The sequence below is a fragment of the Myxocyprinus asiaticus genome, chromosome 11, assembly GCF_019703515.2.
Source record: "Myxocyprinus asiaticus isolate MX2 ecotype Aquarium Trade chromosome 11, UBuf_Myxa_2, whole genome shotgun sequence".
In the NCBI taxonomy this organism is placed as follows: domain Eukaryota; kingdom Metazoa; phylum Chordata; class Actinopteri; order Cypriniformes; family Catostomidae; genus Myxocyprinus; species Myxocyprinus asiaticus.
This window is the reverse complement of record NC_059354.1, coordinates 36,085,556-36,229,734: the sequence shown is the minus strand read 5'-3', so window position 1 is coordinate 36,229,734 and position 144,179 is coordinate 36,085,556. Positions and strand designations below refer to the sequence as shown.

Genomic DNA, 144,179 nt, shown 5'->3' with positions numbered 1-144,179 from the left:
AAGGTGGAAGGGGACAGCCTCCCTTCCAACCTCTCTTGCAGGAAGGAAAGCACTGATCTGACTGCGCACCTCTGGGGGTCTTCCTGATGGGAAGAACACCACTTAGCGAACAGACACCACTTAAAGGCATACAGGCGCCTCGTAGAGGGAGCCCTAGCCTGAGTGAATGTGTCTACCACCGCAGGTGGGAGACAGCTTAGGTCTTCCGCGTCCTGTCCAGGGGCCAGACATGGAGATTCCAGAGGTCTGGGCGCGGGTGCCGGATGGTGCCCCTTCCCTGAGAAAGAAGGGCCTTTCTCAGGGGAATTTGCCCGGGGGGAGCTGTCACGAGGAGCGTGAGGTCCGAGCACCACGTCTGGGCGGGCCAGTAGGGTGCTTACCAGGACGACCTTCTCCTCGTCCTCCCTGACCTTACACTGGGGAAAACGCATATTTGCGAATGCCAGGGGACCAGCTGTGTGCCAGCGCGTCTATGCCGAGGAAGGCCTCGGTGAGGGCATACCAGAGCGGGCAGTGGGAGGATTCTTGGGAGGCGAACAGGTGCACCTGTGCCTGACTGAATCGACTCCAAATCAGCTGGACCACCTGAAGGTGGAGTCTCCACTCTCCCTTGAGGGTAACCTGTTGTTACGGCGCGTCCGCCGAAGTGTTGAGGTTGCCCGGGATGTGAGTGGCTTGCAGCGACTTGGTGCTGCTAACTCCGTTGGAGGAGACGGCGGGCGAGTTATGACATACAGCGGGAGCGCAGACCGCCTTGGCGGTTGACATATGCTACCGCTGCCGTGCTGTCTGTCCGAACTAGCACGTGCTTGCCCTGGATCAACGGCCGGAACCTCCGCAGGGTGAGCAGAATTGCCAGTAACTCGAGGCAGTTGATGTGCCAACGCAGCTGCGGACCCGTCTAGAGGCCGGCGGCTGCGTGCCCGTTGCCAACAGCGCCCCAGCCCATTTTGGAGGCGTCTGATGTGACCACGACGCGCCTGGAGACCAGTTCTAGCGGAACACCTGCTCGTGGAAACGAGAGGTCGGTCCAAGGGCTGAAAAGACGGTGACAGACCGACGTAATGGCCACGCGGTGTGTCCCGTGGCGCCATGCCCGTCTCGGGACTCGAGTCTGGAGCCAGTGCTGAAGCGGCCTCATATGCATCAACCCGAGCGGGGTGGCCACCGCCGAGGACGCCATATGCCCCAGGAGCCTCTGAAAATGTTTCAGTGGAACCGCTGTTTTCTGTTTGAACGCCTTCAAACAGGCCAGCACCGACTGGGCGCGCTCGTTCGTAAGGTGCGCCATCAAGGAGACTGAGTCCAACTCCAAACCGAGAAAAGAGATGCTCTGAACCAGGAGGAGCTTGCTCTTTTCCCAGCTGACCCGAAGCCCTAGTCGGCTGAGGTGTGAGAGCACCAGGTCCCTGTGTGCGCATAACCCGTCTCGAGAGTGAGCTAGGATTAGCCAGTCGTCGAGATAGTTGAGAATGCGAATGCCCACCTCCCTTAACGGGGCAAGGGCAGCCTCTGCGATTTTCGTAAAGACGCGAGGAGACAGGGACAGGCCGAAAGGGAGGACTTGTACCGATACGCCTGACCCTCGAACGCAAACCGCAGGAAGGGTCTGTGTCGAGGAAGGATCGAGACGTGAAAGTACGCATCCTTCGGGTCTACCGCCGCGAACCAATCTTGATGCCGGACGCTCGCTAGAATGCGTCTTTGCATCAGCATCTTGAACGGGAGTCTGTGTAAGGCCCGGTTCAGTACTCGCAGGTCCAAGATTGGCCGCAACCCACCGCCTTTTTTCGGTACAATGAAGTAGGGGCTGTAAAACCCCCTCTTCATCTCGGCTGGAGGGACAGGTTCTATCGCGTCCTTCCGTAGGAGGGTAGCGATCTCCGCGCAAGGTAGCAGCGTTTCCATCTTTCACCAAGGTGAAGTGGACACCGCTGGACCTGGGCGGATGCCCAGCGAAGTGAATCGTGCAGCCGAGTCAGACGGTCCGGACCAGCCCTCGCGACGGACTGGAAAGCGCAAGCCATGCACCCGAGTTCCGCGCAAGGGGGACCAAAGGGACAACGTCATCGGATGTACCGGTGGGTGGGGCCTCGCGGCGGGGCGGAGCTTGAGGTGCCACACCACATCGTGGCCGTGCTGAGTCCGAGGACATCGAAGCACTTACCTGGCTCCTTGTGACCACCCCCGGAACAGCCTGGGACGGAGGAGGAAGAGGCCTGTCCTCATGACCCGTGGAGACTGTCACATCGGGGGCGGATTTGTGCCACAGCTGGGCGCTCAGGGCGGGAGACCGCCGCTGGAGCGCCAACCTGCCAAATGGAGTGGTGGACGGTGGTCGTGATGCCAGCCGTACACACCGAATATGTGACCCAGGGAACAAGGAAACCACTCTTGCAGAGCTCTTGAGTACTGCAGCCACTTGGGCATGCAGCGCAATTAAATGCAAAAGGTAACAAAAAGAAGATCTGCTTACCAGCTCCAGAGCAGCGGGTTTCGTTGTCCCTGGGTCGCCCGTCTCAGGGGCGCTTCGAAGACCTCCGTGGGTTCTTCGGTGCCGGCTGTGAGACGGGTGGCGTCGGCTTCCTGTGGTGGGCTCCACGCCGGGGCCGGGCCGGAGGGGCGGGCTGTGGCGGAGCCGGTGCAGTCACCGCAGGGGGACGCCCTCGGCGATGAGTAGATGGGGGGATCTTGAGCCACGCCGGGGCAGGACAAGCCGGCTAGCATCCATCTACTGCTCTACCATCGAGAACTGCTGGGCAAAGTCCTCGACAGTGTCGCCGAATAGGCCCGCCTGGAAAATGGGGGCAGCAAGGAATCGTGTCCTGTCGGCCTCACCCATCTCGACCAGGTTGAGCCAAAGGTGGCGCTCCTGGACCACTAGTGTGGCCATCGTCCGCCCGGGAGACCGCGCCGTGACCTCCGTCGCTCGGAGAGCGAGGTCGATCGCCGAGCGCAATTCCTGCATCAATCCCGGGGCGGAACTACCCTCGTGCATTTCCTTTAGCGCCTTGGCGGACTTGCAGGAGAGCCATGGCGTGCAGGGCGGAGGCAGCTTGTCCAGCAGCGCCGTAGGCTTTGACCGTCAGAGACGACGTAAACCTACAGACCTTGGATGGGGGCTTTGGGCACCCACACCAGGTGGCGGCGCTCTGCGGGCATAGGTGCACCGCGAGCGCCTTTATCCACCGGGGGATTGCCGAATAACCCTTGGCCGCCCCACCATCGAGGGTAGTGAGAGCGGGGAAGCTGAAAGATCGGGACCGGGCAGTAAAAGGTGCCTCCCGCGATCTTGTCAGCTCTTCATGCACTTCCGGGAAGAAAGGAACGGGGCGGGGCGTGGCTTTGAGCGGCGCCGCGAGCCCAGGAACCAATCACAGAGCCGCGAGGGTTCAGGGAAGAGCGGTGAAATCCACTCTAACCGACGCTCGCGGCTGTCCGGGAAAGCATGTCGTCATCTCCGCGTCAGCCTGTGACTGGGCGATCGACCCCGAAGGGAGGAGCCCAGCCGAGGCTTCCGACTGGACGAGCCCACTCTCCGATGCTGCGCTCGAGAGCTCATCACTTTCGCGGGCTCCGAATAAGAGGTCGAACTCGCCGTGAGACGAGCCGGCGGACTCACCCGGAAGCCCGATCGGGGCAGACGAGCGTGCTGGGGAATGGGAGGTCCGCGGGGGATACCCGGCGGAGGCGGTCCCATTGGGGTCCCCAAATCGCCCCCAGTGCTAGCCGAGCTGGCCTCAAACCCGTGGGTAAAAGGACCGAGGCGGGAGCCTCTGGGGTGGCTCGCTTCCTTACGAAGGCGAGCCGCGACCGCAACGTTGCCATGGACACATTCTCGCAATGAGAATGTGACCATCCACGAACGCTGTCTCCGCGTGAGCAGTGCCCAGACACGAAAGACAGTGATCGTAACCGTTAGAAGGCGAGAGATAACGAGCACAACCAGGAATAACACACAATCGGAAAAGCATCTTTAAAAAGACGCGTCTTTAAAAAGACGTTCCGTGTGTGCACTCTTTTAGAGAAATATATACTCTTTTAGAGGGGAAAAATGCTCTTTCAGAAAATATACTCTCTAGTTTTTCTGCCGAAGCGCCCAGGGGCGTTCTCTGCAGTGCACCAGTGCAGAGGAGGGAGAAGCCGCTGAAATGCGCCGTCAGATCCAGCAGGTGAATGAACAGTAGTATTCAGCTCAATGAGCATGACCGTTCGGCTCCGAAGAGAAAATCTGAATGAGTGGTTGCATACCAGCTCCTTTTATACCCGTATGTTCGGGGTATAATTTTCATTGGCCTTTTATCAAAGACCAGAGGTGTCTCGGGCTCCCAAGAGTGACCCCTAGTGTCACTACATCGACACCAACGTCGAGTGAGTGACAGATAGGGAACACATTTCCTGTAACCACAAAACAGACTTCCTGTCACCACAACCAGACATCCTGTTAGCCAAAGGTCAAACTACAGCCAGAGACATCTCGTTATTGTTATCAGACATAAACACCTGTCAAAACATCTATTTATCGTTATCTCTCAAACAGACCTCCTCTCAAAACATCCAGTCATTCAACCATCGAACAGACATCCGATCAGACATTTCCAGTCATTCAAACATCAAACACATATCCGGCCAGATTTTTACGGTCATTGTTATCAAACATATACATCTGTCACTACTTCTGGACATGCCCCCTCATCAATCATTTTGACAGGTGCCACATTATATAAACTACTCACATGGTCAAATGCAATTCTGTCCTCGGGATGGATTCACAAAACATTCGGAAGAATACATTTCTTCTTTACTACTGTTCTTTGCTTATTTTCTAACTTTAGAAAAAGTTACAAATATTTTACTTTTAATATATTTATTCTTATAATATATCCTGAGATCTTCTTTATTTATTTTTCTCAAGAAGATTTTTGTGGGGGGCCTGGGTAGCTCAGTGGTAAAGATGCTGGCTACCACCCGGACTTAAAAGCACATTGGGAATTGGGCATTCCAAATTGGGAGAAAAAGGGGAAAAATCCCCCCAAAAAAAGAAGATTTTTGTGAATCTGGCCCCAGGTCCCTTTTAAAATACTGTGCATGCCGTAAAATAGCTGACTAATATCCTGCTCTATTGACCTGTTTCATGTGATGTCACTGTATGACTGCACCACCATGTTCTATATATATTCAGTGTGCTACATTGTGGGATCCGACAAAAACCCATCGCCATTATTACTGTTTATAAATCTTCAAAAAGTGATACTGCTGTATATTTACCAGAGCCAAAATGTTATTTTTCTTTCAATAAAGTTTTATCTTTCAAGTGACATGGCTTCACTTCATGAAATTCAAAGCGATGGAGTGGGAGAACAGTGAAAACAAAAACTTCTGAATGAGAGATGTTTAGGCTGATGTACCATTAGGTGTGTGTACTCGTCAGTCACACATCAGACCAGTGTACAGAAATGAATCATGGATAAAATATATAAATGTCCATGAAAGTCAAATTTGGCAATATTTGTGCTGACTTCAGATGTGTATACACCTTTTCTGGGACTTGGCATGGAACAAAAGCAATTTATATGTTTTCCTTGATGTCGTTTCACAGTTGTTTTTTTGCTTCCTTTTGTTCAATTGCTTCCTCCTGCTGATGGTCACAAATATGGCAGCAGCAAAAAAAAAAAAGGGATGTCAAACTGAAAAAGGTCAATATATTTACAAATTATATCTATACTTGAGAAAAAGGAAGTGACCTTTATTAAAGGAATACAAAAAAATTGTCAAACCCCTAACCACCATCTAGAAATTTCCCTAGTTTTCCCCTGCTATGACCATTTCAGTTGAGTTCATGGTGGGGGCAGGCCAATTCTATCAAGGGAAAAAATCCTTCCTTTTTTAAAATACTCACTCTAAAGCAAATCCTTTGGAGACTTGCCCTTAACAAGATTCAGTATGTTAGTTTAACCCTAACAAATATGTAAGTTAATCAACTTACAAAATGTTATTTTTAGATAGCACAAAAGCTACCCATGTGTCTGATAGAGGTGTCACCTATAATGAGAACAACAGCAATATATTTGAGAGGAATAACAAAAAATGTATTTTAAGCTTTTAATCCTGCAATCCAAAATTGGTTTTCTCAGACAACAATTATGAGAGCAATTATTCCAATTGGAAATAAGTTTGGCAAAATATTCTTCTCTTCAGTCAAATATGAATTTGTTTTGTTCTATGCTGGAGTGTGATGAATTCTGTAAAGGACAAACCCCTCTGATATCTCACTCTTCTTTGTCTTTAAGCCTCCAGAACTGCGCTTGAGCACAGACTGTCTCAAGTTTGTCTTAAGTTCAAGTTGGTTTTCATGGTGACCGAGTATAAGACTACACCTACAGGTAAAGAGAGTAAAGTCTGAGATGTCTGTATATGTGCAGTGAAAATTCTTAATCATTCCTATTAAAGCAGCATTATGTTATTGGCTATATTCATTCATTTTAAATATTAAAGGTTAAACTATTCATAAACCAGAAAAAATAGTAGGTCAAGAAATTGTAGTCCATTAAATTGTAGTTAAGTTAACCCTGAAAAGGCAAAAACAGTAATGTCTTGGTTACTCTTGTAACCTAGGTTCCCTGAAAGTAGGGAACAAGACACTGCATCAGAAGCTGACACAATGGGAGCACCCCTCAGTGGAAATTGGGAATAATAAACCAGTGGCTCGATATTATGACAGAGACACTAGCCATGCCATGTAGTGGACTAATGTCTGAACACATATTTCTGGTTAGCGGAAAGGAGGGGAGCAGTGAGGTCATCTTGCTAATGGCTTTGTGCAATGACACTAGACAACAAGGTAGTGTTATATTGCACACCTGCTCTCATTCACACAAGTGGGAATGGAGAGACCATAGTTTTTAACACCAATACTAACCAATTGTTCAATGATCAACCTTCTTCCTCTGTAAAGATCTGGGAAGAGAGTGAAGATACATGCAGGTTGTAAAACCCGACACAGGTGTTAGGGGAAGCCCAACCTGCAACCAGACACAATAGTATCTATGACACAGTGGGAAATTCTTTGTTTGTCCTCTAAAGCAAACAAAGAGCTGTTCTGACTCCCTGAATTGAAATGTTATGTCAATGTACATGCATAAAGCCCTCACGGGGCAGAGCAGGTGTAGTCTCTTAGCCTCATCCAAATCAAAGGGAGGAGGAGAGAATGCTTGTAGGATTACAACCTGAGTCCTTAAGGGGGTTGCCAGCACTTTGGGCACATAACCTTCCCTGAGCTTGAGAATAGCCTTTGACAGTCCCGGTCTGAACTCCATCAAGAGTTGCTGACCGTAAGGGCCTGAAGGTCCCCAACACGTTTGATTGATGGCAATGCGAGTAGCAGCACCGTCTCCAAAGAGAGTATGCATATGCTTAACGCCTCTAATGACTCAAACGGGGAACCTGTAAGCGCATTAAATACCAGTGCTAAGTACCAGACTGGGATGATAACCGGGCAAAAAGGGGTCTTAACCATCTCTTACCACACAGAATTCTGCTGACCAGAAGGTGTTTACCTATAGACAAGCCCTCAGAGGACATGAGTGGTCACTATGGTAGTGATGTAAACCTTAAGCGTGGATGGAGTGAGTCCTGCATTCAAAACACTCTTGCAGGAAAGAGAGTATCATCTGCACAGGGCAATGCTCTGGGTCCTCACCTCGGTAGGAGCACCAATCAGCAAAAAGTCGTTACTTTAAGGCATACAGCCATCTAGTTGAGGTGGCCACTGCCTGAAGTATATTGCCTAGCACTGGTTGTGTCAACCCTTTTTGTCAGACAAGTCCGTACAGAGGCCAGACATGCAGTCTCCGAAGCTCTAGCTTAGGATGCCAGATCATGCCCTGAGCTTGCAAGAGCAGATCCATCCTCAAAGGAATTTCCCATACCTTTCCTGTATCTTGTACAATGCTTGATGTAGCAAGGTGACAGGGAAACTCATTGTGACGAGGAGGAAGGTGGGCCCAGGCCGTGAGTGCACACGTTTGGGCCCCAATCGGGCTAATCAGCCGAGGAGAGAGATAAAGATGAGCCGGATGCGGCTGTTTATTATTTTCCTTTAATAAAGGTCTCTTCCTTTTTCTCAAGTACTGCCTAAATAGCCACATGCAGCTGCCGTGTGTGTGTTTATGTTTGTGTCTTTTTGTTTACATTTTAATTAAAAATTACTTTGATGGTTCATCCGTTTCCCGCCTCCTCCTTGCCCGACCTTTAACTGTTACATTGGTGCCGAAACCCAGGATGGAGGAGGGATGCGCTGTCATGGAGTCCTCGCCATTGCCGTCTGCCCAAAGGAGCAGCCGCGGCCATCCGCAGGGGGACGGGGGAGTCGCTGCTGGCCACCTGGATGCAGAGAAACGAGAGAGGAGGAGGGGCCGCTGCTAGCCGCCTGGAACGGAGGAGCCGCTTCCAGGGGCAGAGGGGCTTGCTACCGGCCGCTAGAACGCGGAGGGGTGTTCCATCCACCAGGGGTTGAATGCTTGAACCTTCGATTGAGCTATAAAAAAACAAATATTGAGGTAACATGGATGCCACTCGGCATGTACGCATTTAGTAAATGTGAAAGTGGCCAGGGACAACCCGAAGGGTAGGACCTTGAACTGGAATACAATTGAAAGGCAGTTACTTGAAATGAAATGTCACCCTCATCTCATCACCCTCATCAACCCAAATGGATGTGGTTTAGAGGGCTTTGATGCAGCACTATCTGCATGTTTGTTTGTTTTTTGCAGTCTTTCACCTAATGAACCGAAGCACAGAGCCATGTTTGAATGTGCTTAGTTCCCAGCTGGAGATCCCGAGGACTGCGTGACAAAAATGCGCACGGGGTCAAAGGACCAAGGGACTCCATACCAAGATGTCACACTGTTGTTCCCTGCTCACAATGGTGGGGAAAGCAAGAAGTGAATTCCATAGACCTGCCAATTTCCTGGGAAAAGATATTGGTGGCCTGCCTGAGGGTCAAAGGCACTTAAACCTGAATTTTCGCTGAATATGGAGAACAAGTCATAATGTGCAACTCTGGAAAGGTCAGCACAAGTGGCGAAGCACGAAGGATTTCACCTTCCACCTTTATTTTATTAGCAGCATTCTCTCCTGCTTGAACCTTGTCAAGCGTAGAAGAATGCACTGAACGAGTTATTCAGTCATGTGTGCCGACATGGCAACTGAGTCAAATTTCATTAATAGGAAGGAAACTTACTGACTGGGCACCAACACACTTTTTTCCAGTTGACCCTGTTTTTAAGGCTCAAGTGATAACTTCAAGCAACTCAGTCTCAGAGACCGCTTTTCCCGTTTTCCACCATCGGAGGAAAAGTCAGCAGGCACCTCACCTGAGTGCATACATGTTTCACTTACGAGAGCCCAGCGAAATGCATCCCCTTCATCTCCGCTCTTTTGAACTCATAATGTGCACTGATTGCGCATCACAGAATGTCAGGTTCAGGTGAAGTAGCTAGGGTTTCAAGGTCACCGCAAAACTGTTCCCAAAGTGCCAGCATCTGATGCAGCATTGAAGTTACATTCTTGAATGGAAACTACACATTTTGTCAAAATGGAGTTACAACTGAAATTCAGTGTCTTAAACTATGATCTCTTTTGTGACAAATGGGCCGTCGTTACTGTGATTTGCCTTTTACTATGCAGGGCAGTATAAAGGAATCCACTGTTTGCATTAGTCTGTGCCTGAAGAATTCAACAGAAAGCTGGGCAGATTTCCACAGACTTGAATTTGATACTATTAGCTCGGGTCCTCACATACTTTAAACTCATGGGGTTCTGCACAAAATTGTTCTTGGTGGCACCACCCTCTCCTAAGCCCCATGAGCAGGCCATTCCTGGCGGCTGTAGGAATCAAAGTCCCACTTTACAGATAAAGCAGATAAAACATCGCCTGACAGTTTCCTCAAGAACATACACACATTGACCAGAACAGCCTGAAGAGTAGCTTTGTGTGTGTGTGTGTGTGTGTGTGTGTGTGTGTGTGTGTGTGTGTGTGTGTGTGTGTGTGTGTGTGTGATTTGAGACATTATTGCCAGATTGTAATGCTGAGTTGAAATATGTTATTTGTTCACCAACTGTTTTGGAGATTTTGGTCTTTCCCCATTCACAGGAACTTGAATCCTGCCTATATAGAGAGACAGAACATATCAGCTTGGAAGCATTACGAACATTGCTGATGAGTGACCTGGTTTGCCTTAAAGATACTTTGGTTTAATATATTGTACCATATTTAAATCCAATCTGTAGACATTTCCCCATAATCAGAAGCACAGAATTCCATGTGAGCTATAATTGTGGCTTTAAAGGTAAGCAAGAATGCTTTGGTGCTTGTGGGATTTAAATGAAGTTCAGACAGTCTGGGGGCGTACTGCCCAAGAAAGAAATTCCCTGCAACAGTGACATTGCCACTGACAGACTGTACTGTCTATAAAAGGCAGGATTGATCGGAGGATTGAAGCTGTTTACCATTATGCAATCGTACCATCTGCATGTGGCAGAACTCAAGATGTGTCCAACCAGGTGGTCACTTTCAATTGGATGATGCATCATATTCTAATGTTTGGCCAAACAAGCAAGCTCTTTTTATAAGTTGCAGCCATGTATGATTTGTTTTTGGCCTGGGGTGTTCATGGGCAGGTGTACCATCTAATGAGATTATATCCATGTAATTTCCTGTATGAGTGCACATGTACAGTGGCCCCAAAGTGTTTGAACACTTATGGCTCTCTTAAAATTTTTTGAACGTCATTGCACTACATAACAAAACAAAAAAAGGTGTCATCTGCATACAAATTATTCTAAAGCTCCCCTTTGAATGGTAGAAACAATGTGTCGGTGCAGCATAAGAAAGGGAGTGAAGGCATGTTTTGGATTTTGTCCTCCGCCACCCAGATTGAGGCGAGTCACTACGCCACCACGAGGACTTAAAGCGCATTGGGAATTGGGCATTCCAAATTGGGGAGAAAAAAAAAAAAGAAAAAAAAGATGGTTCTTGTCACAGAGCAGGTTTCTGCTACTTCTCTGATTAGAATGATTGGACTTCTTACGATTTTGTTCATTATACCCTTCATGCAGCCAAGAAACACAACTCTAGTTGGGAATAAATGAACATAATTAAAAAGAATCTCAGATTTTTGGGAATGGAGCTCATTCAGTTGCTCAGTGGATTAATAAGCTTTATATTGTTGAACTAAATACCATGTGATAGGAACACACAGCTTAAGTGTTCATAGGCTCCTTGCCATAAGTACTTTGACATACTCAACAGGGACAAGTTACGGCAGTGTCATCGCCAACTGCTTAACTTGTTCAACCTCCACTTGTGCATCTGTTGCTCTGTCAACTGCTCATGTGGTCTTACAGTCTGTCCATGCAGACTGTGGCTGCATTCGAAAGCTAAAACATTGCCTTGATGCCTCACTGCCTTGTCAGCCAATGACATCACAGGAAGCTTTTTTTATTCTTTTTTCTTTTTTGTTCTTATTTTTTCTTCAGTGAAATAACCGCATAAGGACACTAGTTCTTAGGCACCATAACATGATGTCTAATGATCTAAAACATATTTAAGTGAGCTTAAGACAAAGCCAAGCACATATTTATTAACTACAATGCTTATTTCTTAGTATAAATAGAGTCATGAGTCAAATAAAATAAAAAAACAGGATATTTATAAACTATTTGGTTTCAATCGCTTCTTCAGATGCCATGTTTTTTTTTTATTTTATTTTTTTATCAACCACCAAATCGCACGCCCAGTATGTTTAATGAGATCAACTTCAAATAAAGTACGCTGCCTTCAAAAACTGACAATATGAAGAAATCTTAGTAGACAGGATGTGATGCAAACATTGGATTTGGATGTGATACACATGTGCCCTTCAAGTAGAGTCGTATATCGTTATTATGAATTCTGACTCCGAGCATATGAATGATCAAGCGAGATCGTATTTACAAATGGGAAACTTGGAATTCTAGATGATACCTGAGTTGCTGAGTTGTGATGTTGGAAGGGGCATGCTGACATGAAAGATGATGGGAAGAAAAGATTTCGATTTTAATGCTTTATTTCAATAATATTAATATGCTAAATGTGACAGTCAACTAATGACTCACCCTTTGCGATTTGTTTTAAGGAAATTAATTAATTTGTTAGATAACATGCATTAATACATTATATAGGATGCATAAAAGTGATGCAGGTGTGTTTAGTTATTCGAATCCACTGGTACAACAGAAAAAAGAGATTTGGCCATCGTTCATTGTGTATTTGTTTAAGTCTGGCATCTTCCATATATTGTTTCCCACTTGAATGCATGAAATGTTTTAGTACAAATGCCTGATGCAGAGGAACAAGCTTCCCAGGTGCACTTGAAGGCAGTTTACAATTTTCAGGAGAATCAATCAACAAATGGCTTACTTATAGGTGTCTCTGAATATTACTGTAAGCTGGGATAGAAATACATATTTTGACATAAAAAATAAAAATAAAAACACACACTTTACCTTTAAACTAAGAGTTTGAAGTACCAGGACTTTGATATTGGAAGCACTTCATCTGTGTTCAGTTCAGTTTTTTTCTGTAAGCTTTTTTATGCCACTTGGCCTGCATGTTGATTTTTTATTTTATTTTTATTTTTTTCTTGCTAAGATGAATTAGCTTGCTGCAATGTTATAGGCTTTGATGTTTGTGGGTGAACAGAACTCAAAGCAAAGGAGCAAAAATCAATTCCAGATTTCATCCAGATTTGAGCACTTTCCACTTTGATCGTTACCTGCCAATAATGTGCTATTTTTCACTAACACGCATTTGTGCTGGTAATACAGGTTATATAAGATAACATTTGGTTTTCTCTGCCTGGTTATTTACATCTGTTAGTGTGATCTGGCCTGAACAGCTGATTCATTCTGAGACTTCTGAAGCCCAAACATAAACAAGCATTACAACAAACAAGTTAAACCATTCGCACTGACTCATAAATTAATGCATGTTTGGTATGGATTTCTCGCCAGCATTCTCTGTTTTGCCCCCTCTTAGGTCTGAATGCTTCTTTTGGAGCCTCTCTACTACATTCTTCTTGGCATAATGTTAGACCAGTGTCTAATGTCTTAAAAAGCCCTCTTTCTTTCTTGTAATATTATCATGTGGTATTGATTGTTCCATTTTTCTGGCATGTAATCACTAGGATTAGAATTACATGTCACATTCTTTGCCTGTGCCTCTGCTCTTAAACAGTCTTGGCATCTTTTAAGCATTTAACCATTATGACTGTCTTGTTATGTAAGATATATTATTCTGCTTGTTGCCTTTTAATTATTCGAAAAAGGTAATGCCCCTGTGAAAAAATCAAATCAGTATGATTGGTGAGAGCAATCCATTGTACTGTATATACACTCAAAGAAGCTACTTGCTCTCCTCGTCTTTTATACAGTAGTAAAACCAACAGAATTTTTTTTTTAATACTGTAAGTTTACCAAGATAATTCTAACATTTGATATTTTATTGCCATCAATGTCCTAACATTATATAAAAACAAATTCATAAAATAAATATTAAAACACTGCATTTAATTTGATTTACTTTTTATAAACCACATTATATAGTAAATGTCAGCTTGTGTGTACTATAAAGCAAAGAATTACACTGTGAAAGGTGTTATTTAAAAGTGCAGTGCAGTTGTTAACAGATATTACATCTAATATAACTGAACTATGCACACAATGGAAAGGGCATAGGCCTAATTCTCCTCCTTTCCCAGTAGGTGGTGATATGTACGGAGAGAGCATACAGAACAAAACAAGAATGTGAAAGTGAAGATTTATAGTAAAAAACTTAAATATTGATTTGTTTCTCACCCACACCTATTATATCGCTTTAACCACTGGAGTCATATGGATTACTATTATGCTGCCTTAGGGTGTGTTCACACTTGGCAGGTTTGGTTCGATTAAAATGAACTCTGGTGCAATTCCTCTGTTAATGGGGTTCATCTGAACAAGTGTGAACGCTGTCACCCGAACCTTGGTGCGCACCAAACAAGCGGACCGAGACCGCCTGAATAGTGGGTCTCGGTCCACTTCCAAATGAACTCTGGTGCGTTTTGACTGATATATGAACGCAACATGGACCAAAGACATCTAAATGGACTAAAAACAGGAAGTAATTTGCCTAATACTGACCTCAAGCATACCTGGTTCTTCTCATCATAGGAGCTATGTTGCCCATTACAGTTCAGCATATCTTCGTCTGTGTGTGCAATCGAGGAATTCCTGCCGCTGTTTTGACTCCTTAACACATTTTATTAGCTCTTCGTTTGTTCTCAGCTGGTAAAAATACCACCATATATACATATTTAAATATAACGAGTGCATTTCGCCCAGCAGCCAGCATTGTTTTGGATGATCAGCAAGTTCCGTCAAAAAATATACGTCATAAAAGCTGTCCAATCAGGTTGTGACTTTTTCTTGATGCCTTTGGTTTTATATCGTTAGGTTTGGTGTTAAAAATACCAGTGTGAACGCTAAGCGAACCATGACTAAATGTATCATTTTCTTTTTTGGTCTGGACCAAGAGGACCAAGAGGACCAAGAGAACCGAACTACAAGTGTGAACACACCCTTAATGTGCTTTTTGGAGCTTCAAAATGTTGGTACCCATTCACTTGCATTGTGAGGATCAACAAAGCTGAATACAATAATATAGAATATACATACACACAATATAGAATACACATTATACAATAAAAATAGTATATATAAAATATACAGTAGGTTGTATTGTACTGCATTGACATTCAGGCTGTCGGTTGATAGTCAGTTTCCAGTGTGTTGTTAAGAGAGAATATAATTTATGACAGTCCAGTGTGAGATAATAAGATTAATAAAGTGCAGTGCTGATGTATATTGATCGTGAGAGATCAAGAGTTCAAAAGTCTGATTGCTTGGGGGAAGAAGCTGTCATGAAGTCAGCTGGTGCGGGTCCTGATACTGTGATACCACCGGCCTGATGGTAGCAGTGAGAGCAGCCCATGGCTCGGGTGGCTGGAGTCTCTGATGATCCTCCGAGCTTTTTTCACACACCGCCTGGTATATATGTCCTGGAGGGAGGGAAGCTCACCTCCGATGATGTGTCTGGCAGTTCGCACCACCCTTTGCAGGGCTTTGTGGTTGCGGGCGGTGCTATTGCCATTCCAGGCAGTGATGCAGCCAGTCAGAATGCTCTCTACAGTGCTGGTGTAGAACCGTGTGAGGATGTGGTGGTTCATTCCAAACTTCCTCAGCCATCTCAGGAAGATGAGGCACTGGTGAGCCTTCTTCACAACAGCATCAGTGTGGACGGACCATGTGAGTTCCTCAGTGATGTGGACACTGAGGAACTTGAAGCTGCTGACTCTCTCCACCGGTGCTCCATTGATGGTAATTGGACTGTGTTCTCTGTCTTTTCTCCTGAAGTCCACCACAAGCTCCTTTGTCTTGCTGACATTGAGGGAGAGGTTGTGCTCCTGACACCAGCGTGACAGAGTGCGCACTTCCTCTCTGTAGGCTGTTTCATCATTGTCTGATCAGACCTACTACCGTTGTATCATCAGCAAACTTAATGATGGCATTGGAGCTGTGTGTTGCCACACAGTCATGTGTGTACAGGGAATACAGGAGTGGCCTGAGAACACAGCCCTGCAGGGCCCCAGTGTTGAGGGTCAGTGATGAGGAGTGTTGCTGCCCATTCTTACCACCTGGCATCTGCTTGACAGGAAGTCCAGGATCCAGCTGCACAGCGAGCTGTTTAAGCCCAGAGCCCGGAGTTTCACATCAAGCTTAGAGGGCACTATGGTGTTGAATGCTGAGCTGTAGTCTACATACAGCATTCTCACATAAGTGTTCCTTTTTTCCAGGTGGCAGAGAGCAATGTGTAGTGTAGATGTAATGGCATCATCAGTGGAGCGGTTGTTGCGGTAAGCAAACTGCAATGGGACCAGTGAGGGAGACAGCACAGAGCAGATGTAATCTCTGATTAGTCCTCAAAGCATTTGCTGATGATGGGGGTCAGAGCAACAGGACGCCAGTCATTTAAGCAAGTGATTTTGGATTGCTTTGGTACAGGCACAATGGTGGACGTTTTGAAGCATGTGGGGACTACAGACAAGGAGAGGGAAAGGTTGAAAATGTCCGTAAAAACACCAGCCAGTTGGTTTGCGCACGCTCTGATGACACGGCCCGGAATGCCGTCTGGACCCGCAGCTTTATGGATATTCACCCGTCTGAAGGATAGGGTTACATCCGCTACAGAGACGGAGAGTGAACTAACCTCTGTAGCTTCGGCCGCGAGAGCTCTCTCCATGAGGGTGGTGTTATTTCCCTCAAAATGAGCATAAAATGTATTTAGCTCATCCGGGAGAGAGGCAGCGGTGTTCACGGCGGAATTTTTATTCCCTTTTAAGTCTGTGATGATATTAATTCCCTGCCACATGCTTCTAGAGTTGGTGGTGTTGAACTTTCCTTCAATCTTGTCCCTGTACTGATGTTTGGCTGCTCTGATAGTTTTGCGGAGGTCATAACTGGCTTGTTTATGCTCCTCCGCATTCCCGGAATTAAAAGCGGAGGTCCGCGCATCAAGTGCCATGCGAACATCGCTATTAACCCATGGCTTCTGGTTGGGGTAGATCCATATTGTTTTGGTCAGAACATTATCCTCTACACACTTTCTGATGAAATATGTTACGCTATCAGCGTAAACCTCGATGTCGTCATCAGAGGCGGACGGAACATCTCCCAGTCCACGTGATCAAAACAGCCTTGTAGCGTAGAATCTGATTGGTTCGACCAGCACTGGATCGTTCTGAGGGTGGGTGCTTCCTGTTTCAGTTCCCTATCTGTCACTCACTCAACGTTGTGTCGATGTAGTGACACTAGGGGTCACTCTTGGGAGCCCGAGACATCTCTGATCTTTGATAAAAGGCCAATGAAAATTGGCGAGTGGTATTTGCATGCCACTCCCCCAGACATACGGATATAAAAGGAGCTGGTATGCAACCACTCATTCAGATTTTCTCTTCGGAGCCGAACGGTCATGCTCACTAAACTGAATTCTACTGTTCATTCACCTCTGCTGGATCTGGCAGCGCATTTCAGCGGATTCTCCCTCCTCTGCACTGGTGCACTGCAGAGAATGCCTGCGCAAATATGTGTTTCCCCCAGTGAGCCTGCTTGCACAGACCCTGTGCAAGGTCAGGGAGGATGAGGAGTAGGTCGTCCTGGTAGCACCCTACTGGCCCGCCCAGACGTGGTGCTCGGACCTCACGCTCCTCGTGACAGCTCCCTCCTGGCAAATTCCCCTGAGAAAGGACCATCTTTTGGTGGTAGACACGATCACTCAGGCTAGGGCCCCCTCTACGAGGTGCCTGTATGCCTTTAAGTGGCATCTGTTCGCTAAGTGATGTTCTTCCCGTCGGGAAGACCCCCAGAGATGCGCAGTCAGATCAGTGCTTTCCTTCCTGCAAGAGAGGTTGGAAGGGAGGTTTTCCCCTTCTACCTTGAAGGTGTACGTTGCCGCCATAGCAGCACACCACGACTCTCCTTGAAGACTGCCCTCCTGACTGCGCTCACTTCCATCAAGTGGGCAGGTGACCTGCAAGCGTTCTCTGTCAGCGAAACGTGCCTGGAGTTCGGTCCAGGTTACTCTCACATGATCCTGAGACCCTGACCGGGCTATGTGCCCAAGGTTCCCACCACCAGGTGGTGAACCTGCAAGCGCTGCCCCTGGAGGAGGCAGACCCAGCCCTGTCTTCGCTGTGTCCGGTGCACGCTTTATGCATCTATTTGGATCGCACACAGAGCTTTAGAATCTCTGAGCAGCTCTTTGTCTGCTTTGGTGCACAGCGGAAAGGAAGCGCTGTCTCCAAGCAGAGGATCGGCCACTGGCTCATTGACGCCATAACTATGGCATATGTCGCCTAGGACATGCTGCCCCCGGTAGGGCTACCAGCCCATTCTACCAGAGGTGTAGCGGCTCCCTGGACCCTGGCCAGGGGTGCCTTTCTAACAGACATTTGCAGAGCAGCGGGCTGGGCAACACCCAACACCTGTGCAAGGTTCTACAACCTCCGGGTGGAACCGGTTTCGTCCCAGGTAGTGGCACGTGACACAAGCGGATAAGCCCGGGATAGCTGGCCGGGTGTATCACTTGCACATAGCACCTTCCACCTCCCTTGGAGCTGAAGACGTGTGGCATTAATTCCCAGTAGTGTTCACAAACTTTGTTCCCTGGTTGACTTCCTCCGAGCCCTGTGGCAGCCGAGTTTTCGGAGAGACTCGCTGCCGTCCCAGTACACGCACTAACTAAGAGCACTGTTCTGGGGTAGGTGCTCTGCATGTGGCGGTTCCCTGTAAGGCTAACCCCATGCGATATATATCTTCTGCTAGTTCGTTTCCCTGCTGGCAAACTGCGTCTTCCTTAGGCAGAACCCCTCTGCCCCAGTTTCCATGTTTGTAGTAACTCCTCCTCCATTGGGCAGGATCTACCTTGAAGGCTCTCCACATGGTTGGAAAGACCTTGTGACGTATTCTTCCACTTAAATATCCCCCCCTCTCTTTGGGTGAGGTGTGGTCTCCGCGGTATCTTCCCCTTGGGAGGGACACCCCCCGACTAGACCTGGCGGCCCAGTCGGATAATCCCCCTTCTTTTTTAGGGAGTGGAAAAAGAGAAGGGGAAAAGAGGCCACGACTGGGTTAAGCCTGTCTCTATCTTTGGGTAGTCAACTTGTCCCCAAAAAGGGCTGTTCGACACTCATAACTATGTTGGGGGTGGTTACGTGTCGACCTGGTGTGCTGGCTATGAGGCACACAGTAGTCTGCCCACCACACACCACCAGTTCACGTAACACAGTTCAGCCAGTTGTGGCGTTTTGTATAGGGACCCCTAGTGTCACTACATCGACACAATGTCGAGTGAGTGACAGATAGGGAACGTCATGGTTACTGGTGTAACCTTTGTTCCCTGATGGAGGGAACGAGACGTTGTGTCCCTCCTGCCACAATGCTGAACTACCCGCTGAAATGGCCGGACCTTATATCAACTCCTCAGCATAAAACCTGAATGAGTGGTTGCATACCAGCTCCTTTTATACCCGTATGTCCAGGGGAGTGGCATGCAAATACCACTTGCCAATTTTCATTGGCCTTTTATCAAAGACCAGAGGTGTCTCGGGCTCCCAAGAGTGACCCCTAGTGTCACTACATTGACACAACATCTCGTTCCCTCCATCAGGGAACGGAGGTTACACCAGTAACCATGACGTTTCTGCCTGTAAGTGGGCAGAAGCAGAATGGAAGAGTGGTCCAATTTGGCAAATGGTGGGTGGGGGAGGGATTTGTAACCATCCCGGAAGGGAGAGTAGCAATGGTCCAAAACCCGGTCCCCTCGTGTGTTGAAACTGATGTGTTGGTGGTATTTTGGTGAGATTGATTTGAAATTGGCTTTGATAAAGTCCCTGGTCACAATGAACGTGGCCTCAGGGTGCGCGGTTTCCTGCTCACTTATACTCCCATACAGTTCCTTGAGTGCCCGGTCTGTGTCGGCTTGTGGCGGGATGTACACAGCAGTGATAATGACCGTTGTGAATTCCCTCAGTAGCCAGAAAGCATAAGAAAATCCAGATCAGGAGAGCAGAAAGACTTGATAGAATGTACGTTCCTCTGATCACACCAGGATTTGTTGATCATAAAACATACACCACCACCTCTGCTTTTACCTGAGAGGTCTTTCGTTCTGTCCGCTTGGTGCACGTAGAACCCCGCGGGTTCGATGGCTGAATCTGGAATCTCAGCAGACATCTAAGTTTCCGTAAGGCAGATAATGCAGCAGTCCCTCGTCTCTTGTTGGAAAGAGATCCGCGTTCTCAGCTCACAGAGCTTGTTGTCCAGAGACTGAACATTTGCCAGTAGAATACTGGGTAGCAGGGGTCGATTTGCGCGACGTCATACTCTGATGAGAATGCTGGCTCTCCTTTCCCTTTTCCTTCTGCGTTTCCGTGGCTGAGCTGCCCAGACAAAGGGCTCCGCTGCCGTGTTTGTAAACAGCGGGTTGGCATTGAGGAATTTGAAGTCCGGTTTACTGTGTGCAATTGCAGAACCAATGTCCAAAAGTGTTTGTCTGTCATAGACAATAAGGCAGACAACATCCAAGACAAAAAAACATAAGAATTGTAAACAAAACAAACAAAAAACTGCAATGTTGTGTCGGAGCTCACAACGCAGCAGCCATACTCGGCGCCATCTTGAGTCCAATTTACATTTTTGGATGAATTGTCCCTTTAAGTCTCCTGCTTTTTTGATTTTTCTCCTGGCTCAAAGACCCCAGTAATCTCACATGTGTCTCTTTTGGAGTTTCAGAAGAAATCTCAACAACTGTCACAAACTGTGTTCTTATTTGTCAAGATACTAAAATTTGTAATCAAAAGTTAAAGATGAAAATGTTTCATAAAATTCTTCCAAGGCCACATTATCTGAGTGTGGCAGAACCGGTTAAACCCTCCTTGTATTAGTGACATGTGTCACATCATTATGACATTGCTGACAGCCTATCAGCCATCATGGCCCACCTATTTAAGGCCGGTACATGACACCTGGGAATGTGTCATGGTCTGGGACCCAACATTTCTGGTTTCTGGCATGTCCAGCTATGTTGTTTACATCTCCTGAAAGTGGGATTCTGAGACGTCCTTGTGCTTCACCGCATGTTAACTACTGCATGCTTACTCTCAGGTATGTTTTTAATGGGTGTTTTTTTTTTTTTTTTTTTTTTAGTTAAGCATTAGTGTCCTGAGGCCTGAACAGGTCTTAGCTGTTTATGGTTTATGTTTTAGCTAGCTGTCCCGTGGGTTTCACGCTCTCTGTATTTAAGTCTATTTAATTGTTTAATGTATAGTTTTTCTGTAGGCGCGCTTGTATGGCTGGTGGCGTGTTCCTGTTGCTGGGGCAATGATGCTAAAACTCCGGCTGCCCTCTACAAGCACTGCTGTTTTGTTCCGACATCGTTTGTATTTGTTTCTATTTCGTTTCTTTTGCTCATGTGTTTTCTTTGATATTTGTGCCAGTTGGGCTTCTGCTTAAAGTGGTTTGTATTCTTCTGTGAAGCAAGTTTAGCTTCATTGAGTTTGCAGCTATTTGTTTCACTGCTGTGTTTTGCCCTCAGGGAAACACACTTCCATCTCCCTGCCCCAGGTTGATTTATATTGGGGAACTCCGAGTTGCTTTCTCTTATGAATTTATGCCCTCGATGGTGTCTTTTTCCAATGTGTTTTCTATTTTATTTTCTTAAATTTTGGAATTCTTTGTTTTCTAAGCATCTTGCATTTGCATGCTATTGAGAAACTTTCTCTGTAATTTGTGTTTACATATTTTGCCCAAACTGCTGCTTTTGCACTTGATCTGCTTAAGCCTTGCACAGTATTTATAACAAGGGCCTACTTGTATGGTGCCAACTGGTTTGGTCAATTTATTTATTTTCTGTTTGATTTGTCTATTGCAGGAGCTGTGTGCACAAGGCAGAGAGGCTAGCTTTCTTTCCCTTCATTGGTGATGGTGTCCCTCTCACCGAATGCTGTGTTTGTCAACTATATCAGACTTCATTGCATGTGTGCATGTGTTTTTTTTTTTTTTTTTTTTTTTTTTTTCTTGGGACCCATTGTTCCCTTGCTCTAGCCTGCCTTCTGCCGGTAAGCCTCAGCCCTGTAGTTATGATTTCTGTTTGAAAGTAAATTTGTGTCATGGACTTACAGCTCTTTTAACATGTAGATATGTGAATGGGAACTCTGTGACTGGATTCCAATACTGCATGTGCCATTTAGGTGTTCTTGCTGTATTGGTTTGAGCATGGGAGGCAGGTGCGCTAACAAGGAGGCTAAAGGCTACAGCCTCTACTGATTATTTTTTTCTTTGAAATGAAAAATCCTCCATGTCCCTCTAGTTATAGTCTCTGATATAAGTTTGTAGCTGTAAATGTTCATTTTCCAATGCCCACAGAGATAAGTCGATCATTGTAGATCACATTCGGACAGCTAAGCACTCTAATTTTGTATGTGGAATCACATTTTATTTTTTAGGTTCCAACATTTTGTAATGTGCAGCTGACATTAAATTTCAGGCAGCGGAAGCTTGCATTTTTACTATGACAGTAGAGAGAATACATGGAATTTATACTTTTAAAAAATAATAATTTGCCAAACCACATTATTAAAAAAAATCTGATTAAAACTGTTGAAAAAGTAATAGAAAATAAAAAAAACTAAAAAATATTACACTATTTCACATGCTATATATAGGCATACATACAGTATGTGAAAATTGTAGATATTTTTTGTTTTATACCCCTTAACCCTCATTTCTGTCATATATACGTTATTTTGACATTCAACACCTACCACAGACTTTGTCTACACCACCCTTAAAACACCAGTAAAGCAAAAAGAGCTAACTGATAAACCTTACTGTGCGTTCCCATGTTTCCTGATGCCTCACTGAAGCTGTGGTGTGTAACCTTTTATCCTGTCACTCTCTGCTCTGTCTGCTGCTTATTTTCAACAAGGGCGCCTTTCCCATTCATCATAGCCACTGCTTTTTTCCAGTACTGGCATGGGAGATGGATGAGACCACTTTAGCTATAGTGGTCCACCCTTTCGTTGGAAATATACAGGATGGATGAATCTACTTTAACAGTTTACCTCCACCCCAGATGACAAGACACATCCTCAAGTCCCTGCCCATTTTTCGTAAGGAATGACCCATGTTTTTAGCATCAGTCCAGCAGTATACATCACAAAGCTCACCATTATGTGTACTGTATACATAGTACCGGTCAGACAAGTGCTATGACAGAGCAGTGGAGGACCCTGCTGTACAACATGCCTGTTGTCACGGTTAGTACACGCAATTTCAGCAACAATGAATTTGCCTCAGGGTTAACTTGCGAGCAGGTGGCAAATTAAGAAGCATATAGCTCAAACCAACTGCATCTTTAAACCTTCTCTTCCTCTTTCACGCACTGTCTATCACTTTCAGATCATGGCACACTCTCTCTTCTGATGTATGCCTGCATCAGAAGCTTGTGTAAGTAGTCATTTAGTAGGCTTGTGGGTGTAAAACGTTGCATCTTGTTATTTACATGTGAACAACACAGAATAGTGCCATGCTGAACAAATACAGACCAACCTGTTAGCACACCTCTTTTAATATTTACATTTAGTAATTTAGCAGACACTTTTATCCAAAGTGACTTATAAAATAGGAAAATAACAAGCAATTTATCATACAAAAGTGAACAATATCTGCAGTATCATACTGTCAAGTTCTCAAAGTGACTGGAATAGTATAGATTCTAGCACAGAAAAAAGACAGACAAGACTTTGTTAAACAGTAAGTGCATTTAGTGTGGATTGGTTAAGTACTCACGCAACAAATATTTTCAGCTGGTTCTTGAATGCTGAGATTGTATTAGCAGATCGTGTGGAGGTTGGAAGCTCAGTCCACAACAGAGGAACAGAAAAAGTGAATGATCATGAAATAGACAAGGTGCCTCTTTGCGACGGGACCACCAGTTCATTGCTAGTTCATTGACCGCAGAGACCGGTTGGGACAGACCTAGAGGAGTGAATTTAAGAGGGTGCTGTTACCTTGACTGTCCTAAAGACCAGAGTCAAAGACTTGAATTTGATGCGGACAACTACTGGTAGCCAGTGGAGCGTTCTGGACCATCTTCAGTGACTTAATCATGCTAGCTGAGAGTCTGGCCAACAGGGTATTACAGTAGTCCAGTCTTGAAAAGATCAGAGATACCAGGAGCTGTGTAGCATATTCAGACAGAAAAAGTCTGATTTTCCTGATGTTGTAAAGAGTGAACCTGCAAGACAGGTGGTTGATGAGATGTTGGCAGTGAAAGTAAGCTGGTCATTCACCACCACTCCCAGGTTCAGAGGTTGTGGCCAAAAGATGGGTTGACTTGAATTACGAGGACTTCTGTCTTGACAAGGCTAAGCTGAAGGTGACATTCCTTCATCCAGGCTGAGATCTCAAAGAGGCAGTTTGAGATACGAGCTGAGATTTTGGGGTCGTCAAGCTGGAACAACAGGTAGAGCTGTGTATCATCTTCGTAGCAGTTGTAGGAAATAGGTTGGACACTTTGGATAAATGGTGTCCCACAGGAAAGAAAGAAATCCACACAGGTTTGGAGCAACATGAGGGGGAGTAAATAATGCAGGAAAAAAAATCTTTCATTCTGACCTTTTGGTTGCTTTTAAAAAAAACTTTGTTTACAAATATGCAAGAACCTTTCATTCTGCAAATCTCCGCGTTTAGCAATTCCTTTTTACAATGAGTTAAGACTAACAATAGCTGATGAAACAGACATTTTAGTGAATGTTCTTGCCTGCTATCAACATTCTAAAAGGCTTTCTAGGCTAGGAGAGGTTAGAGTTGTATAGACGGGGAGAGGCACATTTAAGGATTGAGGTATGGAGTAATAATCTGACAGCCCAGAGCCCTCTCTGCCCTGAAAGCTTGCAGTAGTGCATTGACAGGGATGGATGTGGCTGCACTGCAGTACTAACGTCCTCAGCCTCAGGGTCAGTGCAAAGCAGGGGAACAATCCCATCGACCTCTCCTGTAGGAATAACGCCCCCTAAACTGACTGGCATTTGTAAAGCCAGGAGCCACATATACTGAATTTTAGCCCAGAAATAAGCCCCCAAATAACACACATTTACCACAATCACAATCAATGTCTTTTGACCATCAAAATATTGAGATCAATTTAAGACATTTTTAAAAGATACTTCAGATTCATTGAAAGTATTTGTAAGTATACATTTGGAAAGCACTAAGAAAACTATGGCCATTTGTCTGTGCAGGACTTGAGTAAGTGGACTGTGTGTTTTGTTAGCTATATGCTATGCAAACTTTAATTTAACTGACTTATTTCAGTTCAGAACACTCCGGGCTGTCAGTAAAGGGTTAAAATATTGACGTAACAAGTCATGTGACAAAACAACATGGCGATCTCAACATGGCGATCTTAGCTGAGATTGTCATTGGGAGAAACGCCAACAAAACTACATCTAGTAAGAAACCTAATTACGTTTTTACATTGAAAACTGTTTCGAAAGATTAGTCTCTAGTTTCATCTGATTTGCCATTTTTTAAATTTGAGTGATTAAATGGCACGCTGTTAAACACAATGGCCACTGATGTCAACTAGTGTTATTTTTTTCCTTAATTTAAAAAAAAATATTTTCACATTAAGAAAATTGCTTTCAGAGGCTTTATATGACATTAGGATGAAAATAAGATGCATTTTGAACTGTTCTGAGACCAGTCCAAACAGACAGCACACTGGAAGTTAAGTCATTCGCAAGGGAGCATCTTATAGCTTTCTTTTGCTGCCAAATGCATTCACTCCTAACATCAGACAAGAAGTTCAGTTTCAGGCTGCAGATGATGTTTGGATCACTCAATTGGTTGGCAGACATGGGACAATGGTAGTCAGTATTTAGATTCAGAATTTTTAATGCTAAATTTTATTTTAACATGGTTGGCAGTGATTGGATGATGCTGGCCATTACTTGTATCAGAATTAATTATGCTCATTTCTGATTGAGAAAATGCTTCAGAACTGGCTATCATTTTCAGCTTTACAGAAAATCAGCTGCAATGTCTGTAACATCTCAAAAACATGAATAACTTTTTTTTTTTTTTTTTTGCATGTTTAGTTGGTGCTACTAGTTACAAATCAAAAAGGGAAATGGAAAACGCACACAGCAGTCACACTTGGGTCTCAGGAGGGTATAAATATTGTAAAAATAAAGAGACAGAGTAATAGCAGACATGTCCAGAAGTCTTGATTTAGAGACCAGGTGAAGTCCAAGTCTTTGAGGTGGAGTTCAAGTCAAGTCTCAGATGTCTGTTGGTAATAATTTGGTTAGTGGTATAAATCCAAGTTGTCAAAAAGCAATCCATATATTTTGCTGTTCACAAGTCTAAGTCAAGTCTCATAGAATATATATACACTACCGGTCAAAAGTTTTGAAACACTTGACTGAAATGTTTCTCATGATCGTAAAAATCTTTTGGTCTGAAGGCGTATGCTTTGAAATTAGTTTTGTAGACAAAAATCTAATTGTGCTACCATATTGATTTATTTCATTATAAAACTAAAATGTAATTTAAAAAAGTTTTTGAAATTGATGACTTGGACCAAATAATAAAGAAAAGCAGCCAATAAGTGCCCAACATAGATGGGAACTCCTTCAATACTGTTTAAAAAGCATCCCAGGGTGATACCTCAAGAAGTTGGTTAAGAAAATGTCAAGAGTACATGTCTGCAAATTCTAGGTAAAGGGTGACTACTTTGAAGATGCTAAAATATAACACAGTTTTGATTTATTTTGGATTTTGTTTAGTCACAACATAATTCCCATAGTTCCATTTATGTTATTCCATAGTTTTGATGACTTTACTATTATTCTAAAATGTGAAAAAAAAAATATTCTATATATATATATATATATAATAATAAAGAATAAGTGTTTCAAAACTTTTGACCGGTTGTGTGCATGTGCGTGTAATATAGTGACTGAAATCTTTCATTCTGTATTTATGTATAAGGAAAAACAGGAAAAAAATCAAAGTTCTGTATAATTTCTAGGAAAAAATGTTGAAGATAAAAGGTTCCAAACATTATAATTACCTCATAAGATATATCAAAGTAGTTGTCTTTCCTTCAATCCATTAAAAGTCAATAAAATACAGTTTGTAGCCCACATTAAATCCTAATTTTTTTCTATGCATCAGAATTTACCTGCCTGGGCTGCCCACTTTGAGCTTGCAACAGGCTAAATTGCTTTCTTATCTGAGAGTTGCATTATTGTGTATTGGGGGAAGCCGTCAAATCTAAAATGTACCTGGTTGTCAGGAGTGCTGTCAATGTTTCAGGTACACCCCTCAAGCATGTCCTACTCTTAAATGGGTGACTGTCTTTTCCTGTACCTTAGTAGTGTGTAGGAGAAGTGACCATCCTGCTAAGTTTGATCCTGTCAAGTCTCTTCACTTTACGGTCTCTGATCCATAGACTAGGGCAGAAACAAATAATAATAGAAAACATTCAAATGAATACAACAGGGTTTCAACAGATGAGCTGCTTGGACTTCTAATAAACACATCAAAGTGCAGAGGATATTTTAATAATCTTGGATTTATATGCAAATTGGTTCATATCCATGATAAATAGTCAACTACTGGAATGAATGCCATATTTAAGTTTGTATGTGTAATGACATGACAATGATACAAATGTAGAACATTTAGTTTTACGAAGACTGCAGATATTTCTGTGCAGATTTGTATGTGCTTACACATGAAAATACTGTAAGAAACACTGGCCATTGTGAGAAAGTCATATTCACCCTTACAGTGCTGTCTGTCTGTGTTGTTAAGCAAGTGGTCCATTAATCTGCCAGTGAAGCTTGAAGGAAAGATTGCAATGTTTTAAAAAAAAAAAAAAACTGCTTTGAGTATAGTTTCTAATAACACATTTCTTTTTCAGTACAAACCCATGAACATGTTTTCACACAACATATGGTGTATTTCCAGAATCATTAGATAAAAAAGAAGTATGAAATATAGGCTTAGACATATACTTGTGTTTGATCCTGTCAAGTCTCTTTTCTTTATGGTCTCTGACCTAAGCAGAAAAAAATAATAATAAAGAAAATTAAAATGAATGCGACAGGGTTCCAGTAGTTGATCTGCTTGGACTTTTAATAAAATTTTAAAGAATATTTTAATAATTTTGGATTTATATTTGCCTAATCAGTGAAAAATAGTATATACTGTATATATGCATATATAAATGCGTAAAGGCTTCAGATTAATTTCAAAATATTTTAAATTCATCACAGCTATTGAAGTGTATAGATAAAAGTGAACAATTCATTTTAATTATTTTATAATACTTAATATGTCAATATTTATCAATTTCTTTCTGATGTAATATGGAAAGATCCCTTGAAAACCCAGAGACAATTCCAGATGTGAAATATAACAAGACGTGCATTTTGAGGAGACCAGCCCGTGGAGGGACATTTTCGAGATAATTTTGTAAAACAAAATATATATATTAAGTCAACATAGGCACCTGTTATGACAGCATGTTTTCATAAATCATTTTGTTTCTATGTTTGCAAGTCCATATAAATAAGTAAATTAGTAGAGTCTATTTTTCTGATGCTCTTGATAAGTAACTACGTTTTTTAGGTTATTTGATCTTTAATGAAGTTTTATTTTGTTATTTTTTTTAATTTTTACATTCACAATCATATTTTACATTTTTTATTTGTTTACATTCTTAGAGGTGTTTGTAGAGATTAAAAAGTATATACACTTTTTAGACTGAGTGCCTCAGGAGACTATTTGTGTGACTCAATACATGTGCATGCAAATAATAGTGTGGGACTTATTACTGAAATAAAACTTGTCAGAATAAGAGAGAGCATATGCTGATAGGAACCAGACAGAGATTTGTGAAAACTTAAGCCTTATTCGGACAGGACTAGTCCTCCCTGAGGAGGTCAGGTAAATTTGTGTTTCACGGATTCCTGTCCAAATCGAAAACCTCTGGGTTTCTCTCACACATCCTCAGTAAAAATTACATGTAATATGTTGATCATTTCTTTTGATTTTAGTATAATGACAATATAAAAGCCATTTAATTTTGCATTCAACTACATACTTGGGGGTCCTAGCATCAAAAAGTTTGAAAACTCCTGGTTTAGAAAACAAATCCTTTCCAAATAGTGCTTATTCACACTCTTGAGGAATTATATCTCAAGATAATGTTCATCTGAAGTGGTTGATCACAATTAAGACATCAATTATACATAACAAGCATGGTAAGGTATGCAATGCTAGATATCTCTCTCCACCCTTCTTAACCTCTCAAAACTGAAACATGATTAGTATTTGTTTTCTAAACAAATGTTCAAATGCTTCACCCAAAGAATCTTCATACTTTTCATATGTTTCATCAGACAGTCTAAAACACAACTGTCAAGCCTGAGGCATTAGGAATCACTTTTATATAATATAGGGGTCAGTCAGCGCTTCTCATAATGTTGGCACCCTTTGGTACAATACTGGCAGAGATTTGTTGTGTTAAAACCATCCACAGTTGATTTCACACTGAATCATTAGAAAATACCCTGTGAATTGGCCCTGTCTAAAGTAAAAGGGGGCTGAATTGTGGTTAGAGAACAAGACTGCCTGAAAAGTGATTTAAACTGTGGTGCTGTGTCTGGGTCAAGAAGGATCTGTGCCAGAAGACACTTTTAATCGGTAGAAGTTAAATAGAATGTTGGGTTGGAAAAGGCTACAAATCTGAGCAGATGAGAAGAGTCTGATATAAGGAGTGATATAAATCTAGTCTCAAAGGTTTATCGAGGGTTTATCTCAGTAACTCCTGGGTAATTTTCAGAAGTTTCTACAAATAAAGCAAGGTTCATGTCTTAACATGCTGTTGCGAATAATCACACATGCAGTGGCCCAAAAAGTATTTGAACACTTAAGCCACACTTAGAAATATAGGAAGATCAATGCATGAGATTAGATAACAAAATGTCAAAGCAAAAAGAAAGCAATCACGAGCACACTTTCCAAGCAAACCATTTCACAAATATATATATATATATTTTAGATATTTTGTTTGTTAGATTTGAAATGACAAACAATAGTTATGGGTTACTGTTCAAAATGAAGGCGAAATGGCAACACTTTTCAAATATGTAGTACCAAGAAATGTTTTCCTTGTTGTTAAATTGTACTTTTTTCACGATTGTTGTTATTCAGGAAGCAGAACAATGCCCACATCCCCAGATGAGGTATGTCCAGGAATGAATGCTACACACCTGCATACCTAAAGAACATACTTTTCTAACAGCTTAGAAAATGTGTTCTTCATAAAATACAGTGCATTGTCTGGATGAAGCAAATGTATTTGGGCATGTTAAATTAGAGGCAGGTGTGAATGATTAGGGTTGGAGCTAAACTCTGCAGGATGGTGGCTCTCCAGGAGTGGTCTTGAATAGCCCTGCATTAGTGGAACATGTCCATTGTTAATGTGATGAACTACACCTGTGGTTAATCTACTTGGGCACCTGTGTGAACTGGAGGAGAACTCATACTTCCACTAAAATCACCTTGTGATATGTTGGTTAAAATAATTGAAAAATTGACTGCAAAATAAAATAGAAGAAAAAAGGCTCTTGTATCATTTGCATGCGGATGGCACTTGTAGTGATATTTTGTCATCAAATGCAATACATTTTTGTAGAAACACTTTTTGGCACCACTGTACAGTATATTATTTTGTCTGCAAATATTTGAATGGAAACATAAAATAACCCCTCAGGTGCTAATTTGCCAAATCTTGGAATTTTGTAAAATGTGGTTTGCTTTACAGTTTTACCAAAGATCTTTTAAATGCTTGTTGGAAAGTTTTTAACCGAAAGACTTACAGCCCATCTTTGTGGTATAATAATTCATATACAGATAACTGTAAAATGAATACACCAGGCAAGAGATTGAAATGGAAAATGATGTGATTTCTATTGGTTGTTGTCTGTCATATGACGAATGATGTTGCCATGGTTCCTTGAACCTGCATTTTTTGTGGATCCCCGAACACTAGTAATTGAATTTCCTTCTATCCTTCTTCACCATGCACCATTCATCACTGCAACAATTTAATTAGTCCCCACTGCATTAGGAGTATGCTTGTGTAATTGGACAGAAGTAGAGAGATGTGAGCAGCCCTGCTCTCTAACTGTGTTTGACAGGGTTAATCTCTCAAAACTTGCCATTTCTCTTTTTTTTTCTCTTTTCTGTTGTACTCCTTTCCCACCAAAATTGTATCCGTGCTTAGCCAGAGGATCTTCAGACTTTGTTTCCACTGACTTGACTATGTTACTTAACAATCTGTCCAGAAAAGTCACCTTGATGCTTTATGCAGTCACAACCTGCTTTTAAACCAAAGGTCAGAATAGTCAAATTCACAGTAATCAATTCACACATTATTGCAAATAAAATAATTTTATTCCATGCCACGTTACATTCATAGGAAGAGGATGGCAGTCAACTGAATACATGTTGCATCACTGCCTTGGGCATTTCTAGTGTTTTTCCAGTTCCAGTAATGTAGCTTTATGAAAACTAGTATTGTTTGCATTTTCTTTGTGTGTTTTGTTGTTGTTATGAAAACTGTTTTTGGTGCAGACATTATAATGACCCCTGGCCAATGACATTATTGGTCCTGGTTCACGACCAGTAGGTTATAGGGGCCCAATGCTTTAACAAACTAAACCCTGAGCTAGGGAAAGAAGAAAATGACCTGCAGCTCACAGTTTTGACAGGACGAAAGAACTTGGATTGATTGGCCTATGCTTTTTCATAGTTCACCAAAAAAATGAAAATTATGTCAACATTTATTTACCCTCGTGTTTTTCCAAACCCACATGGCCCGTAAATTATAGAACCTAAAAACTGTTTGCGGACCAAAAAAAACTTTAATTGTTACTTGTATTGGAGCTTTTATATATTGTTATATTGTCTGGAAAACCAAGGAGAAGTTATAAAATAAAATAAAATAAAAATAAATAAATAAAAAAACATGCTCCATATTTTAAAACTTGTAACATTTAATTGAAGCTACTGTTAAACTGAAGCAGTTCATTGTGAGTTAATTTGTCAGGTAAAGACAGTAGAACAACATGTACACCTCCAGATTCATTGCAGGAGTTCAAGTCATTCTTCCAAAACATAATGAAACATGAGAACACTAATGTGAAAGTTTCTCAAAAATATAAAAAGTTCACACCTAACTTGTAGTGGATTAACACAATAATAAGGCATTTAAGCTGTAAACGTCTGAACAACAGTTTTTATTTTTTATTTTTTAATAAAATGATTAATAAATGTTCTCTGCCCTGCCTTGAAAGTTTATCTGAGGACATGAAAAGAGGAAATTATGTTCAGTATTGTGCCAAATTTCCACATATAATTTTCAGTACTGTTACATCAGAGTGTTCAATTCATGCGAGCCATGAGTCACAAGGGATTTCTCAGGACACCTCTGGGAAAATCCCATGGAAACAAGGCCAGGTCATATTTTATCCCAAGATCAAAAGATAAAAAAAAGAAAGATATGTTGCATAAAGAAAATGAAGGCCTTTTTTGATCATTAAGGTAATATTATATACTGTGTGTGTGTGTGTATATAAATATATATATATATATACACTGGCGGCCAAAAGTTTGGAATAATGTACAGATTTTGCTGTTTTGGAAGGAAATTGGTAATTAAATTGATCAAAGTGGCATTCAACTGATCACAAAGTATAGTCAGGACATTACTGATGTAAAAAAAAAACAGCACCATCACCATTTGAAAAAAGTTATTTTTGATCAAATCTAGACAGGCCCCATTTCCAGCAGCCATCACTCCAACACCTTATCATTGAGTAGTCTACGGTAACTCAGATAACCGCTCTGTACAATTGTGGTGAGAAGAATATAATCTCAGAATGCTATTCAGAGATGTGTGTTGGCGCTGTTTTGGTGGCATGAGGGGGACCTGCACAATATTTTTTCTCCCCTTTTTTCTCCCAAATTTGGAATGCCCAAGTCCCAGTGCGCTCTAAGTCCTCGTGGTGGCGTAGTGACTCGCCTCAATCCGGGTGGCGGAGGATGAATCTCAATATAATTTATTGCTTTTGCTTTTGGGGTGAAACTGAAAAAAGTTCATTATTATTTCATCATTATAAAATTAAACAATACCTATGGAGTGTGGCTTTTATTTGTAATTTAAAACTGTAAATATAGTTCACTTATAAGCATGCTGTTCACTTTATTTCATTTACCACCAGGATTTTCCTCTGAAAGTGTGCAGTCTGTTCTCACTTCCGAAAACTCAGACCTCACTTCCTGTTGTGGACACTGTTCTACAACACTCTTGTGGGCATTGTACACAAAACACTTTCAGGCAATTCATTAGTGGACCAAAATCATTTCCTGCATTTCAGCTGACTTTCAAGCCTGATTTTAACAATACTCTGTATAGCGATCACACTACCTTGAGAACAAAGTGCCACTGGGCACGTTTGGAAGTGGTTTGTATTGCAGAATGCTGTCTGTAGGGAAGTGTCTCCATTGATTTATAGCACTAACCCTTAGGCATCAGACTAAAGTTTGAGCACGAGGAGGTTAACCCAACATGACTCTACCAACTCTAGCAACCGGGCCAATTGGTTGCTTAGGAAGCCTGACTGGAGTCACACAGCACACCCTGGAATTGAACTTGCAACTCCAGGTGTGGTAGTCAGTGTCTTTACTTGCTGAGCTGCCTAGGCCTCCAACCTACACAATATTAGGCGGGTGGTTTTAATGTTGTGGCTTTAGTGTCGGTGTATATATATATATATATATATATATTACACACACACACACTGATGGCCATAAGTTTGGAATAATGTACAGATTTTGCTCTTATGGAAAGAAATTGGTACTTTTATTCACCAAAGTGGCATTCAACTGATCACAATGTATAGTCAGGACATTAATAACGTGAAAAATTACTATTATAATTTGAAAAAATTTTTAGAACTTCTTAAACTTCTTCAAAGAATTCTATAAAAAATCCTCCACGTGCAGCAATGACAGCTTTGCAGATCTTTGGCATTCTAGCTGTCAGTTTGTCCAGATACTCAGGTGACATTTCTCCACACGCTTCCTGTAGCACTTGCCATAGGTGTGGCTGTCTTGTCGGGCACTTCTCACGCACCTTACAGTCTAGCTGATCCCACAAAAGCTCAATGGGGTTAAGATCCATAACACTCTTTTCCAATAATCTGTTGTTTAATGTTTGTGTTTCCTTGCCCTCTCTAATCTTTTGTTTTAGTTTTTCTGTTTCAAATGTGGCATTTTCTTTGCAATTCATCCCATAAGGCCTACACCCCTGAGTCTTCTCTTTACTGTTGTACATTAAACTGGTGTTGAGTGGATAGAATTCAATGAAGCTGTCAGCTGAGGACATGTGAGGCATCTATTTCTCAAACTAGAGACTCTGATGTGCTTATATATATATATATATATACACACACACACAGTGCATTCAGAAAGTATTCAGACCCCTTAATTTTTTTCACATTTTGTTATGTTGCAGCCTTATGCTAAAAAAATTCAATTTGACATCAAATTTAACATCAGTCTACACTCCATATCCCATAATGACAAAGAAAAAAACAGATTTTTTATAACTTTGCAAATTTATTAAAAACAAAAAACTGAAATATCACATTGATAAGTATTCAGACCCTTTGCTATGACACTTGGAATTTAGTTCAGTTGCATCCCATTTCTCTGGATCCTCTTTGAGATGTTTCTACACTTTGTTTGGTGTCCACCTGTGGCAAATTCAATTGATTTGACATGACCTGTCACCTGTCTACATAAGATCTCACAGCTGAAAATGCATATCAGAGCAAAACCAAGCCATGAGGTCAAAGGAACTGCCTGCAGAGACAGGATTTTGTCGAGGCACAGATCTGGGGAAGGCTACAAAAAAAATGAAAGGTTCCCAAGAGCACAGCGGCCTCCATAATTCTTAAATGGAAGAAGTTTGGAACAACCAGGACTCTTCCTAGAGCTGGCCGCCCTGCCAAACTGAGCAATCGAGGGAGAAGGGCCATGGTAAGACAGGTGACCAAGAACCTGATGCTCACTCTGGGTGAGCTCCAGAGATCAGGTGTGGAGACGGGAGAAATTTGCAGAAGGAATAAGACTTCACAGATCTGAGCTTTATGGCAGAGTGGCCAGATGGAAGCCTCTCCTCAGTGCAAGACACATGAAAGCCCATTTGGAATTTGCAAAAAATCATCTAAAGGACTCTCAGACTGTGAGAAACAAGATTCTCTGGTCTGATGAATTTAATATTGAACTGTTTGGCCTCAATCCCAATCATTATGTCTGGAGGAAACCAGGCACCTCTCATTACTTGCGCAATAACCATCCCAACGGTGAAGCATGGTGGTGGTGGTAGCATCATGTTGTGGGAGTGTTTTTCAGAGGTAGGGACTAGGGGACTGGTCAGGGTTGCAGGAAATCTGAATGCAGAAAAATACAGAGATATCATTAATGAAAACCTTGTCCAGAGCGCTCAAGACCTCAGAATAGGGCTTGAAACCAATAGAACATCTCTGGAGAGACCTGAAAATGGCTGTCTACTGACAGTCCCCATCCAACCTGACAAAGCTTGAGAGGATCTGCAGAGAAGAATGTCAGAAAATCCCCAAATCCAGGTGTGCAAAGCTTGTAGCATCATACCCAAAAAGACTTGAGGCTGTAATCGCTGCCAACGGTGCTTCATCTAAGTACTGACTTAAGGGTCTGAATTCTTATGTCAACTGGATATTTAAGTTTTTTGAAGTTATCAAAGTTATCAAAAATCTGTTTTTTGCTTTGTCATTATGGGGTATGTAGTGTAGATTGATGTGAAAAAAATAATAATTTAAAGCATTTTAGCATAAGGCTGCAACATTACACAATGTGAAAAAAATGAAGGGGTCTGAATACTTTATGACTGCATACTGTATGTGTGTGTGTATATATATATATATATATATATATATATATATATATATATATATATATATATATATATATATATATATATATATATATATATATACACACAGGGTTGGGAGGGTTACTTTTGAAATGTATTCCATTACAGATTACAGAATACATGCTGTAAAATGTCATTTGTAATGTATTCCGTTAGATTACTCAAGGTCAGTAACGTATTCTAAATACTTTGGATTACTTCTTCAGCACTGGTAGATTTTTTCCTTGTTTTGACTATAAAAACTCTGCCAGTACAGTAAGACAAAATACACATGTTAAAAAATACATTCTCTGAAAAACCTATATATCTAATGTAGTGTTGTTTCTAAAACAAGATAAATCAAAGTGATCTTTATTAAGGATTTTTAGATATTTTTACAGGAAAACAATACAAAAATTATTATCAAGAATTAGATTTTTGCCCTAATATCAAAGGTCTTACTAGAAAAAAAGAAATTATGATCCAACATGAACTTTCTTGATAAAAAAAAATATGATCGTGCTTGGTAACATGTGCATGTAAAATGGCTAGAAATAGCATTTTAGCTTAGCGTAAAGCTGACGATTTACACAAGGTATATTTCTATTTTTTCTGCTCCAAACTTACTTCAAACTTACTTCTCTGTCTGCTCGTATTAATGTAACACGTCATAAGAAAGTGTTTCACCGCTGTTCAAATGCACTTTGGATCTATGGATCTATATGTATAAATGTTTTCCATCTGAAAGGCCTAAATATTAAATGAGAAAAATGACAATAAAATACAAAGTAATCTCTTCAGTAATCAAACTATTTTTTGAATGTAACTGTATTCTAATTTTCAATTATTTAAATTGTAACTGTAGTGGAATACAGTAAATACGTAATCCCGTTACATGTATTCCGTTACTCCCCAACCCTGTGTGTATGTGTGTGTATGTATGTATGTATATATATATATATATATATATATATATAAGGGGAAAGGAGGAAGCAGGAACCGGATTAACAATCAACAAGACTTTAACTACAACATAAAATGCTGAACTGAAACATAATGACACATTGACACACACACACACACACACACACACACACACACACACACACACAGGGTCCGTCTCTCTCTCTCTCTCTCTCTCTCTCTCTCTCTCTCGCGTCCCCGGCTTCTCCTTTATCTCTATCCCACTGATTGGGCAACTCAGCTCTGGGCATGCATCCTCATGGTCCGGCCTAGCCCCTCCTCCTCGTCACTTGTCACATATATATATATATATATATATATATATATATATATATATATATATATATATATATATATATTAATAGGCTATTGCATTAAAATGATCAGAATAATATTATGGGCGAGGGGACTGTCAAGAAAATAATGTCACAATCTAAATGGTCTTAAAATAAGGCTAATTTTTATATACATAATATAATTTATTGCTTTTGCTTTTGGGGTGAAATAGAAAAAAGTTCATTATTATTTCATCATTATAAAATTAAACAATACCTATGCAGTGTGGCTTTTATTTGTAATTTAAAACTGTAAATATAGTTCACTTATAAGCATGCTTTTCACTTTATTTCATTTACCACCAGGATTTTCCTCTGAAAGTGTGCAGTCTGTTCTCACTTCCGAAATCTGATCTCACTTCCTGTTGTGGACACTATTCTACAACACTCTGAGCATTGTACACAAAACTTTTTCAGGCAATTCATTAGTGGACCAAAATCATTTCCTGCATTTCAGCTGACTTTCAAGCCTGATTTTAATACTCTGTATAGCGATCACACTACCTTGAGAACAAAGTGCCACTGGGCACATTTGGAAGTGGTTTGTATTGCAGAATGCTGTCTGTAGGGAAGTGTCTCCATTGATTTATAGCACTAACCCTTAGACATCAGACTAAAGTTTACTTAGAAGACAGTAAACTGATATTAAAGTTACATTAGGCTGTCCCATGGCCAAACAAGTGACAATAATAATAATAATAATAATAATAATAATAACAATAATAACAACAACAGTTTAATAATAATAGAATGAAGTATAAAAGAAATCACCTTTAGCTGCTATGAAAGAAATTATATGCTCTATTGAGTCATTGTCTCCGATACAGAAATGGCCACAGTTAAAAGAACACTTTTCTTCAGTTACTTGTTAATCTCACAGAGAGATACTGTATGTGTCAATGCAAAGTGTGTATTTATTCTCACAGATTGTCCTGAGGGTTAATTTTTTCATAAATGTCCTAACATATATGGTGGACCATGGAAAAAAAAAAAGGGGGCATTTCAAGTCATTTTAGATATAAAATGCGATGGTCACTCATGTTCATAACAAAACTTTATCAAACTAAGACTTAATGCAGTTGTCCTAACCAATGAAATATGAAGCCCAGCCAAGTTTGCATTTTTTATTTTTTATTCATATTGTATTCTACCAGCAAATCCAGTATTTGCATGTACTAACCGATACCAACAATACACCTACACACAAATATTGACAGAAAATTGCACAGCAATGTCTTTTAGTACAGAAGAGAGGATGAGATCATAACTTACAGTAATAAAACAAAAACGTCTTGCCGGTTTTGCAAAAATGCAATCTTTCATATTTCAGTATAATGTAAACTGTCTAAACAAAAGGCATCACCATATTTAGCATCTTTGATGTCACTCCTCTATAGTCTACTGATTGAAAAGATAAGGGTAAAATTCCTGAACTATATGTTTTGATCAAAATCTTACCTTATTTTGTTGCAGATCCACATACGAGGGCCCAGGGCACATTTTAATCAAGGCAACGTGGAAATCAAATATGTGTAGGTCACGTTTATATATCATTAACAAAATTATGCCTATATTGTGACCCTTAAGGATTTTGATTTAGTAAAACAATAATTCTAACACAACAACATATTTTATATTTATATTCCTTTTGGGGTGGACATGTTCTTGAAGGTTTTGTAAGATACACCCAGATATCTTTTAGTTCAGATCTACACTCCAACACTTCATGCAACCTGATGCTTTCAACAAGGTGTACCAAAGCAACCTAAAAATGTCCTAAGGCCTGAAATCACTCACAGGCTTTAAATCTGCCAAAAACCTATAATTAGAGCCTTTCACCCAAGTCACATCTACTTGCCAACACCAATAACATCATTGAAGGACACCCCAATTCAAATGTTCATTTGTCACAGTCCTGTCACCTTGGGTTTTTGTCTGATGGGACTGTGACATCATCGTTCCTTGTTTGTTTTGTTCCAAGCGTATTGATGTTTTCTTCCTCATGTGTTTCAGGTGCTGCTGGCACGCGGAATCAGCATTTCCATGGAAACCCAGATTGTTTCCATGGGAACACTGATCATGCCAACTTTCTGCTGGCGAGTGGCACCTGTTCCTTGTTTGTCTCATGCCTATTTGTATCCCCTTGTGTGTCATGTCCTTTGCTGGATTGTTAAATGTTAAATGTAGTTCAATGTTGACTGAATGTCTTGCAGTATTGTTGTTTGGTGTGAAGTAACTAACCTCACTCTCTCTGCCTAGTTGGTCCTGTCTCGTGTATCTGATGGTTGCCCGCGTGTCGGGTGTGTGGTTGCCTTCCACGGAGGATACCTCGTCTGTGCCTTTGTGTTGAGGGCAAGATTGCCCTACCCTGCTGGGCGTCGTTCTGCACCTCACTAAGCTTCAACAGAGGATTCCACGAATCTATTCCTGACTTCCACAATGCACACACTCATTCTACAAACATACTCTTCATGGATTGCCTTTTGCGCGGCCATGGCGCACACGCTTCTCAGTCATCTCTCCCCGCTGCTTCAGCCGGTGCCAGGATCCTCGACATCCAGAGTGACTGCTCATATTTATTGTAAATAAGTCCTTTGAACTGTTCCTCTGCATTTGGGTGTGTATCGCTCATTACATCAATATATTTTCCTGTGAAATATCAGTTTTGCCCTAAACCTTGATCTGGGGTCATATTACAAAAACATCCTAACTGTGGATTCCTATCTTTTCTGTATAGTAACCATGGAGGACCACAAATAATCTAACATGCTAAATCTTAAGATTTTAAGACCCTGAAATCAAAATAAGTTTAATTAGTCATAGTAGTTTAATAAACATTATTAGTTAATAAATGTCGACAAAATTCATTTTTAGCATATATACCCATTTAACATTTTACAGGCTTTCTCCTATGGGAAACAGACCAAATATATTGATGACTCATCTTGCACTACACAGATTATTGTCCAATTAGATGCTCTTTAGAATGACAATGTCCCTCCCCTACTACCACCTGCAACGGACTAGCAAGTAGCCAATCATGGTTCATGGTTGGGACATAACTTAAGCTTATTGGCTATTTAAACAAAAGGGGATGATATGTCCCACCCAAACTTCCTGTTTTGATAGGAAGAGTAAGAAAATTGCCCTTGTTAAGTAATATCACATGGTTAATTATTAGAATGGAAATTAATACTTTTATTATTATTATTATTATTATTATTATTATTATTGTGCATATTGAACATGTATGTATATTGGCACTTTTGTTTTAGTTATACTGTGGCTTATGTATGCAGCTGGTGTATGTGTGCATCCACACCTGTTAATATGTATATCTATATATGGATAAGTGAACATATAAAGTATATGGATATGTGTATATGCACTATAAAAACATTTTTTTTTTAAATTGCTTAGCAAACTTAAAAAAAAATCATGGCACAATGATGCAGTAAGATTTTTGAGTTCTCTTAACAACTGTCTTAATAACTGTCCTCAGTAACATGCTTTGTTTAGTCAATGTGAATTTGTTTGTTCACTAAATGCAAAACTTTCTGTAGTATCTGTGACTCACAAACCCCCATAAGCTGGATAAAATATGTAATTTCATTTTTTACAGTGTGGTAATGGTAATGTGGTAGCACTTAATAAAAATATTTTCCCAGCTCCATAGACTAGTTAATTACACCTACACCTGTAACTTATTAGTATCATGACACACTCTGAGGAAGGCTCCGTTGGCCGAAATGCATCAATGTGCAATTACAACTTTTTTCTTTTCTTTTTTTTTTTTTTGTCAGTGTGACGATCCAATTAAAATAAAGGCTTTTTAATTTGTATACCAGTAGAAGTTCCTTGGATTCTTTTTTTCTATGGGTATTTATGATGGGAAATTTCTGTAAAACAGCCCCTGGAGCCAAGCCAAGTACAGATCAATGTGCATTATGCAACACCTTTGCACTTACCACAAGTATTTGGCTATTTGCTAAAAGCAAACTCACTGTAGGAAAGTCAGTGGTGACAGAAGTGGCACTGAATGACTTTTTGTACTCCACACTGACTTAACTGGTTTACATCAGTGAAGTTCTTGACATACTGAGAAACCAATTGTCCCTGTTTTTGATCGAGAATAGATAATGCATACTTGTGTACAGAACTAGGACTACTCTTGATTCTCATGTTGTATGCTAAGCACTCATGGATGGCAAACAGGGAGGCATGATATGAGCTGCTGGCATAGATGCCCGTCAGCAGACACAATACAGCATCTGGTGTTTAGCGTATGTCACAAGGGCAAGCCAGTGCCTGCTGTGCCATAGGATTCAAACATCCATGTGACACTTCTGCTAATGGGTTCATTTCAGTGTGTGATGGAGTACACAGGGAGAAAGCAGAAGACTGAGAAATATAAATAAAACTGACTACACCACCCTTTTACACAGGGAAAATATCATCCCAATCATCCAGAAAAGGGACAGGGTCGTGGTTTCGACCAAACAGGGCACAGAGACATGGATACAAAAGTACAAATAGTTCTTTATTTAACACTGCAGTATCACAAACAATCACTTAGAATCACTTAAAATGGCTGTATGACCTCCCACATAACTCTCACACATTCCCATACACAAAAAGCCGAAATAGAAATTTCAAAAGGCGAGGCTTATCAGTGACAGGTGGGCTAGCTACAAATTCAGCAATCTCCTATATAAAAATGAAATTCCTCACCACGAAGTGTACAAATCCTGCTCATGCACACACAAGCACACAGGTGAAATCATTCCTGGATATACAGCATTCCGTGACAGAAGTACCTCCACCGGAAAGGACAAACGCCTAGACCGCCTGCCCTGGGCCTTCAACTCCTAAAACAAAAGACAAAAACAATTAAGCCAAACAAACAAAGAAATTAATCAAAACAAAAAACAAACAAGGTTCCAAATGAACAGTAACTCAATGTAAACAATCAAAAAAAGACACAATTACAAACACAAGATAGTAAGGGTGGTGAACAAATGGAAAGCAGGAGTAATAAAACCAGCAATGTTTCACCCTGCTAATACTCACACACAAGAAGAAACATTTAAAAAAAATTCTAATTATTCAAGAAACCCCCAAAATAAATAAATCAAACCCAATCAGTCTCAACAGCTCCCAATATAAGTGTACACAGAGAATGCTCACGTCTCAAGTTGGCAACGACATTCAAATTCCTGCATAGACGCGACTTCCAAGTGGAAGTACATGGCACCAAAACAGGGCAGTCCTCAGACTGTGACGCACCTCCAGTCAGTACGCTACTGCCTCAATATGTACCCTCTACGCTGACCCATTGATTGGCTAGCCAAAATTTTAATACTATATACAAAGTAATGTTTAATCACAATCATACATTAAGTCTTAAGTAAATATATTCATATACTGCATGTTTTATGTGTTTCTCTCTGTGTGCGTGCACACTCCCTGCACCTGTGGAGATAAGAGTGGCCTTGTACAACACCCACAAGCGTTGCTTAACTAAAATAAGACAGTGTTGAGGAGGTTAGATCTGTCACAAGGGTGTGGGCAGCTAACCCCAGAGAGAAACAGATTACATTGTGTGTGTATCAGTATGTCAGAGGTGCAGAATGATTGAGCCCAGCTGCATCTTGGGGCCTATATACGCTGGGGAGATTGGAGGCTCATTGCTCTCTACCAGTCAGAGTTAGATTCTCTGTATGGTTTTGAGACCCTCTCTGGCTCTATGCCTCGTATGCTTTCTCTTTCCAATGTATTTTCTCATTCAACAGTTTTTTTAGCATGCACAGCTTGATTTTCTATGTCCTGCAACCTTCCTGTTTCACAATTTACACAATGATTTTTCACATGTTCTTTTATGTCAGATCTCAGTCCTTCGAGGAAATGGTCACGCGAATGCGCTTCCCACGGCGACATGGTATTGGTGTCCGGTGGTTTATCAATATCACAGTTTGTAGTGTGCACCTCAGTTAGGCGCACTAAATACTCAGTCACTGATTTTGTAGGACCCTGCTTGCAGGAGGTGATCTTTCGTAAATCCACTCGTTTAGGAAATGTTGTCTGAATTCTGTTCAATAGTCCAGTCACCTCCTGCATATGCATGCTGGTTCCCTATCTGTCACTCACTCGATGTTGGTGTCGATGTAGTGACACTAGGGGTCACTCTTGGGAGCCCGAGACACCTCTGGTCTTTGACAAAAGGCCAATGAAAATTGGCGAGTGGTATTTGCATGCCACTCCCCCGAACATACGGGTATAAAAGGAGCTGGTATGCAACCACTCATTCAGATTTTCTCTTCGGAGCCGAACGGTCATGCTCACTGAGCTGAATACTACTGTTCATTCACCTCTGCTGGATCTGACGGCGCATTTCAGCGGCTTCTCCCTCCTCTGCACTGGTGCACTGCAGAGAACACCCCTGGGCGCTTCGGCAGAAAAACTAGAGAGTATATTTTCTGAAAGAGCATTTTTCCCCTCTAAAAGAGTATATATTTCTCTAAAAGAGCGCACACACGGAACGTCTTTTTAAAGACGCGTCTTTTTAAAGATGCTTTTCCGATTGTGTGTTATTCCTGGTTGTGCTCGTTATCTCTCGCCTTCTAACGGTCACGATCACTGTCTTTCGTGTCTGGGCACTGCTCACGCGGAGACAGCGTGGATGGTCATGTTCTCATTGCGAGAATATGTCCATGGTAACGTTGCGGTCGCGGCTTGCCTTCGTAAGAAAGCGAGCCACCCCAGAGGCTCCCGCCTCGATCCTTTTACCCACGGGTTTGAGGCCAGCGCGGCTAGCACTGGGGGCAATTTGGGGACCTCAATGGGACCGCCTCCGCCGGGTATCCCCCCACGGACCTCCCATTCCCCAGCACGCTCATCTGCCCCAATCGGGCTTCCGGGTGAGTCCGCCGGCTCGTCTCACGGCGAGTTCGACCTCTTATTCAGAGCCCGCGAAAGTGATGAGCTCTCGAGCGCAGCATCGGAGGTGTACCCGTGGTGTAGCGGCTTCTTGGGCCCTGGCCAGAGGTGCCTCTCTAACAGACATTTGTAGAGCAGCAGGCTGGGCAACACCCAACACATTTGCAAGGTACTACAACCTCCGGGTGGAACCGGTTTCGTCCCAGGTAGTGGCACGCAACACAAGCGGATAAGCCCGGGATAGCCGGCCGGGTGTATCGCTTGCACCTAGTACCTTCCACCTCCTTTTGAGCTGAAGACGTGCGCTGTTAATTCCCAGTAGTGTTCACAAAGGTTGTTCCCTGGTTGACTTCCTCCGAGCCCTGTGGCAGCCGAGTTTTCGGAGAGACTCGCTGCCGGCCCAGTACACGCGCTAACTAAGAGCCCAGTTCTGGGGTAGGTGCTCCGCATGTGGCGGTTCCCTGTAAGGCTAACCCCATGCAATCTATATCTTCCGCTAATTAATTTCCCTGCTGGCAATCTGCGTCTTCCTTGGGCAGAGCCCCTCTGCCCCAGTCTCCATGTTGTAGTAACTCCTCCCCCATTGGGCAGGATCTACCTTGAAAGCTCTCCACATGGTTGGAAAGACCATATGATGTATTCTTCCACTTAAATATCCCCCCTCTCTTGGGGCGAGGTGTGGTCTCCGCGGTGTCCTCCCCTTGGGAGGGACACCCCCCGACTAGACCTGGTGGCCCAGTCGGATAATCCCCCTTCTTTTTTAGGGAGTGGAAAAAGAGAAGGGGAAAGAGGCCACGACTGGGTTAAGCCTGTCTCTATCGCTGGGTAGTCGACTTGTCCCCAAAAAGGGCCGTTCGACACTCATAACTGTGTTGGGGGAGGTTACGTGTCGACATGGTGTGCTGGCTATGAGGCACACAGCAAGTCTGCCCACCACACACCGCCAGTTCACGTAACACAGTTCAGCCTTGTGGCGTTTTGTATAGGGACCCCTAGTGTCACTACATCGACACCAACATCGAGTGAGTGACAGATAGGGAACGTCACGGTGTAACCTCCGTTCCCTAATGGAGGGAACGAGACGTTGGTCCCTCCTGTCACAACGCTGAACTACCCGCTGAAATGGCCGGACCTTATATCGGCTCCTCAGCGTAAAACCTGAATGAGTGGTTGCATACCAGCTCCTTTTATACCCGTATGTTCGGGGGAGTGGCATGCAAATACCACTCGCTAATTTTCATTGGCCTTTTATCAAAGACCAGAGGTGTCTCGGGCTCCCAAGAGTGACCCCTAGTGTCACTACATTGACACCAACGTCTCGTTCCCTCCATCAAGGAACAGAGGTTCCACCAGTAACCATGATGTATCTTCTTCGCTATGTGGGTGCTCTTCCATGACAGGAAAATCAGCGGTCGTGGCACTGCAGGTCTGGCAGCTTGCGGCAGCTCCTCCTCCTGCATCATTTCTGCTTGGTTCGGTTTGGTCCAGGTCTGGGTCACCTATGTATTTCAGACACTGAGAGATTTTTTTAGAGGGCCCTGTCCCTCCCTTGTGCATTTTTCTGTCCTTCAGGTTTGTTTCAGTTAACCAGTCAGAAAATGCTTTTTAATCACCCTTAAACAAATGTTTTTTTCTGTTCTTTCTTAGCCATTTTCTCAATTTCTTTACTTGCTTTTTCCTTCTCTGTCAGCTTTTCCTTTAACTGTTTCATCTGTCTTGTGCTAAAACTTCCAGTCTTTGGAAAACCACATTCAGCTACCCAGATCTCTAATTGAGCGCAGTTGCTTGTTCCGTAATTAGTTAACATGTATTTGCAATTTGGAGCATCTATATCTGGACAGAGGTCTGGACTTCTATTGATGTCATTATTTTTACTCAAATTCAATCCCATGATCTCTTTTTACTACAGTTAGGCTATTCTCTAGCGGTTCTAAACCTGCCCTAGTAACCCGTCGGTTAAAATAATTTAATCAATTATTTAGAATCCCTGTTATTCCAGTGATAGTCTTTCCCCAATTGAAGATATACATTTCTCAAATTAAGAATCACAGTGGAATTTATTCCAGCGTTGGTCTTTTCTTAATTAAAGATTTCAATTTCTCCCATTGAGAATCACAGCGGAATTTTTATTGTGGTCGAACAGTTATTCCAGCGTTGTTCTTTCCTCAGTTAAATAACAATTATAAAAATTATCTCACAATATTGGTTTGTGTTTTCCTTTGAGGGGAAAACATACACCTGGACAAAATTGGCACAGGGTTATTGCTAAAGCCCTGCAATTTACAATGAGGCCTTGAGCTCTCACAAAATAGTGCACTGCTCCAGTACATCGATGATTTACTTATCTGCTCTCCCACAGAGGAGGTATGCAAAGCTGACACTCTGACCCTTTTGAAACACTCGGCTGAGAATGACCACAAAGCAAAACAAAATTGCAATGTGTAAGGCCTCAAGTTACATTCCTGGGCCATGTGATCACAGCTGAGGGTAAGTCCCTCTCACCCAAAAGAATTTTGGCCATACAAAACATTCCACAGCCTATCACCAAAAAACAAGTTATGAGTTTTTTAGGAATGCCGTCATTTTGCAGGCAGTGGATACCTAATTATGCAGAAATAGAGGCTCCACTGTCTGCAGTGATACATGGTAAAGGATTGAAAGCACATGACAAAGTAATTTGGACTGAATTCGGACATGAAGCTTTCTCTTCTCTTAAGGTGGCTTTACAATCTGCACCAACATTGGGACTACATGACATGACTAAGCCATTTGTGCAGATGGTGGATGAAAAAGAAGGTTACATGACTTCAGTTCTGTCACAAGACCATGGGGGAAAATTAAGGCCAGTAGCTTATTTCTCATCTAAATAAGACACAGTGGCAGCTGGGCTTCCCAAATGCATTAGAGCTGTTGCTGCTGCAGAAAAAGCAGTGCTCACTTCCAGAGATTTGGTGTGTTATCAACATTTGTATTTATTTGTCCCACATAAAGTATATATCATACTGTTAGAACAAAAAACAGCTCACCTGTCTGCAGCAAGATGGTTAAGATATAATGCTGTATTATTGGAAATGCCAAACATTACTGTTAAAAGATGTACAGTTCTTAACCCTGCTACTCTTTTACCCACTGCAGATGATGGAGAATCACATGACTGTGTTGCTTTAATGACAGCCATTTGCTCCCCCAGGCCTGACCTCAAGGATACACCACTCTCCAATGCTGAGTTGGAACTGTTTGTTGATGGTTCTGCCTAAAGGGACTCTATCAAGGGAAAAATTAGGGCTGGGTTCGCTGTAGTAACTGCATTTGATCCTATCATTGCACACTCCTTACCCGGACACAAATCCACACAAGCAGCGGAATTGATAGCTTTAACTGAAGCCGCAAACACATGGCTGGTAAGTTTGTTAATATTTTCACTGACAGTAGATATGCATTCAGGTGGTGCATGATTTTTTTGGGGCCATATGGAAGCATAGAGACTTACTTACACCTACAGGCAAATCCATCTCTAACCGATCCCTGGTGGGGGCCCTGTTAGTGTCCATTCTGTTACCGTCCTCTGTCGCTGTGTGTAAATGTGAGGCACACACTAACTTGCTTGACCCAATCTCTGTAGGAAATTCACGTGCAGATACTGTAGCAAAGAAAGCTACTTAACAGGAAGTTCAAAACAACAGTATTGTTTCTGTTCCATAAACTGACACACACACACACCAAATGCTGCTTTAATTGATTTACAGAGCAGAGCCACAGCAGAGGAGAAACCTGCCTGGAAGCACACTGATTGTTCTAAGCGAGAGGGTATTTAGGTTGGTCCAAATAGTAAACCATGCCTGCCACGTCATTTATTTCCACATTATGCAAAATTGACACATGGTGTAGACCATGTGTCAAAAGGAGGGATGTTGAGTGAAATAAACAGGTACTGGTTCACAAAGGGGTTTTCCATTTATGCCCAAAAATGTTGTCAAAAATGTGTAATATGTGCCAAATCTAATGTAGGAAGAGGGTAACAGATGCCTGCGAGTGCACATCCGCCACCTGAAAAGCCATTTGACAACCTTCAAATGGACTTTATTGAACTGATTATGCAAGAAGGCAAAAAATATTGCCTTGTGATTGTAAATATGTTCTCCAAGTGGGTGGAAGCATACCCCACTAGAAAACTGGATGTGAGTGCAGTGGCAAAAATTCTAACGCGATAAATAATACCCAGATGGGGAATTCCAGGGAAAATTAGCAGTGATAATGGAACCCCACTTTGTGAATCAAGCCCTAATGGCACTTTTCCACTGCACGTTATGGTTCAACTCAACTAGACTCTGCTCGCTTTACTTTTCTGAGCTTGCTTTTCCACTGCAGTTTAGTGCCGCCTCAACATGGGTGGGATTATAGGCTGATCGTCATAGTTGCGTGCCTCTACTGCCATGACATCATCTTAAACGCAACACAAGCATTACTGACCATAAACAATAACACGACCGCTAGCTGTTAGCTACTAGCTCATTCTGCTGCATAAAGCAGTTGTTGCAAGGTGATTTTACACATGTGTAACAGTTAAATTGGCCTGGTTGTTTTAGAAGCAAGCTTTCCAGTAGCTGGTCAACTAAATAAAGTGAAGCTTTCAAGCAGAATATAGAGTTAACGTAACAAAACGTACCATCCTCCATCATGGACTCCAACAATGGCGAGTCCAGGGCACTCTCCCTCCCATCGCTCGCCGGTCTATTCCCATAGATAGCATCCATTTGGTCGAACCACTTCCACTTTCTTCTGTTAGAACCACTCCGGCTGTTGTGGTCCTTGATGGTTCTGTAGTCACTTTTACGTTTTTTTTACTTTTCCCTACACTGTTGGTCGGTCCGGTGGTGGCCACGTGCGGCCAACAGCTGAGACACTTCCTGAAAGACTTTTTCGTTTCACGTCATTTCGTTTGTCGCTAACAAGAGGAATGTCTGCACCTCGTTTATTGACCACGGGGTGGTTTTGCTCACAGCCATTTCTTTTTACAATTCGAAAGTCACGTGAACAAATGATATTGCTGTCGCTGTTGCTAACTTTAAAACTAGCGAGTTGATGTCCCATGTCGCAAATCCAGTGACACTGGTAGTGATGATTCTCTCTGACCAATCAGTGATCTGCAGGGTTTTGACATCACATTTAGTATCGGCTCGGCTCGCTTGGAACCTCAACCGAGGTGGTACTAAAAAAAGTATCAGGTACCAGGTACTATCCACAGTGGAAAACCCCCCAAAAGCGAGCAGAGTCGAGTCGAGTTGAGCTGTACCGTGCAGTGGAAACCCCCACAAGTCACACCGGTCAGTATTTGGGAACTGATATTCCCTTAACATGGAAATTGGACCACAAAAAAAGCAGTTGCCTGATACTGGCCAGTGTGAGGATGAAATGTTGCACTGCTCCAGTATGTCAATGATTTACTTATCTGCTCTCCCACAGAGGAGGCATGCAAAGCTGACACTCTGAACCTTTTGAAACACTTGGCTGAGAATGGCCACAAAGTAAGCAAAACAAAATTGCAATGGGTAAGGCCTCAAGTTATGTTCCTGGGCCATGTAATCACAGCTGAAGGTAAGTCCCTCTCACCCAAAAGAATTTTGGCCATACAAAACATCCCACAGCCTATCACCAAAAAACAAGTTATGAGTTTTTTAGGAATGCCGTCATTTTGCAGGCAGTGGATACCTAATTATGCAGAAATAGAGGCTCCACTGTCTGCAATGATACATGGTAAAGGATTGAAAGCACATGACAAAGTAGTTTGGACTGAATTCGGACATGAAGCTTTCTCTTCTTTTAAGGTGGCTTTACAATCTGCACCAACATTGGGACTACATGACATGACTAAGCCATTTGTGCAGATGGTGGATGAAAAAGGAGGTTACATGACTTCAGTTCTGTCACAAGACCATGGGGGAAAATTAAGGCCAGTAGCTTATTTCTGATCTAAATAAGACACAGTGGCAGCTGGGCTTCCCAAATGAATTAGAGCTGTTGCTGCTGCAGAAAAAGCAGTGCTCACTTCCAGAGATTTGGTGAAAAGGATGAAATGTTGCGTTATTGTGTAAACCTCTCTGCTGTGCTTTGTGATATTAATAGAAAGTTGAAAGCAGCTCTCCCTAGAGAGGCAAAAAGGAAATTGCATGATCTGGAGCCCGGAGACTAGGTGGTGGTAAAAGATCACAAGTGAAAGAATTGGAAGTTGCCAAGGTGGTTGGAACCGTTCCAAGTTCTGCTGTCAACTGCAACCGTTGTGAAGGTCGCTGAGAGAGCCACGTGGATATATGCAAGCCATTGCAAAAGGATTCCAGAAATAGAGAACAGCCCGTCAAAAAGTGTGCATCAAACCTCGGCTGATGACCAAAGGGGGTCTCTTCACCACTCTGTGGCATAGTCTGGGAAGGATGGGGCATGAAGGGCCCTCAGTGGAAGCAGAGAGGCAAGATGACACCCCTCAAGCACCAGAAGGGTGGCCTGAGGACAATCATGGGTGCCCTGATGGTAACTGTATTGACCCTTATCATGGCAACATGGATTTATGAACTATACTATTGCAGCTCTAGATGCCATAAAACAGCAATTGCACACAACATCATTAATGACAATGCAAGACAGGTTGATCTTAGAGACCATGCGAGCACCTGATAAAGGGGTCTGTACAGTAATTGGTGACCAGTGCTGCACATACATACCCATGAACGCTGGGCCCGACAGAAATTTGACAAAAGCATTGGAGATGCTAAAACAACTATGGGATACTGAATCTGAAGATGATACAGTATATTTACATTTATGCATTTGGCTGGCACTTTTATCCAAAGTGACTTACAGTGCCCTTATTACAGGGACAATTCCCCTGGAGCAACCTGGAGTTAAGTGCCTTGCTCAAGGACACAATGGTGGTGGCTGTGGGGATTGAACCAACAACCTTCTAATTACCAGTTCAGTGCTTTAGTCCACTACACCACCACCACTCCATAAGTATATGAATAATGTGTGTTTCTTTTAAAAGCTTGTTATTTCTTACAAACAAAAAACAGCTATTTTTGCAATAGATGTGATATTATGATGATTATGCTATGAATCAAATGTATCAGAAGAAGGAACATTTCTAATAATTAGTATTAGCATATATTGCTCACAGGAGGGATTGTCATCAACATTTTTATACTATATACTAAGTAATTTGTAATCGCAATAATACTTTAAGTCTTAAGTGAATATATTAATATATTGTGTGTTTTCTGTGTTTCTATCTGTGTGCATGCACACTCCCTGCATCTGTGAAAATAAGAGAGGCCTTGTACAACACCCACAAGTCTTGCTTAACTCAAACAAGACAGTGTTGTGGAGGTTAGAGCTGTCACAAGGGTGGGGGTGGATAACCCCAGAGAGAAACAAATTACATTGTGTGTTAGTCAGCATGTCAGAGGTGCAGAATGATTGAGCCCAGCTGCATCTTGGGGCCTATATACACTGGGGAGATTGGAGGCTAATTGCTCTCTACCAGTTGGAGTTAGAGTCTCTGTATGGTTTTGAGTCCACCTTGCAAGTGTGTTCATTAAATTCTTATTAGAAAGTCACCTCAGTCATTAAGTCTTTATTACAGAATTTCCACCACACGTGGCATAAGGGTGGAATACTCTAACACATTTACAGTGAGAACCCAACAAAAGGTGCCGCTATGTAACCCACTAATGGCCACCCCTGTTTCTTAGATCATTGCCCTGCCGATCACCAGAGAAGTCATTGCTCTCAATCCCATGGTCTAAAAATGGCAGTTACAGCACTGCACACTGGTTGATAAAACACCCCACTTATCTCTCCAACTGACCGGGGAAGATGATACATGTTTTCATGATGGCCTGCAGTCACTCACCCCATCCACCGCAAAGCGATCTCACTTCCACTGGTCAGATCATCTGGCGGTGGCTCAAGCACCCTGGAGGAATTCTCTTCAGGCACACATGGTCCTCGCTAGGTCCTCTGCACCACTAGATCCGATGCCTCAAATTGGTTTTGAGAACCAACCACTGCCTCTGAGGCTAAACCTCCAGGTGCCGACTCAGAGGCTACTTGTTCACACTCCTGCACTACACCCAGCCAGTCCACTTCCTCCTCCTCATCCGATACGGATGCACTTACTATCCGGTCCTGGGAGATGCTGACCTGATCAGCAACCACAGGCTCCCTCTGAACACAACTCTTTAACAATGAATGGTGCACATTCTTTAGCCTTGACAAGTCATCTACAGGTGCAGTGGTGTACACAACACCACCTTCCTTGGGCACCCTCATCACCTGATACACCACTGGGCTCCACATGTCCTGCATTTGTGGCAGCCCCTTATCCCACACTCACGAAGGGACACCAGCTGACCCTCCACCAGTGGAGCATCTCAGACGTGCTGGTCATGCTGGGCCTTGCACCTGTCTGCCTCAGCCTGCAGCCTAGTTTGATGTTCCATAACCCAGTCGTGCACACTGCCTTCCCTTGCTTAACATCTGTCATTTTTCAGCGCACATCGGGTTTTCCCCCGCATTATTCCCTTATTGCAATTCAACTGCGTGCATTTTCCATGTGAATCCACTTTCTATTTTTAGCATGATTAAACTGCATGCATTTTACAGCATGCACCCATTTTTCTCCTCTGTGTTACATGGATTATTGCATCCATCTCAAAGCGCCACTTATCAAGAACAACCATAACAACAAACAATTGTGTGAGGGATTCACATAGATCTCAAACCCTCACTACTCGGGAACAACCAACAACAACAACAACAAACAACTGCTCTAAGTCATGGCATCCGCTCATGTTATTTCTTCCTGCATTGCATGTCACATGTTTACAATAGCCTCTTCTGTCAGCAGTGAGGGATTCACATGTGATAAATGTAAGGAATTAGTCAGGCTGATGGAGAAGGTTAATGAGCTAGAGGCACGCATCTGAACGCTAGTGGAGGTCAGTGAGAAAGAGAAGCCAGTAGATATTGTTTCGGATGCGGGCAGTACAGAGAGCAACACACACACTTTGGTTCTGGCTGTAGAGCCCCCTGCAGCAGGGCATTTGGGTGACGTCTCGGCGGCATACTCGCTCAGCAAAGCGACACCACTCTCCCGTTCCTGTTAGGGTTTCCAATCTATTCTCCCCACTCAGTGATGCACCCACTGAGAATCATGCTGAAAGAGCCCTTGTTATTGGTGATTCTATTGTAAGGAACATGGAAATAGAGACTCCAGCCACTATTGTTAAATGCACTTCGGGTTCCAGAGCAAATGACATCAAATCAGATTTACAAGTGCTGGCTACTGCTAAATGTAGATTTTCTCAAATTGTTATTCATGTCGGCACTAATGATGTCTGGCTTCGCCAGTCGGAAATCACTAGAGATAATGTTAAAGAGGTGTGTCAATTTGCAAAAACGATGTCAGACACTGTAATATGCTCTGGCCCCCTCCCTGCTCGTCGTGGTGAAGAGGTTTATAGTAGATTAGTGTCACTGAATGGATGGATGACTGAGTGGTGTCTGGAGATTAGAATAGGATTTATAGACAATTGGAAGAGTTTTTGGGGTAGACCTGACCTGCTAAAGAGAGATGGACTCCATCCCTCCAGGGAAGGTGCCGCTCTCCTCTCTAGTAATTTGGCTCATAGTCTTAATAATGATAGTATTTGACTAACTGGGGCCCAGGTTAGGAAGCAGACAAACTGGTTAATCCAAACGTCTGCTAGCTGCCTTGAGACATCACACAGGTCACATAAACTAAAACACATAGAGACTGTATCACCTAGATATCATATAGAGACTGTGTCTGTTCCCCTAACTACCAAACACAAAACCCTCACTAAATCATTTAGAAAAAATTTTTATTATGGTCAAACTTGAACAAAACAAACAAATTAAAGATAAACACCATATAAAGATAGGGCTTCTAAACATTAGATTTCTTTCTACCAAAGCACTAATTGTAAATGAAATTATTACAGATCATTGTTTGGATGTGCTCTGTTTGACTGAAACCTGGCTTAAACTGGATGAATATATTAGTTTAAATGAATCTTCTCCCCCAGGTTATTGTTATAAACATAAGCCTCGTCTGAAGGGTCGAAGAGGAGGTGTTGCTACAATTTACAGTGAAGTTTTTGGTGTTACTCAGAGGACACAATATAAATTTAAGTCTTTTGAACTAATAATGCTTAATGTGACACCGTCAGATGTAGATATAAATTTTAAAAACTCTGTCGTCTTTTACCCTTGCTACAGTATATAAATCACCCGGGCCTTATTCTGAATTTGCAAATTTTTTATCAGATCTTGTAGTTACTGTAGATAGAGCTTTAATTGTTGGTGACTTCAACATTCACATAGATAATGAAAATGACACATTGGGATTAGCATTGATCGATATTCTCAACTCTCTTGGAGTCAGACAAAATGTAACAGAACCAACTCATCACCATAATCATACACTAGATTTAATTCTGTCATATGGAGTTGATACAATAGAAATTCTGCCGCAGAGCGATGACATCTCGGATCATTACCTCATCTCTTGTATGCTGCGATCAGCTAATGTTACTCAATCTACACCACGCTATCATTCAGGTAGAACTATTCTTTCGACCACTAAAGATAGCTTCACTAATAATCTTCCAGATCTATCTCATACACTCAGTAAACCTCAAAGCCTAGAAGAACTTGATGAAATAACAGAAAATATAAATACAGCACTCTTGATAGTGTCACCCCCCTTCGATTAAAGAAAATTAAAGAAAAAAGCCCTGCACCATGATACAATGATCACACTCATGCTCTCAAGAGAGCAGCTCAGAAAATGGAGCACAAGTGGAAGAATTCAAAATTAGAGGTATTTCGCGGTGCATGGAAGAATAATGTCTGTAGCTACAGACAGGCACTAAAAGCTGCCAGGTCAGCATATTTTAGCAAACTCATAGAAAATAACCACAACAATCCTAGGTGTTTATTCAGTACTGTGGCTAAATTGGTTCGGAATAAAGCATTGACTGAACCAGATATTCCATCACAGCACAATAGTAATGAATTCATGAATTTCTTTACTGATAAAATTGAAATAATCAGAAATAAAATTGGAATTATGCAATCCTCTGTCACAGTACCTCAGAAAACAGTGTCTCATAATTTTCCTCACATGCAACTTCAATCCTTCACTGTCATAGGTCATGAAGAGCTAACAAAACTTATCGAAACATCAAAAGCCACAACATGTTTGTTAGATCCAATACCAACCAAGCTCTTAAAAGAAGCATTCCCAGTAATCTCAGAACCTCTTCTTAATATTATTAACTCCTCGCTATCCTTAAGACATTTCCCAAGAAACTTTAAAATGGCAGTTATCAAACCGCTTATTAAGAAGCCACAACTTGATCCTGGAGAACTGGCTAATTAACAAATCTCCCGTTTATGTCAAAAATACTAGAAAAGGTAGTATCCTCCCAAATATGTTCATTTCTACAGAGAATTAGAATATATGAACAATTTCAGTCAGGATTTAGGCCTCTTCACAGTACAGAGACTGCACTTATCAGAGTTACAAATGACTTGCTCTTATCATCTGATCACAGCTGCATTTCACTTCTAGTGCTTTTAGATCTTTGTGCTGCATTCAACATGATAGATCACAACATTCTCTTGAATAGGCTGGAGAATTTTGTTGGCATTTGTGAAGTTGTATTAGCATGGTTTATGTCCTATTTAGCAGACTGCTACCACTTTGTCTATGTAAAGTGCCACAGGGATCAGTTTTAGGGCCTTTGCTTTTCTCCTTGTATATGCTTCCCCTGGGAGATATTATCAGGAATCGTGGAATAAGTTTCCACTGTTATGCCGACGATACCCAACTTTATATTTCTTCAAAACCTGATGAGATTTCACAATTCTCCAAATTAGCAGAGTGCATCAATGAAATAAAAGATTGGATGGCCAGACATTTCCTTCAACTCAATTCCGACAAAACATAGGTACTATTTATTGGACCAAAAACCTCTAAAAATAAGCCGCTAATATATAATTTGACTCTTGATGGATGTATTGTTACATCATCTTCAACAGCGAAGAACTTATTATATTGTTATATTTTATACCAGTCTGTTCTTTGAAAATCAAATTACCAATGTTTGTAGAACAGCATTCTTCCACCTAAGAAATATTGCTAAATTACGACATATGCTCTCTGTTGCTGATGCCGAAAAATTAATTCATGCGTTCATGACCTCAAGATTAGATTATTGTAATGTATTATTGGGAGGATGTCCAGCAAGATCAATAAATAAACTTCGATTGGTTCAAAATGCAGCAGCCAGAGTGCTGACGAGAACCAAGAAATATGATCATATTAGCCCCATTTTATCATCGTTACTTTGGCTACCTGTTAAATTTCGTATTAATTTTAAAATTCTGTTAACTACGTACAAAGCTTTGAATGGTCTAGCTCCGCAGTACTTAAGTGACCTTCTACCATGCTATATTCCATCACGTTCATTACGATCACAAAATTCTTGCCTGTTAATAGTTCCTAGAATATCAAAATCCACAAAAAGAGGTAGATCCTTTTTATATTTGGCTCCTAAACTATGGAATAGTCTCCCTAACACTGTTTGAGATGCAGACACACTCACTCAGTTTAAGTCTAGACTAAAGACACATCTATTTAGCCAGGCATGCACCTAATTTATCCTTCAACTCACAATTAGGCTGCTTTAGTTAGGTCTGCCAGAACCAGAAACAGTGATCATGATCTATAACTCTGCAATAAATTGAATGTCATCTATGCTAATATTATTTTATTTGTTTCCCTGTCTCAACCTCGGGACTCCTATCCTGAGGTCACCAGAACCAGCCAGATCCAGCTCCGTTCCTGCTTGGTGTTGGACTCCACTGCTACGTGTCACTGTGTGATGATGACTAATAGTAGCCAGTGCCAGCCAAACATCACTTCAGTCTATTACGATGGACTTCAGAGGATGAACTGATGCCAACTCCAACCATGAGACATGGAATACTTCATATGCCATAGCCTGAACCTTGGATTTAGGATAGACCTCACCGAAATTACCAGCCAGGTTGAACTGCGATGCACCTAACTGATCTCTGCCTACACCACCTCGGTCAAATGATGGACTACACTCTTGAAATGGAATACATAGACTATCAATTAATTGCCAACAAATCCCTTCATCAGCCAACTAACAAGGACAACTGCATCTATGTGAACTTTTGCAGTTAATCCAGGATGAACTTCAAAGACATTAGTCATTAAGCTTACAGTTCATACAAAATCTTTGTTTTAAACACTGACCCTTAACACTTACTTAGTTTAATAATTCTAAACCATGACTTGCACTATACATAAGTAATATTGGCATTATATTCATGATGTTAACCAGAGGGGAACTGGCCCCCACAGTGAGCCTGGTTTCTCCCAAGGTTATTTTTCTCCATTAACCAACATCTTATGGAGTTTTGTGTTCCTTGCCACAGTCGCCTTCGGCTTGCTCACTGGGGTTATAAATACAATTATTATTTAATTACTTAATTTTAAACAATTCACAATCATATTTTATCAAACTACAATGATGACTCTAAGACATTATAGATATTAGAGTTTTATCTTCTGTTAATGCCTGATCTTCTTAAAGCTGCTTTGAAACTATGTGTGTTGTGAAAGGCGCTATACAAATAAAAATGTCTTGACTTGACTTGGTTCCTGATTCCTCCCCAATAGGAAGTCAACCGGCAACCGCGGTTCCTGGCCAAACATCAGAAAGTGTGGCGAATCCCCAGTTGCCTGGTGAGGGGTGCTGTTGTAACAAAACATTTCCTGAGGGAGGCAGGCCACCCAGTCTCGCTTCCTGGAGACCAACTGTGTGCGCAACAGATTGTGCAGGGTCCAGTTTAAGTGCTCGCACTGGCCTTTACTGGCTGGATGGTAAGGAGATGCGAGACTTCTCCACAACATAAAGGCTGCACAGCTGGCATATCAACAAAGACTCAAAGTTCTGGCCCTAGTCGGAATGGAGATGGACCGGGACGGCAAACTTATAAAACCATTCTGTCACCAGGACCTGAGCCACAGTCTCCACTCGCTAATCTCGTGTTTGGACAGCAAGAGTATATTTGCTGAACACGCCGGTCATCACTAACACATTTTCAATGCCAGAACTAGAAGGCTCCAGCACTGTAAAATCAATGGCCAGAATCTCGTTTGGCTTGGAAGACAACAAATTACACATGAACCCCTGAGCCAGGGGCTGTGTATCCTTGGCAGCGCTCACACTCTTGGCACCAGCGGGCAACATCTGACAACAGGCCAGGCCAATAACACCGCTGCTGCACAAGCTCATAGGTATGCTCTTTGCCCTGATGTCCATGTTGTTGATGCAATTGTCTCGACACTTCCGACTTCATGACACAGACAAAACCACCTGGAGCACCTCCTCCTTGCTATTTGGACACAGAACTTTACGATAGAGCATACCATCTCACCCTATTAAACGGTGCCACTGGCGGAGTAGTGTCAAGGCTAACCTAAATATTTGCCATCGTTTGTCAGGTCCCAGACAGGTATTTAATCTCCAAAACTCTAGAAACCTCATTGATGACAGTGTCGGCTACCAGCAACAAACTTAACTCACCAACTGAATAACTGGGCAGCATAGTGACTGCTCATTGTGTCGCTACTACAGCAGGGTCCATCCCCGCCAGCTGCCTCAAGGTCACAGGAACTGCAGTGCCCGGGGACAACACATTTAACACACTTGGGTCAGGTGTGTCCCATCAAGAAAGTGCATTCACATTCCTGTTTCTCTTACCTGAAATCTCAGAGTCAAAGGCAGCCAGCTGGGTGGCCCAATGCTGCTCTATGGCACCAAGCTTTGTGGATGTCAGGTGGCTGAGGGGGTTATTATCCATACATATCATGCACTTATTGCCCAACAGGTATTCCTTGAATTTCTCAGTCATGGCCCACTTGAGCGTCAAAAATTCCAATGGAATTGTAAAAAGTTCATGGAACTGTAGTTAGACATATTGCGCTCAGTGTGTCTAAGACTGTGACTTGCATATGCAATTGGTCGTACCTTGCTGTTCCTGGGAAAGGACTGCACCCAGTACTTGGTAACTAGCATCCACCTCCAAAATGAAAGGCTTGGAAAAATCAGCATACGCAAGTACCAAGGCTGTGGTAAATCTTTTCTTCAATGCCTCTTCTGACACCACTCATTACAGGCACTGACAAAACTCCTTCCTGTTCACTTCCTCTGCTTATTTATTTCACCAGCAAACTCCCCCACAGCCTGTGTAGAGAGGCGGTCAACTTGGCAAACCCCTCTACAAAGCACCAATTATGGCTGGCGAAGCCAAGAAAGGAACATAATTCAGTGACACTGGTGGGCTGGCACCACTGGACCACCGCCTCAATCTTACCAGGGTCTGTCGTGACACCTCTGGGCAAGATGATATGGCCCAGGTATCTCACCTCTTGCTGGAAAAAGATGCATTTCTCCAATTTAGCCTTCAGACCCTCCTGCTCCAGACGGCTCAAGATGACCTCCAACCTTTCCAGATGTTGAGCAATAGAGGCTGAAAACACCACAATATTGTCCAGATATAGCAGTAAAGACTGACATTTCTGGTCGCCAAACAGCTGTTCCATCAGTCGCTGGAATGTAGAGGGGGTATTGCAGAGCCTAAACGGCATCCAGTTCCATTCGAACAGGCCAAATGGGGTGCAAAAATCGGTCTTAGGCTTTTCTCCCTCTGTGACATGGACCTGATTATACCCGCTAGCTAAATCCATAGTAGAAAACCAGCGGGCCCTCATCAACACATCCAGTGACTCCTCAATATGAGGTAAAGGGAATGCACCCCGTCTGGTTTTAGCATTCAGCTGACGGTAGTCTACACACATGCGCAGACTACCATCCTTCTTTTTAACCAAAACAATTGGGACACATAAGGACTACAGCTCTCCCTTATTATCTGCGACTCCAGCAGTTGATTGATGTGGGCTCTCACTACCTCATACTCGGAAGGAGGTACAGTTGAAGTCAGAAGTTTACATACACCTTAGCCAAATACATTTTAACTCAGTATTTCACAATTTCTAACATTTAATCATAGAAAACATTCCCTGTCTTAGGTCAGTTAGGATCACTACTTAATTTTAAGAATGTGAAATATCAGAATAATAGTAGGGAAAATGATTTATTTCAGCTTTTATTTCTTTCATCGCATTCCCAGTGGGTCAGAGGTTTACATACAATTTGTTAGTATTTGGTAGTAATGCCTTTAAATTGTTTAACTTGGGTCAAACATTTTGGGTAGCCTTCCATAAGCTTCTCACAATGAGTTATTGGAATTTTGGCCCATTCCTCTGGACAGAACTGGTGTAACGGAGTTAGGTTTGTAGGCCTCCATGCTCGCACATGCTTCGGATTGAGGTCAGGGCATTGTGATGGCCACTCCAATACCTTGACTTTGTTGTCCTAAAGCCATTTTGCCACAACTTTGGAGGTCTGCTTGGGGTCATTGTCCATTTGGAAGACCCATTTGCGACAGAGCTTTAACTTCATGGCTGATGTCTTGAGATGTTGCTTCAATATTTCCATAGAGTGGCAAGACATCCTGTTTTTCCCGGGACAGTCCCGTATTTAAGTACTTTTTTGGTGTCCCGACTTATTCTGAAAAAAATTGTGTTTTGTCCTGTATTTTCCTCTCCTAAAATTTCTCTATCGCCTGTGCGGTTTTTTCAGTCACGTGAGTATTCTAATCAAAGGTAGCCAAGCATACAGCTTGTAAAACCAATAAAATCAAACTGTGTTATTTGAAGTACATGACTGGATTAAACTATCCAGTCACAATCCCCAGTCAAGAGACGTCCAGTTAGTGAACTGATTGAAGATTCAGTTTGAAAGAGAACACAGATGAAGTTGCGGCTGGAAAAATGTCAAGGAAGCGTGCATGTACATTTAATGAGGATCTTCAAAAAGAGTTTAAATTTCTAAAAAAGGAGTCACAGACCGAACCTAGTAAAGTGAGGTATGAGATTTGTGGAGCTCGCTTTTTCATTGCCCATGGAGGCTGCACCAACATTGCACAGCATGTTCATACAAAAAAGCATGTGGATGCCACTAAAAGTGTTAGTGATTTGTTTTGTGAAGCAAAGTTCCAAATCTGACAAGGTGCACGCAAGTGAAGGACTTTTTGCTTATCGTTCTGTTGTGCATGGCCATAGATTTCGGTCGGCTGACTGCACTGCGAAATTGATCAAGAAATTGCATGATCCGAAATTTTCTTTTGCCCACACCAAATCTGAAGCTGTCATATGCAATGTACTCGCTTTTGTGCAGCTGGACTATCAGAAATTTCTGCAGCATGGCAACACACGTTTCCTCTCTCTTGGTCCAGCTCTTGAACAAATACTATACATTTTCAATGGTCTGTGTGCGTACTTTCTTTCTCAAGAAAAATGCCCAAAGTTTCTAAGAGACATTTTCAGCGATCTTTGCACTAAACTTTTTTCAGCCATGTCTGAGAGATGGACAGACATTTTTTGTGAGCTGGAGGGCAAGACCATCAACTTCGGAGTCTTAGCCAAGGTCGTGTAATTTGTTTTTTGCCTGCCTGGGACATCTGCATCTGTGGAGCATGTGTTCTCATTAATGGATGCAGCATGGACACCGAATAAATCTCGGCTCAATGTAACAGTCATGAAGGCAATGCTTTTCGTACGTCTCAATTTTGGACTTGACTGCTCTGCATTTTACGATGAACTCTTGAAAGACACAGTTAACGTAGTGAATGTAAACTTCTGACTCACTGGAATGGTGATATAGTCAATTAAAAGTGAAACAATCTGTCTCTAAACAATTGTTGGAAAAATGACTCATGTCATGCACAAAGTAGATGTCCTAAATGACTTGCCAAAACTATAGTTTGCTAATATGATATCTGTGGAGTGGTTAAAAAAATGTGTTTTAATGACTTCAATTTAAGTGTATGTAAACTTCTGACTTCAACTGTCAAATGCCGTTGCCACACAGAATCATCATCTAGGAGCGGGATGTCATGTGAGATGAGGTCTGTACCTCCCAGATCACCCTCATAAGCAGAGAAGACAGTCTTGTACTTTACAAGCAAGGCCCTGACCTTACCCTGTTCCTCCTCAGGCAACATGGACAGATCCACAGCTGCAATCTGCTTGTGGACAGCAAAGCCTGTTGCACGGATGGCTTGTAAATAAGCAGTGGTTGTATGAGTCCTAACTTCTATAACTCCTGCTGGTAAACTGACTTCATGCACACTAGCAAGGGTGCCTAACACTCTGTGTGGAAAAAACAGGACATCAGACGTGCCTACATTGACCCCCGGCACATACACAGTGCCTATAGTCACCCGCATCAAAGCAGGAAAGACCAACAAACCCTCAGGTAACTCTGACTCTAGAGGTTCAAGAAGCACTGTACCACCCACCAACTGTTCTGCACAGGTCGCCGTAACCAAATTAACTGTACTGCCTGGAATACAACACCTCCGAGGACTGTGCACCTTAACTTTGCCCCTATACTCAACAGAAAACTGACTACTATGATGGCAGTATTGCAATGCTTGAAAAATGGCATTTGGTGCACACGACACCAGTGGAGATTCAAACAGAGTGGGGCCATTCTGTCCAAAGAGCTCTTGGTAGCACCGCCCGAATACATTCAACCCCAGGGACTTGGGCACACAGGCCACCAGGAGGATCCTTGACCACCAGCAACCCACACAGTGGTACTACATTGCCACAAAGTTCAATGTCCAACTCCATATAACCAATATATGGGATGGAGAGCCCGGTTGTGGCCTGAAGCTGCAACCATGAACATGACCTAAGATGATCCTGACCCCACGGCTCAAAATGTTTCCAAAACAACTTTCCATAATCGTCGATACCATTGAACTGGTATCTATTAAATAGGGACTAGGACACCGCCCAATGAAAACATCAAAATACAGGCAAGACGACATCAAATTTGAAATCGAATCAGAATGACTAATAGCTCCTGAGCCGGTCTTCTCCCTGGCCGAGCTGTGGCTTTTCAGCACAGCGGGAACTAGTTTTCCGACCATTGGTCAGATTGCAGCTGCCTGCCCCCAGTAGCTGCTTGGTGTGCACAGGAACGCAAGGGCGAATGAGACAGGGCACATTCCCCTTCACAATCTCCTGCAAAATGGCCTGGTTTTTGGCACCGCCTACAAATAGGCCTGCTATGGAAAGATTGAGTACGAGAGCGGGGATGAGAGCCCTGCAAACCTGCAACACTCTGAGTGAGCCAATTTAACTGCTCCTGTTGAAGTTTTCAAATTTCTCTCAACTCCCCCATTTCTGATTGCTGAGGCAAACTATAACCACCTAACTGTGTACCCCCCCGTACTCCATACTGAAACCCACGTGCCAAATGGACAGAAAGGCTCTGCCCCCTAGCTCCCCCGTCATTCCCTCCCACTCTCATCGAATAGCTTCGCTACGCACCTCTAAGAGCGTGGAACTGGTTCGACAGCAGACTAATTGTTTCAATTCACGGCAATGAGCGGTATCGGCAAAATTTTTGACAAATTGATCCCTCAACAGCACCTCAGCATTTGGCATGGCATTAGGTGACCTCTGTCTAACTTTCTCCAGGAGGCCCAGGAGAGCAAGGGAAAACTCTAGCAGAGTCTCTCCCTCCTGTTGCCTCCTAGAGAAAAAGGCGACATAAGACTGAGAGCACCCATACAACTCTTGCAAAGCAGAAATTATCTTCTCTGGGTCTCCGCATACCAACCGATATCGGATCTCCTTCCGCACCTCCCCCTCTAAATGGTAAAATAAGAAAAATGCGACTGACAGATGATGAGTTCGTATACAAGCTTGTGCTTCTTCTGTCCATTTGTTTATACTAATACTTGACCTGCCATAAAATTTTGGCCATTTTCAGTCTCTTGGTATAAACACGATTCATTCGATTGCTATTGTGCTGGGACCAACTGATTGATTAGAGGGCAAGGGAGGTTCTCTAGACAGCCATAGGACTGGATGGGGCGACATGGCCCTGCTCGTGTCGCAACTTTTCATTATCGGCCTTTAACTGAGCAACAAGGTCTCCTCCTACATTATTCAACACAATGAGACTTACGCTGATTAGGACAGCCTCTACCCAAGTGAAGAGAATAGGGAAGGAGAGCTAATACTGTGATGCTCCAAGTCCAACTCAACAAAGACACCACTGCCCTGCCTCCGGCCTCAAAGAAAAAAAGACAAAAACACAAAAGAAAACACAAAAACACAACCCCAACACCCTATATATGGATCACACAGTAATAAAAATCATATACATAATATGCATCCTCGTCCAAATTGAGGAAACAGCACTGCCGAATATGCCAGATTGTGGTGGAAGCAGTGTGGAGCAGTCGAAAGGGCAATTTAAATAGGTGTTAGAATGTAGCCAACTACACCACCTTGGGAATTCCACACAAGGAATTAAAATGAAAATTAATCTGGAAACATTTGAAGTCATAAGGACTCACAGATTCGTCATACCCAGTGAAGATAAGAGACAATGTCTTCCATAGTAACGTACATTTTCTTCCAAAATTACTATTAGTTCAAACAGGAGTCACATCAATGGGCATTTTAAAATGCAAACAATTTACATATCTTCTACATCCCAACAATTTATACCTTGAGGCAATAGCCCATTCAAACCCTGAGAAGGCAGGGGCTAAACACCATGGAGGCAATTCACACTAGAGGAGGCCCAAAAACGGCACTTGTTGAGCCTATAATAGCACGCACACTACAGAAACTTAACTAATAGTCTAGTGCACACAATTCACAGCAAACCATGATGGAGACCACCATACTCAGTAACCGGCCTCCCTGTGGCAGACCCGCAGCACTTCCGGAAAGGAATAAATATTAAAAGTCAAACAATGAACATGCAAAATGACAGTAATTTTTAAGCATCAATACCACAGTCGGTTACTCCAGCAAACAAGGGGTGCCCAGCCATCAGCAAAAACTGACAAGGTTACATGGTCTGTTTATAAAGTACCTGCAATCAAGTTAATTGCTAGCAGGCTAGGCGGCATCAATGTATGGGCACATCAGAATGATGGGATCAACCATTCAAGCTATCTACAAGGGGGGTGACTGCCTATCCTGCTACAATCGCATGATGCTTTAGGCCAAAGGTATAGCTTGAAAATGAAATGACAATGATGTTATCTTTAGAATCAGAATCAGAATGAGCTTTATTGCCAAGTATGCTTACACATACAAGGAATTTGTCTTGGTGACAGGAGCTTACAGTACACAACAATACAAAAACAGCAACAAGACTTTTAAAAAATCATTAAAATTGAATAAACTAATAGATAAATATTGAAAAGAAAAAAGTATATATAGAATACACAATAGACAATATATATATATATATATATATATATATATATATATATAGACACACACACACACACACATACACATACACATACATACACACATATACACATATACACATATATGAATATATATACATACATATACATACACACACATACATAGTGCAAATCTAAATACAAATTGGTTATGTACAGTGTAAGGGAATGTAATGGCAGAAGAGGTAGGATGTGTTGGATAATATAAAAAGACTAAGCTGTGTATTGCACATTAATTATTGCTCAAAGGGGCAGTTTTAACTGTTCATGAGATGGATAGCCTGAGGGGAAAAACTGTTCCTGTGCCTGACGGTTCTGGTGCTCAGAGCTCTGAAGCGTCGGCCAGAAGGCAATAGTTCAAAAAGGTAGTGGGCAGGGTGAGTGGGATCCAGAGTGATTTTTCCAGCCTTTTTCCTCACTCTGGAAGTGTATAGTTCTTGAAGGGGGGGCAGGGGGCAACCAATAATCCTCTCAGCAGTCCGAACTGTCCTTTCTAGTCTTCTAATGTCTGATTTTGTAGCTGAACCAAACCAGACAGTTGTTGAAGTGCAGAGGACAGACTCAATGACTGCTGAGTAGAACTGTATCAGCAGCGCCTGTGGTAGGTTGAACTTCCTCAACTGGTGAAGGAAGTACAACCTCTGCTGGGCCTTTTTCGCAATGGAGTCAATGTGGGTCTCCCACTTCAGATCCTGTGAGATGGTAGTGCCCAGGAACCTGAATGACTCCACTGCTGCCACAGTGCTGTTTAGAATGGTGAGGGGGAACAATGTTGGGGGGTTCCTCCTAAAGTCCATAATCATTTCCACTGTTTTGAGCGTGTTCAGCTCAAGGTTGTTTTGATTGCACCAGACAGCCTGCTGTTTAACCTCCCTTCTGTATGCAGACTCATCGTCATCTCGGATGAGGCCGATGACAGTGGTGTCGTCTGCAAACTTCAGGAGCTTAACAGAGGGGTCCTTGGTGATGCAGTCATTGGTGTAGAGGGAGAAGAGTAGTGGGGAGAGCACACAACCCTGGGGGGGCACCAGTGCTGATTGTACAGGTGCTGGAAACGAATTTCCCCTGTCTCACAAGCTGCTGCCTGTCTGTCAGAAAGCTGGTAATCCACTGACGGATAGATGTGGGAACAGAGAGTTGGTGTAATTTAGTCCAGAGAATAGCTGGGATGATGGTGTTGAAGTCCACAAAAAGGATCCTTGCATATGTCCCTGGTCTGTCCAGATGTTGCAGGATATGATGCAATCCCATTGTAACACTTCTCAGTGGAAGGAGGAGGTGAGAAACAGATTTCCTGGTTCAGGTAAGTGTTTTTATTTTCCTCTTTGCGGCAGATACACACTCTCAGGGCTTTTCCGTTGTTCAAGAAGTCAGTCTAAAAAAATACACAAACTACTTCACAAAACAAATTCTCAACTTTGCAATAAACTCTTCGCTCCACAATTGGGTCTCTGGTGCCCAGGCTCTCTCTCATCTACCTGCGGTGTGGCTCTATTTATGCCGCTCTCCCCGTGCTCACTGAAATTATAGACAGGTGTTAGACATAATTTAACTCAGGTGTAAGCGCCCTTACCGCTTTCTCTCTCTCCGGAGTGATGCTTGACCACACCCCCACTGCCACACCCATGTTGACTGCATCATCTACAGACCTGTTTGCTCGATAAGAAAATTGAAGGGGATCTAGAAAGGGTCCAGTGATGTCCTTCAGGTGGGCCAACACCAGTCTCTCAAATGACTTCATGACCACAGACGTCAGGGCGACAGGTCTGTAGTCATTAATCCTGTGATTTTTGGGTTCTTTGGGATGGGGATGATAGTGGAATGTTTGAAGCAGCTTGGGACTTCACACTGCTCCAGTGATCTATTGAAGGTCTGTGTGAAGATGGGGGCCAGCTGGTTAGCACAGGATCTAAGACATGCAGGTGAAATGCCATCTGGGCCCTGTGATTTCCTTATCCTTTGTTTTAGAAAGACGTGGCTCACATCATCTTCACAGATCTTAAGTGCAGGTTGAGTAGCAGGAGGGGGGAGGAGGGGGGTTGCAGGAGGTGTTGGTGTTTGTGTGAAGTGAAGGTCAGTGTGGGTGTGGGGTGTGAGACTGAGCCTTTCAAATCTACAGTAGAACACATTCAGGTCATCAGCCAGTTGTTGGTCGACCACAGGGTTGGGGGTAGGAGTCCTATAATTCGTAAATTGTTTCATGCCACTCCACACTGATGCAGGGTCGTTAGCTGAAAACTTGTTTTTCAGCCTCTCAGAGTATATTTTTTGGCCACTCTGATTTCCTTATTCAGTGTGTTCCTGGCCTGATTGTACAAGACTTCATCCCCAATTCTGTAAGCATCCTCTTTGACCTGACGAAGCTGCCTGAGTTCCGCTGTAAACCACGGTTTGTCGTTGTTAAATGTTAAATAAGTCCCAGTAGGAATGCACATATCCTCACAGAAACTGATATATGATGTAACAGTATCTGTGAGCTCATCCAGGTCTGTGGCTGCAGCCTCAAAAACACTCCAATCGGTGCAGGCTTGTAGTTCCAGCTCTGCTTCGTTGGTCCATCTCTTTACAGTCCTTACTACAGGCTTAGCAGATTTTAATTTCTATCTGTAGGTTGGAAGAAGATGAACCAGACAGTGATCAGATAGTCCCAAAGCTGCTCTAGGAACAGAGCGATATGCATCCTTTATTGTTGTGTAGCAGTGATCCAGTATATTTCTGTCTCTGGTTGGGCATGTAATGTGTGTAAACATTTAAGGAATCTTTACTGGAAGAATTCTTAGTTTGTGGTGTTTGCAAGAATTTTTTCAGAGATCAAGAATGAAGCCAAAAAATATATTAATTTTTTTTTACTGATTTTCAGTGTTTGGTGTAATCTGATTACAAAGTAATTAGTTACTGTGATCTAATTACTTTAAGTCAAAAATTAGGGTGTGTTCCATTCAGAAGTGATCATCCCTATTCCCTTCGAAGACTTTACCATCCACTGTAAGAGCTTTGGAGGGCTAAAAAGTGTGGGGCTCAATAATAGGGGTCATTCAGAACTCACTTTTTAAGTCATTTTTATTTGAAAATTTCTGTTTGAAGTGATCTTACAGCATGACTATCATGATTGTTCTCCCTTCAAAGTGCCCTTCAGAGGGTGTTTAATCCCGTTTGGGGCACAGGGGTAGTGTAATGCATTACATTTTAAATTCTTAGAACTCAATTACAGTTAATGATTTTTAATTAAGCTCATTTCTTTCAAGTATATTTGGTTTATATGTGGAATACATGTAGAACAATAAATTTGCATTTCTGTGATAGTAAATAACAATGACAGTGATGGGTCATTGTAAAGGAGAAACGCAAGTGTATGTATACATTTATTAGTTCACTGGAACTGAAGTGATTTGGTTGATGTTCCATGCAATGCATGAAAATGTCACTGTCCTGTATTTCAACTTGTTTGTGAAACAGGTGTCTGTTGGAAAACAGGGGTTACTTTTTGGAAAAAATGACTCATTTTCAGAAATCATGCAGCTACTTTTCAGCTGTCAAAAACCGATACATGAGGCAAAGTTAATTTGCAAAAGGGAGCTTGCACACTGAGAGGTAAAGATAGATATAATTGTAAACATCCAATAATAGAATGGAATACCTTTACTTTAATACACTTCTCTATAATTTGATCTTATTTTCTTGAAGGGAAGTGATTTGACATGTTCTCCTTGTCACAGTGAATTAAAAAGCTTGAATCATAATAAATGTTTTTTGTTCATCCACACAGACAGTGGCTTGATTTCCCCTCTATGGCTCCTTTGAGTCGTGGGCTCAGGCAGAGGATTTCAAGGTCTTAGAGAGACCCTTAGAGGCAGACTGAGGAAGAGGGGGATAAACCTTTCACATAACATTGAATGGTATACATAAGTCCTATTAGATACAATGTACAACAACACCCATAAGAAAAAAATGGAGGGATATTTCATACACCTGAGAAGAACTAAATTAAAGCCCAAATGGAATGCGCTAAATCAGGCTTCATCTGTTGCTTAGTTATATTCGTAAGTGCTGCAGTCATTGCGCTAGGGTTCTAGAATGTGACGTCTCAGGATTGGCAATGCATTTTCAGGTTGTTAAACCTAATTTCTGAAGATCTCATAATGTTGAGCTTTTTTATTACATCATGATGTTGAAAATGTTTCATCTCTACATAATTTTTATGGTGTTAGAACATTGTGATATACATATTTTCTGCCTTAAAACTGAGAGTAACATTCGGCTTAACATTTCCTTTTCTGTTGCAAAGAAGAAAGTCAGAAAGGTTTGGAATACTTGGGGGTGTGTAAATGATGATAATTATTTTAGGGTGATAAATAAAGTCAATAAATGCACACCAGTTGTGTCTTGAGAACTATATGCCTTGGCTTTCAGTTCTACAATCTTAAAATTTTTATCTTATGAAATGTTTCACGGCTTGTTCTACAGAAACTTCTTAAGATAGCACACACACACAAATGTTTCCCAGAAACAAAACAAGTTATGATCATTTTAAGTCTGTGCCAAATTACATTTGGCTTGTCCTGTCTCATTCCTTGCCTTACTCTAAGACAAACTTAACTTCCTGGAAACTTCAGCATTGTGTAACCAAAGCTTAAGTTACAATTTATATTCCTCACCTAACATCAAGACAAGCTCATATTTCCATTTTCAAACAACAGTTCAAACTTCATAGTAGGTTCTTATTGTGTGTGAGTGTGTGCGTGCGTGTGTGTGTGCAGGTTTGGGTGGTTTACGAGGACATTTTTTTAGGTTACAAACTGGTAATTACAAGGGTATTATGCTATAAATGTGGTTTATGAGGACATTTCTAGTGTCCCCATAATTCAAATAGCTTAAAAAACATAAAAAACAATGGTTTTTTTTTTGTTGTTGTTGTTGTTTTTTTTTTGTTTTTTGAAAATGTATATAACATATTTTATTATAAGCTCATTTGAGCATAAATAAAATACTTGCTTTTGTTTAATGTGTAAATAAATAGTTTGTTGCATTTCACTGTGGTGTTAAAGCAACTAACATGACATCACCACATGACAAAGTAGGCCTGCTGTTTCACTGGCATCTGTGCGGAACTTTCCAATATGACACAATAATAGAGGAGAGAGTGTTTTCTTCCATCAAGGACAGATTGCTCTCTAATTCAGAACGTTCAATCGAGAAGTTGTTTTTTCCTTTGTCTGGTGAAAAATTTTGCCACTCTGTTATTGTGTGCTCAAGAAAAATCAACACAAAATGTTTTTATAGGGAAGTGTTTTCAAAAAGCTTGTCCCAAAGTTTCATTCTATAAACATGTTTTCAAAAAATCTGTGAATGACCAGCAAATATTGAGCCCATTAGTCTTTTCCTGAAATGGATTTTAGATGTAATATGACTTAAGTGTTATCAAATAAATGGACTACTAGGTATATTTTTCCTACTAAAAATATCTATCCCAATATCTGTATAGGAGACCATAATCTCTTGTCCTTACCATCTTATTAAGAAAAAACAAACCTCCAGCAATGTTTATTATCATTATTTTCACTTCTCATTTTTCCCAGGCAAGGATTGTTCATTATTTATAATCCGCACACACAGAGAAGTTTTCAATTGTCAAATATTAACTATCACTTGATTATTAATATGTTTTAAAAGGTCAACAGCTATGACATTTTATGGACTAGCACAGAAAAAAATGTACCTGAATGCTGGCGTGTTTATTTAATGATGCCTCTGTATCTGAGATGTTTTGGTAGATTCCACATTCCATGCCCTCATGTTTTAAGAGACTAGACTGAGGTTTGAGTTAACCATTACTACAAAATAACACATGGATCACAGCCTGCTTGCATTAATCTTACTGTCAACATCATTCAAAGGGAAAACAAGGCTGTACAGTCTTTTCCTTATCTTTTAATGAAAGACATTCTGAGGTTGAAAAAGCATCCTGTACTTTAGACATCTGTAACACATCTTCAACAACCTGGTATCTACTTCCTCTTCTGCAAAAGATTTTAAATCTAAAAGCTGTCTGAGTCGTTTCAATCAAAACGCAAACAACAATAACATGACAAAAGCTATTAGTACTGTAATATATATGTCTATGCTCTCATTTGACTGTAACTTTATTGGACTAATGTGAATGATTTTAAAACCCATTGCATTGATTTAATAAGAAAATTCCGGAAGTTACACTTTATAGTACCGAGACTGAATTCCTGACCTCATTACAACCAGGAAGTGTCCACTGACATCTAATGATGAACTTCAGCATGAAAAAGTGGAAGTATTTGTTATCTTTAACATCTCACAAATACTGGTGCAACATAGTAACCAGGCAGTTGTAAAACTATAATCATCATGAGTTTTAAAAATTGTTGTGAACAGTCACATTTTATGGCATTGGAAGATCTCTATAGATTTCATCAAAGATCATATACAGTAGTACTGGAAGGTCCAGCAGTTAAAATCAGTCTTTAATGACTGACAGTCTGCTGTTCAAAGGCGCTTTCTGATTTCTTCATTAAACCCAGTGTGGTCAGTTCCTTGTAGTAGCAGTGTCATTTAGAAACTGAGAGCATGCCAGTGTATATAATGCAAAAAATGTGAGAGAAGGAACTAAAGTTCTGCTCTGGTACCCGGTTAAAACCTGCTGTGTTGTGTGCCTAATTGGCTGAAGATGGAAATGTGGATGGCACGACACCTTCAGCAAATCACAAGTCAGAGTTCAAACATCTACAGCTTAAAGGAAAATTGTCTTTTTTAATCTTATGTAGGCTGAATTATACTAAATTCCCTGGTGTATGTTGGATTTACCAACCTTCAGCACACAAATATTGCAAAATATAATATTTGTACTATCTCGACATCGGTTTAATTAACAATACATACACAATCATCATATTTTGTGCTGCCTTGGTCTACTCATTCCTTTATTTACTATTTGTTGTACTTTTGTATACTTTTTATCTCTTTATATATTTCTTATGTCTTTATAGGCTAAATATATCTTTCATTTATAACTTTAGTTATAAAGTTGTTTACTTCATTTAATGTGAACCTGGTTAAGTAATATAATCTAAAAAATAATAATAATAATAATTATAATTAATTTTCTTTATTTATCACACATTATACATTTGCACATATACAGTGAAATTCTTCTTTTTCACATATCCCAGCTAGGCTGGGGTCAGAGTGCAGGGTCAGCCATGATATGGTGCCCCTGGAGCAGATAGGGTCAAGGGCCTTGCTCAAGGGCCCAACAGTGGCATCTTGGCAGTGCTGGGGCTTGAACCCCCAACCTTCTGATCAGTAACCCAGAGCCTTAACCGCTGAGCTACCACTGCCCCCAACTTTAATAATAATCTTGTTGTACCTGTACAATTATAATAAAGTGCTTGACCTGAATTCATACAGAATGTGGGATTACCCAAAAACATTTAGTAATAAACAACCTCTGCATGAGCTTGGGCACGGCATTGTGTGAGAGTGGAATGAATGAAAGAAGCCACACAGTACATATAGAAAAATGTAAAAGATGTATTGCCTCTGCAGGCTGGAAGCACTTAGCAACTCATTTAAAAGTACGTGAAATTTTGTACAGTAAAACAGCAATGTCCCATAGGGAGTACCATACATTTCTTCCATATAAATGAAATTCAGATAACTGAGGAAAACAACCCATACAAGAGTACATGTAAAAAAATCAAATAAAAAAAAAGCCTAAAAGATGTGTGCAGAATGCATGATTGCAGTACAATATGAACAATAATAAAGACGTTTGCAAAGCCTGTTTGAAATTGAGACTTCCGAGTCTCAATTCAGCATTCCATGACATGTTCACTCTTAGAGAGGAATGTGGAAAATATAAACTGCACATCAACATCCCCTGCCTGTTATACCTGTTCTTAAAAGAATGAATAAAGATTTACAGAAGACAGTTCCTCAAAGGAAAATCCTGTCGATTTACAAAACTATAATGCTAACAAACTGCATCTTCACAGTGTGTTATTCCTCCCACTACACCTAATATCCTCGAGCGGTAATCCAACCATAGTTAATCAAGTAACGTCTTAAGAAACAAGAAGTATGATCAGCACACACCACTCTGTAATGCCCAGGCATTGTTAAAGGCTGACATGTCAGCCTAATATAGTCCATGTTGCTGTCACAGTGAAGAACCTTGCATTACACCATGGAAGTTTCTCCATGATACTTTCAAGCAAGTTGTCTGCACACAATCATAGGATCCGATGGTGAATCTGAGGTGGTGTTCTATGGCAAAAAGAAAAATATCACAGTCAGGCTTTTTGGAAATGTGTCAGGCAAGTAAAGCGAAACGTGTAATGTTTTGTCACAGGACCTTGTGCCCTGAAGCAGTGAATGTACGTGACTGCAGTGAGCTAATGGCACAGTGATACAAAGAATAGGGTTACTTTCCCCATGAGGACCAAGAAGGAAGGAGTTTGGTCACTTTTGGACAAGGCTTTCCTTTAAACTAACAGTGCATATTTAATATAAACATCATCACTGCCAATTTATTTAAAGAGGTCATAAAAGTGTTTCCATATGTGCCCATTTTTGTCAAATATACAGTACAGACCATGGCCAGATTCAAAAGCTGTAATTCAAGGTCACAGACTACAGGTGCTCTTTAACCTTTCTACGTTTTGTCGGTTTCATATATATATATATATATATATATACACACATACACACACACACACACACACACACACACACACATACACACACACATTAGTCACAAAACAAATTCAAACAATGAAACTTTATATGTACAGAAGATTGTTTACCGTGTTTTTCAGATGTCTCCTTCTGATCAGCAGGGTTAGAAGGAGGCCAACAGCTAGAATTAGCATTACTATCAGTATGAGAACACCAACAGAGACATTTGTGTCAGGTTTTGTCCCGTTCTGGTCACGTGCCTGTTCAGAGTGTTCTGTTTTGTTATGATCAGACACTGGCAGAAGAGAAGGAAAATGGATAAAAACATTGTCAGTGACTGACCAACCAACTATTACAATGTATATACAAATTTGTACCACACATGTGAAAAAAAAAAAAAAAAAACTCAAAATGTATGTATACAGTATATATACATATGACTTTCCACGGTATCATAATTTTCACACTGGTGCAGTGTTCACATTCAAACCGACTAACACCGGTATTACCGCTGGTCGGACGCTAGTTGATACTCTGGGGTAATTTACGTTAAGAAATAGCCTACACAATAAGGCAAGGCAGCTTGATTTCAAACTTTGAACTTTATTTTTTATTGATTTTAACTAAAAATTAAAATGAAACTGAAAAAATGAATTGCAGTTAACACTTTAATTGTGTTCAACTTTTAGAAAGATGGCTTTTCAACAGTTGTGAAGGGCAACATCTCTTTGGAAACTAACCTACTTCATCCGTGCATTCTCTACCGATCACAATATTTTTCACAATTTGTACAAAATTTGTTCAAAATATTTTTATTAAAAAAAATATATATATATATATATATATATATGAGGGATCTGTGAATATTCTTGCTTTACTGATTTGCGTAGAAAATTAAATTCATTTATTTAAAAAAAACAAAAAACTCAAACCAAAGACATTTCTAAATTCAAATAGCATTACAAATTAAACGAAAAGGCAATTAAAATAACGAAGTGGGAAAAAAACTCAAAGCACCTCCTGAGCTGAGATGGTCTGAGGTCATTTGCATCATTCTCATAGACGATACTATTGTTGCAAAAAAAATTCAGAAGACTGAAACAAAGAAAGAGTCAGAATCTTTTACATGCACGTGTTCCACGAGACTGCATGCCTCCGAACAAACAGCACGTCAGACATGCACATAGACGGCTTTTCTGTCATCTGTTCTTAATAATATAATAAAGTGTGTTTTTTCAAGTGCGTGTCCATGTGTCTAACAGCATTTCTTGTGTCATTCCGAATCCGAGACATCTTACAGTTACCCACCATTCACATTATAGGCTATTCGCTACCTGCAATTAAACGTCTTCTGTCAGTGCAAATACTTTGCTGTCTGTGCAATTTGATACGTTAAAGAACATCTGGCTTTCAATGCGTTATTTAGGTTCATTTATCATGGGTCGCAAACACTTCATTAGGCAAATATTCTTTATTTAAAGCTATTCAATTCGTTAGGCTATTGTATTGATATTGGAATTTCCATTCATAATGTTTCCACCGGTATAAAATTTCACACTGGTGTTGTCCCTTGTACCGAGTAAAACCGGTAACACCGTTGCAACCCTAATATATATATATATATATATATATATATATATATATATATATATATATATATATATATATATATATTTGTACATACACAAGGCGGAGTTTAAAGTTAAGAAACTCTCAAAAAATAAGAAGTCATCTCTTTCTATTTCTATAGGAGATAGAGAGAGAAAGATTTGTTCGTCCTCTAAAATAAGCACACAAAGAGTTTAAAGTTATAGAGAAATTTCAGCATTTGTGTCACTGCTCAGAGCCAGGCTATACCACCATTTCCATGCTAACATATTTTCTAACACATTTTTCTAACATTTCAGTTTTCGTTCCACATTCTTGTGCCGTTCAACAGAGAAGTCATCTATATCAGCATCCAATGGGAGCACCTCAAATGACAAAAGTATGACACTTCCAATACTGTGATCAGCTATTCTTTAAAAGTTGGTGGCTATAAATTTCAGTTCTGCTGCAGTGGCATCTAACTGAACTTCCTTTGGTTGTCATGACTGTTCTGCTTTTAGCTGCTATTTTCCAGTTCGGTGGCTCTCGTTAACGTCATCAACAAAACCAATCACTGTCGACAACCATAGGAAGTTACATTAATCACAAATTCACTACTGATCTGCTAGTTAAATCTTGGTAGTAGTGTGAAGAGGATGGATGGATGGATGGATGGATGGATGGATGGATGGAACTAAATTAAAAATTGTCAAATTAAAACAACTCACCTGTTAGATTAACACTAAACAACTTCTTTGTCCAGATTCCTTCACCAACACTGACTAAAGGATAACACGTGTACACCCCTGAATCTGTGACAGACAAGTCGAGGAGTAGCAGGGAGCAGTTCCTTTTCTCCTTATTCTGGAACAGCCAAGTCCTGTCCTTGTAGGACTGGTCTATGGAGTCCTTGTCGATTTCGTCTTGGGGATAAATGTTTACTACTATCTCATCCTTCTGCCACAACAGTTTGTTATGTTCATCAGAACAGGGGCAAGGTAAAAGTACATCATGTCCAGCAAAGCCTGTCTCTTTAGAGTCCACAGCTGTTTGTCCCACTGCAAGACCTCCTAAAATTGTAAATGAGGAGTAGTTACATGCATAAAACAGTCCTCATCATAACAAATACCTTTTCATTTGCATTGCCTGGAGCATCGTCAGTGTATCAAAGTTCAAAGACAGACAATACTTTATGTATTAATTTCAATAATAAAAGATTCTTTTATTGTAGGTTTAGACCGTTGCAGTATTTCTACATTCTAATTTTTTTTTTTTTTTTGATCATGCAAAATTGAAATTATTTAGTTTTACAAATGGCACAATAATTTCAAAACAAATTAGCAAAAAGGTGCATGTAACGTGAAATACATTATGTATTATTATGTTATGATAGGATATTTGTATAGAACATTTGGTTTAAAAAACAAAAGTGAACTGAGATTATTATTAGAAGAATAGCTCGGTCAGTCAAAACAAAGAATGCAAACATTACCCTAGTTAACCCAATTCAGTAAAAAAAAAAAAAAAAAATAAGTAATGTATTGACACTTCTTTACAGCAGACTTCCTGTTTGTTATCCAAAGCATCTTACAGTACAATTATTACAGGGGCAATCCCCTGTGGTCATATTTCATGGCTCGCTTTTTTTATAGGTCACAAAGAAGGAACATTCTGAATACTAGCCCTAATCTTTAGCCACCACCACACCAGATTAACTGAAAATTAACCCTTCGTCTAAATATAATGCATCTGCCTCTTAGTTATACAGATCTATAGGCCAGATCTCAAGTGGTATATCAGAAACTCATGTCAATGTTTAAGTACAATGAACTAATAAAAAGTTTGCCAAGAACATATCTGCATATGACCAGACCATATTTTTAAGGGTATTCTGCAGCAAATGCTTTCCTTTTTGAAACACTTGTTTGAAACTGTGTCAAAAAGTCAAAACGCATTCAAGAAAGACTCACCTATGATCAGCAGAAGCGTCACCAATGCCAAGGTCATGTTCATTCTGTAAAAAGAGAAAGCAAGTTTTGAAGTATGTACAGCTGGAAACTCCCGAGTTCACACGTTCTTAATCAAACTACAAACTAGGCTAAAGGTGCCTAGTTTTTATATGAGAAAAACAAACATCTGCACTTTGTACTTGGAAGGAAGGAAACGCGTTATCAGTCGTTATCGCATTAGAACAACTTCTCAGCAGTTCAACGCACTGCCACTGGTTACGAAAATTAGAACGATTTTCTACAGATCACATGAGAAAAAGAGCCAAACAGCTTTTCCAAAACAGTCGTGTGATCTTCCCTCTGGAATAGCAAAAATATGCTAAAGTTATATACACACACACACACACACACACACACACACACACACACACACACACACACATATATATATATATATATATATATATATATATATATATATATATATATATATATATATATATATATAAAGTGCTCTGCGAAACAACGCAATCTATTTAGGCACAAATTTTAATTATAACGCACTAATATGGATTGATTATTTTAGTCTCTAACGCGTAACTAAAACTTTGTACTGCATAAAATAAAATACAAATCTAAGCATATAAACGTAATAAACAGCAACGAATGGATTCAAATGAACTGGAATATAGTGCAGTATAAACTAAAAGCACGCGTGATTCTACAGACCTTTATGTTTCAGTTTTGCTGAAGAAACGCCCGCAACTGACTGCTGCAAGTGAATGCGCTGAAATGAACGAGTCGCGCATGACTGCTGTTTCAATATCTGCTTTGATTGCTCAATAGATGCGCCGCCTACACCGCATCCCCGCACAGCGAAACTAAGTCCGGGCGTGACTGAGTTTGTTTTAACATACAATGCAACACGTTGACCAACAGTTTTGTAGATAATGCATAAATGGATCTGCGCCTGATTTGATTTAGATTTATTGCGCAGTGTTGTTTTTGATGTGAAAACACACCCTTAATCAACAAAACGCAATTTAAAATGCATTGCTGCATAATTCCATACGATGGCGCTAGAAGGTTGTTAGGTCAATTTCCTTGCAGTAAGGATTTACGGGAGGAGTCTTTATTTTCACCCTCTCCTTAAAATCTGGGCTATATCTATATTTTGAACATTTGAATTGTTATTGCCTAAGATTAAAAAAAAAAAAAAATAGAGAACTTTAAACAAACTTTGAAATTTTATTCAGCATGTACATTTATTCAGTATGATTCAACATCATATTCCCAAAGTCTTATCATTACCACACTCTAAGGAGTATGTTGACACATTGGGAAGATGCTGTTTATTAGAGCCCACGCACTGAAGGGCGGTCTCTGAAGCGCATCCTTGAAAATGGGCATATGGATAGGTGGGGGGGGTTCACCTATAGTCACCAAAATTGGTATAATTGTTATATCACCAGAACTTGAATTTGAAAAAGCCTCCGAATTCATCTTGAAAAAAAGACTGGGTGTAATTTGATGTCATCAACTGTTAATTTTAAATATTTGAAAATATTTTGTGTGAATTCACCTAAAAAAATTCAGGTTGTTGAATACGGGTTGAAAAACTTTAATTTCACAACCTGAATTTTTTTTAGGTGAATTCACACAAAATATTTTCAAATATTTAAAATTAACAGCAAACATTTTTGATAACAACAAACTACACCCAGTCTTTTTTCAAGATCATGAATTCGGAGGCTGGTCAGTTCTGGTGATATAAAAATGATGTCATATATAAAGTTTTCATCAAACTGAACAACTTTCATACTCACAGTCATTAGCTCCACCCAACAGGAAGTCAATCATTTTGGATTTTTTGAAAATTGCAGGCTCTGAACTTTTAAATACTCCTCTTAGGGGATTCATGTGACTGGCACCAAATTTGTGCAACATCATGCCAAGACATTGTAGATGCTAAATTGCAAACAGATTTTTTGATATTTTGAATGGTGTCGCCATGGCAAAGCAATAAGTTTATGGTGAAAATTGGGAAACAGGAAGTGCACTATCTTCTGGGTGCATTGTGTGCTTTTGACGAAAATTCAGCTGTATGTTTGGTAATGGGGGCTGATCACATTGATGCGGTTATTATGGGTCACAGTCATAGCACCACCAACTGGCAGCAGGAAGTGTGGCACTTACAACAGACTTTGAATTAGTCCTCTTACAAGTACCCAAATCACTTCAAAATTGTTAACAATAATGTCAAGACACCGCTGATGTAAAATTGAGAAGGGATTCTTGATATCTTGAAAAGTGTTGTCAAGGCCACAGATCAAATTATGTTGTATTGTATTAGGGTGTATTTGACAAACTCATGAATGTGGCCATGATGGGTCATGGTTATAGGGCCTCCAGCTGGCAACAATAGATGCTCAAGGGTATTCAAAAACTTGCCATAATTACACATTTATTTCATTTGCTACACACATCAAAGTTGTTAACCATTATGTCTGAGCAGAAGGTAAGACATGGTGTCTTACTTGTTTACTTGACCAAATGCATGTGTCCCTCATGCACAGGGTTGAGGAGTAATGGAATACATGTAACAGGATTACGTATTTAAAATACAAAATATAAGTAACTGTATTCCACTACAATTACAGTTTAAATCATTCGTAATTAGAATACAGTTACATCCAAAAAGTATTTTGATTACTGAAGAGATTACTTTGCATTATATTGTCATTTGTTTCATTTAATATTTAGTCCTTTCAGATGGAAAACATTTATACATATAAATGATGCGATCCAAAGTGCATTTGAACAGCAGTGAAACACTTTCTTAAGATGTGTTACATTCATTCGAGCAGAGAGAGAAGTAAGTTTGAAGTAAGTTTGGAGCACAAGAAATAGAAATATACCTTGTGTAAATTGTCAGCTTTACGCTAAGCTAAAATGCTATTTCTAGCCATTTTACATGCACGTTATCAGGCATGATCATATTTTTTTATCAAGAAAATTCACGCTGGATCATAATTTCTTTTTTTCTAGAAAGAACTTTGAAATTAGGGCAAAAATCATATTCTTGATAATAATTTTTGTATTGTTTTCCTGTAAAAATATCTAAAAATCCTTAAAAATTTGATTTATCTTGTTTTAGAAACAAATCAAAAATCAAAATCAAATCACTTTTATTGTCACACAGCCATATACACAAGTGCAATGGTGTGTGAAATTCTTGGGTGCAGTTCCGATCAACATAGCAGTTGTGACAGTGATGAGACATATACCAATTTACAATAAACTTCAGATTTACACAACACAATTTAAAATCTAATATACACATAATTACATACAACACAATATACAAATAATAACATACACTGTACAGTATACAATACACACAATATAGATACACATTATTCAATAAAAAAGTATATATAGAATGTACAGTAGGTTGTATTGTACTGTATTGACATTCAGGCTGTCGGTTGATAGTAAGTTGTTAAGAGAGAATATAATATAATAATAATATAATTTATGACAGTCCGGTGTGAGATATAAGAGTAAGAGTAATAAAGTGCAGTGCTGATGTATTTTGATCGTGGGAGATCAAGAGTTCAAAAGTCTGATTGCTTGGGGGAAGAAGCCATCATGGCTGGTGCGGGTGGCTTGAGTCTCTGATGATCCTCCGAGCTTTTTTCACACACCGCCTGGTATATATGTCCTGGAGGGAGGGAAGCTCACCTCCGATGATGTGTCTGGCAGTTCGCACCACCCTTTGCAGTGCTTTGCGGTTGTGGGCTGTGCATAAGATATTTATGTTTTTCAGAGAATGTATTTTTAACATGTGTATTTTGTCTTACCATACTGGCAGAGTTTTTATAGTCAAAACAAGTGAAAAAATCTACAAAGTATTTACTGACCTTGAGTAATCTAATGGAATACATTACAAATTACATTTTACAGCATGTATTCTGTAATCTGTAGTGGAATACATTTCAAAAGTAACCCTCCCAGCCCTGCTCATGCATTGTTTTTCGAAAGTCACCAGGTGGAAATGGACCCATAATGCTTGGGCCCGTCATCGCTGCTTGCAGCTATATTTGACATTGTTTTAATAAGAACACTCTTTTTTAAATGGTAAATACTAAATATATCAAGTAATAGAAAATCATATTTTCGATATATACATATGTATAGGCTATTTAATGATTTTTAAGTAATATTTAAAAATGTAAAACTAATTAGAAATACAGAGCAATTGATGAAACAAAAAAATAGAATAAGTAAAATATCAAACATTTGTTTTGAAAAATATTAAACCATGGTATGAAATTACATACATTAATGTGACATTAATAAAACCTGACATTTATTAAATAAATAAATAAAAATCCTTCTCCTAAGAACACATTTCAACCAACCTTTGAAACTCTAAAATATGTCATGCAGAATCACTACAAATTTCTTGTGACTTTTATTTTATGAAAGATTACTCAATTCAATTTGATAAAATTTTGTTATTAAATTTAAATGCACAAATCTTAAAATTATTCTTTTAAGTGTACTCACTGATTGAATTGAATTGAATTTATTGTCATTATAACCTGTACAATTAAATTTTGTGTGTCACCATCATACAAGTGGCATACATAGTGTATACATAAACTGTATACGTGCACATGCACACACATGGATATCACATACCAACAAATACATGTCCATACATTTACACTTAAAGGGATCAAAAATTTTAATTCTCTCATGATTTAGGGTGCTTTCACACTTCACACCGAGTTCATTTCCTCCCCCCTCCTCCTGCCCCCGCTGGTCTCTATTCACATCATATTTTTGGATCCGAACCGCAGTCTAATTATGTCATCAACATGAGTACAGGCGACAGCTGCAATCTGCCAGGAGAGCAGCTGCGGCTGTCTGCCTGGGGATGGAGGGGTCGCTGCCGGCCGCCAGGGGAGGAGCGAGCTGTCGTCCGCCAGACGTCAGAGGAGTGGCTGAGGACCAGGCGACAGCGTGTCCAGGGACCAGCGAGCCAGTTTTCTCTCTCTCTCCTCTCTCTCTCTGTCGCTCTGCCTCGCTCTTTCCCTCTCCCCTTTCCCTCTCCTCGTCTCTCCCAGGGCTCCAGAAAGGCAGGGAAGACCTGCCGGCAGGCACGGCCGGAAGGGCAACACCCCCCCTCCAGGAAGGGAGGGGAGGGAATTACACCATGCTGGGGGGTTCCCGTGAGGACACACGCCCGGCCCTGAATCGGGCTAATCAGCCAGGAGGGGGATAAAGACAAGCCAGAGGCACCAGTTAGAGAGAGAGAGAGAGAGAGACACATGCGGCCGCTGTGTGTGTGTGTCTATGTGTTTGTGTTTAAGCTGATTTGAGATAATTTATGTTATTAAAACTTACGTTGACTGTTCAGCCGGTTCCCGCCTCCTCCTTGCCCATCCTTTACTGTTACACTGTGTTATTAATGTATTAATCTCTTTGGATTTACCACCAAAACTTTACATGCACAAAATGACAATTATGTTTGTCTGCTACGGATGTGTTGAATGTGCAATGTGTGAAGAATATTAGCGTTTGTCTGCCGCGAGCCCGCGGATGCGTTGTAAGAGTTGTGAAGAATGTGAGCTACTCTCTGAAAGTGATTTATTTGGACACAAGATGGTATGAGAAATTAATTAAACTATAATAATTGTGATCATGAGCCTGCAAAGATGAGAATTATATGTCATCAATAGCAGTACACTTCTGCGATTTGGTACGATTGAGTTCATATTTGCAGCAAAACGCACCGGAGTTGACATGAACTGTACCCCAGACCACCTTTTCAAGTGGACTCTGGTGTGGTTCACGGGTGTGCACCCGAGTTTGGAAAACAGCGTTCACACCACCCAAACAAACCAAACTTTGACATCATTCGAACTCGGGTGCGCACCAGAAGTGCTAGTGTGAAAGCACCCTTACTCACCCTCGTGCTGTGCGTGACTTTCTTTCTTCTGCAGAACACAAATTATGATTTTTAGAAGAATATTTCAGCTTTGTAGGTCCATTCAAAGTAAATTGGTGCCAAAATGTTCACGTTCCAAAAAGCACATAAAGGTATCATAAAAGTAATCCAGGTGACTTCAGTAGATAAATCCATATCTTCAGAAGTGATATGATAGGTGTGGGTGAGAAACAGTTCAATATTACGTCAATTTTTGCTAGAAATTCTCCTCCCTGCCCAGTAGGGGGCGATATGCATGAAGAATGTGAATCACCAAAAACACAAGTGAAAGTGATCTGTTTCTCACCCCCGCCCATCATATCACTTCTGAAGACATTGATTTAGCCACTTTGGATTACATTTATGCTGACGTATGTGATTTTGGCACGCATTCGCTTGAACTGTATGGACCCTCAGAGCTGAGATATTCTTCTAAAAATCTTAATTTATGTTCTGCAGATGAAAGAAAGTCATACACACCTAGGATGGCATAAGGGTGAGTAACTGATGAGAGAATTTTCATTTTTGGGTGAACTATTCCTTTAAGTGCAATGAAAAGTAGACAGCAAGTATGTATACTATATGACAGAACAAGTGATTGCTATAAACTATTAGCTGTTAAAGTGCAGTAGTGACAGTCTATGATAAGACAACAAAATCACTCTTAATAATACTTAATGATACAGCTAATGTAAATGTTTATGTTAGAGTTATCATGAACAAATCCTTAAAAGAATGGCAGGGAATAGGACCATAGCAACATAAGGAGGGAGGTAATTTAATGGCAGTATGCCTCAATGAGTAAATCTACATGAGTTGATGGAGTCTACAGCTTGTAGGAAGAAGCTTTTCTTCAGTCTGTTTGTCCGAGTTTTTATTGTTCTGTACCGCTTACCTGATGGTAGAGGCTCAAACAGATAGTGTCCTGGATGGGTTGGATCTTTACTAATACTGCTAGCCTTCTTATGAAGCCTGCTGGTGTAGAACTCATCCAGGTTTGGGAGCTGTGATCAAATGACCCGCTGGGCTTTCTTCACTATGCGTTGCAGGTCCCGCAACTGGAGCAGCAGCAGTGCAGCTGGCATGCCACACTGTTATGCAGTAGGAGAGAATACTCTCCATAGCACTGCAGTAGAAGTTAATGGTGATGGCACATGGGCCTTTCTTAACTTCTGTAGGAAGAACAGACTTTGTTGAGCCTTCTTAAAAGGTTGGATGATCAGTTGGAAGGATACATAGCCTCACTGATAGACTGTTATGCAACGATTGTACTGAAAACTTGTTTGTGGGGGAAAAAAGAAATTTGTTGAATGGTTATCAATGTCAATGTCACACAAGTTGTCTTTAACTAAAATAATTAAAGTGTATTGTTTCCAGAAAAGCTGTTGTATTTACTTGCCATTGAATTATCAAAGAGTACATTGCTTGTACTGCATCTGTTTCATAATAAATAAAAAATCTGTTTCAGTGTGAAATAGGGGATTGTTAGAATCTGTCTTTGCAATTAGTTGAATCAAAAATCACTTATATGCAAGAGAACAGATTTGTTTTTGTGTTGTTTTTTTTTCATGTACCAGCTTCTACACCTCTTATATTCTAAATGTTCTTTTTATATATGTTTCAATCCCTAGATCTTTCAAGTGTGACGTTTTCTGTATCGTATTCATCATATTCATATTGGAAAATAATGAAATGGCCAGGTCCCAGTGCTTTAGCTTATTAGGCCAGGATTAAAACAGCCAATTGAATAAAATATAACAGGGGGTCCCTGCTCCATTTCTACAACCAACAAGGGGTGCTTGCTTGGTATGAAGACATCTATTTTTCCTACTTATTCTTCACTAATTAAAGCATAAGTAGACATGTTACCGTCAAATAGCTATGATTTTTTTTTTTCTAAATACTGTACATATTCTGCATTTCTATATAGGTACGGGTGTTATATAAAAGTCACTCAAATGATAGTTGAATGGAGATTCAAGGTTTTGCATTTATCTTCGCTCTGGTATTCATTACTTCCAATGTTTTGATGTGTTGGTAGAATTCTGCGGTTTTCTCTTTGACCACTTCCAATCTAGAACTCCACTCTGTTCCACACTCTCTCCAGACGTCTGGTCAGCTGACTTTCACTGGAGCAGCTGTGTGCAGTCGCTCTCTGTCTATCGCACTTATCATAAAGCACAACCAGCAAAGGCGATAGGGAGCAGAAAATCCCGACAGAAAACCCCTGATCCGCTCAGGACATTATTTATCCATCTGGACGTGCTGCGTTAGGTAACACGGCATGGCCATGGACCGTACGCCATTCCTGCTGATAATGCTGACGACTTTGTCGTTCGCCATCGAGGTAAGAATAGCGATTATTTAACGGAGATGAGGCTTCATTCTCATCCATAGTGTAAAGGACGGCCTGGCTGGCAGCGAGGGTTAAAAACCGCAAACAAAGATGCAGACAGACATTTTGAGCGCTGCCTGATTTTAAGTGTTGTATTCCCACGATATCATAGTTCCCTCTAATGCAGTGTCTATAGCCCAAGGGTTTCTCTTGGTCATCGGTCTTATGAAATCAATTAAAAAGAGTTGGGTGGTGGCTTCTAGTGGAGGCAGGATCGCCTGGTTTACACTATGTGCTTAACGGGCGAACTGTAGCTTGTGGAAGTGATTAATACCATGTAGAAAAGAATTAAATCATTCTGGCATTCTTGGACTTGTTTAATATGTGGAGTGTCTGCACATGTTTGCCTCGAATAAGGAAACATAGTAGTCATCACATTCGAAGAAGAGTTTCGTTGATACATTGTATCCTAATAAAGAATTGCACCATGGAAATGCTGATCTGATGATTTTATGCTGCTTGATACGCGTTTTAGAGCACTTAAATTCGGGTGAGATGAATACGAGCTCATTATTTGCCTGACATGCAGATTCGGATGGTGGAAACCTCATCAAAAATGTAAACATCAGTGAGAGCTCTTTAACAGTGTCAAGGTGGCAGAGTTTAACAAACCAGTCCCTCGTCACATGCTGCAGGAACGACGTTCTCTTCGTTCGAAAGATGGAATTACTAACATTTGGCCAGTCTGCAAGATTGCAGAGCTCCATGTTGGTGAATAAATGCTGTGGCAGCAATCCGACGGCGGCCTGAAGCATTCGAGCATCAGAGGAAAAACTTAATTCCTCTGAGGTGACTTTTGCGCATCTAATATTCACACTAGTGTTCTGTAAAATAATTTGCTTTGTTATGTCGGCCTGTCTGCTAAAATGCATTCATAAAATGGGACTGGTCCATTCTAAGGATGTTTATTGAGGAATATTACAAAATATGTTAGTCGATAGAAGCAAGATGGCGTCAGTGAACTGCGGCGTTTAATTTTTTTTTTTTTTTTTTTTTAATCCAAATTGCAGCGAAGTAACCCAGGCAAAAAGCTGCGTTATTAATTCATTAATTATTGTTATTATTATTTTATTAACGTATTTTCAGTGTTATATATACGTATAGAAATATCATGTATTTCTGAGTGACACATATCAAGAAGATTTCTTAGGTTTACTCCATTTGACCTGAAGAAAATGTGCCTTTTTATAAAAATGCTAATATATATATTTTTAAACTTCACACAGTCATGAGGGTATAACGGGGTCCTCTCCTTTTTTTTATTGTTAGGTTTTACCTACATGTTGGTTACACCACCTGACCTTTATTCGGTGGGCAATAATAATAATTAATATATGAATATTATTTTTAAAGAACATTGTTTCAGTGCTTTTTTAAAGAAGTGACAGTAAAAGATTAATCTAAAACTAACTATGCCAACAATTATTTCATTAAAATTATTTCAGTTTCTTACTTATGGAGAAGACTAATGTATTTATTTATTTATTTATTTATTAGCTTGACAATTACACCACTAGACAATTTTGCCTTTTAACCTCCAGAATAAAGTATCAAAATGACTGAAATTTAGAATAAAAAAATATTATAGTAGAGGTGTATTGAAGTAGCCTAATTGTTGTGTTAATTGCATTTTTTTATGTATTTTTGAAAAACGTAATAGAACATGACAAATATGAGCGTAACGTTATTGACTCGGATGCAGACTTCTAAATATAGGATAAGGTATAATATGGTACTCATGCCATGTGGTACAAGACATAAGGCCCTTAGGCTTTTTTCATTAAAGGTGTCACTTGTAAGTTGAGAGCCAAAACAAGCTTTGAGAGTTTGTGTTGTCACCTCTTTACTACTCACCATAACCATGAACATGCTGTTTCCTCTGAAAGGCCTCTTGCTTAGATTCGTTTTAATAGGTAAATCTGTTTTCAGTCAGCCTCCATCTGAACAAGGCTTCTTTAGTTTGATTGTGAAATGTCAGTAGAACATGTAAACATGTTAAACAAGTTTTAAATTAAGTCTTTAAGAGGTACAAAAATACCTAACTCATTATGATAGTCTTACGTTATAAATTTTTAAGCAGAAAGTTTCTCGAAAGCTGCATATTTCATTTTGATAGATGCACTAATGTAGATACTAAGCTGCTATGACAACCTGGCTGAGACTATTTTAAGAGATTGATTTACAGATGACTGGCTTTCACATGGTGTAGAAGCAGTATTATTGTTAAGGCAAACATCCTAACAATATCTATCTATCTGTCTGTCCATCTGTCTCCATGCTGAGACTTAATAACAAACAGAGGCATATTTTTAGGACTGCCTCCGACCAAAGATTTTCCTAGTTGACTAGTAGTCATTAGTTTGAGCCATTAGTCGACTAGTTGTCGCACGTTTATGATATTAATTTAATTACTTAAATATAATATTTTGGGGGGGCATCAGATGGCAAATGGTTTGAGTTCCAGGGCTGAGAAAGAACATTGCTAACACTGTTCGACAGTACAGAGAAATACTAAACTGTAATAATGAGCCTTTATAATATAAATTTTACAAGCGCAAACACGAAGCGAGCCGCATCGGCAAAAGTGGTAATGATTCTGAATGTGTCGGAGAAACCAGCAAGGAGACTGTCGGGACATTTTGTTAATTTATAGAGAGAAATGGACATTAAGTTAAACATGCAGTAAGCGGGGTACTAATTTAGCTTCCCCACTCCCCACAAACACTTGGATAAGCCTAATAGTGCATATATGTCTAGGTTATCTAACGTTAGAGTGAGCGGCCATGCTAAGTGGCTAACATTAGGCTACTTGCATGTTTCAAATGATAAGCCATGTTTGAGTTCGATGATGAATGATAGGCGAACGTTTGCCTGCAGAGTTTGCATGTCACCTCCTTTGGGTCATCCTTTACCCTCTCAAAATGATCCCACACTTTGGATTTCCTGCCCGACATTATTAATTACCGCATGGACTAGCCGTGTAAACGATCATGTCTGTCTATCACTGACTGCGTGACTTCGCCACTTCCTGTGGAGTTTTTTTTTTTTTTTCTGCGACAAACCGACCAATCAAAACTTGGTCAACCAAGACTCTTCTCATCGACTAACGTTTGGTCGACTATTAGGGGGCAGCCCTTTATATTTTAGACATCAGGCTACAGCAGCACTTCCACTGTTTGTTACACAGGACAAAAAGGGGAAAAAACAACAATCCCATAATTCCTCACGTTCGGTTGAAAGGACTGGGTGGGACTGGTGGTTGTAGGGGGCCTTTTGTGATAGTCAGGGTCGAGTCCAGACCAAAGAAACACAAGAGAGAGCAGCCATTATTCTTACTCTATATGTGTGTTTCCCTGTAGTCTTCTAGGTTCCTCTCTCATTTTTCAGAAACTCATACTTCTGTCTCATTCATCTATCTCCACTTTTCTATCTCTTTAAAAAAACTGTAATTTCCACCCCACTTTAAGAGATTACCTTGTATTTAAGGCTTTTAACTCTGAACTGAATAGGGCTGTAATGTTTTATATTGTACCTTACATAACTGGCATTGTGGCTCAAAGCAGATTACCATTTGTTTACAGGCAGAAAAGGCCTAGCATCATTTGTTTGTAGATGCCAATTGCATTGATATTTTGTTTCTAATGCAATGATGACATTCAGACATTTTTAAATGAGACTTGAGTGTTCAAAAGTGCCCAAAGTCTTTTTGGGGCCACTGTCACTGATTTATCTTACTTCCAAAATGCTTTTATTTTTTCAACCTGCATTTGCACAGATGTTATCCTTCTCAGATACATGTACTATACATTCTTTTAGATGTTAGTGACCCAAAAATGATAATTCTCTCATCATTTACTCACCCTTATGTCATCTCAAACTTTCTTCCACAGAACACAATCGATTATATTTTAATGGAGATATGATGTCTGTTTGTCCATACATTGTAAGTGAATGGTGACCACATTTTCAAGCTCCAAAAAGGACAAAGGCAGCCATAAGACTCCAGTCCTATCGGTTTTGGGTGAGAACAGACCAAAATATAACTCCTTTTTCACTGTACATTTTGCCATTGCAGTCTCTAGGCACGATCATTATTTCAAGTAGATTGGATCGCTTTTGAAGACATGGACTAAACCACTGGAGTCTTATGGATCACCTTTATTCTGCATTTATGTCCTTATTTTGTAGCTTGAAAATTTTGGTCACCATTCACTTGCATTGTATGGACAAACAGACATCATATCTCCATTAAAATATCTTTGTTTATGTTCTGCTGAAGAAAAAAATCATACGAGTTTGTGATGAAATAAAGGTGAGTAAATGATGGGAAAATTATAATTTTTGGGTGAATTATTCCTATAGACCATTTCAAGGGCTATTCATCAGTTTAAGGAATTGACGTCTTTGTTCCTTTAACATTTCCTACTTGTCCAACTCATTGAAAACAACAGTGGGAGGCGCTTCTCATAGTGATTTTAACACAATTAACATTACAGTGCTAACGTTAACACGATTGTCATAAAATGTCATTATTCAAATGTGGACCATGTTGTTCGATGGCTGGATGCACCCTGCATACCTGGAACTAATGGAATTTAAAGTGCCGAAAGAGTAACCACAAATGGACGCATGACAGGTGGATAAATGAAGTACTAACAACTGTAGCACACATCTTTTCTCTGGTAGTTGTTCAAAATTTATGCCAACTAATAGTGAGTTTGATAGGTAGAGCCCTAAAGTGACTATAGATTGCTCCCATTACAATGAATGAAGCTGCGCAAGTAATTTACTTTTACATTTAGTATTTTAGCAGATGCTTTTATTCCAAAACGACTTACCAATTAGGAACACATCGTTCCTAAAAGAGATCCTTTCCTTGTCTGCAGGTCATGCAGACAGCTTCATTGAACAGCTTCATTGATTTTAATAGGAGCGATCCAATATTCCCGATCTTTCCACTGAGGAAATAATTGTGAACATCTTTTATTTTTGTAATTAAAATTTTTTTATTGATTCAAAGAAAATAACACAACAGAGAAAAACACAACACATACACACCGAATCAACATTTAACTTTTAATCCTCACTAATATCCCTCCCCAAAGAACACCCCTGTGGTCACATAAAATAATAAAAAAAATAATAATAATAATAATAATAATAATTATATATATATATATATATATATATATATATATATATATATATATATATATATAATAAACATGCATAATTAAACTAAACTTCTCTCTCCTCATTCCTTCCCTGTGAGTCCCCCAAAACCACCAAATACCTACCCCAGCCTTCTATCTGTCATCTCTTCAAAAGCCACCACCCTCTTCATCTCCGCGCACCACACCGGAAATGATGGCATTCCGTCTGACTTCCAAACTCTTCAAATAATTTGTCTGCCAATCATCATGCTAGTCAGAACCCAATTTGTTATATATTTGTCCCCCAAATTTATAACTGCCCCATCGCCCAAAATACAAAGTCTGGGGCAAAGTCAAATTTTAGTGCCCAAACGTCACACAAATAATTCTGAACATTTAACCAAAAATCTTGGATCTTAACACATCTCCAAAAGACATGGGTTATCTCCAACTTCTGATTGGCATCGCCAGCAGGTGGGTGTGTCTTTAAAACCAAGCCTGTATAATCTAGAGGGGGTCCAATAAAATCTATGTAAAATCTTAAATTGCATAAGGCAAACCCTTAAATCTCTAGATGCTGACTTCACATTTTTTAGAATCCTAGTCCACACTCCTTCCTCCAATACCAAGTTCAAATTTTTCTCCCATAATCTCTTGATAGAAGTTAAAGCTCCATCACCCAGACTCTGAATTAGCAGGGAGTAATACACTGATGCCTCATGGCCTTTTCCAAAAGCAGTAATCATCTCTTCCAAAGTATCTGCAGCTTTAGGGGAGTGTGTGCTAATCCCAAAAACAGTACAGAGCATGTGGCGCAGCTGTAAATTCCTATAAAACTGAGATCTGGGAATCCCAACAATTATGACCCAAATTCTCAGAAGATCTCAACACTCCACTCTCATACATGTCGCCGAGTGTAGTAACCCCCTCACAATACACTCTGACCAACAGAAAGGGGACTTGTTGATACATAATTTGGGGTTCAGCTATATGCTTGAGGCAACATTTAAATAAATGTCCGAATTAAATACTCTGGCCACTCTTGTCCAAATCACGTGCAAATGTGAGATAATGGGGTGTGACTTAACTTCTCCGGTTAGTTTGATAGAAAGGTTTTCCAATGGTGAAATAGGGGCAAGGACTTCCTGTTCAATAGAAAACCAGGGAGGTGCTCTTTCAGGTGGAAGTGACCAATGAGCCAAATGCCTGAGACTGAACGCATAATAATTGAACAAAATCTTGGGAAGGACTAGCCGACCTTTATCAATCAGCTTATGTAATTTGTTGAAATGTAGTCTGGGACGTTTACCATTCCAAATGAAGGACTTCGCTATGTGATGAAATTGCTTGAAATAAGAGAGGGGGACATCTATAGGGAGTGACTGTAGCAGGTAGTTGAATTTTGGAATACAGTTCATTTTAATAACATTAACCTTCCCAATCATCGATAAATGTAATGAAGCCCACCTGTCCACATTGCTCGAAAACCTTTTTATTAAAGGGTCAAAATGAACTCTAACTAAATCAGACAAATTTGCTGGGAATAAAATACCCAAATACTTAATGCCCTGTTTGGGCCACTGGAAGGCACCCGGCTGGAAGGCCGTTACTGGACAGCACGCTGTCAAAGCCAAAGCTTCGGATTTAGACAAATTGACTTTGTATCCTGAGAACTTGGAAAAGGAATTAATAATTCTGTGGAGGCAAAGCATAGGTCTAACAGGGTCAGAGACAAATAATAAAATATCATCTGCGTAAAGCAGAAGCTTATGCGCCACACCTCCCGGCATCACCCCCGGAAAATCATCCTCCTTTCTTATCACGGCTGCTAATGGTTCCAGGGCAAGACAGAACAATAATGGGGAAAGAGGGCAAGCCTGCCAAGTGCCCCTATTCAGAGTAAAATAATCTGAAATTAATCCATTTGTCTCTACCCCTGCTACAGGGTGACTATAAAGTAACTTAATCCAACCAATAAATGTACTCCCGAACCCATACATTTCCAAAATCTTAAAAAGATAATCCCATTCTGCCATATCAAACGCCTTTTCAGCGTCAAGTGAGATGTCAGCGACTGGAGACTGATCATTCGCTACTGACCACATGATATTGATGAAACGCCTAATGTTATCAGAAGAGTTGCATCCCCAAATAAACCCCACCTGATCTATATGTATAAGAGATGTCATAACTTTGCTTAACCGGTTAGCCAACATCTAGCTGGATAAGGGAAATTGGACAGTAACTTTTACACTCGCTTGGATCTTTGTCATTTTTAAGAAGGACAGACTGATTTGGGCTTGTGTCATGGTTGGGGGAAGCTTTCCATTCTTTAACGATTCCGTATAAACAAAAGTGGAGCCAAGTCTTTAGCATAAGATCTAAAAAATTCAGCGGCAAAACCATCTGGCCCCGGAGCCTTGCCTGTAGGTAAGGCCTTAATTACCTCGTCAAGCTCCTCCAAGATTATCTCAGAATCAAGAGAATTTTTTTTTTTTAATTTAGGGAGTTCTAATGGTTCCACAAATTTTTTAATATCTTCATCAGTAGATGAAGATGTGGAACTATAAAGATCAAGATAGAACTCTTTAAAGGCATTATTAATATCAATGGCAGAGTTAAAAATTTCACCACCAGCAGATTTCACTGAGGGAATGGTAGAAAAAGACTCTCCCTGCTTTATATATCTAGCCAAAAGCTTCCCTGCTTTGTCCCCCGACTCAAAGTATGACTGTCTTGCCCTGAATAACCAAAACTCCACTTTCCGTGACATAATAGTATTATATCTGTATTTTAATCAGGTCAATTCTCTGAGACCATCAGATGACATTCGGTGCTTCAGCTCTGCCTCTGCACTTTTAATATTTCCTTCCAACTCCACGAGTTCTCATGCTTTGGATTTTTTGGTAAATGAGGCATACTGTATGATCTGACCCCTAAGAACCGCCCTAAGTGCCTCAAAAGCCACACCCACAGAAGATACTGAGGACCAGTTGGTCTCCATATAAACATTGATTTCAATCTTTAACATTTGTTGGAAATCAGGATTTTGCAACAGGGATACATTAAAGCGGCAACTATATGATTTCTTTTTTCCATATGTGGCAACATCTCTAAACTCACCAGGGTGTGATCTGAGACTAAGATGTTTCCAATTGAGCAATCAAGATTGTTACACATCCTGTGAAGCGTCAGTGTTGCTCTTGGGGGCTTACACACTTTTGCTTCACAATGATCAAGGACTGAGTCCATCAAAAGATTAAAGTCTCCTCCCAATATTATATCATGAGGGGTACCAGCAGCTTGCAACATCCCTTCAAGATCAATAAAAAAGCCCCGATCATCAACATTAGGTGCATAAATATTAGCCAAAACCAACCTTTGCCACTGAATTTCTGCTAAAACAATAATAATTCTCCCTAATTTATCTTTAATCTGTTTGAGAGATTTGAATTGTAGATGTTTACTTATCAGTGTAATGACTCCCATACTCTTACTTGAGCCAGCACTAAAAAAATACATGCCCACCTCATATCTTCCCAATTTTTTCAGCTTCCTGCAGGGAAAGATACGTTTCTTGAAGAAACACTATATCACATTTCTTACGCTTAAGTAAAGAAATATCCTTCCTTCTTTTTATGGGGTGCCCCAACCCATTCACATTCCATGTGGAGAAAGATATCCCGCTCATATTAACATTTGACATTTTGATATAATAGACAAAATAAATTGTGTGTAAAAAACAAGATTATACAGACCACATTCCAACATTAGTGCAACAATCAAACCCCAAACATCCCCCACCACAAAAAAAAAAACAAAAAAAAAAACAGAAAAAAGCATTTTCACATTAACCCCGCGCACGACAGCGCCAACTGGCGTCAATCCCTCTAAACTCAAAAGGTCCATGTATGCCTACGAGAGCCCCCGCGACAACTTTGCCATTGGATTGCTCAAGTCCAGTACTTCTGCACAAATTTTGTAAGGCAGAATTACATAACAGAAAATACTTTGTAAAACAAACCCCAGCCAATAGGCAGAATAAACACAAAGAATGTGTAGATTCATTCACAGAACTGTCTCGAAGGTGTGTTCCTTCACAAAACAAATTCCAACCGATATAAATCCGTTCAGTTTCCTCGGACAGACAAACAAGTGTTCAGTGAGCCAGCTGTTTATGAGTGCAGCAGATTACATAATCATTCCAATGTCCAATGATTGGCATCGCCAGCAGGTGGGTGTGTCTTTAAAACCAAGCCTGTATAATCTAGAGGGGGTCCAATAAAATCTATGTAAAATCTTAAATTGCATAAGGCAAACCCTTAAATCTCTAGATGCTGACTTCACATTTTTTAGAATCCTAGTCCACACTCCTTCCTCCAATACCAAGTTCAAATTTTTCTCCCATAATCTCTTGATAGAAGTTAAAGCTCCATCACCCAGACTCTGAATTAGCAGGGAGTAATACACTGATGCCTCATGGCCTTTTCCAAAAGCAGTAATCATCTCTTCCAAAGTATCTGCAGCTTTAGGGGAGTGTGTGCTAATCCCAAAAACAGTACAGAGCATGTGGCGCAGCTGTAAATTCCTATAAAACTGAGATCTGGGAATCCCAACAATTATGACCCAAATTCTCAGAAGATCTCAACACTCCACTCTCATACATGTCGCCGAGTGTAGTAACCCCCCTCACAATACACTCTGACCAACAGAAAGGGGACTTGTTGATACATAATTTGGGGTTCAGCTATATGCTTGAGGCAACATTTAAATAAATGTCCGAATTAAATACTCTGGCCACTCTTGTCCAAATCACGTGCAAATGTGAGATAATGGGGTGTGACTTAACTTCTCCGATTAGTTTGATAGAAAGGTTTTCCAATGGTGAAATAGGGGCAAGGACTTCCTGTTCAATAGAAAACCAGGGAGGTGCTCTTTCAGGTGGAAGTGACCAATGAGCCAAATGCCTGAGACTGAACGCATAATAATTGAACAAAATCTTGGGAAGGACTAGCCGACCTTTATCAATCAGCTTATGTAATTTGTTGAAATGTAGTCTGGGACGTTTACCATTCCAAATGAAGGACTTCGCTATGTGATGAAATTGCTTGAAATAAGAGAGGGGGACATCTATAGGGAGTGACTGTAGCAGGTAGTTGAATTTTGGAATACAGTTCATTTTAATAACATTAACCTTCCCAATCATCGATAAATGTAATGAAGCCCACCTGTCCACATTGCTCGAAAACCTTTTTATTAAAGGGTCAAAATGAACTCTAACTAAATCAGACAAATTTGCTGGGAATAAAATACCCAAATACTTAATGCCCTGTTTGGGCCACTGGAAGGCACCCGGCTGGAAGGCCGTTACTGGACAGCACGCTGTCAAAGCCAAAGCTTCGGATTTAGACAAATTGACTTTGTATCCTGAGAACTTGGAAAAGGAATTAATAATTCTGTGGAGGCAAAGCATAGGTCTAACAGGGTCAGAGACAAATAATAAAATATCATCTGCGTAAAGCAGAAGCTTATGCGCCACACCTCCCGGCATCACCCCCGGAAAATCATCCTCCTTTCTTATCACGGCTGCTAATGGTTCCAGGGCAAGACAGAACAATAATGGGGAAAGAGGGCAAGCCTGCCAAGTGCCCCTATTCAGAGTAAAATAATCTGAAATTAATCCATTTGTCTCTACCCCTGCTACAGGGTGACTATAAAGTAACTTAATCCAACCAATAAATGTACTCCCGAACCCATACATTTCCAAAATCTTAAAAAGATAATCCCATTCTGCCATATCAAACGCCTTTTCAGCGTCAAGTGAGATGTCAGCGACTGGAGACTGATCATTCGCTACTGACCACATGATATTGATGAAACGCCTAATGTTATCAGAAGAGTTGCATCCCCAAATAAACCCCACCTGATCTATATGTATAAGAGATGTCATAACTTTGCTTAACCGGTTAGCCAACATCTAGCTGGATAAGGGAAATTGGACAGTAACTTTTACACTCGCTTGGATCTTTGTCATTTTTAAGAAGGACAGACTGATTTGGGCTTGTGTCATGGTTGGGGGAAGCTTTCCATTCTTTAACGATTCCGTATAAACAAAAGTGGAGCCAAGTCTTTAGCATAAGATCTAAAAAATTCAGCGGCAAAACCATCTGGCCCCGGAGCCTTGCCTGTAGGTAAGGCCTTAATTACCTCGTCAAGCTCCTCCAAGATTATCTCAGAATCAAGAGAATTTTTTTTTTTAATTTAGGGAGTTCTAATGGTTCCACAAATTTTTTAATATCTTCATCAGTAGATGAAGATGTGGAACTATAAAGATCAAGATAGAACTCTTTAAAGGCATTATTAATATCAATGGCAGAGTTAAAAATTTCACCACCAGCAGATTTCACTGAGGGAATGGTAGAAAAAGACTCTCCCTGCTTTATATATCTAGCCAAAAGCTTCCCTGCTTTGTCCCCCGACTCAAAGTATGACTGTCTTGCCCTGAATAACCAAAACTCCACTTTCCGTGACATAATAGTATTATATCTGTATTTTAATCAGGTCAATTCTCTGAGACCATCAGATGACATTCGGTGCTTCAGCTCTGCCTCTGCACTTTTAATATTTCCTTCCAACTCCACGAGTTCTCATGCTTTGGATTTTTTGGTAAATGAGGCATACTGTATGATCTGACCCCTAAGAACCGCCCTAAGTGCCTCAAAAGCCACACCCACAGAAGATACTGAGGACCAGTTGGTCTCCATATAAACATTGATTTCAATCTTTAACATTTGTTGGAAATCAGGATTTTGCAACAGGGATACATTAAAGCGGCAACTATATGATTTCTTTTTTCCATATGTGGCAACATCTCTAAACTCACCAGGGTGTGATCTGAGACTAAGATGTTTCCAATTGAGCAATCAAGATTGTTACACATCCTGTGAAGCGTCAGTGTTGCTCTTGGGGGCTTACACACTTTTGCTTCACAATGATCAAGGACTGAGTCCATCAAAAGATTAAAGTCTCCTCCCAATATTATATCATGAGGGGTACCAGCAGCTTGCAACAAGATCAATAAAAAAGCCCCGATCATCAACATTAGGTGCATAAATATTAGCCAAAACCAACCTTTGCCACTGAATTTCTGCTAAAACAATAATAATTCTCCCTAATTTATCTTTAATCTGTTTGAGAGATTTGAATTGTAGATGTTTACTTATCAGTGTAATGACTCCCATACTCTTACTTGAGCCAGCACTAAAAAAATACGTGCCCACCTCATATCTTCCCAATTTTTTCAGCTTCCTGCAGGGAAAGATACGTTTCTTGAAGAAACACTATATCACATTTCTTACGCTTAAGTAAAGAAATATCCTTCCTTCTTTTTATGGGGTGCCCCAACCCATTCACATTCCATGTGGAGAAAGATATCCCGCTCATATTAACATTTGACATTTTGATATAATAGACAAAATAAATTGTGTGTAAAAAACAAGATTATACAGACCACATTCCAACATTAGTGCAACAATCAAACCCCAAACATCCCCCACCACAAAAAAAAACAAAAAAAAAAAACAGAAAAAAGCATTTTCACATTAACCCCGCGCACGACAGCGCCAACTGGCGTCAATCCCTCTAAACTCAAAAGGTCCATGTATGCCTACGAGAGCCCCCGCGACAACTTTGCCATTGGATTGCTCAAGTCCAGTACTTCTGCACAAATTTTGTAAGGCAGAATTACATAACAGAAAATACTTTGTAAAACAAACCCCAGCCAATAGGCAGAATAAACACAAAGAATGTGTAGATTCATTCACAGAACTGTCTCGAAGGTGTGTTCCTTCACAAAACAAATTCCAACCGATATAAATCCGTTCAGTTTCCTCGGACAGACAAACAAGTGTTCAGTGAGCCAGCTGTTTATGAGTGCAGCAGATTACATAATCATTTCAATGTCCTGCAAATATACTCCACAAAACAAACTCCAGCCAACAGAGGCATAAGCACAATGAACGAGCAGATTCATCCACAACTGTCCTGAAGCAGTGTTATTCCACAAAACAAACTCCAGCTGCTAGGCGGAACCAGCACAAAAAGAAACAAAACAGGTGTCCCGGTTCCTTGGATGGTCAAGAGTCAAATTCACTCAGAGACTGCATAAAAAAATACACCATGATTTACTCAGTCGCCAACTTTATTAAAGACATCCTTTGTGTGGGCATGTAGATATTTTACGGCCATCCCCAGCATCCATTCTCAATCTGGCCGGGAACCCCAGTGCAAAAGTGACCCTCCGTCAATGCAAAAGTTTCTTGAAGGAGTGTTATTCCACAAAACAAACTCCAGCCGCTAGGCGGAACCAACACAAACAGAAACAAAAATGGCGCCCAGCTTCCTCAGACAGTCGAGTGTATGTTCAGCAAGTCATTCCACTCACATGAGAATTACCAAATGGCTTATTCACTCCAATGTATTTATGAAGGACAGTGCTTGTTTGGGACACGTAAATACTTTGTGGCCATCCTTCATATCTGTTCTCAGTTTGGCCGGAAACATCAATGCAAAAGCGATCTTCCATTGATGTAAGTGTTTCTTACACTCCTTGAACCGATCGCATTTCTCTCTTGTCGAATTCGCAAAATCCAGGAACAAGAAAATGTTGTGATTCTTCCAAGAAAGCTTTCCTTTGCTCCTTGCCTTGCGCAACACAAGATCTTTATCAGATGATCTCAAAAATGTTGCCAGAATTGATCAGGGCCTGTTTCCCTCAGCAGATGTGCGAGCTGGGACACTGTGAGCTCGCTCGATTTCCAGTTTGTGGCCTTTTATGTTGAGCAGACTCAGGAAGAGCTCATCTAGGAATTTTACCATATCTCTACCTTCTTCATGCTCAGGAACTCCCAACAATCCGTACGTAATTTTTTTGGCTTCTACTTTCGAGCTCTTCCAGTTTTTCCAAAATGTTTTCCACGTCTATTTTGGTCACAAGCGGATTAACGGATAATTCCCTTTCTGATGACTCCAGGTAATCGATCCGTCTCTCAACATCTACCACTCTTGTTACCAACTCAGAAAATTTTGTTTCCATCGCCATAATCGATCGACGTATAACAGTGAGATCCTCCAAGTCAGCAACAACCTTCATCAGCATCACAGACATATTGGACCGTTGGCGTTGAATCTCTCCCGCCGCGCCATCCAAATTGAGTCCCCGGTCTGCAGGCCCATCAGAGGTTTCAGCTTGCGTAAAGAGCCCAAGGATTTTGACCTCTTTGCCATGTTTACCTCAAAGAACAATATGAAACTAGGTGTATCGAATCTCACTGGATTATAACATGAAAATAATTAAAAAACTAGCAAATTGTGCAGAGCTCATTGCTCACACGTCTGCTCCTCGCATGGCGTCATGTGACCTCTCATAATTGTGAACATCTTAACTATGATAAAATTTAATTGCCTCTCTCACATAGACACCCAGTATCAACAACACATCTGGATAAGTCACTTCAGGTAAACGTTTGATGTTCTTTGAGAAAATGTTAACTCAGAGCTTTATTTAAAGGATCGGGTAATGATACCAGAAGGGCTTTCTAATTCCTTTGTAATTGTTTACATCCTTGAAATGGTCTAAAATTTGAAGTCTTCATTTGACATAATTGTCTTTCTGATTTCAACTGATACTTGCAAGCCTCCCTGTGCTGGCCCATTTAGTTACAATTCCCTCATTATATTGTTATCCCGTCTCTGTGTTTGAGCCATATTGCAATGTTTTCTTTGTGTGCTGCTGAATCTTATATTTTGAAGCATGTGTAAAGTGTGATATCTGACGTAAAGACATATAAAGATCATAGGTCTGCATGAAATTGGTTCCTAATGTTGCTCGCTGATTGTGCTGTTGGCAGGTGCCATCCGATGACTCACTGGGCTTGTTGGCGGAGCCCCAGGTGGCCATGTACTGTGGGAAGCTCAACATGCATATCAACGTCCAGAGTGGCAAGTGGGAACCAGATCCAACTGGCACCAAGAGCTGCATCGGCACCAAAGAGGGCATCCTTCAATACTGCCAAGAGGTAAGGATAGAGAAGAGAGATATAAAAGAACGAAGAATAGAATGGGTTCTGATGCTGTATCAGTGTTAGTTGTCAATAGGTCACATAGATTATAAAACATTATTGTAACATGATTACATTAGCAATTGCAAGTTAATCGCTTAATGATCAATGATCAATCAGTGTAATTAATAACCGAGGTGCTTCTGAGTAATACATAAACATGAAAATTGAGTTCTGTTTAGTCTATAGAGTTTTTCAATGGCTGAGGATGATGCATTTATTACAATGTCGGTATAAGATTGCAGATGAGATGTGCACAAAATATCTGAAATGATTGTTTATTGTACAGAATATTTACACAATATGCACTCAAAGATATTTGAAAACAGAAAATGCTCATTGTCTATTGACAATTTTTTTTCTGCTTTAAGGGAGAGTGAATCCCAATCTAGGGGTACGGCTAGCGGGCACGGTTATCAGACAGTGGTGAAAAAATCAGCCCATTTTTGGCTGATTAATCAGCTTGGCCAAAATATAGAAAAATGCTAATTATCCATTAGGGCTGAAACGATTAGTCGATGTTATCAACAACGTCGACAAAAATTTTCGTTGTTGAATAGTCGTTTGATCTCATTTAATCACATTAAACTTTAATGATGATGCGCGAGAGCAGCACTGCGGCTTGCGCCTGACTGAGAAGAGGAAGAATTACACATCTCACAGTCCAGATGCACTCTAAACTTTCCAAACAGCTTCAGGTGATATAGATCGCAAAGTATGAGGGAAATATAATGCACAAATACAAAATAAGTAAATGCAGAGGCACTCTCTTTAGCACTCTCATTGGCGTTACATCTTAAATGCAGTTATATTTAATGCGTTATAGCTTTATTAAAGTTCAAATAATATGGAAGCAGATCATGTAAAGAACTACAAACTCCGAAACTGGCATTTCACTGTGCAGTCAGTGCCTCTTCTATGAGTCTATTGAAACTGCACCCGGCTGATGTGCACTCTGTCGCGGGGACGCTCATCCTTCAAGCGTGCAAGCTTAATGCAGCTAGATTATAACGTGATGGCTCGTGACTTGTTGAGTCATAATATATGCCACTATGCATTTCTTATCGTGAAAATTGGCAATATGCAGATTTATTAATACGAGAGAGTTTGTTTTTTTGTGAGTTAAAGATGGATTCAAGTGAACAGAAAGGTGAGAGAGGATAGTCTTCGCCCCATTATACACCGCAACAAAATATGTTTTTGATTTTGTTTTGGCTTGTTTTCCAATATAAATATCTAAAACTCCTTTAAAACAACATACATTTTCTTTAGCAGCTATACTGCAGAAGAAAAAATTGTTATCTGAGAATGTTGAATATAATATTAAAAATACATATATTTTAAAATATCTAAAAATCCTTTAAAAAAAAAAAAAAGATGCATTCACCTGAGAAAAAGCATATTTAGACTTGGTTTTAGATAATAGATCTTGAATATAAGTCTATTTTGTCTTTACTGCGCTCACAGAAGTATAACCAAGTGAAAAAATACACTTACATACAAAATACTCTGATATTTAAGATACATTCTCTTAGGGGGCCTGGGTAGCTCAGCGAGTATTGACGCTGACTACCACCCCTGGAGTCACGAGTTCGAATCCAGGGTGTGCTGAGTGACTCCAGCCAGGTTTTCTAAGCAACCAAATTGGCCTGGTTGCTAGGGAGGGTAAATCAGCCCAGCTTTGGCTGATTTATCAGCCTGGCCGAAACGTAACCCATGAATGCTCCGACTGACTTCTGACACCATGAATAAATCTGGTGAATGCATGAAATGAGTAGAGCGTCTAAAGTCAAAATCGAAGTCATGAAGTCAAAACGGACCCAATTTCCTTTTTAATATATGCACAATTCACCTGTGCACATTATTCGAAAGAAAAATGTTTTTGTATTACTAGTCTTTTATCAAAATGTAATTAGCAAGTAACTTGCTCCACCTCTGAAATGACTTGGCTTTTCGGCTGGTGCCACCAAACTGTTTTTTTTTCTCCCCAATCTCTCCTTTCTGGCCACCTGGCTTCATTCTGGTAGTAACACTTAATAGCTTCCAGTCATTTTCCAATAGGTAAAATGAAGTCCTGTCCTCCCTTTTGTTTTATTCTGTTTCACCCAAAAATGCATGTAGAACGTCAGATTGCAGATAGTAAGTTGTATTGTTACTGACTGGTGACTTGATTTGACTTGATTCCATAGGTCTACCCAGACCTGCAGATTACTAACGTAGTGGAGGCCAACCAGCCTGTCAGCATCCAAAACTGGTGCAAAATGGGTCGCCCCCAATGCCGCAGTCACACACACATTGTGGTCCCCTACCGCTGCCTGGGTATGTATGTACTGTACAGTATACTGTATGTATATGCGAGTATACAGACAGACTATCCTTCAGTGTGACTCTTACATCAGAACACTCTGCCACTCTGCTTAACCTTTATATCTAGGACATTAAACTAATGCTTCTAGTGTAGCTATTGTGATTTTTGAGTCATCCTTTTCCATCAGATAATAGGAGATTCACCAGGAAACAATAAAGGCATCAAGATTTGCTCTTGGTATTTTGCCCTGCAAGTTACAGATGCATTTGAGCACCTGTTGAATGCATGAGCAAATGTTTCGTATGTTTGTGTGTCTGTGTTAGTTGGGGAATTTGTGAGCGACGCCCTGCTTGTCCCAGATAAGTGTAAGTTCCTGCACCAGGAGCGAATGGACATGTGCGAGAGTCATTTGCATTGGCACACAGTGGCCAAAGAGGTCAGAGGTCACACCAAATAACATTTACACACTCACAAACTTGTATACCTTTACACCTATACAGTACATAATATGTCACTCACAGCATCTCTTCATCTGTAAATTGTCCACTAAGGGAAGAGTTGTTAAAATATTTGGTTTGTTCATGATGAGAAAAAAAAATGAAAGGGATTGGAATGCTGGGTTGGATCAAATGCTGCATAGAAACAACACACCAATACATCTGATACACACTAATACAACACATGCAAACCCCACTTCCATGGTTAAAATGATGTGTAATGCAGCCAGATTATGCATAAATAGGATGCATAATTCAATGAGAGTGTTGTACTTATAGCTCTATGATGAATTAGCATCTTTTACCTTATTCTCTCATTCCCTGTGGATGCCCGTCTGCAGTCCTGCGGTGACCGCTCCATGAATCTCCACGACTACGGTATGCTGCTGCCTTGTGGCATCGACCGTTTCCGTGGTGTAGAGTTTGTCTGCTGCCCTGTGGAGGAGCAGAAAGTGTTGGACAGCGAGGAGCAGGAGGAGGCCAACTCAGATGTGTGGTGGGGTGGTGCAGAGACCGAGTATACTGACAGCAGGTAAACAAACAAACATGTACAATAGAGAGCAACAATGATGGCCCACTTTTTCAGCAGCCTCAAATCCGGAAGTATTTTTCCCATTCATTTTCTCCATAGGAATATAGGAATATTAGAATATGTTTCTTAGGAGATGTGAACCAAACAAACCAGCTCTGAGGTGATTCACAACTTAACTTTGATTTAAAGCAAAAAATATTTAAAAATCAGAAAAAAAGTTATGAATTCTGTTTCCATGGAAACAGCGACTCTGATTGGGGATCTCTAATCAGTATTAAAGGGTAGTGTAGCTATTCACTAAGAATGTTTTTTAAAAATATAGTTGAAATCACACTGACTTGTGGCTTCTTTCTCTCTATGGAGAAAATGGATGGGATACCTGAAATTTCTCCCTGACCTTCGTTACTGTAGATTTATGTAATGAAATCTTAATTAATTTTTGGATCACAGCGTGCTGAGAGAACAGGTTACAACCAAACCTGAGCCTGTCGTGACCGAGGACGATGAGGATATGAATAATGAGGAAGAGGAGGTATGGGACAATGATGAGGATGGTGACGGTGAAGATGATGAAGATGATGAGGATGGTGATGATGAAGACACCACAGAAGAACAGGACACCAGTGAGCAGACCTTCAATGTAGCCATGACAACCACCACCACCACTACCACCACAGAGTCTATAGAGGAGGTTGTGCGAGGTGAGATTTGCAAGAACATATATGCATACAAAGTGGTGTAGCATCATTTCACAAGGTGATCTCATTTGTATTCATAGGTATTTGTACATGTGTACACTTACATTTTTGTCAATTTGGATAGACACTCATAAGTACAATATCTTAAAGGGGCACATTTTTCCCTGTTAAAAAAGTTTTACTCCTAAAGAAATTAATTGTTATTCTAAAAAATATGTATATAATCATGAGCACTCACATGAGATGAGGACTCTAGTCATGTCAGTAATCTCATAAAAGCTGTTTTATTCTACATGGAAAGGGTCCCCCTCATGGGGGCTGCTATGTTAGAATCACATGACCAGCTGAATTCCACTCAGTTAATCCCAGTAACTGCCCTGTTATTGCATACTTTCACTCTTAGATTAAATGAATCGTGGTTGACATTGAATAGTGAATTTCTACAATGGTATTGGTAACTGAAAACTATTGATTTTGATTGACGCTGCATCCACACCACTAGATGTTCCTGTAAGTCCAAGACGACACTAACAAAAAAGTTACCGAGTGCACCTTTTAAATATGTAATAACAACATTTAAAACGTAAATGCACAGCTTTAGAGACAGTATCTTTACAAATCCTCTGAGCACTCTGTAAATGTAGAGAGAAGACCACTTTAATGGTAAATTTATTTAAAAATAACTAAATGCATCAACTGTGTCAAATAGGTGTGATGGTATTAAACATATTTAGTTTATCTAATTAATTATAATTTCAATAAAGTTAACCTATATATTCTATGAATTCGTTATTCTGTCAAGAGCCTCAAATGATTCGTAAAACATTTGTTGTCTCTAACGCTGGACGTGTAAAAAAGGGTTAATATTTTAAAAGTTGTCCATATGTTGATATCGTACGTACCTGTGTCTAGCCAAATGGACAAAATTGTATGTGTACAAGACAACACTTTACAAATGAATGCCTACAAATACTAAGGAGATCATGTTGCATTTCAAGATGTGTTTGAACAGTTTGTCGGTTCCTTAGAATTCATGGTTTGCTTGAGTGAAACAATTAACATGTTTTGTATGAAAATGTAAACAAATCCACTGAGTGTCTCTCCCTCGTCAGTGGTGTGCTGGGCCCCTGCTCGGACGGGGCCGTGCCGTGCCAAGCTGCCCCGCTGGTATTTTGTGGTGGAGATGGGCCGATGCGCCCCCTTCATCTTTGGGGGCTGCGGGGGCAACCGCAATAACTTTGAATCAGAGGAGTACTGCATGGCTGTCTGCAGCAGCAGTGTGTGTAAGTCCAGACGTCTCCTGAGAAGAAGTTCATCTGTCCACTAAGCAGCACATCCTCCCTTTCTCGCTGTCTTTGCTTCAGCTGTGCCAAACTCACAAGCTTGCCTCAGCAGATGGTTGGATACTTTATCCTGCATGGATTACAGGTCCCTTCGAGGTGACTGCATAGACAGAGCATCTAGTTCTTTTAGTTTAACATTCTAGAACTTTTCTGAAAATTCTGAAGCCTTTCCTTACCTTTCTATTCTATAGATGATTTCTGGGGGAGTTCACTAAGAATGAATTCATTTGCACGCACTGTCTACAGTCAGTATGTTATCAAGCTACAGTGTTTTTTGCGTAGTCTTGCAACAGTCTTCATCTGTTTGTCCATGTATACATGACATAATGCGTATTTGAATATTTTATTCAATGTTGAGGAAGTGTTAAAAACACATTGCGTATCACCTCTGTCTTTCGGAGCAAGCACGCAGTGCCGAGGCCGATTGTGGTCTGTTTATTGTGTATTCATGCTGGACGAAGTCATGCTGTGATCGCATTTTCTAGGTCTGTTAGTCCGACTTCAAGTATTCGACTGGTACTGTTTCAGTCTGACATTTTAAAAAGAGAAATTATTATTTTAGTCTGACTGATATTGAACTTTTAAAGGGGTCATGGCATGAGGAATCAAATTTTCCTTGATCTTTTGACAAATAAGAGGTCATTTTTCTATAAAAACACACTGTAAGTTTCAGAACTCAAAATGTCCTTCTCAATGCAAAAGGCAATTGATGAAACCAAGCTGCCAAAACGACTTGTTCTCTACTTCCTCCATATTGTGATGTCAGACTGTCGTAGACATTTGTATCTCTCTGACCTCCTCCACAACAACACCTCAACAGTTACTTTACCTTATCACTTCAGTAGCCCTGCCCAGTAGCAGTGAGCAGTGAGATGGTAAGGAGAGAGCAGGTCAGTCAAGACCAGAGAGCCAGTCAGAACAGTGGGCATGTACTGTCAAGACTTAAAGGAAAAGCAGCACTAAAACCGTTTCTGACGAAGGGTCAGAATGAGGATGGAAAATTATCATATTTTACAAATATATCACTGTTTCTTGTGCAAAAAATATTATTAATATTATAAGTGAACATCAAGGAACATATTGAAATGATAAAAAAGGCATGTCATGACCTCTTTAAATCACATACACTAATTTATTGCTTTCCAAGGGTGGTAGTAGCACATTATTAATTCTGCCAAGCAAATTTAATTGAGTTTTGTGAATAAGGCACTATCTATAACAAGCCTAATTTGCATAGAAAATACTTTCTAAATATTACTTAATTTAAAAGGCATAGTTCACCCAGAAATGAAAATTCTTTTCTATTTTGTTTCTTCAGCAGAACACAAACGAAGATTTTTAGAAAAACATCTCTGCTCTGTAGGTCAATATAATGTAACTGAATGGTGATCAGACCTTTTGTAGCTCCAAAAATTACATAAAGGAAACATAAAAGTAATCCATATGACTCTCGGTTTTAAATCAATATAATCAGAAGCAATAGAATAGGTGTATGTTACAACCCCAATTCTGATAAAGTTGGGACACTATGAAAAATAATAATAAAAAAAAAGAGGAGTGATTTGTAAATTATATTCACCCTTTACTATATTGAAAGCACTACAACTGCACATTACATGATGTTAAGAACCCTAACATTTAATTGTTTTTTGAAAATGTACAGTAATTTCAAATCAGATGAATGCAACCTGCTCCAAAAAAGTTGGGACGGACGAGTGTTTACCACTGTGAAACATCACCATTTCTTCTAATAACACTTTTGGGCACTGAAGACACAAGTTTAAGTTTAAGAAAGTGGAATTTTACCCCAATCGTCCATTATGTTGGTCTTTAACTGCACAATTGTACTTCATTGCCGGATGGTGTGCTTAATAATGCGCCACACATTCTCAGTTGGAGACATGTTAGGACTGCAGGCAGGCCAGTCTAGCACCCACACGCTCTGCTTACACAGCCATGCACTTGAAATCCAGTCAGTATGTGGTTTGACGTTGTCCTGCTGGAATATGCAGGGATGTCCCTGGAAAAGACGGTGTTGGATGGAAGTATATGTACAAATTTGTACATATCTGTCTGCATTCATGGTGTTCTCACAGATGTGCGAGTTACCTGTGCCATGGGCACTGACACACCCCTGGCCCATACAGACACTGGCTTTTGGACCTGGCGCTAATAACAGCTTGGATGGCCCTTTTCCTCTTTGGCCTGGATAACACGACGGCTTTGTTTTTCATAAACTTTTTGAAATGACTTTTCAGACCAAAAAATACAGTTCCACTGTTCTGCTTTCCATCTAAGATGAGACCGAGACCAGAGAAGTCGGCAGCATTTCTGGACAGTGTTGATTTAGGGCTTATGCTTTGCATAGTAAAGTCTTAACTTACATCTATGGATGCAGCGGCGAATGGTGTTGACTAACAATTTTCAAAAAACAAGGAAATTCACAAGGGAAAACATCATATAATGTGTAGTTATAGTGCTTTCAATATAGCAAAGGGTGAATATAATTTACAAATCACTCCTTTTTGTTTTTATTAGCATTTTTCATACTGTCCCAACTTTTTCTGAATTGGGGTTGTAGAAACAGAACAATGTTTAAGTCCTTTTTTTACTCTAAATCTCCACTTTCACTTTCACTTTCAGCTGTGAAAGTGAAACTAAACAGGCACCACATGTGACATTCAAATGTAAAATTGAAAGTGAAAGTGGAGATTTACAGTAAAACAAAAGGACTTGAATATTGATCTGTTTCTTACCCACACCTATTACATCGTTTCCGAAGATATGGATTTAAACACTGGAGTCTTATTGATTACTTCTATGTTTCCTTTGTGATTTGTGGAGCTACAAAGGTCTGATCACCATTCACTTGCATTGTATGGACCTACAGAGCTCAGATATTCTTCTAAAAATATTTATTTGTGTTCTGCTGAAGATAGAAAGTCATACACATCTGGAATGGCATGAGGGTGAGTAAATGAGAGAACTTTCATTTTGGGGGAAACAATCCATTTAAATACTCAAGGTACTGTGCTATTTTTGTGCATTTAATGCCTAGTTAAATTAGATTGCAGGTGGTTGTTAAATGTGCAAGTTTCGCAACTGTTTAGTGAATTCGCTCCTCAGATCAGGAAGATATTTTGAGTAGATAAAAGACATCAATGTGAATATGTGTGCTTAGTGTGTTTGATGTGCGTGTTTGTCTGTTTTGACCTTCCTGAGAGCATCTGCATGTGCTGGAGTGCATTTATTTACCTGCTGAACACTGCAGGATTGTATGTACCTCCCCCCACTCTCTCCCTCTCTCTTTGTTTCATCTCTGTTTGTGGGTTAGTGATCTGAGCTGTAGTTGGTCTCTGGTCAAACCGGTCTGTGGCTGTAGCTTAGTAGGCGGTTTCCGCTTGGTTAAGCACAATGCTGGACTCTATGGGAAAGTGACAGCAGAGCAGCCCTCATCCTGAGAGGGCATATTCCCCACAGCCCGCCTGGCTGTTCCCGCATGCTTGCTGTCAGAATCTGTCACACCAGTTGCTACTGAATACACACTTGGATATCCATATTTCACACACCCACACACTTACAGTGGCCCCAAAGGGTATTTGGACACTTAAGCCACACATCAATATGCTTGAATGTCATTGCATTAGGTAACAAAATGTCAAACCAAGTGCCATTTATTTTAAAGATAGCATACGCACACTTTTCAAGCAAAATATTTCTCAAAAATGTTTTAGGTTTAAAATTAAATTATACAACAATAGATGTACTGCTCAAAATTAAGACAAGAAGTATTTGGACTTTGTGGATTGTGTCCATTGTTAAAGTCAATGTGAAATCCAAATTTACCCTGTTTACTTTCTTACTGCTCATTCCAGGTCTTATTGTGCACTTGAGGAGAACTGACTTCACTGAAGTTGGTTCTAAAATAAGGTTGAGCATCATTTGAATGTAGATACCACTTATTAGATATTTTGTTATTGTATGCAATTAAATTCATACATCTTTAAGTGCCTTAAGTGGGGCCACTATAATACACAGAAGAACCATACTACCAATGTTCCTAGACCTTTTTTAGGAATGAAACTCTTTAAAATCTCTGTATGCATCTAAAACAGACAGTGGAGAAACCTTTGGCAAAAGCAATCTCACACAAATGTTTCTGTCTTTACTAACCAAGTTTAACCTGCACCTGAACTAACTGTTCTTTTCTAGAAGGAGCCTTATCTTTACCTCAAGGAAGATTCTCTGGCTCACATTTATCTGTTTTTGACTATCAGTTACTATGACTTTTCATTCTCCCCAGTGCCCACCATGGCCCCGAGCCCTGCTGATGCCGTGGATCGTTACCTGGAAGCTCCAGGAGATATGAACGAGCACACCCGCTTCCAGAAGGCCAAGGAGAGCCTGGAGGCCAAACACAGAGAGAAAATGTCAGAGGTGGGAACATTTATGGATTGGTACAGTACGACGCAAAGAGGTCCCTTAGAAAAACATACTGTGGCAGTACTATGGCTAGGCAGTATAGCTAAAAATATACATCTGTCTATATTTTTTTACTTTTTCACAATATTGGATAAAGTGCATCCGGAAAGTATTATTATGTACATGTGATTTTTTATTTTTTTTTTAATAAATTTGCAAAGATTTCAAACAAACTTCTTTCACGTTGTCATTATGGGGTATTGTTTGTAGAATTTTGAGGAAAATAATGAATTTAATCCATTTTGGAATAAGGCTGTACAATAACAGAATGTGGGGAAAAAGTGAAGCGCTGTGAATACTTTCTGGATACACTGTACATCTCAATATTCACATATTTGCTGTGAAATGGCTTAATTTTTATTTGTTTATTTTTTTCAATCAGAGGAACTGTTATTTTGACCAAATGGCCATTGTAGACAATTAGATTCAAAATGTTTAATGCAAGAAGTAAAATACAGTACAAACTTAAAAATCATTTAGGCATGTTTTTCACTAAATTAACAGGAGGAATATTTATCATTTTCAACACACAATACATAGTAAATCACAGCAATATTTACCTACAGATATATTTTTTAAAATCATTTAAAGGAATAGTTCACCCAAAAATGAAAATTATGTCATTATTTACTCACCTTGATGTTACTCCAAACCCGTACGATTTTCTGTCATTCTTCCATGGAAAACAAAATTGAATTTTTAAAAAGTCTTAACAGGGTTTATTCACTATAATGTATATAAATTGTGACTCTGGTCTGTAAACTCAAAAAAGTAAAAAAATTAAAATAAAAAAAACTCTATACTATATTCCAAGTCTTGTGAAGCAATGTGTTCACTGTGTGATGAACAGAACTAATCAATTGAATCACTTGAATCAAATCATATTAATTAAGAACTTAAAATCAAGGATTTCTGATACTTTGATGGCATCAAACCTCACTGGTTCTCTGCACATCTTGTGACCAAACGTGTGATGTGATCTTGGTATTACCATGGGACAAGTCCAAAAAAACATTGTAATACCATGGTACTTTTTTGATTTTGTTGGTAAGTGTAAGTGTTTGTAAGAGGTCGACCAATAGTGGATTTTGCCGATACCGATAACTAAGGTGGTGGAAAAGGCTGATAGCTGATTCTATCAAATTGATTTATAGAATGTTAAAACATTTTATTTGTCTTTCCTTACTATGACGGGCACAGACATAGACATTACAAGAGTCTAAAATGTATAAAATCCCAGATGCAGTTTATTATTCAACTAAAATCCCAATAATAAAAAAAAAACTGTTAATTTGGAGTATAACATTGGACTTTTAACTATAAATAAGCCCGAAACACACTGGGGACTGTTATTTTATAGCCTATACATTCACAGATTTTGTGTAAATATATTTCACCAGATGAGGTTTAATGAGGAATAAGGTTTATTATTCACAAGATATGAAGTTGGAGACATGATATATGTGTTGAAGAGGACGTTTCCATATAGTTGCATTTTTCTTTGCATACCCTCACTTTAATTTTAAACACTTGATTATCTATTCAAAATGGCAAAATATGCATTAAAGTAAGGAAGATGAACGATTTAGGTACAGCAAATCTCCAGGTGTCATTGATTGTTTTTATTTCATGTCTAGAGACTTTTGTTATTTTACAGATCCAAGCTGTTTTACTGTAGAATCCTCCAGCACGGGCCACAGAGGAACATGGAGGAATATATATTACTCTGTTTATATGATAACGATAGTTCCAAAAAGCAACTATTGGTTGTGATCTGTCTGTCTGTCTGTCTGTCTACCTCTAGTTGAGAATTCAGTTGGTGATTTTGTTGCTCTCTGGTTCCGTTTCTTTACTTGTTTCTCTGTAGGTGATGAGAGAATGGGAGGAGGCAGAGAGACAAGCTAAGAATCTTCCTCGTGCTGATAAGAAGACCATCATTCAGGTAACCTCTCAGCACTTGTTATAAATATCAATGTGATATGTAGGGTGCCCTGATTCATAAGCAATGAAGTTAACATTACAATGTACACAAAAGTAGTAAAGTAAAATGCATTTATTGTTAAAATAATCTAGCAGTTTCTGATATGGTTACATAAAAACACTTAGTGGGGTTGAAGTTCAAATGCATTCAGATTTATTGGTAAAACATACAGTTCCCATTAACGTGAAGGGGGATTTTCATGGGGATTGAAAGGGTCACTGTACTTTATTTTTTAGGATTAATAAAAGGCTTCTGGCTTTGTTTACACATGTACATGTGTTTCTATAGCGCTTCCAGGAGAGGGTGGAGGCATTGGAGAAGGAGGCGGCTGGTGAGAGACAGCAGCTGGTGGAGACTCACATGGCACGAGTGGAAGCTCTGCTTAATGACCGTCGCCGCCAGGCCCTGGAAATCTACCTGAGTGCCCTGCAGTCTGACCAGCCACGAGTATGCACACACTCATGCACACACACACACACACACACACACACACACACACACACACACACACAGGACCTCCCTGTTGAGAAGATCAGCATAGCTAACAACCAGTATATGTTGTGTTTTGGATGCTGGATGTCTTGCAACAATGGACTCTGTCTAGCTGCCTGTGAACACAAGAATGTATGCTCCAGTGTCATATACTGAGTCCTCTACTCTGTCTCGCACAGCCTCGGCAGGTCCTTAATCTGTTGAAGAAGTACATTCGTGCGGAGCAGAAAGACAGACAACACACTCTCAAACATTTTGAGCATGTGCGTGAGGTGGATCCCAAGAAGGCATCCCAGATTCGACCATTTGTAAGTTTATGGCATGTCTTTTATGTCTGTATTGTAAGCTCTTTAAAGAGCCAGGCCAAAATGTGTAGACGACTTCAGTCTGAATCTCTGTGCTCAAAGGTGATGACCCACCTGCGTGTGATTGAAGAACGTATGAACCAATCCTTGGGCTACCTCTACAAGGTTCCACAAGTGGCTACTGAAATCCAGGACCAAGTGGGTGAGTCCAAAATGGTTTATGTTAGCTTTAAAAAGTGAATGTACAAAACTGAACTCTGGTAAGGTTATTATTTTTTTAATTCTTAACTACTTTCTGATTGTAACAACTGCTAACAATAAGTTTTCAAGCTACATCCACCAAACTCGGCACAGTCCTTCAGGCTGTTCAGAGTTAATATGCTTTGTTCGGGATAATTGGAAGCTTATGCTTTTCCATAACAGATGATCAAATATACCTATATCTATCTTGGAACCACATAGCAACCACTCATAACACCCTTGAAACAACCAGGCAACCACCCAGAACACTTTAGCAATCGCTTAACAATGCCCTAAAAGCGATCCAGAGCATCCTAGCAACAACCTAACAACCACTTAGAAAACCTTATTAACTGTCTAGCAATGCCCTAGCAACCACTCAGAACACATAATTTATGATTTATGGGGTTCAAACTGGGGTGCAAAATTTCAGAGAACAAAAAAAGTGTAAAAAAAAAAAATACTTTAATAATATCTTGTGCCTTTGGTAAAATCGCAATATAAAAGTTAATGTATGTCTTTATAATATCATGCTTACTGTTTTGTTTGTTTTTTTTACCTTGCAGAAATGGTTATTTCTACATTTAAAATATACTGTATAAATGCCTTTATACTTTAAGAAGGGGGTTCTTAGAGTCCTTGGAATCAAAAAGTTTGAAATCCCCTGATTTAGGGGATACTGAAGTCTTTCATCCTCTCTTTCTCCAGCAATGCTGATACAGCGTGACCAGGCAGAGGTCACTCAACAGCTGTCCTCTCTCCAGAGTAAGATGAGGGTGAGCTACGGGAATGATGCCCTTATGCCGGACCTGCCTGACAGCACCACTCCCCTGGACACCCTGCCTCCAGATGAAGACGGCCTGGGCTTCATCCACCCTGAAAGTTTCAACCAGGCTAACACTGACAAACATGGTAAACATTAGCACGTCTTTGCCGTCACCCTTAACCCAACTGAAAATATTTCAAGACCTTTAAAAGGGCCCACCTTTTTGATCACCGCAAACATATACTGAATAGCCAATAATATGTAAGGGATCATTTACAGTTAAATAAACCCCGGCAGTGAGATCAGGACCCCGACGAGAAGCTGAGGGGTCTTGTATCACCCTGAAGGGGTTTATTTGGCGATAACAACAACCGGCTGAATGGAAATTATCCCACTTATTACATGGCTACTATCCAAATAAATAAATACATTGACATAAAATATTGATTTGCGTTGAAATTATGTAATTATATGAGAAGAAATAAATTGCTCAACAGCTGAAATCCACCTTTGAGTTCTGCTGGTGTTTATTTTGTAATTAATGACCGTCTGAATACTTATACAGCTAATTACAAAACTACTTTCCAAATAAATAAATAAATGCACATGAAACATTTAGTTGAGTTGAAATTATTTTATTAGCTTACTTGTAGAGATCGCACAGTGATACGAGAATCAGGAAAGATGGCTCACAATACCCTGATGAATGGTCTTATGAGACTTGTGTCTCTGTAGAACAAACATGGGCATTTTCCATTTAGTGGGCGTTTTCAAATTGGGATGGGCATTTTTCAACCACTTTACATGATTTGATTACTACTTTACACTGAGATTCCCTACTTTCATTGGATAGTTCAGAAACGTTCATCTGGGTTTGGAAACGCCCACTGACATTATGATTCCCAACTTTCATTGGATAGTTGAAAATTTTCCATCCTGGTTTGAAAACGCCCACAGATTGGGAAACACCCATTATGGTTCCGCAGAGACCTATACTTCTGGCTGATACGTGGATGTGCGGTTGTTACTCAGAAATGTCAGGCCGCTAGATGGCGCCATTGGCCAATCAGAATCTAGTTTTCCAGAGAGCCATGTAATAATTTGTGATAATGATTGACTGATTGTATTTTATTCCACTCATTACATTGTTACATACTAAATAAATAAATGGACATGAAATATTGACTTGAATCAACATAATTTTTTATCAGAAACAAGCATTCCAGAGCCGTGAGTGAGCCGTGAATTAAATAATTGTAAATAATGAATAAAACTTCAGTCAATAGTTTTTCTTTTTATCTTGTTCAGTTGAACCTGTAGATGCCCGTCCAATTCCAGATAGGGATCTGCCCACAAGACCTGGTAAGTGTGTATTTATGATTTTCAACCATGACATGCTTAATGCCGTATAACTAATGAACATGTGTGTGTTTTTAAGAAATTCCCAAGGTTCGGCTGGACATTGAGGAAAGGCATAACGCAGGTTATGATGTCCGTGACAAGAGACTGGTAAAAACTGTTTGTTAGTTGTAAACTTTCAATGCGTATTTTACATACAGACAAAATATCTCTCTGACAGTGACATACTTTAATATGTATCTATTCAACCCTATTGTACATATTTCACAATGTAAAGAAGTAATTGACATGTTTGTGTTCCATCAGATGTTCCTTGCAGAAGACATGGGCTCCAATAAGGGAGCCATCATTGGGCTAATGGTGGGTGGAGTTGTCATCGCTACTGTCATTGTAATCACACTTGTTATGCTAAGGAAGAAGCAGTATACTTCCATCCACCATGGAGTCATTGAGGTGAGAAGTTATTGTCAAAAAAGTGGGAACCCTGAATGGAAAAGTCAAAAGGGGTTGGAACCCTAGCTTAGGTCTGCATAAGCTTTTAATTACATGTTTTTATATTTCAGGTGGATGCAGCAGTGACCCCAGAGGAACGCCATCTCACAAAGATGCAGCAGAACGGCTATGAGAACCCCACCTACAAGTTCTTTGAGCAAATGCATAACTAAAGAACCACTTCAGAACCCTGCACTCCCCCACACCACCACCATCACCCCACTGCATCAGGACAGAGAGCACAGACTGATGCCTCATATACACTATATAGTCAGCTCTGTCACCATGAAGATGGCTTCCATCACATGACCATTCCATCCAACTGATCAAGAAAAGGGATACATCATTGTTGCCAATTCAGCCATCTGTCAGTCAGATGGTCCATCTGTGTGCTCCAGTGCTCTTGCACCTGTCCATCACAGTACTGTGCGGTGAATGAAGTGTCCTCTGCTCTGTTCTCTTGGCCTATACTTCCCTTCTAACCTACCCAAAGTCCTTGTCTTCTCGCCTCCATCCATTTTTCCCTCCTCTTTTGGCTCTATTTTTGTTGCTCTTATGAAACTTTTATAAAGATGACCCAAAAATGTATATTCTGTCATCAATTACTCACCCTTATTTTCTATCAATCTTGTATGACTTTGCCATCAGAAAAGGAAATGTTAAGCAGAATCACCATTTACTACCTTTGCATGGAAAAAAACAATGCAATGAAAGTGAATGGTGACTGAGGTTGTCCTTAACAATATCCCTATTGTGTTCCACGGAAGAAAGTCATACAGGTTTGGAATAACATGAGTATATGATTTTAAGCACTTATATTTCCTATTCTTTTTGCATATTCTTCCTCCTTTCTTTTTCCCTGGGCACTCAGATGTTTCGTTGGCTACATGAGGCTCTAACCGCTGCAACAACCAGTTGCAGAATAATGTACTCATTGCTAAAGGGAGTTAACCCAAAAAAGAAAATTCAGTTATCATTTACACACCCTCATGTTGTTCCAAACCTGTATGACATTCTTTCTGCTGTAAAACACAAAAGATTATGTTAGGAAGTGTTAAGTGACCATTAGTTTTCATTGTACCTTTTTTCCATTCAATGAAAGTGAATGGTGATTGTCGTTCTCTCTAACATCTCCTTTGGTGTTCCACTGAGAAAAAGGCATATGGGTTTGGAACAACATGATGGTGAGTAAATGATAACAGGATTTTCATTTTTGAGTTAATATTCCTTTAAAATGTACATTTCAGGATTGTGTCATTCCACCTTTTCTTTGGGGATAAAAAACAAAAATAAAGCTTTTAAAAAAATGTAAAAAGCATAACATTTACAGATATAAGAAATGAATGTTTTTATTTTGTTTGTAATATGTATTGAAATAAGGCAGAAACTAGCTGTACCTATATAGTGCATGGCAATTATAACAGAGAGAAGGTTCTGGATCCAAACACAGACTTCAGCCTCTCTCATGTAGAGATTTAGCTGGATTGTAAATTTTAGTGTCTTCTTGTGATCACATAATTTTAAATAAGTGGAAAAAAAAAACTGCTTGGCTTCGTCATCACAGAGACATGCTTTAAAAGAAGTGTGTGCTTTTTCTTTTGGACCATGCCACACACACTTAAATGGTTGCATGGGGCTGGAAAAGATGTATGTATTGTATTATGGAGTGTAATATTAGTCCATGTTTTGTTAACGCCCTACGCACTCTGCATTTTTTTAAAGGGTCTGCACCCCTTTGTCTCATTAAGGTTTATTCCATGTCGGGATCTGGTATGGGACCGGGATTAGGGAATGGAGATGTGGAGTGGTGGGATTTTGCTTAGAAATATCCACCATTTTGGATTGTGTAATTTTTGTCCCACTTTCCTCTTTGTATTCCCTAGTGTCTGTGATATTCACGAACACATTTTGGGACAGAAAACACCTCACCTTTCCCCCTTTTTATTGTTTCACTTAAGTATCTCAACACCTTACATGCCAGAGCAGGTGACCCATAGGAAGGATGGATGGGAAATAACAATGCAAATCTGCCATGCAGTCTTTCGAAAAGATCTCCTAATGATTTACTTTGAAAGTGGCATGATTAGAAAAGAAAATTGAAGGAAAATGTGTCAACTGTTGTATACTTCATTCTATGAGGCATCAAATGATTCAAACATTGCTCATGACTTTCCTGTGTAGAATTACCTTTGCTCTAAAAATCTGGTGTTGTGCTGATTAGTGGATACTATTAAGGGTGTGTCTGTGGTCAGTAGGGAACAGCGAAAGCTCTTTCTGTGAACTTTTCCTTAAGTATCTGTTCAAAGCATTGGCTTAAAAGGGGGGAAAGCTTTCTACACTGTAACCATGAATAAAGTTTTGAATGTACATACAAACACCAAGTGATGTGTTTAGTGCACAAGACAAGAAAAAGGGGCGTGTTTGATTTCTGCTATATGAGAATATTCTGGTAAGACTCAAGAGATTCAAAAACAACTGTCTCTTTATTTCCCTCTGGTGGACAGTAAAAAGTACCTCACCTTGAGGGAATTGGACACTCAAAAATAAAAAGAAAAGATCCTTTACAAATGGAAAATATCAAAATACACTGCCCACATGGCTATCAAAAACAGAGTATATACACAATGGAAATATAGCCAATGCTATCCTGCAGTCAGAGAACAAGCATACAAAAACTGAAAGCTCATACGTGATCATCTATACTTTGTGTCTCTCTCTCTCTCTCTCTCTCTCTCTCTACACACACACACACACATTCACTCTAAGCTTTAAGGACACGCAAGCATACACACTCAAAGCGCACACATCTGCGTACAAACCCGCGGTCTCCCACCCTGCCCAAAGTCACATTTTTAAACCAGTTTCCTCCCATCTTAACCTCGTCTCCTGAGTGGTTGGGATTAACAAGCCACAGCCACTCAACTGTCTTTCTCTAAAGCCGCTGCAGCCAAAGTGACGGTGGTAACTGGTTGCCCAGTGGCGGTGGCCAGCGTGACTGTGTTGATGGGCTGGCCGAGCCCGTGCAGCTGAACCCGGGCGAGTTTCTTCTGTTCGCACTCCGTTACCAGGTTGTTGAGCTCTGCAGCGCTGTATCCAATCAAAGTCCTCAGGTCGCACACAAACTTGTAGACAAAGCGTTTGCCCTGTACTTTGCTGATCATGTCTCCATCATAGTAGTACCTATGGAGAGGAGACAAGATTGATAAATATGTTTATACCACTGGGTGATGGTTTGGGTGACAAAAAAAATAAAATAAAAATACATACATACACATACATACATATATATATATATATATATATAAAATAACATGAATAATATAAAAAAGTTTACATTTCTTTTTTTTACATTTATAATATTGACTGAAGAGATACATTACTAAACTATACTCTATACATATGCAGGGGATCAGCAAAGAAAATATGCAAAACCTTTTCTGTTATGCATTATACAATTACGTTAGCCCTACACTAAGACTTGATCTTATTTAAAATCTTTATTTAGGATCTTGAAATAAAAAATGTATTCCAGGTTTATGAAAACATAAAAGACATTGGTGTGGATGTAGTAACGTAATAAAGATTTGATAGACAGAGCTCTTTGGAAAGATTGCACCAATAACTTGTTACATCCAGCCAACAAAGCAGTTTTGTCAGACGCCCCCTAAGCTGGAGAGAGAAAATCATGTAGTCGCACCTGAGAGCTCTGCTTAGCTTCTCGTAGTTCATGGTGGGCTTGTTCTTGCGCTGGCCCCATTTCTGAGCTACCAGCTCGGGCTGATTGAGTTTAAACTCGCCCTCCTCTCCCACCCAGGAAATGCAATCCCGAGAGTCCTTATCCGTCAGCAGCTCCAGGAGAAACTGCCACAGCTGGATCTGACCGTTATTACCTGAAGGGCACACAAAACAATAATACAACAACTCACAAACATAAATTGTTTATTAGTTTATCACAATATAAGATGTCTAATCCCATTATTTCAAATAAATAAGGCATATGTGTCTATGTACTTTGTGCACTAAATGAACAAATGTTCATTTGTTGCATTCAAAGCAGGTGTGCGTGTACCTGTGCGGTTCCCTGGGGAGCTGCGCTCCTCTCCTGAGATACGGGGGGCTCGGGGCGTTTTGTTGTGCTTCAGCACTTTAATGGCTGTGGGCGTGGCCTGCTGCACTGGTGCAGGAATGATCTGCACAGCTGGAGATAAACACAGAACGGTGTTACCCAACAGACCAACACATTCTCTTTTCATTGAAAAGTATAAATGTAGTCTGGAGACACAAAACTGCCCCCTAAGCAAGTCATGTGTAGGCCTACTGTGACGAGGAGGAGGACATGGCCGGGCCGTGTGGATGCACGCCGGACGCTGAATTGTCAATCAGCTAGGAGAGGGATAAAGGCAAGCCGAAGGCGCCAATTCGGGACAGAGAGAGAAAACCCTCGCTCGCCGGTCCCCGGACAAGCGGTCGCCTGGTCCTCAGCCACTCCTCCACCCCCTGGCGGACGACAGCCGCTCCTCCCCTGGCAGAGGGCAGCATGTCCTCCGACCCCTGGTGGATGGTAACGGCTCCTCCGCTTCCTGGTGGACAGCAGCAGTTCCTCCAGCTCCCGGCGGCGACGACTCCGTCCCCTGGCAGATAGCAGTGACTCCACGACAGCGCATTCCTCCTCCTTCCCGTCTTTCTCCCCCTCCCGGCTGATTAGGACAATACAGCGCAGGGCGTGTGTACTCATGGCCCGGCTACACCCTCCTCCTCGTCACACTTATTAAAAAAGTGATTTTGTTGATGAAACTGAGCAGAAGACAGTAAAAGCAGTGGGGGTGGACTGAGAATACATATTATATAAATACTCACGCTGATCAATGGTGACTGTAGCTTCCTGACCCTGATCCTGACTCGCAAGTACATCTGCAAGTAGAATTAAAGTAATATTGTATACAGGCTAAAAGACATATTGTGACGGAGAATGTTTCATTGGTGAATGCACACCACACACACTCTGTTGGTTTCCTCCCTAAAACTTACACTTGCGTAGAAGCTCCAAGTGGCTCCATAGGATCTCTCCGCTGGGCACTCTCTGGAGGAACTCCTCCTGGGTGAAACCACAGAGCTGGCGGCCAGGAATGTGAATGCCCCCCACCTCCATTTCCTCAATGCCGAACTCCTTCATCACCCAAACTGCCCAGTGGATTACCTGATCTGCTGTCCACTGCACCGGGTCTGATAAAGAGACACACAGCAGAACCCATTACATGGTTATACACTACTAATTTCTAAAGGTGTAAAAATACATTTCTGACATTTAACATTTTTATGTTTATATTTACATTATGATTTAATACTAATAATAAATATGTATTATTATTAATAATAAAAAATAATAATAATCAGAATTTAAAATATTATAATTACTATAATAATATCCAATTTATTACATTCATTTCTCACGCACAAATACTCAAAATGCAAAAATTCATGACCACTTTTAAATCCAAGTGATATGAATCGTACCAAAATAATCAAATCATGATTTAATTTCACAATGTCATTTTCATTTTTTATTGCATGTAACGCATAATTTAGAAAGGAGTCACATTTGAATCTATGGCTAAAACAATAATGAAGACTGTCAACAACATATTTCATTATCGATTAGTCAGGACTTTGCACTGTGTACAGAGAGCCTTCAAAAAATGTTGTTATTTTGCAATAGTAAAAAAACATTTGCAAAATAACATCAATTTTCAATGAAAAATGGTGAAAGCTATAGAGCGAGCTGCAGCAAAAGAAAATATATATATAATTGTTTGTAAAACATTTTATATAGACACCTTGCCCAATGCTTGTGGGTTATTCGATTAATTGACCATAGAAACAAATAATTGACAGATTAATTGATAAAAAGTTTATAAAATGTGTTGCTTGGTAGAGTAACTGTATATCCAACTCAGAAACATGTTCCTATCAAAGAAATACATACCATAGGGAATGTTTAGTCGAACCTGCTCCTTGCGATACCCTTCCAATGCAGCCGCCCAGCGGGTCACCTGTTCCGAAGTCTCATCTGGAATGGCAGCTCGCTCCACTGCAATCACATGTCCATCCTCCACAAGATGGGCTTCCTCCCCTGCAGCTGCATCTGGATCGATCACCACCTCCACGGTCTCCACTGGTTTCACTATCTCTAGAATATTCAATTTCTCTTCACCTAAAACACATCACATGCACAAGCAAGTTAAGCCTATTTTCTGTTTTAATTATCGCTATAAATATTTTCAGTTTTCTGAAGGGCCTGTTGACAAGTTGAGATTTTCCAAACAGCAATACGAGATAATTGTTAACTGTTACCCTGTTTTGTGACAATCTGCACACTGAGCTGTACTGTGCCATCTGTCTTCACTCCTTGATCGAACAAGCTGTGGTCAGGATGCAACTACATGAAGAACAAGATGAAGATTTCAACCAACTAATGTTCACTAAGAAAATAAATGAAAGTGTGTTGCACTCAAATCAAATTACACTAACACAAAACCACATACAAGGATGTCCTGCAGACAGATGTCATATCCATCCAGTGGGACCTGTAGACGAGGCTCCAATAACTTCTTCAGGTTACCAATTGGCTCACTGATGTCAATGTCTTGCGTAATCAATTCAGCTGCTGTGATGGTTTGTTCCTCAATTCTGAAGACCACAGACATGAGTTAGGTCACATGAAACAGAGCTTTCATTGAGTCCGCAGAAACAAACTGCACACTGTCCAATGAGAGAGGATGTCAGAGAGAGAAAAGCAGAAGGAAAAACAGAGAAAGCACTTACGCCTCCTCTAGACAGTCCTGTTTCTCCTGTCCATCAATCTCAATTTCAATCATCTCCTCAGTCTCACTTTTTGACATCCCGTCAACTCCTTATCCAACTAAAACAAAGAGAATGCATTTTAAAACAACAGAAATGTACTGTCTTTTTCGATTAATTTAATCACAAACAAGTAAACACAAATCAGATTAAATTAAGAACTCTAAGATTTCCAACAAATGCCATGAATGTAAAGTTATGTGAAATATCTAAAGGGGTCCGAAAGGCACTAACTGGCCAGATTAATACATTAAGCACAGTAGTTCTCTCGACTTCGTGCTAGTGCCAAGGGTGCAATGAAAACTATAGTGGGCTGACTAACAAGTCTCTTGAGTCCAAATATCTCACGCAACACCGAGGCTTTACTTGAGTACAGGCCCACCGTGACAACTTCCCCATATTGTTACTGTTTCTACACACAAGACGCACTTATTTATTAAATATACCACCCTTTTGGTCAAACAATGTATTGTTTTATTGGAGAGCTTGCATTAAATCTAATACTTAACAATAATATTGTTAACACCAGCGACTAGGTGGGAAGACGACGCGCGAATCGATACAAACGCAGTTGCCATATTGGAGTGATTTCGTAAATATAACCACAAAAATTGACGTAAAAGATGGGTTTTCAAAACTTTCGAAACTTTTCGGGGGTAGCTACACAGCAAGACTTTTGATTCGGGAAAGTTAAAACGGAAATGGAAGAAACGGAAACAAAACAAGAGAAGGGCAGATGTAAAAGCAGCCGGAAATCCTGGCCGAAGTCACGGCGGCTGACAGACTTCCGAAAACAGCCACGCGACTCGAGAAACGAACGGAAACAACACGGCGTTTTAATATAAAGTAATCTCAGCGACAGGTGCAATCGTTTTAATCGTCGAATATGGTTAAGTAAACGTATACCTGGCCTCTTTGTTACCTTCTTAGCTTATGCTGACGAGAGAGAAGGGGCACGCCTGGTTGAAGTGGTCATATGCTCACGCGAACAGCTCGCGCTGACTTTGAAAAAAACTCGCGCGTTCATTTGTCGTGAACAAATTCATAACGTTAACAAAAACTTTCTATGTAAAATAGATAGTACACTAGGTTACTCCACATAAAGTACACAAACGTCTTCACCTACTGTTTATCGGGCGTGAGAAGGTTGGGTTATAGTCAGTGGTGTTAGCACTCCGGCTAGCTCTGTTTCCCCTAAGGGTGCTAACATTTAGCTTAGCTTAGCTCGCGCTTCTTACAGAGAAAGCGGGAGAACTGACGCTCGTCTAACCTCATTTATATGTAACAATCGTTTCTGTCGGCATATATCTCGGATAAATGATAATTCGGCCCCACATACCTCGTTATCCCGATCAGTAAATGTTGTGTTGGAGTTTTTGAGGATAAAGCTGGGTGTCAGTGGCTATGGTTTAGTGTGTGTTGCTAAGAAGTTGAGTGTATGTTCATGCTGTTTTTTGGTCAACATTGCAATGGGGGCGGGGATGAGCAGGAGGCCTCGCTGCCCACTGACAGCAAACTCCATCAAAAATTCAGATTTGGACCATAATATCCGTTGATCGGTGTATTTGGTGGTTATTTATGCCAAACAATCGCAATCCGCACATAAAATAACTGAGCTGAGGTGGCAAGTCTCAGTGTTCTCACAGTGTCGTATAAATCAACATACAAGTGTGAAAACGAACGCCAGGAGAATGGCCCTGTCCCAATACCCCCACTTGCGGTTTTGGTCTTGTCTACTTGTTTTACGTATTTCCGGTGTTTGGCACACTAGTGTCCAAGTAGACGTGAAGACTGCGGGTGTGTTGATGACTTTTGATTGCATGTTGGGACACTCGTAGACTTAAAGATGTTGGTGCTTGTTGCGACCGTTGTTTTTGTCTTTTAAGTTGTTTTTGGTAGCAGTGACTGTTATAGCCTACCTAAAATAATAAATAACTGAAACCCACCTTTCATTTATTTATACACTACTGGTTGTTGGAAGTGTATTGTGCTGTAGAAAATATGTAAGTAAAAAAAAAAGTTTTGTGTGAAAATAATAGTCAAATTTAATTTATTTTTACTCGTATTGATTTTCAATACTTTGCGCATTAAAAAAACGTTTAACTGTAAAATTGCGTCCTCCGTAACTGCTGTAAAATATGAAATATAAGCAATTTCTTTCTCAATACACTGCATAAAACTTAATTTAAAAAATAAATAAAAACTATATTTTATAAACCTGTGTGATTCATTATTAGCTACTCATACAAACCATTTAAATGATATGCTTTGGCTTGTCAACCAAAGACTGCTTTACACAACTTATCAATATGTGGTTTCATACAACAAATAAAAAGCATTAAAACATATATTTTAAATACATAAAGATGAGAAAGAACCTGTGGTAGTAGTTGATACATTTTTGATTTTAAAACAACATTTACTAGGCCACATATTGTATGCCACACTGGCTGCTAAATGACCAGCAGTATTAGGCTAGAACAAACAAAATAAATTGATTACTGGGTGAGAAGGATAACTAAGAGGTATATAAATATACACATAAATAATATTTTGTAATTATGAATTATTATCCCAAACACATTATATAATGTTGAATATTTTCATTTATACTAAAATAAATATATGCTTCACTCATGTTTTACTATCTGATTATAATAACTTATGTTGAAAAGCTTCCCTTGATGTCATCATGGCGAAAATAACCGATCGCTCGGGTAGGCGGGGAGTGGCTATTCTGAATAGTGGGAGTAGCACAGGGGTATTCGTGCTAGTGTGGATATAGTGTGGGTTAAGTGCACTGAGCTTTGGCATGTTTTAGACATTGAACACTTACTTCCTGTCACGTGCACGCACACTCAAGTGGCCAAAACCGCAAGTGTGGGTATTGGGACAGGGCCAGTGTTTTGGATCCCTGGGTATCAGCTGATTACCCAGACACTGTAGTCCTGGGATTCTTCTATTGAAATGTTTTTAGCATCATAGTATGAGAGCTTTTTAAAGAAATGCCTCACCCTATTGTCAAAATATTGGATGTGGCTATTAAACTTAGTTTTGAATCTAATGAATAAATAAACAACATGGACATCATGGTTTATTGTGTTCTTTTATTTAACATTGAAAGTTAATGCTACATTCATGTCATCTGTGTAAAAAAAATAATAAAATGTGGCAGGAATATATATCACGTGACCAAGCTTATTTAAAATGACCATTAGATTTTGCATTGAAGTCAGTGAATTTTACATTGACTTTACATTCACCTATACCAGAGCTGCAATGGGTTATGTAGGTTTTTAAATATATACTGATACTATTTAGTGATATTTTAAAGAAACATTTTCTTATTGATATATGCTTTATCTAATTTCTGAAGCTTGCACTGAATCCAGGCTTTCCCACTTGGACCCACTGGCAGATAAGGGAAACTACACTATTGTGAAACATGGAAAAACAACATACACAACTGTTTGTCTATAGAACAACTTTGCTAACATCCACAGTTTGTCCAGTAAAAATCCCAAGTTGTTCAAAACAGATGAAGCATCAAAAATATTACTTATTTTGCCTAAAATTAATGTATATTGGAATATTGAAATATATAAATAAGCTTTTTACAACAGTACAAGAGAAACAGCTGCAATTAGACTTAGATCTGTTGTGTTGTAATAGCTGCAGTCAAACATTGCCGCGGGGGGGTCTCTCTGCTCAATGATAGAGGAGCACTTGATCCTTCAACTCAGCTCATCAGTTTAAATAATACATAAGAACTGCAGCTCCATTGAAATTCATTTCTGAGACACATTTCCTCCAGTGTTTGAAACGAGTAAGCAGAAAAGAGGATACAGCAAGGCACTGTCCAAATACAAACTATGGTCATCACAGAATATGTGTTCACACTCTTCAAAGCACAAAGGATTGCGTGTGTTTGTAGTGCCTGGGCTGAGAAGAGAGAGTTGAACAATGTAGAATAAGACTTCTGCTGATCTACTATAAAAACTGATATGACTATTACCATTGTAGTAAACCTTCCTTGAATTATTGACTAGTGAGCTATGAAAGGAAAAATGTAAAAACTCAAAGACTTAAATCCATGTATTTTTCATTCTTTTCATATTCAATTAGGAATTCAAAATCGGAAAAACAAAAAACGACTTGTTTCATTATTCATTTACAAAACCAATATTAAAAAACAAATAATGACTTGTTTTGTGTAATTTTGATTTAATGTTCAAGTTAAAAATAGGACATTGGAAAAATAGCCACAGGATACAGTGCGTTTTGATTATTTGATTTCACTAATATATGGCTTGAATATTTGATTCGCATATATGGATGGACCTGAAACGCCTCTTTCTTCTGATTGGTCAACCTGCACCATCGTCTTCCTCAATGGTGTGAGACAGAATAAAAGTTCTCTGCTGTTGAATTGTTCAGATAAATTTGTCTCAGTTAATATTATATTCTTTACAATTTATTCTCCAAAACTCGCCACGTTTATTGCAGCTAAGCTATCTCTCTCATCAAATAGTCAGACACAGTGCCTACACATAACCGTAAAATGTTCACTGAATGCAGACAGAGTTTCGTCTTCATGCGATTCAGCATTAGGACAATCACTGCTACGTGAAGCAATTGATAAGCGTGACACACACACACACACACACATACATATATTATTTAAGATGTTTATTAAGATTAATACCTCACGGGGGCCTGGGTAGCTCAGCAAGTAAAGATGCTGATTACCACACCTGGAGTCGCAAGTTCAAATCCAGGGCGTGCTGAGTGACTCCAGTCAGGCTTCCTAAGCAACCAATTGGCCCAGTTGCTAGGATGGGCAGAGTCACATTGGGTTAACCTCCTCGTGGTCTATAATGTGGTTCTCGCTCTCGGTGGGGCATGTAGTGAGTTGTGTGTGGATGCCATAGAGAATAGCACAGGCCTCCACACACGCTAGGTCTCCGCAGTAACACGCTCAAAAAGCCATGTGATAAGATGCACAGATTGACGGTCTCAGAAGTGGAGGCGACTGAGATTTGTCCTCAGCCACCCGGATTGAAGCGAGTCACTATGCCACCATGAGGACTTAGAGCGCATTGGGAATTCCAAATTGGGGAGAAAAGGGAGAACCCCCCACCCCTAACCCAAGAAAAAAAAAAAAGATTAATCCCTCACTCTGTATGCCAAATGTCTTCTCACAGTTATCCTTCTTGTTTTATTCATTTATAATTGGTACATGCAGTGCAGCTGATCAGTTGGGCACTGGTGTTCCACACTGGACAATTGGCTGGCATTCGCAGTTAGGGTGACCAGATGTCACTTTAAAACCGGGGACAGTCCCGATTTTACATGTCATGTACCACATCATGGTGGACTTACAGTCGGGACACCTTTTGTCCTAATAATTAGTCTAAGGCAGCTATAGTTTGATTGCTTTAAATAAGCGTTTTAAATTCACATCAGTGTTTCGTGCATTTTTGAAATGAGAAATCATCAAAAAGTATTGAAAGAATCGGTTTATTTGAATGAACAAAGCAAGATGCGGTTCAGGGAATATACAGACTTAACGTAAGGTGCATCCAGGACAGATGAGCATTCATCATGCCAGTGTATTATAACAGCTACAGCAGTAAATAACAAATGATAAATAATAATAATAACAAATAAATTGGAAGACATCATTACACTGAATATTTAATATAAGACTTTTTAGTATTTACTAAAATAAGTATTTACGTGGCGAAGAGTACTTATTTCAAGCTCAGATCATTCCGACATGTTTTGAATGGGAATATGGGTAGCCTTTACCTACTGGGTCATATTCGTGGCAGTTTTGTGTGCCTTTTATTTTCTGACAAATGAAGGCTATTTGTAAATGCTGATTTCAAATTCACTGGCTGAGCTTTTGAGAGACGAGCATTCATGAACTTCTTTTAGCATAATTTCCATGATGAGCAAGTCCCTCACACCTAAGCTCCCAGAGCGGGGTAAAGTTAGTTTTAGGTTTGATATTTTGTTATATTCGGTTTCTCGTACCCACGCTCTCTGCCGGCGGCAAGTTTGCAAAGATTTCGCACACTTGGCTTGATGTTATGGTATATAAATGGTATATACAGTGCATCCGGAAAGTATTCACAGCGCTTCACTTTTTCCACATTTTGATGAAAACCTGCTCCAGAGCGCTCTGAACCTCAGACTGGGGCGACAGTTCATCTTCCAACAGGACAACGACCCTAAGCACATAGCCAAGATAACAAAGGAGTGGCTACGGGACAACTATGTGAATGCTTGAGTGGCCCAGCCAGAGCCCAGTCTTGAACCCGATTGAACATCTCTGGAGAGATCTGAAAATGGCTGTGCACCGACGCTCCCCATCCAACCTGATGGAGCTTGAGAGGTCCTGCAAAGAAGAATGGGAGAAACTGCCCAAAAATAGGTGTGCCAAGCTTGTAGCATCATACTCAAAAAGACTTGACAAGACTTGAGGCTGTAATTGGTGCTTCAACAAAGTACTGAGCAAAGGCTGTAAATACTTATGTACATGTGATTATTTCGTTTTTTATTTTTAATAAATTTGCAAAGATTTCAAACAAACTTCTTTCTCATTGTCATTATGGGGTATTGTTTGTAGAATTTTGAGGAAAATAATGAATTTAATCCATTTTGGAATAAGGCTGTAACATAACAAAATGTGGAAAAAGTGAAGCGCTGTGAATACTTTCCGGATGCACTGTAACAATAATATACAGACATAAATCACTGCACTCAGAACTGTCAGTTGGTGTGGTGGCTGCAGAATTATGACTGAAAATGCTCCGATGTGCTTTCATTGCTTAGTGTATTTAAGGGACCCTCTGAAAATTCCACTCACTATTAAAGACAGGCGGTGTCCAATCACTCATTCAGTTGATGTGCAAGTAAAACATAAAACATTAAAAGTACACTTTTACATTCCAAATGTTGTATTAGGTTGCCAGTTAATAGAATGAGCTACTATAAGTGAGATGTTTACAGTAAGTCCAATAATATGAATACAGTATTAGATTATTTAAAATAAATAAATACAAATTCACTAAAATGTTATTTTCACATTCCAAAGGTTATAGTAAGTTCCTAGTGGATAGACTGACATACTACAAGTGAGATTATTGCAGTAAATCCAATAATATGAGGACAGTATTAGGTTATTTTAAGGTAAACATCATAAAAATTCCTGTAAATGTTGTTTTCACACTCCAAATGTTATAGTAACTTCCCAGTTGATAGACTGACTAATTGTAAAAAATCTCTGTAGTAGGCCTATGTCAGTCTATCTACTGGGATCTTACTACAACCTTTGGAATGTGAAAATAACCTTTTGGTGAATTTTAGATAATTAATTTTTTTAATAATCTAATACTACTCATATTACTGGACGTACTGTAAAAATCTCACCTGTAGTAGGCCTATGTCAGTCTATCCACTGGGAACTTACTACAGCCTTTGGAATGTGAAAATAAGGCAAATAACCAACGAATATCGAACCTAAACTAAGTTACTCTGCAGTTAAACGTAAGCTTATGTCTTTACAATGTATACATGTGCTTCAATAGTCTTCTGAATGTATGGTTATTTTCATCATCTCATTTAAAACCATACCATTTCGAACCGAAACAACATCAAAGACAGCAGGTTTATGTGTAGGGCTGTCTGATAAATCTGACTATTTGGTGAGAGAGATAGCTCAGCTGCAATAATTGTGGTGAGTTTTGGAGAATAAATGGTAAAGAATATAATATTAACTGAGATGACTTTATCTGAACAATTCAACAGCAGAGAACTTTTATTCTGTCTCACAGCATTGAGGAAGAAGGTGGTGCAGGTTGATCAATCAAAAGAAAGGGCCGTTTCAGGTCCACCCATATGTGCGAATCAAATATTCAATACGTGTCCCGTGGCTATTTTTCCAATGTCCTATTTTTAACTTGAGCACTAAATTGAAATTATGAAAAACAAGTCATTATTTGTTTTTTAATATTGGTTTTGAAAACGAATGATGAAATAAGTCGTTTTTTGTTTTTCCAATTTTGACTTCCTAATTGAATATGAAATGAACAAATGATACACGGACTGACTTACATCTGTTGGAGGGTTATAGTTGGTCTTAGTTCTGCTAAAGGGTGAAAAGAAATAAGTCTTGTTACTGAAGGTCTGTTAAATGTTAGAGGGCATAAATAGGTTCATACAAGTGTACTGCAAAAGATACGAACCTTTGTTTTGTCTCTCCCTTATTCTCTGTTGGTTAATGCAAGAATTGTGTAAGAAAATAAAGACAAGACAAATTTCAATGTAATAAGTTTCCCAACAGCACATGCAGTTTCTGTTGGGTTTGACTGAAGTGGTACTCACTGCAACGACAGCACCCTCGTCTGCAGCACAGACAGATGGCCAGACAGCAAGAGAGAAGGAGAAAGAAGGCGCCCACTCCTACTGCTATAACTAATGTCAGGTTCAGCTCAACTGAAATAATACATAGGAACCAGGTACTGAATGAGTTATGCTACAGATGTCAAAGGTGTCATAAACAGCACATTCAAATATTTTACCTCAAAAGATCAATGGATTTATTATTATTATTATTATTATTATTATTATTATTATTATTATTTAACATTTCTTATTATATGATCCCATTAAAATGACCAATTTGTGCTTAACTTACATTCTGTTATCTTCATATGTTGGCCTGCACAGCTTTTTGGTGCCCCCACCCCATTGGAGGCCTCGCATCGATACTGTCCCTCATCAGATTTGGACACACTCTTGAATTTCTGCTCAAATGCAAAGGAAGGAAGGAAAACGGAAGTGGATGTAAAGACAAACATGCCATGTAATTAATGTAATGTAAAATAAAGACAAACAATAAGCAACAATTTTTCATGTTAGCCATCAGGGGACAAGGTTATAGGAAGTTCAGTCTTTTTTATCTATTTAACATGTTTGTCCTAGTGATAGAAGAGCTTATAGTAGTTTTAGAACCAACCAGAGTCCCTGTTTTGGGGTCCAGGCTGTAGTTTATTTCAGGGAGATGGGCAGTATTAAGCAGCTTGTTATCTTTGTACCAGATGTAGGTGGAAGAGGGAACACTCAGTTTGTCTTTGCAGCGCAGCTCTGCAGAAAAGCCTTTCATGACCATCTCTGGGACCTCACATGACGGAGTATGTGGCGGCACTGTCCACGTAAGACAGCTGCATTACATGATAGTTACTGCTCACTGATATAGAAGCATCCTTAAATCATGCTGAAAGGACAAGTTCACCCAAAATGAAAATTCTGTCATTTGCTCACCCTCATGTAATTCCAAAGCTGTATCTTTACTGAAACAAAGATATGTTAGGGACTGACAAATTCAGTCACTATTCACTTTCATTGCATCTTTTTTTACATAGAATGAAAGCCCAACATCTTTTTTCGTGTTCAAAAGTTATTTTGTGTTCATACAGGTTTGGAACAACATGAGGGTCCGTAAATGGGGTTTTTATTTTTGGGTGAACTATCCCTTTAAAGGATTATTTTTTAATTAAGAAATGACAACATTAGTCCATTAGCACATGCAAGAAAGGAAAGAGTCACAAATGAGTCAATGAAAAGACAATGAAGATTTTCATTCCCACCATGCACATTGAGGGTGACGGTGGCCTCCCCCAACTTGATTTTGTCCTGACGGGCTGTGACTTCACAGAGGTACACTCCTGAGTCTTTCTGTGTAACACCACGAAGGGTCACTGTTGCCCCATCGATGGACGCACGGCCCCTAAATGAACCTGGCAATGGTGAGAGTGAGTCGGATTGTTATGAAATGAAGGTACTGCAAAACACACTGCATTACGAAACTACTGCCTGTTACCAATCCTTACTATAGGTATTATTAAAGATGAAGGGTGTAATTTCTACACCGCTAGTGACACCAAACAGAATTGCAAACATAATGACTGTTTTCATCCACAATTCAAACCAAAAGTTAGTCCTGCACCAAAATCACACCACTGGTTGAGCCAATGTTGTTATGTCTGACTCAGTCGGGTATACGTGAGAAAACAGATAGCAACCATATCTGGAGCCTCTGGTGGAACAGAAAATACTCACCTTGCCTAACATTTAGCAGACTATTACCCAAAGTAATAAACAAATGAGTGGGACGAGTTTAACAGGGTGAATCTCACTGGTGCATTTGAGAAATGATGGGTACGACTTTATAAGAGTATCTGTATTATAACAAAACAGCAACCTACCTGTGAATTCGCCATCAAAATAAACATATGAGACATCTTTGCCTCTCTTCTTCCATTCAACACGTGGGTTGGTTTCTTTCTCTGTCCTGAACTCACAGGACAGTACAGCATCTTTTCCAAAGAAAAGATCAATCAATCGGTATGATCTAAAAGCTCTTATATAACTGAACACTTCCAGCTGATTATTTGAAGACTAATGAACTTACTTGTGTTTTCATGCACCTCTACTTTTGGTCTGCTTGTTGTCACAGTAACAGGAGCTGAGATAGGAACTGTAGGTGAGGTAGAGGAGAGATACAGACAAACGCATGACTGATGTTACAGTCCACAATAATTTACAGCATTTTTATACATATTGACAGATATACAGAGCATGCAATATAGATAGTGATAGGTGAAGAATAGTTGTTCTTTAAATCAGATTGGTTAGTCATTCATCATATAATTAGTGTGGTTGAGATTTCATTTTGTATTATGCATTATAAGACTGGAATGGAGTACAGGGACGCCCTTACGTTTCTCTTCAAATTCCAAAACATCACAATACTAACTTCCTCCTAAACACACATCCACATGTCCCTCTCTGGCCGTGCCAGGAACGGGGATGTGTAGGAATTTACATAATGGATGGATGTTCTGACACAGTCTGGCTGTGGATAGTCGGGGGTAGCAGCCCAGAGCATGCAGGCCTGATAACCTCCTAGCACTCAGAAAAACATGCACTTCTTGAGAATGTGAGGGAATTTTTTTGTTCGTTATCAGTTTCGTTCCCTCTTTGTAATCCCATGGATGTGTGTACAGTGATAAACCATTTAGTTTCAAATGAGACAAAAGAAAGAGAGAGGCTGCAGAGGGTCGTTTTACCCAGAGAGACAAAGACTCACTATGCTACTGTAACTCAAAACCCCTACAGTTGGTCTTGAGTTAAAATCACAACCCACCCCCACAAGGTATTAACAACCCGTTCTAGCACTTACTGTAGTGGCTTGGAAAAAAAACAATATTGTGTAAGGCAATATTTTATAAGTTTACACTTTTTATAACCATGCAAAAATTAAAACAATATAGTGTATTCGAAATTTCCACTGGAATTATTTGTACAGCAGATCATAGGATTTATAGACTGGGTGGGATTGAGCATTTCCCATGGTGTGCCAGTGAAACCATAATCTACAAGACAATTCCCAATACACAAAATTCAGTCAAGGGGCATCAACAAGATGAAAGGGTGCCTGCCACAACAGAGTAAGGTTTAGATCTGGACAACATCTTAACAGACATTTTATCACCCTCAGGATCTCATGTTCAAATGCTGTTTAAGATGTTTGTGTAAACACGGTGTCTTACAGGTCCCCCACCCACCCATCTCTTTGAACAAATGCATCAAATTTACGCAGTGTTAGCAGTCAAATCGATCCATAGGGCTAAATAATAATAATAATAATAATAATAATTGTCAAGGACATATATATATATATATATATATATATATATATATATATATATATATATATATATATATATAAATGAAAGAATTAAATTAAACATTAAATTAAATTATATCTTGTTTTGGTAACACTTTATAAAGTTCAAACATTAGGCAAGGCTATTAAATAACTCTAATCATACTTTTAATTTGCCTACTGAACATATTGAACATACTGAACTACTGAAGTTGTTGTTTTGTTTTTGTTTTGTTTTTTCAATTCACTCATCAGAATTTTCCATTTCGGTCAGAAATTAAATTTCTTTCTTTTGAAACTAGAGAACATCAGATATGGAAAAGTATGCATCAGAATTATACTCACTGTAGAGGAGCATCAGAAGAACGTGGAAGGTTAATATCTGTGTTCTGGTCATCCTCAGATTGTCCTGCTTGTCCAGGAGCGCATTGATACTGAAGTGCTTTTCGCGCTTCGGAAGTTTTTTTAGGATGTTTTGCGCGCTCTCGCGCGGGCACGACAGATGCTCTGAGACGTGTTGCCGCTCCGCAAACGGACGACTCTTGTTATTTTCTCAGTTCTTCATTTTCAGAACCCTTTCTTTCATTTAATTTCTTTCTTTTTCTTTGACAGTGGAGCCTAATACCAAGTTGTATTGTAGTAACAAAGAAAATGTAACCTAAAAGTGTGATTATAGAAACAGGTTGTATTCAAGTCAAAAATAGAGGAATTTAGGTGGCTAAAGGCAGCCCCCTTAAGTGAAATTATGTGGTTTTTCTTTTTTTTTTCTTTTTTTTCTTCTTTTTTTTCTTTTGGTTCATCAAGAAAAAAAAAATGTTTTCTGAATATTGGTGGAGCATCATAATTTGAGTGAAAAGAATGGAAGGAGTTTGTTTTTAATAAAATATATTTAATAAAATATATTATGTTTTTTTTTTTTTTTTTTTTTGATAAGGCCTATTCAGAATAACCACTTCAGAAAAGGGTGCACCATTTCCTTTTAATTTTTAATCACATTGGGCATTTCATAATCAGTCATCACACATGTTGTGAATTAAGAATAAACAAGAAGTAATACAATTAAATGAATGAGGAGGAGTTTTAAATGGAGTTTGGAAAATGGTAAATCAACTTTGCTTGGCATTAATGTAGCTAATTTTATACTCAAAATTAAGCATATTTAAGTAAATGTCATTTAAACAATTTGTTTAAATCTTACTTTTGCCAGGATTCTTTTTATTTTTTTTTTATTTTTTATTTTTTGGTGAGTGAGTGAGTGGTTTTGAAATCATATAGTGTGGCTTTAAGTTTTTCAGGTTTCCCCTCAAAGAAAAGTTTGACATATTATATCACCTGTCATAATTCTGAGTTGGAAATATAATGCACACACAATTGTGTGCAGTTAAGATAACATGAAAGAGCTGTTTTGCACCACATTTCTTCTCATGGTTTTTGTTTCATATAACAGGGAGGCATTGTTCATGAAGATGCTTGTAAGACCTCACACTGCCTATAAGGCTTTTGGATATATGAAATGTTGACAGCTGCTTTAGCCACATGTATTCCTTTCCTCAGTTTGACACTATGGTACACTCATTGCATGTGAAACACCTGTCCGTGGTGTCTGGAGTGGACAGTTGTTGTGCTGTTATCAAATCCACACACGAGCACATGATGAATGCATGAGCTCTCTCTCTCGCTCTCTCTCTCTCTCTCTCTCTCACACACACACACACACACACACACACACACACACACACACACAAGCATGTTGGTGCAGCTATCATTATGAGGACTCTCCATAGACATAATGATTTTTATACTGTACGAACTATAGATTCTATCCCCTAACCCTACCCCTAAACCTAATCCTCACAAAAAACTTTCTGCATTTTTACATTTTCAATAAAACATCGTTTAGTATGTTTTTTAAGTGATTTGAATTATGGGGACACTACACACACACACACACACACACACACACACACACACACACACAGTGTACAACAGAAACTAATTTGGCTGAATCACCACTCCACTCTTATCAATGTCTACATCTACCAATATAAAAGTATTTTATATAGAAGAGCACATTAAAAGTCACATGGGGAAGTTGTCACAAGAGCTATAAGTAAATACACAATTTTGATTCTATATGCATACTTTTTTTTTCTTCTTTTTTTTCTCTAGGAGTGGTACTAAAAATCCAACATTGTAATATGTAACAGCTGGGTAAATACTGTTGTGGGATACATTTAGCCAAATGTTAAACTTAAGAGGGTAACTTTTAACTGATTTTCCCTGGTTAATAACAAATAAATAGGCTAAGGTTTTGTATGTTGCTTTTAAACACCTACTGTAGTACAACATCCTCTTAAAGGGATAGTTCACCCAAAAATGAAAATTCTCTTATCAGTTACTCACCCTCATGCCTTTCTTTATGCAGAACACAAATTAAGATTTTTAGAAGAATATTTCACCTCTGTAGGTCCATACAATACAAGTGAACGGGTGCCAACATTTTGACACTCCAAAAATCACATAAGTCAGCATAAAAGTAATCCATATGACTCCAGTGGTGAAATCCACATCTTCAGAAGTGATATGATAGGTGTGGGTGAGAAACAAAAACATTTTTAAGTCCATTTTTGCTAGAAAGTATTTTTCATGAAATGTGTTTCAAGTCACATTATCAATTACATTATTTGATGGCTGAAACAATGGTTGAGGTTTTTTTTTTTTTTTTTTTTTTTTTTTTGGCACATCAGTAATGTTCACATGAAACATTGGGGCAAGCTGTCACATGATGTCAATGTATGTTCAAAGAACTGTATCTTTTTCAGCAATATCGGTGAAAATGTTCGGTAGCTTTTTGTGGCCAAGTTTTTAAGGTACAGTATGTGGCTAAATATAAATAGACAGGGTAAAAAAGTGTGACTATTATATAAACTGTGTATAACTCAAGTTGAAGTGATTTTGTTCTCTAAACCTTCAGTTACAATAATGAATAAGATGTTATTTAGATAAAACTAATAAATGTAAATGCACTTGGTGGCAAAAGCTATTGTAATCTTTCACATGTGACTAGACAAAAGCCATAAAAAGGTTTTATAGGAAGCATTAGAACTGATCGCTCATCAATGACAGTCAGAAACATAGGAGAAGAAACAGCATAAACCAGCAAGATCAACACTGGTGAGAAAAACATCTTAAATATTTCTGATGGTTTTGTATGTTGGTTTTAAACCAAGTTCATTAGGATAATTCATGGCACATTCCAAACTAAAACTCCAATATTATCTTTATTTTTTATTTTTATAATAGCTTATGGGTAAACAAAGGAAACATAACACTGGCATGTATTAAGGCAAGGGTCAACAATTTTTTATTTTTTTATTCATAATTGTTTTACTCTGTAAATATTGCTCAAAAGCATTTAAATAGCATACTAATCAGTGTCAACATGTTTTTCTTGGCAATTACATTTTTTTTTTGTTATAAAGACTTTAATGTGTCAATAAAGAAGCTTTCAAAAGACCTTCAAAATGAAACCTATACCCTAAGAAATATTCACTGGAGTAAAAAGTGTAACAACTAGCCCCTGTCTCCCCTATAATAATAACTTCACTGTCATCACTGATACCATAGAAAGCACTTATGGGACAGCAGAATCATTTTACAAAGTCTTAAACTAATCCCCCCCCCCCCCCCCCCCAAAGGGCCTAAAAACTTTGTATTCTTATCCTTACTTTATACTTCTATTTCATTGAATGCAACACCTTGAAGATAAAACAATTCTGTTATTCTTGTACAATAACTGTAAAGAACTTGATTGATTTGTTTCCATAATTCATGTTTAAATCAAATCGTCATCTCTATTTGAGAAAGCAACTCTTTGGACATCTTTGGCAAAATAAGAATAGTATACAGGTATAGGTATAATAAAAAGCATGTTTATCAATGTTTATGAACAGGTCATGGCTATGATCTTTGCACACTAGTTAACATTCAAATATGTGTACAATAAATATTATCTGGGTTAATTTAATCTTTAACATTTTGTCCCATTTTCTATTTGTTGCATGCAGCTTTTTCTGGGCCATTGTGCTTAGCTTTATTTGCTCATTTGAAGTGTTAAAGTGTGCACTGTCAACACAGCTGCAGACAGAGATTTTTTTATGTATTCTTGAAAACCTAAATGTATACTAATTCCTCAAACCCTAAACATACTGTGTATTTTAACCATGTATCTTCAACAAAATAACTTTTTCAAATTAACATTTTCAACAACATCGGTTGTTTTATTATTGGTGAAAGCTTAACATTTTCTCACTTCTGAAAGCTCACTTTCTGTTCTGCTCCTGTCCTTAAAGGAATTGTTTACCAAAAATGTTGTCATCATTCACTCTCTTGTTCAAACCTGTATGACTTTCTATCTTCTGTGGAACACTAAAAGGGAGATGTTTGGCACAATGTATGGAAAAAAAATGCAGTGAAAGTGAATGGTGACTGAGGCTGTCACTCTGCCTAACCCTAATTCCTTTTGTGTTTCACAGAAGAAAGAAAGTCATACGAGTTTGGAACTATATAGGATGAGTAAATTATGACAGATTTTTCATTTGGGGGGGGGGGAACTATCCCTTTAATTGATAGACTGATTACCATTACTTCCTCTGCAGTTTTGCCAAACCGCCATTGCAGGATGGAAACTCGCTGCTTGGAGATCAGCTTCCTGATCATGTGGTGAAAGAGGATGTTGTGCCACTGATTAAAGAAGAACCAGTAGTTCAGCAGGCGGAAGCAGAACAAGGCCCTCTGATGCAGGATGAACCTGTTTCAGCCTGATTCAGTGCCGGTAGTGGAAATGGAACCTGGGAGGGAACGGCGAATGACAGTACACAATGGTAGTCCTCAGATGATATTATACTAATAGCAAACAGCTCTGATGCTAGTCTACCAAGTTAAATTTCAGCCAATTCGAAAATAGTACATATGAAATGAATGCCACTGCAATGTAATAACTTAAGGGTTAATGTATACATGTTTACAAGTGCCTTTACAAAGCTTAAAGTGCAACAACTAACTTTAAGTACTATATGGAATGATGATTGTATTGTGGTGATATGTCCACAGGGAGGCGGCCTTGTAACGGAGTTGTCTTAAAGGGCAAACGTCTTCAGAGGACCCGAGAGTGCCAGTGGTGCTGAGGTCGACGAATTAATGTCATTTTCACATGTTATGTGGGTACATAACCTCTTTTAAAAGCTTAGTGTTTATTTAGATTACGGTTACGGCAGCCAAATGATATTTGGGCCAAATGAAACCTTCATCTGGTAGCCTTTACTGTATATGGTTAAATTTAATGCATGCCAAGACTTCGGCTAGAAAGATCTGGATACCTTTCCTTCAGTATATATATGTATATATATATATATATAGCTAGCTCTTATAAAATTTATATAATTATCAATTTCCCTCTAAAACTGTATAAATGTGTATAATTATTATCATTTATAAAAATGATATTTCTCCTTAGTTCTATTGCAAAGCTTCCTGCCGAAATGGACACCTAGCCTCCGTGACAAGCAGCAACAACCATTGGCAAATGATGAGGTTAATGGACCGGAATGGTGGCACACTCGCACATGGATTGAAGGACGGAGATACCTTAATGTATGCCAATTTGTTTTCAGGGTTTCACATTTACATGGTTTAAGTGCTCCTCTTCCATATCTGTCCCACAGTCTACTCTAGTAAGTCACTTTATTGTATTTACAGACGAGGCGTTTCATATGGTTAGATGGAGCGCTATGGAGGAATGCTGACTGGTTGCCTGGAGAGCCCAATATAATACTGCTGGGATAAAGAATAGTGTAGTCTTGCTCACTCATCACACTAATTATCCTAAAGCATGATATATATATAACTCATAGCCCCTTCACATAAACCTTTCTCAGTATTATTACACCAATATCACTGCACATCACTCAATCTCTGATCTCATCCGATTTGAGATGTTTGACTCCGTTTGTTAAATGTCTGTCCAACTTTCACTTTAGCACTGCTTTGTGTATTTACAGGTAATGGGAAGTTCAATAATGTGCCATGCCACAACCTCCGAGCATTCATCTGTTCCTGTCCAATTTATAGATGGGTGGAATGGTAACCTACACTTTAAAAAGTGGTAACCTGGTTACCATACTGAGCTATTTCTACTTGATAACGCTTGATTTAGTGATCTTAAAGCATATTTTTGACTTGAGTAAAACAAGTTAATTTAGAAGTTATCACATGAAGCATATTTTTTAGCTAAACAGTTTTGTTTATGAAGAAGGTGGATTTGTTACTATTATTTTGAATACATTTATAAGTGTAATTCAGTAGTCAAACTGTTTTATTAAATTTGCCTTGTGTTGGGGGGCCTGGGTAATACTCAGCGAGTATTGACGCCGACTACCACCCCTGGAGTTGCAAGTTCGAATCCAGGGCATGCTGAGTGACTCCAGCCAGGTCTCCTAAGCAACCAAATTGGCCCGGTTGCTAGAGAGGGTAGAGTCACATGGGGTAACCTCCTCGTTGTCGCTATAATGTGTGGTTCTTGCTCTCAATGAGGCATGGATGCCACGGAGAATAGCGTGGGCCTCCACACACGCTACTTCTCCGTGGTAACGCGCTCAACAAGCCACATAATAAGATGCGCGGATTGACTGTCTCAGATGTGGAGGCAACTAAGATTCGTCCTCTGCCACCCGGATTGAGGCGAGTCACTACGCCACCACGAGGATTTAGAGCTTACTGGGAATTGGGCATTCCAAACTGGGGAGAAAAGGGGAGAGCAAAATAAAAAATAAAAAAATGTTGACTTGTGTTTTCAAACAAATTAAATGCCATAGATTCAGCTGATTACTGAGCATGAACTTTTTCTGTTTCTTGGAACTGAACAGAAAACATCATAATGTTGTTTAATGCTGTAATATATTTCATTAAAAAAAAACCTTTTTGACATTAAGGACTATAAAATACATTGTGTTTTATTATCCTAACTGAAGCTGTAATTTAAATGCCACAAGTTGACTCATTTATCTGTTAACTGAAAGGTCACTCAATGTTAAATCCTTACAGAGATTTTAGCTAAAGCTTCACAGAGGCTTTTGCCAGGCGCTGGTACGCTAATAGCTCTCATCATCATGAGCCTTCCATGCAGGCTTTTTTCCATCCCATCATCTGCCCAGGAATGCCAGGATTCCCATGTTTCTATGTATCATCTACGGGATAAAGAGAGAGACTCTTGGTCTGACAGATGTATTTGTTGTAAAGCCAGTGGCCATTCAAGGGACAGTCATCATGTTAAAAATGAACTTTATTGCACGGGGGTTTTAAAGGTAGGGTGACCAGACATCGCGGTTCAACAAGGTGCATCCCGTGTCTCGACAAATCTCTAAAAACCTCTCACCTGTTAGGCCCACTGATTTTGTCCTGGCCATGCTAAAGACTCTAATAATTCATCATATATTATACAGTATACCTCTCTACAAAGCACCTTGACCTGCAGAAGGGACATACTCACAAAACAAACATTGAAGTGCACACGCAGAATAATATAGCTTGGCTCTTGCAATGAATGATTTAAATCACATTTTCCAAAAACTAGCACTGTTTTGATAGCACCACAGACACACAGCATAAAGCTGTGGTCAGACTAGACTTTGAGCATACAAAATAATTTTGGACAACGCAACAGACCAGGAAATGATGTCTTGCGCAAGGGCTTCTGGTTTCAATACATAATAAATCACAAATACCAAAAATTATATAATACACAAAATGTTAAAATATACTGTCTAGTCACTTTCCTGCAACAACACACAGCTTTAAAAATGCATTCTTTGAGCCAAGAGGTCAGTGTGTGAAGTTTCAATCTTCTATTTGTCACACGTCTTCTCTATGTATGGATTCACAAGTCAGAGGTCACCAAACTTGAACTTTCCTCCACAGATTAATGCGAAATTTCTTTACATGAGCTTGCTTTACCAGTCTCCTGCATTCAGATGCGTTTGAATAGGATTAAATGGAATCCAAAGTGTAGTGAACTGGGGCTTTACAGTTTTAACTCTGCATGCTAAGCTGGGAAAGAAGTAAATATTAAAATATTGAAAAATTACACACTTTTAAAAATGTGACCTTTAGTTCAGATATGTTTCGTTTACATTGCTTACAAATTGTGTGTCAAAACGCCTCACATTTGTTTCTGAATAAATCTGTTAGTGCTTGGTCTTATATGACTACTGAAGATTCTGATGAGAGGAGCTAAGAGATTCTTCAGAACGGTTCATAAAGATATTATTATCTATTCTAAAGCTTAACACCCTTCTACTCACTTTGTCTGATACACACTCTGGGATATGGGGTTAAAGCTCACTTTGGCATGCACAACACATTGTTCTTCATGGCAGTTCTTCATGAGTCAGTTTTCCATTTTACCTCAGCAGCTGTGTTTTCGCTACTGAATGTCAACGAAGGATTTGCAGTGACTAAACCAGATACCACTGCAGTAATTTCAGTCACAAATTAACACTTGCCTTTCCTATGTAGCTCTCTTTCCATCAAACACTTTGTCTTATTTACAAATAACCAATGGTGTAGATTTGGGGTGTGGGTGTGTGTGTGGGGGGGGGGGGGGGTTGTATTATGAAGCATTTACATGTTTC

The 144,179-nt window shown here is 40.0% G+C and overlaps 4 protein-coding genes and 1 long non-coding RNA gene across 11 annotated transcripts; 2 read left to right on the top strand and 3 right to left on the bottom strand.

The window, feature by feature from the left end:
* Positions 1–72,615: 72,615 nt before the first annotated feature.
* LOC127448524 (uncharacterized) lies at positions 72,616–78,587 on the bottom strand. The gene is made up of 5 exons (XM_051711144.1): positions 78,468–78,587; positions 77,760–77,803; positions 76,518–76,859; positions 74,331–74,497; positions 72,616–73,791 (listed from the first exon to the last, which is right to left on the bottom strand). The coding sequence occupies exons 2-5, from the start codon at positions 77,800–77,802 to the stop codon at positions 73,735–73,737; spliced, it is 609 nt and encodes a 202-aa protein (XP_051567104.1). The 5' UTR covers position 77,803; positions 78,468–78,587; the 3' UTR covers positions 72,616–73,734.
* Positions 78,588–85,798: 7,211 nt separating this feature from the next.
* LOC127448493 (amyloid-beta A4 protein-like) lies at positions 85,799–119,272 on the top strand. Of its 2 annotated transcripts, XM_051711088.1 has the most exons (17): positions 85,800–86,083; positions 101,193–101,360; positions 103,592–103,721; positions 104,034–104,146; positions 104,549–104,739; positions 105,190–105,440; positions 106,550–106,720; positions 111,084–111,217; positions 113,130–113,204; positions 113,532–113,690; positions 113,915–114,043; positions 114,143–114,242; positions 114,989–115,192; positions 116,355–116,408; positions 116,485–116,555; positions 116,712–116,858; positions 116,969–119,272. In XM_051711088.1, the coding sequence occupies exons 1-17, from the start codon at positions 86,021–86,023 to the stop codon at positions 117,068–117,070; spliced, it is 2,262 nt and encodes a 753-aa protein (XP_051567048.1). In that variant the 5' UTR covers positions 85,800–86,020; the 3' UTR covers positions 117,071–119,272. The 2 variants fall into 2 exon arrangements, with proteins under 2 accessions (XP_051567049.1, XP_051567048.1); XM_051711089.1 differs by lacking the exon at positions 106,550–106,720 and having other exon boundaries at positions 85,799–86,083.
* An 89-nt stretch (positions 119,273–119,361) lies between these two features.
* Positions 119,362–125,241, bottom strand: LOC127448507 (GA-binding protein alpha chain-like). Of its 5 annotated transcripts, none has more exons than XM_051711109.1 (10): positions 125,095–125,241; positions 123,720–123,816; positions 123,440–123,584; positions 123,249–123,333; positions 122,881–123,108; positions 121,926–122,120; positions 121,755–121,808; positions 120,967–121,095; positions 120,595–120,787; positions 119,362–120,077 (listed from the first exon to the last, which is right to left on the bottom strand). In XM_051711109.1, the coding sequence occupies exons 2-10, from the start codon at positions 123,794–123,796 to the stop codon at positions 119,816–119,818; spliced, it is 1,368 nt and encodes a 455-aa protein (XP_051567069.1). In that variant the 5' UTR covers positions 123,797–123,816; positions 125,095–125,241; the 3' UTR covers positions 119,362–119,815. The 5 variants fall into 5 exon arrangements, with proteins under 5 accessions (XP_051567069.1, XP_051567073.1, XP_051567071.1 ...); XM_051711113.1 differs by lacking the exon at positions 125,095–125,241 and adding an exon at positions 124,882–125,076; XM_051711111.1 differs by lacking the exon at positions 125,095–125,241 and adding an exon at positions 124,678–124,868.
* Positions 125,242–126,834: 1,593 nt separating this feature from the next.
* LOC127448517 (junctional adhesion molecule 2A-like) lies at positions 126,835–135,984 on the bottom strand. 2 transcript variants are annotated; one of them, XM_051711134.1, is made up of 10 exons: positions 135,838–135,984; positions 134,236–134,301; positions 134,030–134,140; positions 133,412–133,561; positions 132,781–132,968; positions 132,460–132,568; positions 132,147–132,257; positions 132,008–132,032; positions 131,877–131,907; positions 126,835–127,697 (listed from the first exon to the last, which is right to left on the bottom strand). In XM_051711134.1, exons 1-10 carry the CDS (start codon positions 135,887–135,889, stop codon positions 127,659–127,661), a joined length of 882 nt encoding a protein of 293 aa, XP_051567094.1. In that variant the 5' UTR covers positions 135,890–135,984; the 3' UTR covers positions 126,835–127,658. The 2 variants fall into 2 exon arrangements, with proteins under 2 accessions (XP_051567094.1, XP_051567093.1); XM_051711133.1 differs by having other exon boundaries at positions 131,877–131,910; positions 135,838–135,977.
* Positions 135,985–140,252: 4,268 nt separating this feature from the next.
* LOC127448531 (uncharacterized) lies at positions 140,253–142,381 on the top strand. The gene is made up of 4 exons (XR_007898540.1): positions 140,253–140,375; positions 140,605–140,711; positions 141,008–141,144; positions 141,250–142,381. It is a non-coding gene; the product is annotated as an uncharacterized LOC127448531 (long non-coding RNA).
* The last annotated feature ends 1,798 nt before the right edge of the window (positions 142,382–144,179 follow it).

Excerpts from the sequence above, each read along its gene's own strand:
- LOC127448524 (XM_051711144.1), bottom strand. The coding sequence starts at position 77,802 with ATGAACATGACCTTGGCATTGGTGACGCTTCTGCTGATCATAG. Across the intron at positions 76,860-77,759 it reads GACGCTTCTGCTGATCATAG|GAGGTCTTGCAGTGGGACAA; the intron begins GTGAGTCTTTCT and ends TTACAATTTTAG. Across the intron at positions 74,498-76,517 it reads GTTTAGTGTTAATCTAACAG|TGTCTGATCATAACAAAACA; the intron begins GTGAGTTGTTTT and ends CTCTTCTGCCAG.
- LOC127448493 (XM_051711088.1), top strand. The coding sequence starts at position 86,021 with ATGGCCATGGACCGTACGCCATTCCTGCTGATAATGCTGACGACTTTG. Across the intron at positions 103,722-104,033 it reads GGTCCCCTACCGCTGCCTGG|TTGGGGAATTTGTGAGCGAC; the intron begins GTATGTATGTAC and ends TGTCTGTGTTAG. Across the intron at positions 105,441-106,549 it reads TATAGAGGAGGTTGTGCGAG|TGGTGTGCTGGGCCCCTGCT; the intron begins GTGAGATTTGCA and ends CTCCCTCGTCAG.
- LOC127448507 (XM_051711109.1), bottom strand. The coding sequence starts at position 123,796 with ATGTCAAAAAGTGAGACTGAGGAGATGATTGAAATTGAGATTGATGGA. Across the intron at positions 123,334-123,439 it reads TCTGTCTGCAGGACATCCTT|TTGCATCCTGACCACAGCTT; the intron begins GTATGTGGTTTT and ends TTCTTCATGTAG. Across the intron at positions 121,096-121,754 it reads TACAGTCACCATTGATCAGC|CTGTGCAGATCATTCCTGCA; the intron begins GTGAGTATTTAT and ends GTTTATCTCCAG.
- LOC127448517 (XM_051711133.1), bottom strand. The coding sequence starts at position 135,889 with ATGACCAGAACACAGATATTAACCTTCCACGTTCTTCTGATGCTCCTC. Across the intron at positions 134,141-134,235 it reads AGAGGTGCATGAAAACACAA|ATGCTGTACTGTCCTGTGAG; the intron begins GTAAGTTCATTA and ends TCTTTGGAAAAG. Across the intron at positions 132,569-132,780 it reads ACCCCAAAACAGGGACTCTG|AAATTCAAGAGTGTGTCCAA; the intron begins GTTGGTTCTAAA and ends GCATTTGAGCAG.